This window comes from Rhinatrema bivittatum, chromosome 19, assembly GCF_901001135.1.
Source record: "Rhinatrema bivittatum chromosome 19, aRhiBiv1.1, whole genome shotgun sequence".
Taxonomy (NCBI): domain Eukaryota; kingdom Metazoa; phylum Chordata; class Amphibia; order Gymnophiona; family Rhinatrematidae; genus Rhinatrema; species Rhinatrema bivittatum.
In genome coordinates this window covers 31,795,655-31,936,415 of record NC_042633.1, presented here as the reverse complement: position 1 = coordinate 31,936,415, position 140,761 = coordinate 31,795,655, and the positions used below count along the sequence as shown (strand labels likewise).

The 140,761-nt window shown below is 48.7% G+C and overlaps 5 protein-coding genes across 11 annotated transcripts in view; 1 reads left to right on the top strand and 4 right to left on the bottom strand.

Annotated features, from left to right (window-relative positions):
- Window positions 1-43,882, bottom strand: part of CCHCR1 (coiled-coil alpha-helical rod protein 1) — a 54,701-nt gene extending 10,819 nt beyond the window's left edge. Inside the window, exons 1-17 of one of the 2 annotated variants that reach the window (XM_029584866.1) lie at window positions 43,814-43,882; window positions 42,286-42,375; window positions 41,316-41,595; window positions 31,163-31,661; window positions 26,572-26,735; window positions 25,124-25,259; window positions 24,063-24,173; window positions 22,817-22,960; window positions 20,752-20,862; window positions 17,570-17,676; window positions 17,246-17,358; window positions 16,079-16,160; window positions 15,092-15,222; window positions 11,534-11,776; window positions 3,986-4,087; window positions 2,319-2,470; window positions 955-1,102 (exon numbers count right to left, since the gene is read on the bottom strand). In XM_029584866.1, the coding sequence (XP_029440726.1) occupies window positions 955-1,102; window positions 2,319-2,470; window positions 3,986-4,087; window positions 11,534-11,776; window positions 15,092-15,222; window positions 16,079-16,160; window positions 17,246-17,358; window positions 17,570-17,676; window positions 20,752-20,862; window positions 22,817-22,960; window positions 24,063-24,173; window positions 25,124-25,259; window positions 26,572-26,735; window positions 31,163-31,661; window positions 41,316-41,595; window positions 42,286-42,355 (2,593 nt within the window). In that variant the 5' untranslated portion in view covers window positions 42,356-42,375; window positions 43,814-43,882. Of the gene's footprint in view, window positions 1-954; window positions 1,103-2,318; window positions 2,471-3,985; window positions 4,088-11,533; window positions 11,777-15,091; window positions 15,223-16,078; window positions 16,161-17,245; window positions 17,359-17,569; window positions 17,677-20,751; window positions 20,863-22,816; window positions 22,961-24,062; window positions 24,174-25,123; window positions 25,260-26,571; window positions 26,736-31,162; window positions 31,662-41,315; window positions 41,596-42,285; window positions 42,376-43,082; window positions 43,332-43,813 lie in introns of those variants that run through there. The other variant, XM_029584865.1, reaches the window with a different exon arrangement.
- A 337-nt stretch (window positions 43,883-44,219) lies between these two features.
- Window positions 44,220-49,588, top strand: TCF19 (transcription factor 19). Its single transcript, XM_029584869.1, has 3 exons — window positions 44,220-45,041; window positions 46,383-47,124; window positions 47,609-49,588. Exons 1-3 carry the CDS (start codon window positions 44,762-44,764, stop codon window positions 47,835-47,837), a joined length of 1,251 nt encoding a protein of 416 aa, XP_029440729.1. The 5' UTR covers window positions 44,220-44,761; the 3' UTR covers window positions 47,838-49,588.
- A 752-nt stretch (window positions 49,589-50,340) lies between these two features.
- POU5F1 (POU class 5 homeobox 1) lies at window positions 50,341-53,352 on the bottom strand. 2 transcript variants are annotated; one of them, XM_029584871.1, is made up of 4 exons: window positions 53,263-53,352; window positions 52,727-52,857; window positions 51,901-52,062; window positions 50,341-51,098 (listed from the first exon to the last, which is right to left on the bottom strand). In XM_029584871.1, the coding sequence occupies exons 2-4, from the start codon at window positions 52,850-52,852 to the stop codon at window positions 50,850-50,852; spliced, it is 537 nt and encodes a 178-aa protein (XP_029440731.1). In that variant the 5' UTR covers window positions 52,853-52,857; window positions 53,263-53,352; the 3' UTR covers window positions 50,341-50,849. The 2 variants fall into 2 exon arrangements, with proteins under 2 accessions (XP_029440731.1, XP_029440730.1); XM_029584870.1 differs by having other exon boundaries at window positions 52,727-53,341.
- Window positions 53,353-79,652: 26,300 nt separating this feature from the next.
- Window positions 79,653-120,833, bottom strand: LOC115080804 (oocyte zinc finger protein XlCOF6-like). Of its 3 annotated transcripts, XM_029585228.1 has the most exons (14): window positions 119,957-120,833; window positions 117,451-117,577; window positions 116,845-116,958; window positions 116,586-116,687; window positions 113,887-114,015; window positions 109,960-110,049; window positions 91,068-91,214; window positions 89,276-89,380; window positions 87,460-87,651; window positions 86,639-86,705; window positions 82,739-82,817; window positions 82,118-82,197; window positions 81,690-81,804; window positions 79,653-80,299 (listed from the first exon to the last, which is right to left on the bottom strand). In XM_029585228.1, the coding sequence occupies exons 1-14, from the start codon at window positions 119,978-119,980 to the stop codon at window positions 80,222-80,224; spliced, it is 1,449 nt and encodes a 482-aa protein (XP_029441088.1). In that variant the 5' UTR covers window positions 119,981-120,833; the 3' UTR covers window positions 79,653-80,221. The 3 variants fall into 3 exon arrangements, with proteins under 3 accessions (XP_029441088.1, XP_029441086.1, XP_029441087.1); XM_029585226.1 differs by lacking the exons at window positions 79,653-80,299; window positions 81,690-81,804; window positions 82,118-82,197; ... (3 more) ...; window positions 89,276-89,380; window positions 91,068-91,214 and adding an exon at window positions 102,483-108,738; XM_029585227.1 differs by lacking the exons at window positions 79,653-80,299; window positions 81,690-81,804; window positions 82,118-82,197; ... (4 more) ...; window positions 91,068-91,214; window positions 109,960-110,049 and adding an exon at window positions 102,483-108,738.
- Window positions 120,834-125,074: 4,241 nt separating this feature from the next.
- LOC115080949 (gastrula zinc finger protein XlCGF26.1-like) lies at window positions 125,075-140,242 on the bottom strand. Of its 3 annotated transcripts, none has more exons than XM_029585423.1 (7): window positions 140,017-140,242; window positions 138,157-138,283; window positions 135,682-135,795; window positions 133,633-133,713; window positions 130,391-130,519; window positions 129,695-129,808; window positions 125,075-126,589 (listed from the first exon to the last, which is right to left on the bottom strand). In XM_029585423.1, the coding sequence occupies exons 1-7, from the start codon at window positions 140,038-140,040 to the stop codon at window positions 125,238-125,240; spliced, it is 1,941 nt and encodes a 646-aa protein (XP_029441283.1). In that variant the 5' UTR covers window positions 140,041-140,242; the 3' UTR covers window positions 125,075-125,237. The 3 variants fall into 3 exon arrangements, with proteins under 3 accessions (XP_029441283.1, XP_029441284.1, XP_029441285.1); XM_029585424.1 differs by having other exon boundaries at window positions 129,710-129,808; XM_029585425.1 differs by lacking the exon at window positions 138,157-138,283.
- Window positions 140,243-140,761: the final 519 nt, after the last annotated feature.

The following is a 140,761-nucleotide window of genomic DNA, read 5'->3' as shown; positions in this document are numbered from 1 at the left end:
TTCTATGTAAAGCCCCTCTCTCTGTTGGGCAGTTTTTCGTTTTTGTTTTATGTAAACCGGAGTGATTTGTAGTCCCTACAAGAATTTCGGTATATAAAAATAAAAAAAAATAAAAAAAATGCAAGCCTTAGCTGGGGAATCCCTATTTGTGTGGCTATTTGTTCCTGCTTGTCCATGGAGACAGTGAAATTGCTTGCCTGAAACAGGTGCCTCTCCCAGGACAGAACAAATCAGCCACCCAGTCCCTGCCACCGTCTGAAGCTGAAGCTCGTGCGAGGATGGCAGCACAGGAACCTCCGCACATGCTCGCAAAGACTTTCCAGTCTATGGGAGCTGCGCGAGAGAAGCTTTTCCACATCAGTGCCGGCTGATGACATCTCCTGTTTGTGTGGTAGATATGTTCTGCTGTCCATGGAGATTACCTGTTACTGGTAAGCAACCTCCCTTTGGCCCAGTGCTGTGTGCTGTGATGCACTCCCTCAGCTTTCGAAGCTGCACCGCAGATTAGAGATGGATTGTCTTAAAAATGAAAGAGAAATGCCAACAAAATGTATTTCTTTTTGTGGTGTTTTCAAGCTGAAATAATGGAATTTTGTTTTGCTTCATTTCTGTTGATTTGGTAGGTACTAAACCACATTTTTAAAAAATTACATTTTTTTCATGCACACCTCTACTGGCCATACTGTAGAGTATGCAACTGCCAGCTGGGGAAAAAAGATTTGCATAGGAGAAAAAGCCAGAGAGGAGGAATTCTTAAGAGTGATTAAAAAGGCCAATTTAGCACAAGTTTAAAATGCGAGACACACAATGGGACAAGTCACTGCATACCACAGCTCAGCTCTCTGCTCCCAGGCATAGTATAAGCTTCGATTGTAGATGAGGACTAAATCAAAGCAGTCTGGGTGGTGATCTCATTGATCCTGCTTGTGCCAGTGCAGCTTTCACTCTCATTACCTTTGGAAGGTGGCCCAGCACTAGGTCTCAAAGGCTGAGATGAGGCCTTGCTCTCTGCCCTCAATTCGCACCAGGCTGGGGATGGCTGAAGAGCTGCCTTTCTGTTTTCCTTGTACTGTTTCAGGAGGCCCTCTTGTCTCAGGGTTGCCTGTGAAGGGGGAAAAGAGGAGTTAAAAAAAAAAAAAAAAAAAGCTAAAGCAAATTTCCAGAATGGGGTCAAAGATTGCGAGAGAGAGAGAGAGTGATCATGATACAGACTCTTCAGCCACCTATCAGGCAAAGAGCCTTAAAATTACAGCATTCTTTACCCATTCTGCTAGAGCAGTCCAGACACATGGCTTTATGCGACCTTGCCAGCAGATGGAGACAGAATCACCAGTGACATCATTGCTGCCTAAAAGGACTTGTGCAGGCTAATCACTTGCCAGTATTCTCTCTGTCTCTAGCAGATGGGGGCATATGCTGGACTGTTCCTGGGCCTTCCTGGTAGAGTGTGTCCCAGTTCTGCTCTCAGGGCAGCAATTTCTTAATAGTTGAACGGCTTCCCACCCTCCGATGTATTATTGTTCCTGGTAGAGTGGATCTGACTGATGGTTCCCAGGGCACCCTTAGGACCTGGTTGAGCCTTAGGTAGAGGAGAGGGCTTACAGAGGATTTCTGGGGCTGCTCCACTTTTCCTCCTCCCCCCCCCCCCCCCCCGAGAGCAAAACTATCTGCATGGTGCGAATGCACTTTTGAGTATTGTGTGTAGCTCTGATTGCCCCATCTTGAAAAGATATAGCAGAACTAGAAAAGGTACAGAGAAGGATGACCAAGATTATAAAGGGAATGAAATGGCTCCCCTATGAGGAAAGACCAAACAGGTTAAGGCTCTTCAGCCTAGAAAAGAGATAGCTGAGAGTAGAACAGGTAAACAGGGAACGGTTATTAAACTTTTCCAATAGGACTAGGACTAGGGGACATGCCATGAAGCTAATAAGTAGCACTTTTAAAACTAATCAGAAAAAGTGTTTTTTCCACTCTGCACGCAATCTGGAATTTGTTGCCAGAGGATGTGGTGAAAGAAGTTAATGTAGTTGGGTTTAAAAAGGGCCCAGAAAAATTCCTGGAGGAAATGTCCAAAACCCACTATTAGCCATGTAGACTTGGGAATGCCACTGGGTATTCCTGGTTTTGAGCAAAAAGAACTAGCTCTATTTGGGATCTTGCTGAGTATTGTTGTCGGCAGGATACAGGGCTTGATGGACCCTTGGTCGGACCCAGCACGACACTTCTTATGTTCTATACAAATATAGACAGGTTAACTGAGACACAGGGAGATAAAGGGACTCGCCCTGAGATCAGACAGAGCCAAGGAGATGTACCACAAGGAGGTTCCTGTCTCTCTCCAGTTCCTGTAACTTCTCGCTGAGCCGCTGAATCTCCTGCTGTTGGGCTTCCTCCTGCACTTTCAGCATTTCCTGGGTCCTCTCCTTCTCCCGGGTTGTCTGGCGCTCTGCTTGTCGCAAAGCTACAACTGTACAGGAATACCTTAAATTAGGTGTATGGTCTTCCAGACAGATAAAATACCCATAACTATGGCAAGCAATGAATACACATTCTGATAATCCTCTCACGTCATCACAGGACCACCCAATCTGCCCATCAGCACCTGCTTAATGTAGTGCCACAAGTCTCCTCCTCCCCCCCCGCCCAGGTACGTTTTAATTTTTCCCGTTTTATCGGAAGGCTGTTCCAACCGTCCACCACCATTCCTCCCTTCAGCTTCATATGATAACACCTTGTCTATGAAGCCTGCTTCTTCTTCAATATTTGAATACATTGGATGCCAGCGAGTACAGCTTTCGCTCCCTCACTCTCTCCAAGTCTGACTGATGGCTCATTCTGGGCCTCTCGTAATAAACACTAATAGATTTCCAAGAAAACTCAAACAAACGCTGAAAGTGCCTATCCTGGACTGCACTTATCAATGTTCAGCTCCCTTAACCACTGCTGTGATCCATAGGGGGTTTCGTGCTGATCTAGGCAATTTCTTATCCAAGTGCAGGAAGTGCTTGAGAGCACGGAGAGAATGGATTGGGCAATACCAAAGGGGTGCAGGGCCGGCAGAACCACTAGGAGGGGGCCTGGGGTCCCAGGGACAGCAGCAAGAGCCAGCACTTCTGTCAGCCGTGTGGTAACCTGGTCCTTGCCGTGCGGAGGAGTGGGGCAGAGAGCGCTTAATACCCTTGCACCAGCCCTGGAGGGGTGGAGCTGAAAAGTACAGACAAAGAGAGGGATGGGGCACAATTACCGTACCGGCTATGCACGTGCAGGGCAACTTTCTTCTTTATTCTAGTTAGAAAAGTGAGGGAAGGTATCCAAACCGCTCTCCAAGTCAACCCCTCCTATACTGAGCTTTACTCAGCATCGTCTAAGTCTTTGGTTCCCCATCTGCCTCTCTTGTTACTTTTCTGTGCTGTCATTAAGATAATACTGGCGTCAAATGATCAGATATTCTATCTGGTTCTATTGCAATGAACCGCTTGTATACTGCAGGCAGTCAGATTACTGGTTGAGAGGTTTTGGGGTGGTTATTTGGGTCACAACTTTGGAAGGAGAGGTGTTCTTCCTGTTATTAGCCACTGTGGTGTTCCTGGTGCCTTTCCTCTTCACTCTGCTTCCTGGCCTATCTTACATTGCTCTCATCCTCCCTCATTGCAGCACTGGTAGTCTCGCCAGTTTTCTCTTCCAATTGTTTTTGGTTAAGGGTGGGGATCCACATGTGCTAGAGCAGTGGTCCCCAACCCTGTCCCGAGGACCCCCCCCCAGACAGTCGGGTTTTCAGGATCTCCACAATGAATATGCATGAGAGAAAATGTGCATGTTATGGAGGCAGTGCATGCACATTTTCTCTCATGCATATTCATTGTGGAGATCCTGAAAACCCGACTGGCTGGTGGGCCCCCAGGACAGGGTTGGGGACCACTGGGCTAGAGTACCCAGCTGTTCCATCTTCTCCCCTGAAACACAGCAGAGCCAGTCTCATTACCTGCTTTGGTGTGCTCTCTCCTGGCCTCCTGCAGCCTCTTTTCCATTTCTGTGAGCTGGTGCAGCATCTGGGCCTCTACCTCTGAGACTTTCTGCTGAAGGGCTGAAAGGAGGAGACCCCAAAGACCTGACTGAGGACTAGGCAGACACAAGAAGGAAGAATGCACGGACCAGAGTACATATAAAACAGGGGAAACATCTCCAGCTAGTTCAAATGGTGCCTGTTCCCTGTACGTACCTGGATCAGTCCAGATCGTGGGTTATGTCCCCAATCCAGCAGATGGAGTCAGCCCAAAGCTTTGAGGGGGCGTCACCATAAGTACTAGTACCCCCTCTGCAGGAGTTCAGTATCTTCTGACTCCAGCAGATGCGAGTAGGGGAATCTGGGCTTGGTCCCGATCACCCATAACCCTTTTGTCTTTCCCTGGTTTTGGGGTTTTATTCTCTGTCTTTGTTAGCACTTGTATTTTGGATCAAGTTGTCTGTCTTTTTAAAAAAAAAAAAAAAAAAAAAAAAAAGTTAATTGCTTAATTGGAGAGGCGTGGCTTTCCTGTTGTCCCTCGCTGTCTCTCTCTCTCTCCTTTCCCGGCGATAGTGGTCTCCCCGGGGTAAGTTGACTTTTGCTGCTGTTATTTTATTTTCTGTTCAGGTGGACGCGGTTGCCGGTGGACCGGCCTACCAGCGTCTTCTCCCTCTCCCGCGGCCATTTTGCGGCTCCACGTGGGCTGCAGCGGGGAGCAGGGAGATAGTTGTCGGCGGGCTGTGCGGCCAGGAAGGCCCCCCCGCGGCGCCGTTTTCTCCTCGTCGGCGGGTAGCGCAGGCCATCCGGGCCCCCCCGCAGCGGCGTTTCATCTCGCGGCCCCCCCCCGAGGCCCTGGGTGTTTTCAGCTGCCGGGAACTGTTTCTTCATCGCGATCTCGATGCCGCGGCCGGCGCGTTGCTCGGCCTGCGGCGAGCCTGGATCGCGCGTGTCGAGGGAGGGGATCTGCGCTAGGTGCCTCCCCGGGGGGGAAGGCACGTCTCGGACCCTCACTCATTCTCTCCCTATGGCAGCCTTGCCCGGGCGGCGCGGGCCGGCCCCTCCCCCATTCCTGGCGGGAACGGCGGCCATTTTACATGCACTGCACCCTGAAGGAGCTCAGGCAGCGCTGGGGGATGGGGAAGCCTCAGAGGGCTCCCCCCCGAATTTGCTACCGGAGACGGATCCGGAGGAGGACCCGCAGGGGCAGGGTCACCCGGGGCCCCCACCCGCGGGGGTCCCCCCGCGGAGGCCGGGGTTCTCCCCGGAGTTTATACGCCTGCTGCACACAGCGTACCTGCAGGAGCTGGCTGATCCCGCGGGGCCCCCACCACCCAAGCAACCGAGACCTTCGGCCCTCTCCACGGCCCCCCCCCGCTCCGGCGGGCGTGGGGGCCCCACAGCTCCCCGTACACGCCCGGCTCCCTGTGGCCTCGGGGGGGGACTGGGTCGGCCCCAGGTTCCCCTGGGGCAGATCCTGCAGCTTCGGGACAAGGGGACTCTACTTCTGAGGGAGAGGATCCACGCACGCTGCGCCTCTTCCAGCGGGAAGAGCTGGATGACCTAATTCCGCAAATCATTCAGGGGTTGGACCTCGATCCCCCTCCGGACCCGCCAGCTCCCGTTGCGCCCGCGGTCGTCACTTCCTCTAAGAAGGGGGATCCCGTACTGGCAGCCCTTCGTCCGAGGGCTCGGGCTTTTCCCATTCACGATTCTTTCCTGCAACTTCTCACCAGGGAATGGGATGCCCCGGAAGCTGCTCTGAAGGGCAGCCGCGCCATGGAGAGGCTGTATCCGCTGCCGGAAGATTTCCTGGATCTCATCAAGGTACCCAGGGTGGACTCCGCGGTGTCGGCGGTCACGAAGCGGACGACCATACCGGTTACGGGTGGAGCGGCGCTAAGAGACACGCAGGATCGCAAGTTGGAGGTTTTCCTCAAGCGGGTCTTTGAGGTTTCCGCAGTGGGGCTGCGGGCGGCAATGTGCAGTTCGCTTGCCCAGCGGGCCAGCCTCCTCTGGGTGCAGCTACTGCTCACTTCGCAGGTGTTGCCGCCCGAGGAGGCCGCTCAGGCGGATAGACTGGAAGCGGCAGTGGCATACGGGGCGGACGCCTCCTATGATCTGTTTCGGGTCCTCGCCCGCTCTATGGCTTCGGTGGTGGCGGCACGTCGACTCCTCTGGCTTCACAACTGGGCGGCGGACACGTCCTCCAAATCAAGTCTGGGTTCCCTGCCATTCAGGGGTAAGTTCCTGTTTGGAGAGGATCTGGACCAGATCATCAAATCCCTGGGGGAAAACGCGGTCCATCGCCTGCCGGAAGATAGATATCGATCCACCAGGGCATTCTCGTCCTCCCGGACCAGAGCCAGGGCGCAAAGACGATACAGGAACTACAGGCCGGCGGCGGCTAGGCCCTCTGCCCCCAGGTCTCAGCCCTGGGCGCGCTCCTTTCGTGGGCGCCGCCCCGCGCGTTCCGCTCCTACGGCGGGACAACCTTCTCCCAAGTCCTCTCAATGATGTTCAGCTCGCCCACTCCGCCGTCCCCAGGATTGGGGGGCGGCTGGCGTTCTTCTACAAGGAGTGGGCGCGGATCACCTCGGACCAGTGGGTACTGGACACCATAGGACACGGCTACGCGTTGGAGTTTGCCCGCGCTCCAAAGGAACGGTTCATCTTCTCTCCCTGCGGCTCGGACGTCAAGCGAAGGGCGGTGCAGTTGACGCTGGACAGATTGTGGGAGATAGGCGCCATTGTGCCCGTACCCTCCGGAGAGGTGGGCTCGGGCCATTATTCCATCTACTTCGTGGTTCCGAAGAAGGACGGGTCCTTCCGCCCCATTCTGGACTTGAAGGAGGTCAACAAATCCCTGCGGGTGGTACGGTTCCGCATGGAAACGCTGCGCTCGGTGATCGCAGCGGTACACCGAGGGGAGTTTCTGGCCTCCTTGGACCTGACGGAGGCCTACCTGCACATCCCCATCCGCCGGGAGCATCATCGGCTTCTGCGTTTCAAAATCCTGGACCAGCATTTCCAGTTTGTGGCGCTTCCGTTTGGATTGGCAACGGCCCCGCGCACCTTCACCAAGATCATGGTAGTCGTAGCGGCTGCCCTTCGGAAGGAGGGTGTTCTAGTCCACCCCTATCTGGACGATTGGCTCATCAGAGCGAAGTCTTTTCGGCATGGTCAGGCTGCGGTGGCCAGGGTGATAGAGTTTTTGCAGTCCCTGGGATGGGTGGTCAACTTCTCCAAGAGCTCCCTCGTGCCCTAGCAGCTCCTGGGAGTCATGGGTTCCACCATCGACATGGTCCCTTGGGCATTTGCGCACCTCCGACCTCTGCAACGAGCGCTCCTCTCCCGTTGGAAACCTCTTTCGCAGGACTACCAGGTGATTCTCCCGCTGCCCCAGTGTGCCAGGAACAGCTTCTCCTGGTGGATGGTCCCGGAGAATCTGGCTCGCGGCGTGTCCCTCGATCTTCCAAATTGGATAGTGGTAACCACCGACGCCAGTCTCGTAGGCTGGGGAGCAGTCTGCGACCGCAGCGCCACGCAAGGGACGTGGTCCGCGGAGGAGTCGAGGTGGTCCATCAACCGTCTGGAAACCAGAGCGGTCAGGCTGGCGCTCATCCACTTCCTGCCCCTTCTTCGGAGTCGGGACGTCAGGATCCTGTCCGACAACGCGACAACGGTGGCCTACATCAACCGACAGGGCGGCACTCGCAGCCCGCAGGTCGCTCTAGAGGCAGCGATGCTAATGCAGTGGGCGGAACGGCATCTGGGCCGTCTGGCGGCCTCGCACATCGCGGGAGTCGACAACGTCCAGGCGGATTTCCTCAGTCGCCAGTTTCTGGATCCCGGACAGTGGTCCCTCTCCGACGAAGCCATGCAGTTGCTGGTCCGGCGGTGGGGATCCCCCCACCTCGATCTCATGGCGTCCGCCCAGAACATCAAGGCGCCTCGCTTCTTCAGTCGCCGGAGAGAACGGGGGGCGGAGGGCGTGGATGCGCTCGCGCTCCCGTGGCCGACCGATCTGCTACTATACGCTTTTCCTCCTTGGCCGCTGGTGGGACGGATACTCCGACGAGTAGAAGTTCATCAGGGAACTGTGATTTTCGTCGCGCCAGAGTGGCCAAGACGTCCTTGGTTTGCGGATCTCCTCCACCTAGTTATCGACGGACCCATCCGGCTGGGACATCTTCCTCGCCTCCTACACCAGGGACCGGTATTTTTCGACCAGGCAGAACTCTTCTGTCTTGCGGCCTGGCTTTTGAGAGGCGCCGCCTCCGCCGACGGGGGTACCCGGAGGAAGTAGTGTCAACTCTACTGCGGTCTCGGAAGACCTCGACGTCGGTGGCCTATGTCCGTGTTTGGAAGGTGTTCGAGCTGTGGTGTACCGACCGGAACACAAGACCCACGGAGGCGTCTGTCCTGCAGATTCTCCAGTTCCTACAGGCGGGAGTGGAAAAGGGGCTCGCTTACAACTCACTTCGGGTTCAAGTGGCCGCTCTTGGTTCCCTCCTGCGGGGCGGGGGATCTCTGTTACGGCATCCGGACATCATTCGTTTTCTCAAGGGTGTCAAACACTTGCGGCCTCCATTGCGGGATCCTTGTCCATCTTGGAGCCTCAACCTGGTACTACGGTCCATGTCGGGACCTCCGTTTGAACCTCTGAGGAGTGCGACGATCAAGGACCTCACTCTCAAGGCGGTTTTCCTGGTAGCCATATGTTCCGCTCGGCGTATTTCGGAGCTGCAGGCTCTGTCCTGTCGAGAGCCTTATCTCCGGTTCTCCGATTCGGGCGTTTCACTTCGTACTGTGCCTTCCTTCCTCCCGAAGGTGGTGTCCGCCTTCCATGTGAATCAGACCGTGGAACTGCCATCTTTCTCTTCGTCTGAACCGCGGTCTCTCCGTCTCCTTGACGTCAAGCGTACGCTGCGATCCTACCTGGAGGCTACGAATGAGTTTCGGACTTCGGACCATCTCTTCGTCCTTTGGTCTGGTCCCCGGAAAGGATCCCAGGCCTCGAAGACGACTATTGCCAGATGGCTGAAGGCCGGCATTGCCGCTTCCTACATCGGGACGGGGCGGACTCCCCCACCCGGTATTGTGGCGCATTCTACACGCTCTCAGGCGGCCTCCTGGGCGGAGAGCCGCTCGGTATCGACGCAAGAAATCTGTAGAGCGGCCACCTGGAAATCGTTGCACACGTTCTCGAGACACTACAGACTACACCTCGCCTCGTCCGTCCATGGACACTTTGGCGAACAGGTTCTCCGAGCAGGCCTTGCAGGACCCCACCCGGTTTAGGGAAGCTTGGGTACATCCCACGGTCTGGACTGATCCAGGTACGTACAGGGAAAAGAAAATTATTACTTACCTGCTAATTTTCGTTCCTGTAGTACCATGGATCAGTCCAGACGCCCACCGCATATGGGTTCTACTCCTGCTCTGCTGTCTTTCGGGCTGATTCTTCTCAGCTGTTCTTCATGTTACAGTAGTGTCTTCCTGTTGTTGTTTTTCACGTGTGTCCCGTCTTCCCTGTTGATGGAGGTTGACACGCTATATTCGTGACCCCCGCCCATTGGTGGGAAGGTCCCAGTTTTTTCTCGATTTCACTTTAGCGGCTTATTGTTGCCGTCTTGTTTCAACTTGATCCAATTGGGAGTTTTCTGTTTACTCGGGCTCTGATATACTCGATACTGAACTCCTGCAGAGGGGGTACTAGTACTTATGGTGACGCCCCCTCAAAGCTTTGGGCTGACTCCATCTGCTGGATTGGGGACATAACCCACGGTCTGGACTGATCCATGGTACTACAGGAACGAAAATTAGCAGGTAAGTAATAATTTTCTTATTTCAGCCCTGCTTTTGTCTGAGCTGGGAGTACAGAGAAGGAAACGGATGGGTACAAAAAGAAACAAAAACCCCCCCCCCCCCCCAAGATTTTGCATCTGTTTTTTGCAAGATTCTTCACGCTGGAATTCTTTTCCTACCAGAAGCTGCAGGCTATTAAATAGGGATATGTAGGGAGAAAATATTTAGTTTGGTTCGTTAATATGATTGGGGGAACCTCCATTTGTTTCATTAATTAAAAAAAAAAAAAAAAAAAAAAATTGGTCATTTGTTTCATCCGTTTCACAAAGTCAATAGGGGAAGACCCCATTGACTTCACCGTAAAATAAAAATGGGTCCAGGACCTGGCCCTACGTCTAGGCCCTATACCAGGGCCAAGTCCCACTCACTGAGGCCCAAGTCTAATGCTTGGTTCCATACTGAGACCCGACCTAAGGCCAGGTCCTAGTCATGTACGCCCAAGGCCTAGGGCTAGGCCTGATTCCAAGACCAAGACTTGAGCCTTGGCCTAGGCTAGAGGCTAGGGTCCCAGTCACTGAGACCCAGGTCCAGTCCAGATCAGACACGAGGATCCGGCCTGGGCCCGGTGCTGAAGCCAGGCCCAAGCCTGGGTCCTGAACATCAAGGCCTAGGCCTGGATCTGATGCTGGGTCCCAGCTGAGCCCCAGGCTGGGCAAGGCCAGATCCCGACGCTATACCTGGGCCTAGGCCAGGTCCTGGTCGCCGAAGTCTAAGTTCAGATCTGATGTCAGGGTACAGCTGAGGCTGGGTCCCAGTTGCTGAGGCCTAAGCCCAGGTCCGTCACCTGGGTCTGGACATAGTCCTACACCCATCACAGAGACCTGACCCTAGGCCCAGCCCCAGAGGGCAGGTCCCATCACCAGGACTTGAGAGTAGGCTATATCCAGGCCCAGGCATGATGCTGGGGTGCGGCCAAAGCTAGGTCCCATCGCTGAGATCTGGGCCTAAGCTGGGGACCGGCCAAGGCCAGGTGCTGTTGCCTAGGCCCAGGAGCAGACCTTCCAGCATCTTTTTTTCTTGATCTGGCAATTACAAATAACACTCTGCCCAGAGGTCACACCACAGTGACATTACTTCATTGCCTTCCTCCATAACAGATAGGGCCACATTTGCTGGATAACTTGCCAGTTATCAGTCTAAATGGCTTTTGAATATTGACCTAGAATCTTTGAAATCAAAGTTTTGTGCTGGGCTCCGTCGGATGACGTTACCCATATGAGAGGAATCACATCCTGCTGTCCGTCAGAGAACACCTGATATGGATAAGTAAACTCCTTTTATTTATGTAAACATTCATTCAAAACAGATGCAGATCCCTACTGTTAAATCCTTGTACAAACCTATTGGGCTGGCTTTTCAAACCATTTACACTCCGTTTTAAAATCCGGCCCACAGACTGAATTCTGCATTCATTTTTAGCTGTGGTGCGTGGTGAAGTAAAAAGAAGAACAGGATCCCCCCAGCGAGCATTACAAAAAAACATGGGGTGCAAGGCCTGGCAGAACATTTCTGTAAGGGAGATTACAAATATGCAAAGGATAGTGTTGATACTTTGCAGGGAGATAACAGGACTAAGTTACATGCAGAATCAGTGGGAGAAGTGAGGAACACAGATACATCCCGAGGAGATAAAATGGCTTGCCGCAGGGTCTTGGGTACCTTGCTCATACTGCTCCTGCTGCTGGGCTAGTTCCTCTCTCAGTGCCTCTGCACGCTCCCTGCTCTCTCTCAGCTCCTGCTGTGCTGTCCTCAGCTGCTCCTGGAGGTGCCTTTCCAGGTTTTCCTTTTCTTCCAGCGCTGCCAGTCGCTCCTGTGCTAGTGAGCGCAACAATCGGCTCTCCTCTTCCAGGCCTTCTTGCAGCTGTTGGGCCACAGCCTGCCGCTCATTCAGCTCCACCTCAACTGCATAGGGAGACAGGACACCAGTCAGGAAAAGATGGGCTTTATCCTCTCATCCAGTTACTGAGACAGAGTTATAAACTTTAAATGACATCACTCCCATATATGTCCCTAACAGAACTGGTATGATCGGTGTACTATTGTCAAAGCAAAACTTAAAATATAATTAATAGAATGGAGAAATTACTTACCTGATAATTTCGTTTTCCTTAGTGTAGACAGATGGACTCAGGACCAATGGGTATAGTGTACTCCTGCTAGCAGTTGGAGACGGATCAGATTTCAATCTGACATCAGTCCTAGTACATATACCCCTGCAGGAAGTGCTGCTCTCCAGTATTCACCTCGAAAAGCATTGTGGATATATGTGTGACTGAATAATTTGTATAACTTGATTAACTTGAACTGTGCCCTCAACCAAGAAACGTCGACACCCGGTAGGATGGGTGTCCTAATTGGAGGGAAAGCTTGGCTTACCCGTGAATAACTCGCTCTCGGGGATGTCGCTCGACAATTCCATGAATGACGGCAGCCGTGGGTGGGATGCTGAATCCATCTGTCTACACTAAGGAAAATGAAATTATCAGGTAAGTAATTTCTCCATTTCCTAGCGTGTAGCAGATGGACTCAGGACCAATGGGATGTATAAAAGCTACTCCCGAACCGGGTGGAAGGCTACCCGAGGCCCACTTAGTACTGCTCTTGCAAATGCTGTGTCCTCTCAAGCCTGAACATCCAGGCGGTAGAACCTGGAGAAGGTGTGGATGGAGGACCATGTCGCCGCCCGACAGATCTCGGCGGGTGACAGCATCTTGGTTTCCGCCCACGACACTGCCTGGGCTCTAGTGGAATGGGCCTTGACTTGCAAAGGCGGCGGCTTGCCTGCTTCTACGTAGGCCGCCTTGATGACTTCTTTGATCCAGCAGACTATGGTTGCTCGCGAGGCCACTTCCCCTTGCCTCTTCCCGCTGTGAAGGACAAATAGATGGTCAGTCTTTCGTACGGATTCCGACCTTTCCAGGTATCGGACTAGGAGCCTGCTGACGTTGAGATGGTGTAGACTTCGAGCCTCTTCCGAATTCTTATGCTCATCTGGCGATGGTAGCGAGATGGTTTGGTTGAGATGGAAGCGATACACCACTTTGGGGAGGAACAACGGAACTGTGCGTAACTGGATGGTTCCCGGGGCGAGTCTGAGGAACGGCTCTCAGCAGGACAGTGCTTGTAGCTTGGATATACGACGGGCCGAACAGACTGTCAGCAGGAAAGCTGTTTTCAGTGTTAATAGTCGGAGAGAAAGACCGCGGAGAGGTCTGAAGGAGGTTCCTGCTAGGAAATCTAGGACTAGGTTGAGATTCCAAAGAGGCACCAGCCAGTTCAGGGGTGGTCGGATCTGCTTGACTCCTTTCAGAAAATGGGAGACATCCGGATGAGAGGCTATGCTGCTGCTCTCGCTCTTGGTTCCGTAGCATGACAATGCGGCCACCTGTACCTTGATGGAGTTGAGAGACAATCCCTTCTGTAGGCCGTTCTGCAGGAATTCCAAAATCGCAGGAATTTTGACTGAGCGTGGTATGATGTCGCAGTCCTCGCACCAGGCTTTGAAAACTCTCCAAATCCTTATCTATGTTAGGGATGTGGAGCCACAGTGCGCACCAGATCAGAAGTTGGTTCCAGGGCTTCCCCGAGAGTGTTGTTCCTGGTCTGTGATAAGCAGGCGTATGTCACCACGGCACAGACATAACGGAGACGTCAAAAGACTGTTTGAGGATGGATTCCAGACGTCCGTCTTCGGTATCCTTGAGCGCTGCTCCTCCCTCGACTGGGATAGCAGTGTGCTTCGAGACCATGCAGACTATGGCATCCACTTTCGGACATGCCAGATCTTTGGCAGCGGGGTCCAGAGGGTACATGGATGCCAGGGCACGTCCCCTTTCAACGTGGTCTCCGGGGCTTCCCATTCCAGGTCAATTAGCTGCTGGACGGCTTGTAACAGTGGGAAATGATGGGAGGTCTGACGGAGTCCCTCTAGGAGGGGGTTTGTCTTAGATTCCCCCAAGGCATTTGTGCCCGAGATAGCGAGCTCTTTCAAGCTGTGTGTGACTAGGTCTGGAAGCTCGTCCTTGGTGAAGAATCGCCTCATGATTCGGTGGGGTTCGGTCCCTGGGGGGAGTTCCCCTTCCTCCAGGGGTTCTGAATCATCGTTTGAGTTGTCCGTGTCCCCGAAGGCGGTGGAGGCACTTCTCTGGGCATAGAGGGTCCCGGTATGTTGATGTCCTCTGGCGGAGGCTGTGGCTGTGTTATCAGAAGCCCCGGCTGCATGTGGACGAAGGTATGCAGGCCTTTGAAGATTTACAAGACTCACCCGAATTAGCAGAAACCTGGCATACAGAGCAGAGGGGAGAATCAGCTGCCAGCCGTTTCTCTTCCTCATAAGCTGTCTTAGCCTTACCTTCTTCAACTCTAGAGCATTTCCTCCTAGAGAATATGCTCTCAGCAATCAATATCAATAGGGACAAAAGCTGCTTCAACAGCTCAAACATATTTCTTTGCTTAAAAGCAGGAAAGCTGGCCAGTCAGAAGTTTGAAGCTCAATGAGGTAGGCTGTCATACCAGCTCTAAAATATGGTCTTACCTGCTAATTTTCGTTCCTGGAATACACGGATCAGTCCAGAGTCCCGTCCTGTTGTGGGGGAGAGTCTGCTCGTGTTTAGGTTAGAGTCCTGGCTGTATATAGGTTTTTAAGTTGTTCTCCTGTTGTGGAATTATAGACTGAGTGCGATGAGTTTCGGTCTTTTTCCCCTTGCTCGATGGTTGAAATTTATTTGCATTAACGTTGCAGAGATATAATCTTGGCTTGGGTACAGGTCAATACTGTGGGACTGCAGGTGGCACTCCGGGTTATGTGGCAGTGCCAGTGAAACTGTCTCTGTCTCCATCTGCTGGAAGGGAGGCATAATCACAGGAATCTGGACTGATCTAGGTATGAACAGGAACTGGGAGTGATATCATTTAAAGAATTTTAGAACTATGTCTCCAGTAGCTGAATAAGAGGATAAAACCAGAAGGCAAAGGAAGCAAAACTACTGCTCATGTATCATATGGACCAAAGACATCCACCCTCTTCCCCCAGTCACATTGAGAAGCATTGACAGCAGCCTCACATCTCTCATACCAGGCCGTGCCCCCTATCCCATTAGACATGATATGCCTGGGCCTTCCCCACTGGTGAGGTGCACTCAGACCTGTCCCCAAGCCTTCTGTGAGACATGCTCACAGGAGAGGCACCCCCTCGAGATGCCTGTGAGATAGACTCACACTTGTTTCTGGCTTCGTTGATCTTCCTCTCAATGAGCTGAGCACTGCGTTTTAGCTCTGCAGACAGACTGTCTCTCTCCTGGTGCAAGAGCTCCACCTCTGCGCGCAGGTCTTGGTTGGACAGGCCACAGCTGCGGAAAAACACAAGGGTCAGTGAGACCCCCAAAATTGGGCCCCAGGGAATGCTCTAGAAATGGTTGCACTTCTAAGACCAGGGGAGGGGGAGGGAAGACTGAAAGCAGGGACTCCAGGTCATCGGGGGGACAGGCTTGGCCAGACCTGGTTTTGTCCCTCACCCTCTCCATTGCATGCTGAGACTTAGTTTCTCTAGGAAAAGCAGGAACTGCAGGTGCCAGCAAGCACTGGAGAAAAGTTAAGTCCAGCTTGCCTGATGGCAGAGAGCCAAAGCCAGCTGGTCACTGTGTACAGAGCTCTCCATTACAGAGACTTGTCGGAGAAGCATGGGATGAGGGTAGAACATAAGAAGATGCCATACTGGGTCAGACCAAGGGGCCATCAAGCCCAGCATCCTGTTTCCAACAGAGGCCAAACCAGGTCACAAGAACCTGGCAATTACCCAAACACTAAGAAGATCCCATGCAACTGTCACTAGTAATAGCAGTGGCTGATTTCTAAGTCAACTTAATTAATAGCAGGTAATGGACTTCTCCTCCAAGAACTCATCCAATCCTTTTTTAAACACAGCTATACTAACTGCACTAACCACATCCTCTGGCAACAAATTCCAGAGTTTAATTGTGCACTGAGTGAAAAAGAACTTTCTCCGATTAGTTTTAAATGTGCCCCATGCTAACCTCATGGAGAGCCCCCTAGTCTTTCTATTATCCTAAAGCGATTAGCGGCTCAGCTATTTTTTGTTCCAGATCTTTTGGTATCGGCTGCTGTAGCAAACCACAAGGATACCACAGAACTCTGACGGGACCATGTGCCCATAGGCAATCCTAGGGCAGGTTATCCGCAACTAACCTGTCACAATCTGCTGCAGTCACGGCTTTGGCTCTCTCCTCCAACTGCAGCCTGGCCAGTGCAGATTTCCGGGCCACCAGACCTAACATGACACAAAAACATCCCCAGTTAGATGCACTCTTTCCATCCAAATCTCTTGAGAAACAAAAGCATTCAGTTCCCACACCTCTTTTTAGTCAGATTTTTATTTCATTCTTATTGAGATATTAAAGCAATAGTCTTCATTATTTTTTTAAGTGGGGGCCACTTTGCATCCAATGGAACTGGAGCAGAGCTGGGTTGGGGAGGGGTCTCTCGCCAATATTGTGGCCCCCTCACAACTTCCCCTTGGCCATTGCCAGCTCCTCTCTCCCTGCTGCACTTTTGCCAGCACGGGTGTGGGAAGCTTTCATTTGAGCTACCATTCTTTACCTGGTCCATTACTCCTCCACCTCCAGCCCCCCCTTCTTAGTTCCTGCCCCCTCTCAAATTACACTTGCTAAGACACCAAAAGAAGGCAGATACAGCGTGGAGTACTCGGGCTGCAGCTCTTTGCTTCTACTCCTCCCTCTGCAGTGCTGCAATGTTTCCTGCTCCTTTGGCCATGGCTATCGGGCCCTGGCTGCTGTTACTGGCTCTCGGTGTGCTGCAGGGCCAGCTCGGGCGAGGGGTGGGGCTCGGTCTGCCTCGCCTTCTCCCCTTTAGCTAACTGCAGGGCCAGGAGCTCAGGCAGAGCTCTTCTCACCATTGCAGTCCCTTGCCTTTTCCTCCTCGCCACCTATGCAGAGGCCTTCAATGTGGATGGAGCACACGCACAGTGTATTTTTATCCAGTGGCAGTGGACACACTGGGAGCTGCCCTGGGGGTCCATGGGAGCCACTATTGGCCCCCAGGCCTTAATTTGAACATCATTTTATGAAAGTATTTTCAAGGATCTCCCTGCTGGGCTGTCATAACACTGGGAAAAATCTAGGGCACCATGCAGGTGTTGCAAACATGCACGTAAAGTACGAAGACGGTACGGATAGCCAAAGAGCAAATCTCCGAGCAAGCAAACCAGCAATAAGCATAAAGCATGAATACAGTAAAGAGATGCTGCTACTCCCGATTCCTTGTGAAAGGAAACGCCTTCCTTGCCCAACACACATGTTTTTGGCAGATAAGGTAAGCCCCCTCCACTCATGTTACCTTGAATTGTGTCAATTCTTTTTGTTGCAAAGGTGATTCTCTGGCCCAGTGCCTGCAAGCGTGACGCAGCTGCCTTCAACCCAGACTCCTGCCCCATAACAACCTGATGGAAACTGGGGAAAAAAGTGGAAACAGTACACACACTGACAGACACAATGCGAAGCACGGACATACACGGATGTCTCAGCCCTGCCTCCCTCAACTCTCTCTCAGTCCTGCAGTAGCAAAGTCTGAAGTATCACTCGCAGACCTCCTGTTTGCTTTTCTAACTAGATGAAAGGGAGAACGTGACAGCTTGTGATCCCCCTTCTCTCAGCTTCTTACCTCTTCACGGCATTGTTTAGCTGATATATCATCTCCTCAGCCTTGTTCACCTGTTGTTGGAGGCACGTCACAACCTCCCGAGCATGAGATAGCTCATCCTGTGCTACCTGTGAGGAGCAGAGAGAAGGTGAACAGCTTTAAATACAGAGGATCTCTACAGGCTAAAGGATGGAGATGAAGAGAGGGGGTAACGTGTGTTAACTTTAGGTATAACATTTCTGCATGGAGCAGCAGTTACTACCCTTTCAACCAACGAGCAATCGTGCCCTTAGAAGCTTTACTTTCCTTATTAGTTCCTCCAAACAATACAGATGATCAGACCACCGAAAACTGTTGGTGACCTTCAGACACCGCAACAGCACCTGTAGAACGTCCAACAAATGAAGCTCCCTCGCCCTTGGAGTTTCAGATGACAAATTTGGAAATGCAGGAAGCTCCACCATCTGGTTAAGGTGGAACGAGGAAACTACCTTGGATAGAAATGAGGGCACCATACGCAACAACTATAATTCTCAGAAACAGCTCTTTACAGGCCAACGCCTACGGCTCCAAAATTGGAAATGTTCCCCCAGCACCATGAAACTCAGAAACTTCTGGTGGTCAATCCAAATGGGAATATGTAGGTAGGCTTCTGACAAGTCCAGCGAAGCCAGAAACTCCCCTTTGTGAACCTCCACTAATCACCATACTCAACGTCTCCGTCTGAAAGCGCGGCACTCGGAGGTCAGAAAGGACCTTCTGCAGATCGAGAATGGACCAAAAGGTTCCTTCCTTCTTGGGCACCATAAAACGTACACAGAGTAATGACCCTGCCTCCTTTTCAGGGGTGGCACTGGAACAATGGCACGCAGCAGCTGCAGATTTTACAACGTCTCCCACACTGCCTCCCGCTTGGCTCCAGGAGATGCAGCGGGAGATTACAAAGGTGTCCCTGAGTGGCCGAGAAAATTCTGAAGCATAGCCTTCTCTCACCACCTGAAGGACCCACAGGTCTGATGTGAGCTTGGTCCACTCCTCGTAAAAGAGGGCCAGCCTCCCTCCAATGGCCTCTGGAGAAGAGTGGACCTGCATGTCTTCATTGCCCAATCTTGTTTCCGCCCCCACCTTGGGACCCACTGACCATCGAGGACCCGCACTGGGCTTGAAAGAACTGCTGTCGTCCAGAACTCTGCTTTGAGGCCACCGGCGCCCAATTCCTGCCAGTGCGAAATCTCCTCGCCTCCCGAAATCAAGAACGTGGAAGAAAAATCTTCTTGGGGTTCTTCTTGTCCTCAGACAACTTGTTATCCTTCAACTCCCCCAATTACTTCATGAGCTGCTCAAGATCCTCTTCAAACAGCAGCTTTCCCTTAAAGGGCAGGTTAGACAACTGGGCCTTAGACTACACATCCGCCGACCAATTTCGAAGCCACATGAGCCTCCTCGCAGCCACAGCCGATACCATGCTCCTGGCGGAAGTCCGAATTAAGTCGCACAGGGTATCCACCACATAAGCTGCTCCCGCTTCCAAGCAAGCCGCTTGGGCCACCCCCATGGTCGTTCCTAACTTCATAAGAACATAAGAAGATGCCATACTGGGTCAGACCAAGGACCCATCGAGCCCAGCATCCTGTTTCCAACAGAGGCCAAACCAGGCCACAAGAACCTGGCAAGTACCCAAACACCTAGAAGATCCCATGCTACTGATGCAATTAATAGCAGTGACTATTCCCTAAATAAGCTTGATTAATAGCAGTTAATGGACTTCTCCTCCAAGAACTTATCCAAACCTTTTTTGAACCCAGCTACACTAACTGCACTAACCACATCCTCTGGCAACAAATTCCAGAGCTTTATTGTGCGTTGAGTGAAAAAGAATTTTCTCTGATTAGTCTTAAATGTGCTACTTGCTAACTTCATGGAGTGCCCCCTAGTCTTTCTATTATATGAAAGCGTAAATAACCGATTCACATTTACCCGTTCTAGACCTCTCATGATCTTAAAGACCTCTATCATATCCCCCCTCAGCCGTCTCTTCTCCAAGCTGAACAGCCCTAACCTCTTTAGTCTTTCCTCATAGGGGAGTTGTTCCATCCCCTTTATCATTTTGGTTGCCCTTCTCTGTACCTTCTCCATCGCAATTATATCTTTTTTGAGATGCGGTGACCAGAACTGTACACAGTACTCAAGGTGCAGTCTCACTTTTTATTGTGCTCCTGGAGCACAAGCTAAAGCTGCTCTGACCCCTTCTTTCTTTTTTTTTTTTTTTTCAAAAAGCAATTAAAAGGGTCACACACACAGAAGGGAAGAAAACTGAAAACCTTCCCTGCTTCTGTGAAGAAGGCTGAGCCCAGGCCGGTGACAGAGACCCAGAGGGGATAAGTGAACCTATCATCCCCCCCCCCTCCCAAAGATTAGGGCAGAGCTATCCCAGGGATCACCAACCCCCTGCTCTACCAGAGGGATGGCCCACAAAAAGTACCTAACACCTCGGGGAGCCGAACATTTTTCTCTCTAAAATATTATATATATACACATCTAGGAGCAGCTGGGGTAGCAATTGCCATGATCAATGGAATGAGGGAAAGGCTATAGCTGTGAAAAAGTCGTAAATATACTGAACCATGTAGAATTGGTGGATAGTAATGAGCAGAAAGTAATGTGCTTTGAAAGATCTTTTTACCAAAGTTATCTAACAGCTTATGATCTTTCCCTGGAAGAGAATTCAAATGAATTCATGTCTTCTTTGCCTTTTTCATTGCAAATTCAACAACTACAGTCTGGTGAGGCAAGTGGACAGCCCCAAAGCCCAGTGACTGTTGGAGCCGGTATTTCTAGCTATAGGAGCGCCCAAAAACGGAGCTTCCCACATTCACATTAGAAGAACGTGACCTGGAAGAGCTGCCAGTTCCACTGGAGCGTCTAGGCCCTGATGAAGTTAGAGGAGCTCCTTGCAGACATGGACGCTTCACATCCTCTAGGGGCAATGTGTGGTCCAGAGGATCAGGTAGCAGGTCTGAGAGAATGCCATTTAAGTCATCATCTGAATCCTAACAGCACCAAGTTACTCTCCCAGGACCCCCATGAGGAAGAGGGTGAACGGGAAGGTGCGTCTGGTTGACTCCGAGGAGGAGTGGCTGGACCAAGACCACTGACCTGCTAGACTCAGCTGCAATTGAATGCAATGATGATGGAACTCCTACCTTGTGTCTGACCCTTTCCATGTTCAGCTCGGCCGTGCGATCCTGGAGGCTGTGCAGAAGCACCGCCTGCTGCTGGCTCCTGGCTTGCAGCTCCTCCTCCAGCTCCAGGACCTAACCCAAGCAAAAGGTTTTATCAGCACTACCTCAGCTGCAGCATCCCCATGCCTCCCTCAATAACTGCTGCCCGAGGGTGGGAAGGGAAGTCTCCCTCCGAGAGTGAACTCCTTAAGTGCCGCTCGACTGCCAAGCAAAGGTTCAGCTTGGGCCTAGAGCACTCAACTGCCAGTTTTCTGTGCTGCAGTGCTACGGCTGATCTGAAAGGACCCCCCTCCCCCCTTAACTGAGAGGTCTCTACTCAAGTTACCTGGTGTAACCTGAAGCAGATATCCAGAGGCAAGGTGCTGCTGGATATATCTGGATGAAGTTAGCTGGGTTACTTTAGGGCAGGGTAATGGTGAATATGAGCGCTGACCGGTTAACGTTTAACTGTGCACATCCCCAGCACTGCCTCTTTTTTTTTGTAATTTAATGTTTATTAAACAAGGTCAAAATCATTACTACAGTACACATAACAGCTTAGTAAGAAACACTAGTGTAGTGTAGTTTCCATATCCATCACCTTCCAACACGAATTTATAAAGTTATGTGACAACAGAACTCGGCCAGTCGACCCTGGATTTTATTTTCAGCTCTCTTCCCCCACCCTTCCCTTCTGAACCCCGTGATACTACCTCCCAAACCTCAATAACTAACTGGGTGTATGTGTCTAACCCTAACTCACATACTATTGAGCACTTAAATTCCAGGCCCCAAACTCTGAGCCTCTTGCCATCTGATATGTGGTGCCCACGTTTTTTCAAATCGTGGGATGCAATCATAAAGGTGAGCTGTCGATTTGTACATGCTAGCCAATCGGACTTGAGCATTAATTTTCTGAGGAACATCAGGTTTACCCCACCAAGCCGCCAGTTCACACCTCGCTGCCACTATGACGAACTGACCTCTCGGCTACTGTGCAAATATCTATAGAAAGCAATAAGCACCTAGGATTCCTCACGATCTCACATCCCATGATCTCATAAATGAAATCCAGGATCATATTCCAATAATCTGTCACTTCAGCACATTCCCACCATGTGTGGTAAAAATGCCCCTTCTCCCCACACTGTGGCCAGCACCGATCAGATAACCCGGGAACATCCTAGTCATTCTATCCTGAGTAAGATACCACCGGGTTCTCTACCTCCCCTGATGACACTGAACTCCTCCCAGTCATTAGATAACAGAAATCCCATTTGCATATCTTTTTCCCAAGCTAACACGTTTTGGTTTTGAATCCACCTCCCCTAGCAACAGTGCATATATTTTAGAGATTCCCTTACCCACTTTATCTGCTCTTGAACAGTAAACTTCAAACATGCATTTACTTTTTTTAAGTTCTTTCATTACCCCCTGCCACTTGACAAATCAGTACTGCCTCTTTATGTGGGTAAAATTTTGTGCATGCAAGAATTTGCTTGGACAAAATATGTAATTCATTCGGTGGGAGGGATATTTTAAACCCTGGAGATCTGTCCAGCTCTGAAGTTAGCCAGACAAATCTCTTGAATAAGGACATCTAAGGAGTTATCCAGGTAAATCCTTGTGGATGACAACTGCCCTTCCCCTCAGCAGCTAAAAGCATGCATGCAGTTTCATGGTGCGAATACATGTATTCGCACCGGGAAAAAGGAGCATACTGAGGGGCGGGAGGAGGTCAGGGGAGTGAACGTATGTGCAGGGATTTGATTTTCAAAGCCCTGCACATATTTTTTCCCCCTGGATCCTGCCTTGCATGAAGAGCAGGTACAAAACCTTGCTGGTCGGATTTTCAAAGGAAAACTCCCCAAGGAGTTTCTTTTTTGAAAATCAGCTTGTAGGTCTGTGGGTACTTAACCTGCAAAGTGCCTGACCTCATGAAAATTAACTCCCTCCTTCCCAACCCAAAGGGAGGGAAAATCAGAAAGAAGCCAGCCTGCCCTTCTCTGTACAGACGCTCCTTTGATGGGGGTGATATCTGTTTTACCTTGCTGCGAATCTGCCTCCCATCCTCACAGTGGTGGATCTCCTGTGACTTCAGTTGCACCATAAGAGCGAACACTTTCTGACGCCAGCAGGTCAGCAGCACCTGTGCTCTCTCCGAATCCATGTCCAGGGACTCCGGCCTGACCTGAATACAGAGAGAGGGATGGAAAGACTTAAGTTCCAGTTCCACCACTGTCAACAATTCTGGGTAACGGCTTAGTACTAACAGCATAGAGGTAACATCTGCAAACCCAGAATCCCAGTCCCAACTCACTGCAGTGACAGCACAGAGCATGTCAATTTAATTTTCTGTACTGTTATCTACTCATATATATTTTGGCAGAGCAGGCTGAAGATGAGAATGCAAAGTGCCAACAGGATCGGGAACGACGTCTGTACAGCACGCGGAGCTAGAAGACAGGAGGAAGTCTTACCGAAACCCCTCCAAATGTCTCTGAATCGGGAGGTAAATCATCTTCTCTCTTTTTTTTTTTTTAAACTTACCTAGGCTCAGCGCTTACCAGCTGAGTACTGAGACTGCTTCTGGCTGTGGAGGAAGAAGGCTTTGGCTGTCAGTCACGCTCGGCTTCCTGCACCCACTGCCTTTCAGCTGCTTCACCAGCAAAGTCCACACCGGGAACCGGCTACTGGACCAAGGCACAGCCCTGAGGGATCTCGGAAATGGCCTCAGGAATTCTCAACCAGGGAAGGGACGGTATCACCGCAGGAGAGTGGGGTTCAATTTTTTCTCCAATTTAAATGTAGAATTTCTCCTTTCAAAAAGTACAGCAATCCCCATAGGGAGAGGTACATCAACCATCTGCTGGAGACGGAGAAATACTGAAGGGGTTTGTCTAGGGTGACGTCAACTTTGAAACCTGACTCTGTCTCCATCTGTTGGCAGGGGAGCATAACCCCATTGTTCCTGAGTCCATCTGGCTACACGCCAGGAAAATTGACTTTTAGGAAAAGTTGTAAAACTTGTTTTTTAAATTTTTTTTTTTTTTTTTTTTTAATGGTGATAGTCTGATATCTTGTTTATTATTAAATTTGTTTGCATTTATTATTATTGCTGCAGACATGCTTTTTATGTTTTTATCCTTTTTTTTTTTTAATTTGGCTGTATTAATATTTTAGCTTGTACATCACTTAGAGGTCTTAGGAAACGAGGAGACTGACAAATATAAAGCGATCAATAAGGCGGAGCATAAATGTTTTATTCAATGAACTGTAAATTAATCCCATACCTTCCTAGCCAGCTCCTTCTCCTGGATGGACAAAATGTCTGTCAGGGAGGATAGGCGGACATTCAAGAGCTCCATGGAGGTTTTTAATGTCTCTCGCTCTCTTTCCAACTGCTGCAGGGAAAAAACATTAAAAAGCAACAGACAGGTAAGGACTTCTTGGCCCAAAGTCTCTCCGATTGTCCCCCCAGGCTCTGCTCGGTCTCCAGTCATCTCCCTCCCTTACCTGCACCAGTGCTTTGTGTCTGTCCCAAAATGTGCTTGATGTTTATCATAATTTTGTTTGCTACCACCTCAGCTGGACAATCATTCCAGGCATCCATCACCCTCTCAGTATTTTCTCAGAGTATCATGATTCAGCTTCCCGTTCTATGGGAAATTCCTCCTTCCTGAACTTAAATGTAATAGGCGCACAGCAACAGCAAGAGATCTCTATCTGCATTTATCAGACTTGCATGGTTACAATGTGTCTCCTCCAACCCATCTTCCATCTGGGCCCAGTGCAGGTTGAAGGCCTTGCTCAAGGTCACTGATTGGGTGGCGGATACTGGTGAAGTTTTCCTGGCTACGTCCCTCTCATCCCCTAATTATAACCTGCAGGATGGGCCTCAGGCTCTTTCTGACCTTCTCCAGTCACCATCCATTCCTGCACTTCCTCTCACCCCAACAATCCCAGTACATCCTATTTCCCCACACAGAGGGTGAAGTGCTCTGAGCTGCATTTAGAAAATGCCGTATAAAAATTTAAAAGTTCCATATAGCATTCAGTAGTTTCTGTGTTTCATAAAGGGAGTCAAGCAGCTCTGGCTATGCCCTGTTGTATTTTGGACCTTCCTTGGGACAAACTGGAACCACAAGTCCCACACGTACACCACGGGCCCCAGAACTGTTTGCTGACATATCAGACCCGCATTACAACCCACAAAGCATTTTTAAAAATTGATATCTATATATTTAACGATGTTGTATTCATACCCTTGCCCATAGCACAGAAATTATCCCTCCTCTCCTGCAAATAATTCAAGTGGTGCCACGGAGCAACCCAAACCGTGGTCCAGGTTCACCTGCACAGTGCCAACGAGCTGCTCCTTCTCCCGCCGCCACTCCTCCGCCCCAGTGTCATCCGGCACCAGCTGCCCAATGTATGTCCTCAGCTGCTGCACCAGGGACTTCTGGGACTCCAGCTCCGTGTTGGCTCCCCTAGGAAAAGTAACAAGAAAGGGAGGTGTTTACAGACCCCTGCCTGCCACTCTCTAAGCAACATTTCCAGAGGGAGAGTGAAAACACAGACTGTGGGTGCCCAGAGCAGGGACACACATTCTTTTCTGACCCCCAAACTCTGTCTATACCATCAGGTTTTCCTGCCAAAAAACTGACCAGTTTGCTTCTGCCATTGTTGAGTATTGCAGCTGTGACTGTTCCCAAAAATGTTCCATAATTGCTCCAGCTCTCTGATTAAAAAGAGTTCTTGCCTTCGAAGAGGGTGAAATCTAGTCCCCTCCCCCACTCAGCCCAAGAAGATGCCCTAAAGTTATATTTCGGGGGGGGGACAGGGGGTAAAACAATCCCCTGCGAGAGCCCTACCTGAACCGTGGCCATTTCTTTGGCGTAATTACGGTAAATCCCTCCTCCAGTTCTAGGCTTTCACAGGGAAACAACCCCAGTTTAGCCAGTGGTAAAAAAGCTTCAGCTGCAAGGAACAGAAAGCTGGTGTCGCCTACTCTTCCTGTCTACATAAAAGCGGACGCCCCCCATTGGTGGGTTTAATGGTAAAATGACTGTTTACCTGCTCATTTCCGTTCCTTGAATACAGTCAGACCAGTAGGTTATGCACGCCAATCAGCAGATCAACCTTTTATGCATCTGTGCCGACACCAGCCTGCCAGTATTTCTATAACAAGCTAACTGTGGACAACTTTAACACAAGAAAACAATCCACACGCCCAGTTATTATCTATCTTTTCTCTTTTAAACCCGTGCACGTCCAGAAAAATAAGGAAGAGTTTGCAGAACAGGTAAAAAAAAACCAAAACAAAAAAACCATAAACACTCGTTCACAGTGACATCCACTAGGCCTGCTAACTCTGCTTCCTTGCCTGCAAAACATCTTCTGTAATGCAGAAAAGTGAATAAATGACAGAAAGGACCAGCAGCATAGGGAGGGTCCTAGACTGATCTTGCTGCTTACCTCTTCAGCCCTGTCTCTTTACCTTTAGATATTATAAGCCTCCTTAAAAAGCCAGGTTTCTAGCATTTCTCTACATAGCTTATGCTCTCTCATTAGCAGGTAATGATGACACTACAGTGGGTGGAGCTACCCCAGCTCCTCAGTTTATTGTGGGATTTGTAGTCCCTGCTTCATCCGATTCTGAAACCAAAACTACACGTACCAGACTGCATCAGGATAAAAAAAGGGTGTTGATAAAACTAGGCCTGGCCCAGAGTCTCCATCCAGGAGCGGATTAACTTGGCAGCTCTCTATGCACATGTTTGTGCCTGGATGTGCGTTTACCTTAGCTGTTCTGTAAGGACCTCTCTTTCTTGACTGGCTGAGAGGAGTTCCTCCTGGAGCCTTCTCACTTCCTGCAATGTCCTCTCCCGCTCCGCCTCCAGTCCCTGTGCTTTGCGCTGCAGGGAAACAGCCACCTCACCATGGGCCTCTGCTGCTTTCAGGAGCTGAGCAGAAAGAGAGATTAGATATGCAGTTAGCTCTCAGCCAGTGTGATGCGGCCTTTGTCAGAAGCACAGATTGCAAGTGACGCTCCGGCTAATTTTAAAATGAGCGCACAGGTGCCCATACACGCACATGAGTGGACATACGCGCACAATTTAAAATACGCGCGTCACGCATAAGTATGCTTCCGATTTTAAGCGGTTACTCAAGCAAACATATTGCATGTATCTTCCTTAGGACTTTCTCGGGGTTAACGCACGTAGGTAAGCGGATTTTAAAACGCGCGTGAGGAACATTCCCTGTTTTTCCAATTACTCCACCAGTTTGCCCAGTCAATCACGAAGTTATCCAGACCCCAACAAGCTGCCGTGCGCTACGGTCTCCGGTTTTAAAATACGGTGTTACGCACGTACCTTTTCCACTTTTTTTTTTTTTTTTTTTTTAGCACCAGCATGCACATAATTAGCAGGTTTAAAAATCTGCATTGCTCACGCGCAGCCCATATACTCACGCACTGGAGAAATTACTTACCTGATAATTTCATTTTCCTTAGTGTAGCCAGATGGACTCAGGTTATGTGCTCCCCTGCCAGCAGATGGAGACGGAGTCAGGTTTCAAAGCTGACGTCACCCTACATACATCCCTGCAGTGACCTTAACCCTTCAGTATTCCCTTCAAAAGCCACCGTGGACATACTAATGAAAGGACTTAATTGAAAATATGAATAAAAATATGATTAACTTGGGCAGCTGAGGGCAGGACGCTGAGTCCATCTGTCTACACTAAGGAAAACAAAATTATCAGCTAAGTAATTTCTCCATTTCCTAGCGTGTAGCCAGATGGACTCAGGACCAATGGGATACAAAAGCTACTCCCGATCGGGGCAGGAGGCTGCCCACGGTCTGGTTAACACCACACGTGCAAAGACTGCGTCCTCTCGGGCCTGAATGGAGAAGGTGTGCAAGGAGGACCACGTTGTCACTCAGCTGATGTCTAGCTTCCACCCATGAAGCTGCCTGATCCTTAGTGGAATGAGCTTTAACTTGAAAAGGTAGTGGCTTTCCTGCCTCCACATAGGCTCCCGTGAACATCTCCTTAATCCAGCGAGCTTCGACTCCCTGGGACCACGGATCTCTTCTGCGACTGAAGAATCGGGGAACCTTCGCATTGTGGGATGTGGCCCGCAGGTCGATTGACGGGAGGCCGCAACGATCTACTATCAGTTGAAATGCTTTGGCCGACAATTCCCACTCTCCTGGATCCAGACTCTCCCTGCTTAGAAAGTCTGCTCTGACATTGTCTTTTCCTGTGATGTGGGAGGCTGAGATCATCTGTAGATGTACTTCTGCCCACTCCATAAGGTCTGTCTCCTGTGACAGTTGCTGGCTCTTGGTTCCTCCCTGCTGATTGATGTAGGCCACCATCGTTGTATTGTCTAACATCACGTGGACCGCCTGTCCCTAGAGTCTGTGGCTAAACTGTAAACATGCCAATCTGACTGCCCAGGCTTCCAGGCGATTGATGTTCCAGTGGGCTTTTCTTCTGTCCAACGTCCCTGGGGCTGTCAGTTCCTGACAGTGGGCTCCCCAGCCCTGGAAACTCACATCTGTCGTGAGAGCCAGCCAGCTCGGGGAGGACATTGACACACCCCTGCTCAGATAAGCTTCCTGTAACCACCACTGGAGGTGACAGCAGACTCCCCTTGGTAAGTGAAGACGAGCCGAATAGTCTTGAGATTGTGGGTTCCAATGTGATAGCAATGAGCACTGAAGAGAGATGCATGTGTGCCCTCGCCCATGGCACTACTTACAGGGTTGCTGCCATCAAACCGAGAACTTGGAGATAGCTCCACACCGTTGGGCATATTGTGTTCACCAACCGACACACCTGGTACGTCAACTTCTGTATCTGTGTGGGTGGAAGAAAGACCTTGCCCCGCCTGGTGTTGAACTAAACTCCCAGATACCGTATAATTCTGACTGCTGAGCTAGGCACTACTAAGTTTGTGCCAGCATATGTCAAATACGTGCTGTGCTGTCTGCTGTAAGGAAAGCAGCTAGTTACAACTACAGTATATGGGCCTAAGTCAGCAAGGAGTGAAGGACATAAGGAATGGCTCACATATGTGTGGAGATCACCTATAAAGGAAAGTGCAGACATCGATAAGAAATGATCGATGTCTTCCTACAAGCCGTGGGAAGATAAGACAGAAGGAGAACCAACATTTGGACATGAAAGAAAGAGAATGAATGTTTGGTCTAGGGAAAGGAAGCCAGGCCAAAGTGACGTACTTGGCAAAGGTAACTAGAAAAAAAAATGTATATAAGCCTTGTAAGATTGTGACATAGGCAAGGATGTGCTTAAGGGCTTCTGATAATTTGCAGAGTCTACACTTATCCTTCCCAGACACTTCTATTGTAATTGGCTATCATTTATTTATTTATTTATCATAATAAATATTTTACTAAATTTCTAAACTATCTATCTGAGTCTCGTGTCTGGTATATGGGGGCTAAAACCATACAATACTCAAAGGACTGGAAAGGCTTGAGGCTGCTCTTCAAAAGGTTTACTGCTCAACCGAGTTTCTATAACAAGGAGATCACCTTGTTGGTCACCAGGAGGCTCTCTTCCACAGACCTGGCCCGGATCAGCCAATGCTGCCGCTATGACCACCATATTCTTGGAAAAGGTACTAGGGGCAGTGGCTAAGCCGAAGAGCAATGCCTGAAACAGATAATACCGACCCAGCAGATTGGAACATGTAGGCAGGCCTCAGATAGGTCCAGGGAAGTTAGGAACTCTCCCGGTTGTACGGCCATTATCACGGAGTACAAGGTTTCCATGCCAAAATGAGATACTCGTGTCACTTGATGCTCTTGAGGTCCAGGATGGGGCGAAAGGAACCTTTCTTCTTGGGTACGACGAAATAGATGGAATAACGCCCCATATTTTCCTGGGGCAAAGGTACTGGGATCACAGCCCTCATCCTGAGGAGTCTTAGAAGTGTAATCTCCACTGCCTGCTTCTTGTCCTGGGAGTGGCAGGGAGACATCATGAATACGTCCTGAGGAGTGCTGTGGAATTCCAGCGCATATCCTTTTCGTATGACTTCCAGTACCCATTTGTCCGAAGTGATCTCGACCCACCATTGGTAAAAGAGAGACAGACGGTCCCCTATCTCCTCTTTCCGAAGGTGGGTCGGTAAAATTTCATTGGGGGGTTCAGGACGAGCCTGAACCCGAACCTGCCCCTCTCCTGGGCTGCCAGGTACGAAAGGGTTGGGACCTCCCAAGGGGGTCAAGACTTCTGAAATGTCGAATTTCTGTGGGGCGAAAATGCTGGGAACCCTTGGAATGACCCCCTCATAAGTGAGGAGCGCTGTAGTTGCCTCCTCTTATCTTCTGGGGAACTTAAGATTAGCCCCATTTGCTGGCCAGCTTTTCCAACGTGCTCCTGAATAGGAGTGATCCTTTAGAGGACATCTAAGTAAGATTAGCTTTGGAGGTTGCGTCAGCCTACCAGTTCCACAGCCATAGCTGTCATCTGGCCACCACCACTGAGGCCACTCCTCCAGCCAAAGTACGGACTAAATCAGAGCCTGCGTCTGCTAAAAAGGCGCAGCGGGTTCCATAACTGCTCTGGGATTCACACCTGAGTCATCAATTTCCTGAGAGAGAAGCAGACACGAAGGAGCCACCAGAGCACAAGAAGTGATCTGTAAGGTCATTGCTAGGGCGTCAAAGGCTTGTTTAAGGATGGACTCCATCTGTCTATGGCTTCCAGTACTGGAAAGTAGCAAGAAGCTTTCTGCAGGGAAATCAGAATTGGGTTCTTTGGTTCCGTCATAGAGTGCGCCCCAGGAGCTCCCAGCATTTTCAGGGTCTGGGAAACCAGGGCCGGCAATTTGCCTCTATGGAAAAACCTTAACATGGTCCAACACTGTTCTAAACCAGGGGAGATTTCCCCATCTTCCAAGGAATCAGGATCCTCCTCTTCATCTGTGCCATCCTGGTCCCTTGGTACAAGAGCAGAAGTGCAGTGCTGCAGAGCGTGGGAGCCTCAGTAAGCCACTGAAGGAGCGAGGAGAAGCCTAGAGCTACCACCAGTAAGGATGAATGTTGTTGCAGTGTGTGTGTGAGGGAAATGGGATGCAGGAGGGAGATTCTCAGTGGGGTGGGAAGTGAGAGAGAGGGGATGCTGCTGTGTAAATGTGTGGGAGAATCGGATAATGTTGTTTTATTACCCTGGCTTCTCTCCAACAAAACAAACTTGGATATTTACCTGGAAAAATAAGGAGTAATTTGTTTCAACTGATTTTCTCCTGTTTTGGTTCTTATAATAAACCCTTACAATTTCCCAAGAAAAATATAGAATAAAATCCAAAAATGAAGGTCCCCAAGGATAGAATGTAGTTCTGATTCCTTACCTCTTCCTGGGAACGCCTCTCTGCATTCTGAAGCTCTACTCTCAGCCTGTGCATCTCCTGCTCTCTCTCCCTCTCTCTTCCCGTCATCTCCTGGAGGGCCTCTTCCAGCCTGTATGCCTCCTGCTCTCTCTCCCTTAGGGACACCAACTCCACCCTTTGCTTCTCCAGTTCAGCCCTGGCTTGATCCCTCTCCCTGGTCAGACCGTCCTTCAGGGCCCTCAGTGCCTCCTGTTCCGCTTGCTTCTCCTCTTGTAGGGCCTGCTCCTGTTCTGCCACTTTCAGCCGGGCTTGCAGCCCCTCTGCCTCCTCCTGCAGATGAGCCAGGATGGCCTCCCGTTCCCGCAGCTTTTCCTGCAGATGGGTGGAGGCAGTCCGGAGCCCCTGTGCCTCAACCTCCAGTCGCTGGATGTCACAGTTCTGCTGGGATATGGTTTCTGCCTGGCGGGCGAGTTCCACTGTATGCTGGGAAGCTGTGAAATCAGCATCTCTGTCTAATGACCTGAGGCAGATACATAGAGAACCAGAGTTGTATATCATTATACAATACTATAGCATTAACAAATGTATGAGATATAATTATACTCCATACAGTGCCATAAAATCATAACTATTTAAGTATAGCACTAACAGCATGTGTGCTGTATAATCACAGATACAGTAAGGTGAAATTTAATCTTAACCATTAATCTCCTTTCCTTGAGTCCTGACAGACCAGTCCAGACTGACGGGATTAACTCTTTCACCAGCAGGTGGAGGCAGAGAACGCCTCCTGGTTTCTTGATGTCATCCTTTCTTTATATTCTGGGATAGCAGGATCTGACATCAGTAGCTTCTTGTTCATGCCCTAGGTACCATATTGCCACTATTGTGTTGTACCCATCTAATCTGTAGACAGGAGATAAAGGAGGAAAGTGAAGAGAAACAGAAAATAAAAGAAATGAGTTAAAGTAACTGACCATATTTTGAACAGGTTCTACCTTTTTTCCTTCTTTGGTGCCCCGCTTATTAATTTCTGTGCTGCATAGCCGGGCAGACTCACAACCTCTCTCTCTTTTTTTTTTTTTTTTACTAAATGCCTGAAGAGAGGGGGGAACACTGTCTAAATCACTACTTTATTCCCTTCTTCTCTGTTTGAGAGGGATCTGGACTGGTCAGTCAGGACTCAAGGAGAGGAAATTAACAGATAAGATTAAACTCCATCTTCCCTTTCATCCTGCAGACCAGTCCAGACAGATGGGACATGCCAAAGCAGTACCTATGTCAGGTGGGTTAAGGACTCAACTGCCTCCAGCACTTTCCTGCCAAACTTAAATCCTCTTGACTGCAAGCCCAGTTTTTAATGCTTCTCAAAAGAATGCAATAATGACCATGTGGCTGCCCTACAAATTTCCTGTAGGGACTCTAACGTAGATGCCCACCAGGACAAAGACTGTACCCTGGTAGAATGTGCCGTCAGCCTGGCCGGCACTTGCCTGCTTTGCCCAATATAGACCTGCCATTATTGCTTCCTTGATCCACCGTGAAATGGATGCTTTGGATGTTGCCTGTCCCTGCCTCCTAAAGTAATTTGTGATTCTGAGCAGGTGCAGGATTCTCTTTTCCCCTTTGCATTCCTCTCTCTTAAATGCTGGGAGAGATATTTCTCGATTCACGTGGACCTCTTGATACTACCTTAGGCAGGAAAGAAGGGACTGGGCAGATTGTGTCCCTGTCTTTGTAAAATGTCAGGTATGAGTCCCTACACGATAGTGCCTGAAGCTCCAAGATCCTCCTGGCTGAGCGTATTTCTACCAGAAATACTATTTTCAATGTCACATTCTTCAAGGATGCTTCCTTTAGGGACTCGAAAGGTGATGTCAAAGCTCTTCAGATCAAGTTCATATTCCATGCTGCTATTATGCGGTGGGGGAGGGGGCACCCAAGCCTCACCACCCTGAGGAAATGCACCACGTCTGGCTGGGTACTTCCAGATCTTCCACTTGGCCTCTAACATGCTATTGCCGCTGCTTGTACCTTCAGAGAAATTCTAGAATTGTCCTTACGTGCGCTTTGGATGGAACAACCCCCTTCCGCATTAAGATTTGAATACTATCCATACCCTGCCTTGGGAGATGCAGTGCTTCCTTGCCTTCAAGAGAGTTGCAATCACTGCATCCGAGCAGCCTCTGTTTTTTAAACTTCCTCCTTTCAATAGCCAGGATGTAAGACAATAAGGTCCTGGGTTTTCCATGACCAATCGGCCCTTGATCCTTGCTAGTCTGAGGGGTCCCTCCTTTTTCAGACTTATCAAATCCCTGTACCACAGGCGCCTGAGCCAGTCCAGTGCCACCCGAATGACCCAACCATCGTGATCTGATACCCTCCAAAGTATTCTTGCAGTCATTGGCCATGGTGGGAAAACAGAGCAAATTGCCCACCAGCCATGCCTGAGTTAGTGCATCTATAGCTTCTGAGCTTTTTCCCTGGCTTGATTGAAACATTTCTTGACTTTGGCATTTCCATGGGTTGTCCCCAATACTCCATTATTTTCACAATTTCGTCTTACAACAGCTACCACACTGAGGTCCATTGTGTACTGGCTGAGATAATCTGCTTGCCTGTTGTCTATCCCCGCTATATGGCCCGTCATCAAATCTCCTAGGTAAACCTCTGCCAGCTCATTAGGTTTTCAGCTTCTTTCTGTAGTTGTGGGCTCCAGGTGCCTCCCCGTTTGCTCACGTATGCCACTACTGTGGCACTGTCTGATGGCAGCTTTACCGCCTCCCCCTTCAACCTGGGGAGGCAATCGCTGAGCACCAGTCTGATTGCCCTGAGCTCCAAGTGGTTTATTGACCAGGAGGCCTCTCTCTCTCTGTCCACTTGCCTTGCGCCAGCTGCTCTTCACAGTAGGCTCCGCCCCAGAGGCTGGCCTCTGTAATCACGGTCATTCATGCTAGTGGGTCTAACAACATCCCTGGAAACATACTGGTGTTGGTCATCCACCACCGGAGCCTGCCCCAAACCATTTCTGGTAGTCCCAGCCCTGGGGGAAGCAACTCCGCTAACTGCGTCCCTTGTAAAGGGCACATGTGTGTCCTCGCCAAGGGAATAAGATCTATGGCCGCCACCATAGAGCCCAACATTTGCAGAGAGGTCCTCACCTTGGGCCTCCTGCTCACTAACAGTTTTCTTACTTCTGCTTGCAATTTCGCAATCCTTTTCCTGGATCAGAAAGACTTTCCCACCAGATATACCAGGGTCTGGGATGAGTTTGACTGGTTCTTGGCCTCGTTCACGACCCACCCTAAGTTTTCCAAGTTACTTCACCCTCAGGGTGGATCTCTTGCTTTCGTGCCATGGTCCTGATTAGCCATTTGTCCAGATAAGAATGAACCAAAGTTCTTTCCTTTCTTAGTGCTGCCACCAATACTGCCCTCACCTCAGGAAAGATGCAGGGTGCTTTAGCTAGGCCAAAGGGCAAGATCTTGAACTGATAATGGCCTTCCAGCACTATAAATCTTAGAAACTTCTGGTTTATCTCTGAATAGAATATGTAGATAAGCTTCCGCCAGGTCTAGGGAAGTGAGAAATTCTCCCTTCCATACTGACTTCAGTGTTTCCATTTTGAAATGGGGAGGCTTTAGAAACTTGTTTACTTTCTTTAAGTCTAGAACTGGACAACTCGTACCTTCCTTTTTTGGAACCACAAAATACAGGGAATCACATCTTTCCCTATTTGGGATTCGGGAACCGGTATTATCGCTTCTAGGCAGTGCAATTTTTTTTACCGTTGACTGAATAGCCTCTTTTCTTAATTGTGATCTGCATGGGAATATTATGTATGACTCTGGAACTGGGGTGGCCAGTTCAAGGGCATAGCCCCATTGAACGATTTCTAAGATCCACTTCTCCTTGGTGCTCTGGATCCACTCGTAAAATGTTGCTAAGTGATCACCCACTTGGGGAAGTGAGGGGTGGACCCCTCAAATCCTTATTTGGCCCCTCTGGGCCCCCCCTACATCGGAGGGCCCTATCTTTGATGCCTCTCTGACTTCCACAAAAGGCCAATCTTGTCTGGGTCTTGCCCCCTTGTGTGTATATTCTTGGAGCTCTTTATGTCTAGGCTTCCCTGGTCACTCCTTAAGGGCTCTTTTCATCCCCCTACCTCAGTCTTCCTACAGTTTCTTAGGCTTAGACTCCCCTAAGGTTTTAATCAGTTTCTCTAATTCTCCAAACAAGAAACATCCCTTAAAGGACAATCTAATCAGGTGGGACCTTGACAAAGAATCTGCTGAGATACTAGTCAGCAGATCACTTTAGCCAGGTTCTTATGGCCTGGATTGGCCACTGTTGGAAACAGGATGCTGGGCTTGATGGACACCTTGGTCTGACCCAGTATGGCATGTTCTTAGGTACTTTCTTACTATGAACTCTGTTGCTACTTGTTTAGCCAAAGTCCTAATCACATCATACAGGGTATCTGCTATAAAGGCTGCCCCTGCTTCCTTCTGATCAGCCTCTGAAGGCCTAGCGTCTGCTCCTTTCACCAAGTCTTGCCACTGCTGTATCCATCTCCCTAGTGCTCTGGCCACATAAGCATCACAAATTGCCACTTGTAGGAGGAAGCTTGCTACTTTGAAGGACCTCTTCAAGACTGATTTGATCTTTCACTCTTGCGCATCCTTGAGGTCTGAGCCTCCTTCCAATAGGATGGTGGTCTTCCTACTTTAAATAACTGCTCCACTTTCTCTAGCCGTAGAGGATGCACTTTACCAATGGTGTGTCTAGCCTTCAGGGTTATATCTGGGGTGTCTCATTCTGCCAGCACCATATTCCTTATACATAGAAACGACGGCAGAAAAGGACCAAACGGTCCAGCCAGTCTGCCCAGCAAGCTTGTGGTGGCATCAAAAGTATCAAACTTATTGGTTAAGGAAGTAACAACCGCATCAGCAAGTTACTCCCACTCCTGCTTGTTTTCTCAGACCTTAAAATTTAGTGTCCTCATTGGTTGCTGTCTGAGTCCGATTCCCCACCTACCATTAAAGCAAAGAATAATATTGGAGCAGAGAGCAATATTGGAGTTGTAGCAATAGCATGAAGGCTTATTGGTTAAGGGTAGCAACCACCACACAGCAAGTTACCCCCATGCACTTCCCTCTTCATTTCCATCCTTTAGTCCCTAGGGATCCACAATGTTTATCCCATGCCCCTTTGAATTCTTTCACTGTTTTTGTCTTCACCACTTCTTCCAGAAGGGCATTCCAGGCATCCACCACCCTTCTCAGTGAAGAAATATTTCCTGATGCTGGTTCTGAGTCGCCCTCCCTGGAGTTTCATTATGTGACCCCTAGTTGTACTGATTTCTTTCCAACAGAAAAGGTTTGTTGATAAATAAAATACAATAAATAAATAAATGATGCATTATTTGTAAACTTTTATATACCGTTGTTTGGAGCATGCCTTCACAATGGTTTACAATGATAAAAATAAACACAAAAAAATCATGAACTGTAAAACAATAAAACTCGCTAACAGAAATTACTTACACATCAAGCTATAAAATAAGACAAAAATAAATGAGAACATAAAAAGATAAAACAACATATACTAAATATTAAATACAAGCCTTCTAAGTTCATGAAAACCCTAAAAATAGTGACTAAGATAGAAATAAAATCTAATTAGATGGTTAAATAAAAATAATCCTAATAAAAGCATCATAAAACCTTTCAGCTATCTGAAGGTCTGTATCATATCCCCCCTGCTCCTCCTCTCCTCCAGGGTCTACATATTCAGGTCCTTCATCCTCTCCTCACAAGTCATTTGATGGAGACCCCCAACCATTTTGTTCACCCTCATCTGGACCGCCTCCATCCTGTCTCTGTCCCTTTTGAGATACGGGCTCCAGAACTGAAGACAGTACTCCAGGTGATGCCTCACCAAGGACCTGTACAAGGGCATCACCACCTCCTTTTCCTTACTGGTTATTGCTCTCTATGCAGCCCAGCATTCTTCTGGCTTTAGCTAGCGCCTTGTCACATTGGTTCACCGTCTTCAGATCGCTTGACACTATCACCCCAAGGTCCCTCTCCTGCTCTGTGCACAACAGCCCTTCACCCCTCATCACATACAGCTCTTTTGGATTATCACACCCCAGATGCAGGACTCTGCCCTTCTTGGCATTGAATCCCAGCTGCCATATCTTCCACCACTCTTCCAGCTTCCTTAAATCCCGTCTCATTCTCTCCACTCCTTCCGGCGTGTCCACTCTGTGGCAGATCTTAGTATCATTCGCAAATAGAAAGAGAAAGTCCTGGCCAGCTTCTTTATGCCCACGCGGACTGGGTCTCCTCTCCTCCTGTCTTTCTTTTCATCTTCCATTAAGTCCAAGGATTGTATTTGCCTTTAAGATGAGGGGTTCTAGCTCTTCTTTCTTAAATAACCTGACTGCCATGTCCTTGTATTCTCGTATGTCCTTCTCTCCCCTTTCCCCTGAGCCTTGAAGGCTTCTCGGATCTTCAGAGCTTAGGCCCAGGAGACCATGCGCTAAGCGGGGAAAACAAGCTTTTTAAACGGAGGCTTTTTTGCTCCCATCTGCCATTCCTCTGGGGGTGACCTGCAATTAAAATCACTGCCTCTCATCTCACTACAGGCCCTTTGCATCATAAGGATAAAGTGCGATTAGAATTCCACCTCGTTAACAACTGCTCACCCCAATTCCTTAGAGGCTTGTGCTTCCCCATCGCAGCTTCTTCCTTGTGCAGGCACCTGCTCCTCCCCCGCAGCACATCTCTCTGGCTTGCCCTTGTACTTCCAGATCCCCCCCCCCCCCCCCCAATACCTGTTTCTCCATTGGTAGGTCTTGCATGTCACGTTTTGAACTCAAAACCTTCTGCTAAACTGCTCAACCCAGACTTCTCTCTTTTCCAGGGACATAAGTCATATCTTCAGACTGCACGTCTGCGGTAAAATCACATCCAAACCAAGACTGTCTTAAGCTAAATGGGCAAGACTTGCCTTGGGTAAAGCCATGGTGACTGTGTTCCATTAAACCAAATCTCGAAGGGATATTTGCCAAAGAGGCAGAAAGGGGAGACAGAAGGCTTCACCTGAATGTGGAGGGATACAATTTTCTCAGTGGAAAAGGGTAAACAGTGGAGTGCCTCAGGGATCTGTACTTGGACCGGTGCTTTTCAATATATATATATATATATATATATATATAAATGATCTGGAAAGGAATACGATGAGTGAGGTTATCAAATTTGCGGATGATACAAGATTATTCAGAGTAGTTAAATCACAAGCGGACTGTGATACATTACAGGAGGACCTTGCAAGACTGGAAGATTGGGCATCCAAATGGCAGATGAAATTTAATGTGGATAAGTGCAAGGTGATGCATATAGGGAAAAATAACCCTTGCTGTAGTTACACGATGTTAGGTTCCATATTAGGAGCTACCACCCAGGAAAGAGATCTAGGCATCATAGTGGATAATACTTTAAAATCGTCGGCTCAGTGTGCTGCAGCAGTCAAAAAAACAAACAGAATGTTAGGAATTATTAGGAAGGGAATGGTGAATAAAACGGAAAATGTCATAATGCCTCTGTATCGCTCCATGGTGAGACCACACCTTGAATACTGTGTACAATTCTGGTTGCCGCATCTCAAAAAAGATATAGTTGCGATGGAGAAGGTACAGAGAAGGGCAACCAAAATGATAAAGGGGATGGAACAGCTCCCCTTTGAGGAAAGGCTGAAGAGGTTAGGGCTGTTCAGCTTGGAGAAGAGACGGCTGAGAGGGGATATGATAGAGGTCTTTAAGATCATGAGAGGTCTTGAACAAGTAGATGTGACTCGGTTATTTACCCTTTCGAATAATAGAAGGACTAGGGGGCACTCCATGAAGTTAGCAAGTAGCACATTTAAGACTAATCAGAGATAATTCATTTTCACTCAACGCACAATAAAGCTCTGGAATTTGTTGCCAGAGGATGTGGTTAGGGAAGTTAGTGTAGCTGGGTTTAAAAAAGATTTGGATAAGTTCTTGGAGGAGAAGTCCATTAACTGCTATTAATCCAGTTTACTTAGGGAATAGCCACTGCTATTAATTGCATCAGTAGCATGGGATCTTCTTAGTGTTTGGGTAATTGCCAGGTTCTTGTGGCCTGGTTTTGGCCTCTGTTGGAAACAGGATGCTGGGCTTGATGGACCCTTGGTCTGACCCAGCATGGCAATTTCTTATGTTCTTATGGTCCTGAAATAGTGTCTGTAGTCACTGAAACCACAATACCCGCTGCCCGCAGGATCTTCAATGCCACAGGAACAGTTGATTTTTTAAGTTACTCCACTAGTTATAAAGACTAATCCAAAGGGAAATAGCCACCAATAGTGTATGTTTTCCTCTCTCAGAATAGTAGTGATGACACCCATCTCCTTCCTTTTATGCATCATGAGAGGTCATTAAAAATCCCAATTGTGTGGCCATCCCAATGAGCAGATCTCACTTTCCTTGCTTGTTTTTAGCACACTCTCCTTCACCAGGAAGCTATGCAGGCATGCAATTATGTCCTGTGGCACATTTCTGGCAGTGGGGCCGAGTGCCCGATGAGCTCTTGTCAATTTTAACCACTTGCTCCTCAACTAGATCTGATCCAAAATCAATATGGCCCTTACAGATCTGCTGGATCACCAAGGCAGAATTTTCATAATCAGATATATTTCAGGCAGTCTGCGAATGCGTATATGAGCCTGACAGGATCTTGTTCTCCAGATCCTTGAGCTTGTCTGCCATTTCATCAAGAGCTTTGTGTAACTGCATGAGAGAGGAGGCCTGATCGTCTATGTGCATCTCCACCTCTTCCATCCTCTTCCCACAATCTGAAACTCATGTCAGAGATCAGTGGCATGCAACAATATCTCCTGTCACTGACTTGATTTCCCGCAAGAGTTTGCATTGCCCGAGGTCCTCCTCCTCCTGCCCCTTGGGTTCAGCCGTTATGCTGCGATTTCCGGGTCTCAGCCAGCTGGAATTGTAGAAGTACTGCCGGAAATCACTGTTTTGTTCCTCACAGACTCCCGAGTTCCTCTGTCGGGACTGACAGCAATGGTTCGGAGCCGCTGCCCCCGCTCTCCCTCAGCGACTCGCTTCTGTGACCTTTAGCATACTTTTGATCAAAGTACTATGTGGGTCGCAAAGAGGCATCTACCAGGCTCAAATGGGAAATGGATTTATTTGAGGGAATAACAGCTTCACAGAGTCCCTGTTGTCTCCTAATACTATCTTCTTCATATATGTTTGGTTTTTTTTTGGGGGGGGGGGGGGTTGTAATTTCTGCTATTCCAGGCCAGCCACCACCAGCTAGAAGCAGAGAACTATTGATGTCAGATCCTGCTAAGCCAGAATATATAGGAAGGATAATGTCAAGAAATGGGAAAGAATTCTCTGCCTGTACTTGCTGGTGAAAGATTTAATCCCATCTGTCTGAACCGGTCTGCAGGATGAAAAGAAATATTAGGATACAGGCAATGATTAGCATGAGTCAATAGGTGAGAGAGTTCCCTACCCCAAAGAGCCTGCCATCTAAGTGTGGATACCTGGGTTCCCTCTTGGGTCTGTACTGCTTTTCTGCTAGAATCCCAGTTCTTAACCTCACCCTTACTGCTCAGTGGCAACAGATCAGGGGGCTCAGTCTGCGTACACGCCATCATCACAGTAGCTATGACAGAATCAACAGAGAAAGTACGACTTCTACTATTACTTATTTTTAAAGCGCTATTGGATATATGCAGCACTGTACATAAAAGGCAGTCCCTACTCCATGGAACTTATAATGTCAAGACCAACTTACAAGAGTCTGGGGAAAGCGCATTTATAATAAACGCTTCTCTATAATAGTTAAAAGGGAGTCTCAAAAAGGTGAGTTTTCAGTTTGAACTTCAGAGGGAGCATGACACACGCATCTGGCGCAGCAAAGTATAAAGCGCGGGGCCTGTGCTGGAGAAAACGTGCTCAGAGAAGAGGGACTTGCCTGATGAACTGAGTTCATGGGGAAAGATGTAAGAAGAGAAGGTGATGAGGAGCTTCAGAGAGAAAGCAAACCAAAACTCCAGCCCTGCCCAGACAAAGAGAGGGGCCCTTCAAATATTGGTTGGATTCCTGCTGTACCTGGATCTGGTACCCATCTCTTCAACATCTGTTCGGCCACGCCCGCGGAGGGCCTCCCTGCCCTCGGGCCTCCTCTGCATTGCCCTGAAGTACTCATTCTCTCGCTTCAAGGACAGGAGCTCTTGGCACAGTGGAGCCCAGGGGTCAGTAAACACAGCAGGTGATGGCAGAGACGATGGGCGTGTGCTCCTCCAGGTCTGTCCTGAAGGAAGAGTGAGCCCCGCTGTGGCAGAAGGAAGCTTTCTCTGGAAGTGGGAGGGGGGGATTAGCTCACTCTGACCTGGAGGGCAAGAGCAAACCATGGTTTAGGCTTCGTGCTTTACAGTTCACTTTCTGTTTGAGATTTACAACTAATTCCACCATTCCCCCACCGCTCAGCATTTCTGTCTCTTTGGCTCAGCCAAACCATAAACATTTTCAAGTGTAACAGAGCAAATATTTTATGTAGAAATAGTTTTCAATTCAGTGGGTTAACCCTTTTATTGCCATATTAGTTTCATGAGAAATCTAAGTGTTTGTAATCTATTTTACTGAACCAACAAAAAAGGAAACACACACATTAAACCTTCTCAGCTTAACAGTTAATCAGTTAAGGTTAATCAGTTTAACCCGCGTCACACAGCGGGTTAAACAGTGCGCTCGGCTGAGCGCAAAGTATTGCATCGGCCCCAAAGGGAGTCAGACAACAGAGACTCAGATACATAGGCATCATCTGAAGTGTTACCAGGTGACTTCACATTACTAGGAACAAGATAATCTAAGTCTGGTTTGTCCTACTGATCTATAAACTTATAGGCCTACTTTCTTAATAAAAAAATATATATATATTGACAACACCTTATCACTGCAGGCAGTTTTTCAACTAATAAATAGACTCAGTTTCATAATCAATTACTCTTAAAGTGGACAGGGATCCTTCAGAGACAAATACAAGCATGCAAAGGGAAGACCAAAGAGTGTCCAATGTTACCTGCTGACTTTGGTATTGTAAAAGCCGCTGGAGGTTCGAGATTCTCTCCTTTCCTCTTTCTGTCATCCATTATTCTGTAGAGTTATATTCCTGTAGAAAAGAAAAATGAGGAAAAAAGAGCAGATCTTTTTAACACTTGACACAATGAATACTTGTTGCTACAAATTTTCTGTAAGAGACTAGCCATTTGCTGGAAGTTCAGCAAATCAACTGATATACATTGCTACAAACTTGCTATATACTGCTATGTATGTAACACTCATAAATTGTTATACCTGTATTCATGCCATACATTTGTCTCTTAGTAAGCATTTTTTCCCAGAAACAGAATGGGAGAAAAGCCTTAATAAAACAGATCATTTATTTATCTGATTTCTATGTTACCTATCAATAAAGATCTAGGCTGTGGACAACTAAAACATCCATAATAAATCATAACATTGATAACTTCAAGCACATGGCTCTCCCAGCTCGGACTCAACATAAAAGTGTGGCCTATTAGTTAGAGCAAAAGACTAAAGACTAAGAACCAGGGAAACCAAGGTTCAAATCCTACTGCTGCTTGTGATCTTGGGTCCCTTCACCCTCCACTGCCTTAGGGATAAACTTAGATTGCGAGCCCTCTGGTGACAAGGAAGTAGCTAAACATAACCCACTTTCAAGTATCGCCAAAGGCAGAATATAAATAAAACGGGGGCGGTGGGGGGGGGATTAAAAAGAAAAATCAAGCCACTGAACTGAAGTTCCACAGTACCTATAAGTTCCAATAAAAGCTACAGGAAAAGAAGTATAAATACCTATGCATCAATAAAAGACCCTGTAAGTAGCCATACTACACGTTGCTATAAGCCCCGCTACTCTGGACTGAAGTTATCCTGACAATGCCTCTCTTGCACCAAGCGGCCATGCTGCACGCACAGCCGTACCCGACGCGCGCCCAGAACCCGGCAACTCCGTCTCCTAGCAACCGTAGCCGAGTCCGGGACGCAACGCCCCAGCGTCCAAGCCCTTTCAGCGCGCCTGCGCAGCGTGCACTCCTCAGTCTGCCAGTGGGGCACTTTCACGTCGCCCCCACCCCTTTACGCATGCAGTCTGCCGGGGGAGAGGGAGAGAGAGAGAGCTGCGCATGCACCCCTTAGGTTGGCGGGAGAAGGAGGGGGACGCGGAAGTTTAAAGGCGAATGAGGATTGGCTGCCCACTGCTCGACTCCTAGCAACATCACCACCTCCCTGTCTTTTGGCGCCAAGTTTCAAAGACCTCCTCTTCATCCGCTGACACAGACGCGCAAGCGCGCGTACACGTGGGAGGGCCTGGTCACCTGCTGCAGCCGCAGTGGCGGCACCGCCCGCGTGAGGAGACAGGCTCCTTTCGCCCCTCCCCCTCCTCGCGACAGCGGTCCCAGGTAGGAGGAGGTCAAGAGCAGCGCGAGGTGCCGTGCGTGAACCGTCTGCACACGTGCGTGCCAAGCTCGCGGCCGCGCGCACCTGACAGGCTGTCAGTTAGTAAAAGCAAGGTGAAGGTAACGGACCGTGCAGGGCGCGTGCAAGGGTACCCCTTTCCTTGCCCCTCCTTCCTAACGGGCGTCTGCGACGGTTGCACACGGGAGGGAGGGGCCGCTGCGCGCGCAGGACAGAACGGACGTCGTGTGCGCGCGCGTGTCTGCTGGAGGCGCGCGAGAGCGCTTCCACACCTCTACGAGTCTGGAGGAGGGTGAGGAGCGGCCCGGCCCCGGGGGTTAAGCCCCGTGTCTCAGAGGGTGAAAGGTGGAAGACAAAATTCCCTTCTATTTTTTTTATCCTCGAGGGGGCGCTCCTAAGACTCCCACGTGTAACGGGTTGGGGTGAGATGCAGGGGTTTGCTAAAGAAGGGGGTGGGACGGAGTCTTTTCTCCTGCTGGTCCAGACTTGATTGCCCTGATTCTCTTTTCCTCTTTCTACACCCCCCCCCCCTCCCCCCATGTTCCTTTCCGGAAGTTAAGGCCGGTCTGGGCCCTGTCAGGGAAAGGGACATCTTCATTTATAACACACATACACACAAAAAAAATCCCGGGTGCAGGAGATGGAGTTGGGAAGACAAGTGGGATCTGCATTGCTTTAATGTGATTTGGTGCATCCCTTTATCTAGCTATATGTAACACTGTATTTAGCAACGGTGAAGCAGGTAAAACGGTGTTTTGGGTAATTTTGCCTGCAATGGGCAAAGATTGCTTGGGAGGGATTTAAGATATCTCTGTTAACTTAGGATGTGGCATGCCTTTACTCGACACCTTTCCACATTGCCTTCCTCATCTCCCTGCTTACTAATTATACAGGGAAACCAGTGAAATTCCCCTCTTCCAGGTTTTTTGATATGATTTCTGTTTGAGCAGTTCTTCACTCCTCATCCCTTAGCAATGTTAGTGACACCTGTAAACCCAAGAAGAGGAGTTTTCCTAATATAATTTGGAAAAGGGGGAAGGGTCAGATCCTTTAACGTCATGCTTTCGGAGGTACAGCCCTGTTTCCAGCTCCTGAGGATGGGGCTGGTGGGAACCCCTGGCTCGGTTAGCCCCATCTCCCAAGACCTGTACACCTTCCGGCCAGAGAGCCCACGCTGCATCTTCCGCCTGGGACGGCGGCCTGAGGTCTGTGATGTGGTGCTGGTATCTGAGAGGAACCCAGAGCTCATCTCCCAAATCCATGCAGAGATCCACGCAGAGAGGGACGAGGGTGGCAGCGGAGATTGGAGAGTTTATCTTGTGGACCGCAGTACCCATGGTAAGAGATCAACCTTTTACTCCCTTTCATTCTCCTTCGATGTACAGGAGAGCTACCATCTACTCAGTCTGTTGTCCTGCATGCGGTGTGAAGGGAGGCCTGCCTTGTCTTGGGTTGTGGGCCTGCATGCTGCATGAAGGAGGGCCTGGCTTGGGTTGTGATCTGTGTAAGGTGAGTTCAGCATGGGCGTACATCAGTTTAGTAGAAAGGCTAGAAAAAAATTTAAAAAAAAAATCTGATATGCATATTATCTTCAAAGAAATGGTGTGGTTTGAGCATGGAATAATAAGTATTCTGGGACTTGTGAATTCTCATCTTGTTGTCTTCTGTGCTTTGGGTCTAATGTCCAGCTCTGTCACTGATTGTGTGTGATCTGATTTGGGAGAATGCTTTTATCTCCCTTTACCTCTAATCCATGACTCTGACTGAATCTGTGTATGACACAAGGGGACGGGTTCATCACTTTCTCATCTTGTGCTTCTGTTTGAATTCCTGATGAAACTGAGTTTTCTCCATGGATAGGCAGGGTAAACGTTCACACATTTAGTGACAACACCATGTGTGACACTTAATTCTGTTGTCCACAGAAAACACCAGTTACAGGTAAGAAACTCTGTTATATTGTTGGGCCCTCAGTTCAAACAGCAAACAATTTTTCTGTCCCTGCATGCCACATATGTGCAAAAGCATGCTCATCTGAAAGGACTGCACAGACTGAAAGGCAAAATAATCTTTTGACAAAGTCTGAGACCTGAAATTCAGCTGAGGAGATCCAGCCAGACGCTGGAGGAACAGGTTTTGTCAGCTGCCTGGCTGCTTTGTTGTTACATGTCTTGCCAGGATGTTTTGTACTTCATGGCATAACTATGGGTCCTTGCGGTTTGTGCAGAGTCTTTAAACTTTTTTCTGTGGATGTATCACCCCCTTTCCCTCCCCAGGACACACCCTTGCCAGCTGAACAGGAATCTGCCTTGTATCTATTCCCTAACAGTTAGACATCATTGGGATGTGAACTGAACAACTGAGGAGCTACAATGGTGAGACAGCACACCTGGTTCCAAAATCACACTACTAACAAATTCTGTGGTAGGCTAGTCAGGAAGCAGAGAGTGGAAACCGAAGATGATGTGACCCAAGTTCCAATCCCAGCCTACTACCAACTCAAATTGTGACAGTTTTGCAGGAATAATGAAGAATCGTGACACTTGCAGAGTCAAAACCCATCACTGCCAGCTGTGCGCTAATCGCTTATCTTTACAGTAATAGTAAATTTTTTCCAAGGGAATGAATAGTTTTCTCTTGCTGTACTTTAATTGTTTCTCTTTAATTTCTCCCTCACAGGCACTTATGTTAATGAAGTCCGTGTCTGTCATGGTGTACACGTGGAGCTGTCGGACAGCGATATGGTGATTTTTGGCCACAGGGAGGCCGAGAAGATCCCTGAGGGGACACTGACCCCACAGCTGCAGGAGGAGCCAGAGTTCTATTTCCTGTTCCAAAAAGTTCGGCTTTGCCCGCGGGACTTTGATGCCATCACTACGCCTAAGGTGCTGAGCCCAAGTGATGGTGTTGTTGGAGGCAGCTGCTTCAAGCCCGTACCTTTCACAGACAGGCACACCAAGGATTTCAACAAGTTCCCCTCAGGGGCTACTCTGATCCTAAATTCTATTGGCAGCATCAGCAAACTAAAGCCACAGCCACTGACTTTTTCACGCACCCGGAGAGAGGCACTACACTCGGAGAGTGACGAAGCAACAGAAGCTCTCCAGTCTACCCCTCCATTGCCTAGAAGGGACACAATGAGCCAGAAAAAGGCTGTGGCAGCACATAGCAGACGCAAATCTGTGCACACGGTTCTGCCAGAGCTGGAGGACGAGGTGCAGGGACTGGCAGAACTGCCAGCACAAAAGAGGAAGCGGCTCTGCAGGTCGGAGTCTGAGATGGAGCTGGTACGCTGCAGCCGTACTCCAGGCCCTGTGGCCCGTGGTGGAGGGAGCAGCTACAAGAGGCGACTGGGGGACAGCAGGAGGAATGAGAGGCATAGAGAAGGAACAGCACAGACTCTGCAAGTGACCCCTGGCCGGTGAGTAGTTTACAGGGTGCAGGGGAGATGAGGAACTTTGAATAATTTTTGGGAATGTGCTTGACCATTGAACAGAGCTGAGTGCTTGTTCAGGGAATTCCTGTACCCAGTCACCTGGCTACTGCACAGTCCTTGTTTACAGATTAGTGAGAATATTTACATTCTTATATCCCAGTTGTCAACTTCTGTGGCCACTCCTGTTTCTGTAATGTGTTTTCTGATTTGACTGTTATTGAATGCCATCAGAAAACACACAAATACCTTGGGTCTGTGGAAGTGGATTCTATCTCCCTGACAGCTTATATCTCAGGAAATGTTAGTCATAATGCCTTTGCTTTTCTCCTCCCTGCCCCTTCTCTCAGCAATTTCTGTATGTGATTATTGCCCCTGCCTCTCTTCCCTAGCAATTCTTGTAGTTTGGTTATTGCTGTTCTCCCTGCCTGCTGCTTATGACTGTTATTCCTTGCCTTCTTTCTTTTTGTAGGAAGCGCCGTGGCCGCCCACGGAAGCACCCTCTGCGTGAAACCTGTCAGGTCTTCTCTCAAACCCTCTTTGCAGCAGAGCCATGTGCGGCTGATCGCTGCCGCCTCCCCCAAGATGACACTGTGGCCTGGGTGCAGTGTGACGATTGTGACTCCTGGTATCACGTGGCATGTGTGGGCTGCAGCTACAGTGCTGTGCAGGACACGGACTTCCGCTGTGGCTGTACGTAAACATGGGACATTCAGAGACCAGTGTTGTAAAAGATGCCCCTGCTATCCTGAAGGAGAAGACTCACAAATTTAATTCTCTTCAGTGCTTTTGTTCAGCTCTAGTGAAACTTTGGTGCTCTGCTTCCGGGGCTCTTGCACACCCTTTCTCCTTTGCATGGCCAAGACCTCCAGCGAAACCTGAACTCTGATCCATGCCCACAATGAATATTCAGAAAGCTGGCAGAAAAGATAATGTACTGAACAAGCTGCAGAGAAGAGGGACAGGTAATGAGAAACATGAAGTTAAGGCAAAGCAAATGACAATTAACAAGAATTTGAGGAGGGCTACAAGAACAGGGAGAACAAGGTGTTCACCCCATCTCCAGGAGAGAGGCAAAGACTGTGAGTGTGACCGATAAAATCACTGCTGTCTACTTACTACTGCTTTATATGGCTCTTATCAGACTGTGAGTGTGACCGATACAATCACTGCTGTCTACTTACTGCTTCTTATGGCTCTTATCAGGGAGCTTATACTTAAAGAGGATGTGTTAGTGGACATAATATATAGGTAGATATCCTTCAAAACTGGGAGGAACCATTTTCAATTACAAAAATAGCTTTTCTCTTAACTTTTTGGAGAGAGTCTCCTTATTTTGGCTTACAAAGGGGACAGAAGTCCCAGAAATGTTAGCTTTTCAGGGTGAACTTCCTTCCACGCATTGCGTGGGGAGCAAGGGAGTGCTGTGAGGTGGAGTTCATCCACTCTCTCCCCAAATGCAGCCCATGAGCCAGTGATGCAATATATAACAGATCTGGCAAGCACAGTAGAAGGGGAAGGGAGGAAAGAAAACCAGGGTTCATTTTGTTTTATGTCCACTAGCAAATGCATTCCTCTTGATGCTCTGGATCCTCAGAAGCACACAGGGAAGCAGGAATATCATCCTGGTACGTAACAAAAGCTTGTCTCAAAAAAATTATTTGATGAGCAAATTGAACCCCTCTGGCTGATTCTGGGTGCCCTGAGCTTCAGATAGGCTCCTTTTCATAGCACATTGGATGTTGATTGGTTCCCTTGACTGTGATGTCACAATCTGGGCAGCAAGCGTGAGATTTTAGCATTCTTTTAAAGATGGCAGCTCCCAGAGCACAACATAAAGGATTTACAGACTTTTCTAAAGTAAACTAAGTGATGAAGAGCCTGGCAGCTGCTGTTTGAAGTATTGCGCAGTGCGGATTGCTTATGAGGGTTTATTTTGTGCATTTAGTTGCAGGGTGGAAGTGGAATCCGAGATCTGGGTGTGTGTGTGTCCTTATGTTGTCATGCATTTAGTAATCAACTTCAACACTGCTACAGCAAAAATATCCCTAACATTTGAGTTTGTGTCACACTAAGGTAGCGGAATATAAACTGTGATTGGATCTGTTCTTGGGAGTCCCAGGGCAGCTGCATAGAGAGGCAGCATCCAGAGATCACTAGCACTAGGGGAAAAAAAAAGAAACACCCTGAGCTTTGTGCTCTACTGTCACTTTGCAGTAACATGAGTATAAACAGCTGGATCTGATCTAAGAGTCTTAGAGGCAGCCTTGCACACAGGCAGCACCCAAAGAGATGATACAAAGGGGTCTGGTTGGTTTTTCACTAGCAAAAGAATGGGACAAAGCCTACCATGCTTCCCTTGTCTGGTTTATCATATATTAATAGCTCAGGGTTTTCTGATGTGAAGGTAAACAAAGTAATAAACCTTTTTCTATTTAAAAGGCTAATTTTATATCCTGTGGTCTTTGTTTTTTGTTTTGTTTATAAGTGTACCAGGTGGTTTTCTTTAGTATCTGGTTCTCCTTGTTTTTCTGCATGTGATAAATAGCGGAGTCTCATGGGGTGAAGCTTCCAGTTTCTCTGCTGATCCAATGGAGAAAACCCTGCCTAGGAATTTCCAATGTTCCCCAGTAAAGTTATGTGCTTGCTATGTTGAAACACAGGTCAACCCAAACTGTAGGTGATGACTTAGTCCAATAAAAAGGTCTCACCTACAGCTGTTTTGTTTCTGTGTAATGCTTCCAACTGCCTTTTAGCCTAGTGTCGTGGCTGCTGTTACTTTTTAAAATGTTTAGCCACAGGCTAGTAACTGTGTTGGCAATGGGAAAACCATTTATGAGGCTAATACTATACTCACTTTTGGTGAAGTATTATCCGACAGCTGAAAAAAAGGGATGTGTGTGTGCTCTGGAAAGTTCCTGGTACCTTTTCTTTGTGCTGAAATAAGAATTATCTCGCAGCCTGCAAGCTGCCCAGGTAAGACTGCCCCAGCTAGGCCTGCAAGCAGCCTGAGGGTCTGCCCCCAGTGAGGATTCCCTGTACTGTGGGAGGTTCTGTCCCTTTTAAAGGGAGTTAACATTTTCCAGACTCTGATAACCCTTTCACCATGATATCTGGCAAAACAGCAAACCGTGCTTTATTGTAGAAAGAAAGAGGAGCAATAACACTTAGTTGGTGTTTATTTTTTTTTTAAAGCGCTCTTAATCAAAGTAGACCACAGAAAAAAAATGTGAAATCCACACACTTGTAAAGCAGAGAGGTATTATATAGAAAAATGAGCATTAACATTCTTGCAAGGAGGGGGTAGGAGGGTGTTAGTCACCTGCAGGGAATGACAGAACAAAGAGACATACATGGCCAGTGGTGAGTCACCCAATAGCAGTTACAGAGCCGAGAGATACACATTGCCCGAAGGGGGGACAAAACACGCTCTAAAGGTTTCCCTACATACCCCGCAGCACTGTGGGGGCCTGAATGAGACCCCCCCCCCCCCCATGAGCTCTCTTGTGGATGCTGGCTGGTGTGCGATCTCTCCCTAGTCTGTGGACACAGTGCATTTCATACAGATTAATGTTATGCAGACCCAAGTAAAACAAACATGAAAAATACATTCCTTTTGCGGCTTATTTTTAGGCTTCCCAACAGGCCAGCTTGAGGCATTGAAAGTCCACGCAGTGTTCCAGCTTTCACCTTGGGGTCATGGTTGGGGTCTTTTAGGTGGAGCTCGTGGCTCTGTCTGAAGGTGCTGGCCCCTCATGGAACTGGGGTGTGTAGAGGGTGGGGAAGGAGCCCCCAGCATAGCCTTGTGTGGCTGGGGCAGAAATCCCTGGCTGCAGCGGAAGTGCTCCAGGCAGTTGCTGAGGGATTGTGGGGTATGAGCCTGTACTGCTGTCACACTCCTGGGACGGGCAGTGGTTGCGTTTCCCTTTCTGACGTCGGTTGCAGAACCAGACTCGGACAACCTAAAGAGGAGAAGGACAGGAGAACTTGGCGAGAAAGTGACAGAAAATGGGAGACATGGAGGGAGGAGAGGGAACCGAACTGAATGGCTAGAAGGGGGAAGTCATTTCACAAGTTATAGCATGTGCAGGATTCGCCAGTAAATTAACCAAAAGTCTCCTCCCCTCAACAAAAAAAATCCTAAGGCTCCCTGGTGGATGGTAACACCACCCAGCTACCTGTACCTCTTACAGATCCCAGCAGGAAGAAGCCAGTCTGTGCTTCTGATTCCAGTTCCTCTCTGCAGTATCCAAACCTGTTTAATCCAGGGGGGAACAAGCAGGCAAAAAAAGTGCCAGAAATCTGCAGGGCAGTTGACTGGCACAACAGAACTTCCAGAAAAGGAAAGCATGTGGGCACTTTTGCCCCAATCCTTACATTTACCACTTTGGGGGGGGGAGGAGTTCTCAGCACTTTTCGGCACACGTCTTTCCTATTGCACAATTCTTTTTATCATTTCTGGAATTATTTCCCTTCCAGGGGTAGTAAGAGATTAAAATCCCGGGCAACTGTTTTAAAACTGTGCCAGCACATGGGCTCCTGCACTTTCATTTTGTGCCTCTAGTTTTGCTCGCACTTGGTTTGAAACCTATTTTGGGCTACTGTAGAGACAAACGAATTGGAAGCAGAGGCCATGCTCTCTCACATGGAGAAGCTCAGTAATAGATGCTGCTTTTTGTTTTTTTTTGGTGTGGGTGTGTGGAGAGGGGGTTTGTTCCTAAATCTGGCCACCTTTTAAATGTTTGAAATAGGCCTGCTACTTACATCTTTCTCTAGGCTGAGCTCCCCAGCGATATGAGCTATCTCTACCAGGTTTGGCTTAGGGCATTTCAGGAAGAAATATTCCAGCATCCCCTTCACGTTATTCTCGATGCTGGTTCTTCGCCGTTTCTTCGCCTGTTGGAGAACGCTCTCCATGTTACAAAGCTGCAAGGGGGTGGGGTGGGGGGGAGAGGGAACAGAAATGAGGAGTCAGGGAGTGGCTCCTGAGCTGAGGAACTTACGGAGTATAGAAGAAATAAAAATTAGTCCAAGAAACTGGAACACAATCTAATCTTCCTCTTGCATTGCCAATCCTGCAGTAACTTGAGAAAAAAAATAGTGATTTTATTTAACCAGACATGAGCTAGAAGTCGGAGCAAAGAAGGCCATGGGCATCACCTGAAGAGAGCCACAGAACGGACCGCAGACACGCATACATGCAAAGTCAAAGCTGGGGATTAGAACTCGGGCAGAAGGCTTTCCCTGGGGTCACGCTAGCAAAGTCTGGATTGGAGCTGAGGCACAGGAAGATAACGTGACACATCCTGAGATCATACAAAGTCAATGGCAGAGCTGAGGCACAGGGAGAGAAAGGGACACACCCCTGAGACCAAACACACAGGATTATTGACTGAGCTGCAGCACAAAGATAAAGTGACTCAGCATGAGTTCCCCCACACACAGAGCCGGGGATTAGAATTAAGGCACAGGGAGATAAGTGACGTGCTGGGAGGTCATGCACAAGGAGATGACACACAGTGATAGTTGGGCACAGAGAGGTAAAGCGGCTTGCTGCAAGGTCCCACACGAGCAGAGCCTGGCTCGGTACCTCCTGCAGGTTCTCGTTGGCGTCCGCGTCGTTCAGCCAGCGCTGCAGTAGCGGCTTCAGCTTGCACATGTTCTTGAAGCTGAGCTGCAGGGCCTCAAAGCGGCAGATGGTGGTCTGACTGAACATCTTCCCTGCGGGGAGAGGAACCAAAGTCAGGACCTGCAAAGGAACCCAGGTGGGGGGGGGCTGCCAGGGGCGAGGCAAGGAAAACATGAGGGGAGAGAGCAAACCTCCCAGCTGCCTGCAGGATTCCCCTTTGCTAAATCCATATTGGGTCTGCCTCCTTAATCTGTCTTCAGAATAGTAGCTACCATTTTGCCCAGCACTGATGTCAAGCTTACTAGTCTGTAGTTTCCCAGTTCACCCCGGGACTCTTTTAAAAAGTGGGCATTACTTGGCCACCCTCCAATCCTCAGGTTCCATAGCCGATACTAGTAAGTCTGCAATTTCCTTTTTTAGTTTAGTCACTACGCTAGGTGTATGCCGTCTGGTCCTGGTGATTTGTTGCCCTTTCGCTTGTCAGTCTGCTCTATTACATATTCTTGCTTCGCCGTGATCTGCTTCAAGTTCCCCGAATCAGCACCCTCAGGGAATGTTTCCAGCACAGTCATTTCCCCAGCCTCTCCTCGGTAAAAACCAAAGCAAAAGGATTCCTTTTAGTTTTTCTGCTCTGGCCTTGTCTTCCCTGAGGCCCCCTAGCGGTCCATCCAACTCCCTCACCATAGGCTTCTTGTTTCAAAGAAACTTGCAAAGGTTTTTTTTTCTTTCTTTCTGGCAAGCTTCTTTTCAAATTCCCTTTTGGCCTGCCTTATGAATGTTTTGCATCCAATTGGCCAGTGCTCATGCTCTTTCCTATTTTCTTCATTTGGCTTCCTGCTCCAGTTCTTGAAAGATGTCCTTCTGACTTTAATAGCCTCTTTCTCCTCACCATTTAACCAGGCTGGCAGATGTTTTAGTCTTCTTTCTACCTTTTCTAATGTAACATAACAGTAGAAAAAACCCCAAGTGGTGCAGTAGTCTGGCCAGCAAGTTTTATTTATTTCTCTGGGCAGGTTACCCCCAGGCCTTCTGTTAAGGAGAGTAACTGCCGCTCCTCGCTGGTTTCCCCATGCCATGCAGGTTAACTCATTTCAATCCTTTAGCTACTAGGGGTCCTCTGTGTTTCTCTCAAGCCCCGTTGAATTCCATGACTGTTCTCGTCTTCACCACCTCTTCCGGCATCCACCACATTTCCTGATGTTCCTGAGCCTTCTCCCTTGGAACTTCATATTAAGGACCCTAAACTCAGGCAGAGACCTTTTAGAAGTCTCCTGGAGCATTAGAGTATTTAAATTACACCTGAAAAGCAGCAAAGTTAAGGAGAAAGGAGACGGCTGAGGAGGCTCGGCGGCAGAACACTTGCCCGCTTCAGTGCCTTACTAACGCCGCATCATCATCATCATCATCTTTATTAAAACTTCCTCCTTTCCCCACACCCCTGGCATTTCATTTACTAAGACATTGTTTTTGCCATAAAAAGCTACTTCTCCTTTTCTGTCCTTTGGAAGAGTGGGCTCTGTATGTCACAGGTCTTTACCCTTCCAGAGCCCACTGTAATCCGTTTATTCCTGATGCTCTGTAGGAGTGGGGGAAGATATTTTGGATGCTGCACAACTGGGGAGATTGTGGCCTTGTTCCATGGGTCTAATCCTTCCAGAGCCTACTGTAATCCATTTATTCCTGGACTTCTGATCTTCTCTGGGAGTTTGTGTAGATATTCTGGATGCTGCATAATTGTGGAGCTTTTTTCAATTAGACAATTTCTCTTTCAGAGGAGTCTGCTCCTTTTTTTTTTTTTTTTTTTGCAGACAGCTGAAGACAAATGGGACAAGACTTGAGCCTTAGGATTAAAGCATCACAGTTGTTGCACCGAATAAAAGTCATTATGTTAATATATGTTTGAGGATTACTTGTATTATGACTAATCTACAAGTTGTAGGATAAGTAATTAAGTGAAACAATATTTGACCTATGTCCCTGGAAATATTATTTGTGAAGAAAAGAAAGACTCTAGGTGTGGGTGAGAGTAAATAAACTCTCTAGATTCAAGTCTCTTTGAAAATCTCTTAAAAAACCTATAACTAATCCATGCAAAAAATTAGATTAACAAAAGATTTTATACTGGTCTTTGAAAGGAAATATTTAAACACAAGCTGCTAAAGATCAATAGGCCAAATCTGCATGGAATACATCTTCTCTGGGCTTCCAAGATGGTGTTTTAAAAACAGTGTTCATCCCTCGTGCAAACTTTTAACATTTGCAACTCCTTTTTAGTTTTTGTTTTTTTTTTTTCTAACTAATTTCCTACTTTTATCATAGTCTCCTTGTTTAAAGTAAAATGCTACCACTGTAGTTTTTTTTAATGTCCTCCCTTCTGTAATTATGTTAAATTTGGTAATGTTGTGATTACTGTTGCCAAGCAATCTCACCACCTTTACCTCAAATCAGATCTTGCATCACAGTGAGGATTAGATCTAGAGTAACCCCCCCCTCCTTTTGTTGGGTCCAGGACCAGCTGCTCCATAAAGCAGTAATTTATAGCATCTAGAAACTTTACTTCCCTAGCATGTCCCTGTGAGACATTTACCCAGTCTATATTGGGGTAACAATAATAATGAGAGATTTTGGTGTTGACTAATTTCTTAGCTTTACTAGTTAGGTTCATGTTTCACTGTCTGTCTCTTCATCCTGGCCAGGTGGATGGTAGTACACCCCCACCACTATATTCCCATACACATGGAATTTCTATCCATAGAGATTCCACAGTGCATTTTGTTTACTGCAGGATTTTATTGCTGTTTGACTCTATGCCACCCTTAACCAATTTGACCTGACCTTTTTTATTTTGATAATGTGACACTCCAGGTCAAAAAAAGAGAGAATCAGTGACAGAGCTGGGGATTAGAACTGAGGCACGGGGTGAGAAAGGGACTCACTCTAAGGTCACACATGCACAGAGTCCGTGGCAGATTAGAACTCAGGTCATATGAGATAATACCCACCGTAGAGAGCTCCCAGCGCCAGGCCCACGTCTGCCTGAGTGAACCCCAGCGTGATCCTCTTCTGTTTCAGTTCCCTGGCAAACTGCTCCAACTGAGCTGTGGTGGTGGTGGTGGTGGTGTCCTGTGAAAAAGTGAGGAAAACAGCATGGGATATAAACACATGGTTTCTTGGGCATTTGAGACTTCGAAACATACAGCGTGACAGCAGGTAAAGACTGTATGGCCTATCCAGTCTGTCCTTCCACATCTCCCGCTCAGCTTTAGAGACCCTTCCTCTCCCTCAGAGATCCTCTGTGCTTGTCCCAGGCTTTCTTGAATTCTGATACAGTCCTTGTCTCTACCACCTCCACAGGGAGGCTGTTCTATGCATCCACCACCCGTTCTGTAAAGAAATATTTCCTTAAATTACTCCTGAGTTTGCCCTCTTCCACCCTTGCCCCATGACCCATTCCACAGCCTTCTTTCCATTGAAAGAGGCCCATCTGCTGTGCATTTATTCCTTTCCTTCAAGGGCCTGCTTTAACCATTTAAGGGGCCTTGGGCAAACCTTTGTGGAAGGGCCCCTTATATTTCTCCATATTGAATGCCAATCCTCCTTTGCTTCCCTGACCCCCAGCCTTCTCGCACTTCTCCCCCACTCCCATTAATATGATGCTACTGGCCCACTACTGCTGCATCTTCCTCCTCCATGCAGGCGATGTTAGGGCAGTTGCGTGCTGCCGCCTACTGGCCTCCACGAGCAGTTGCAAGCAAGTCTCTACCTTTCTCCAGCCCATACTCAGGTCAATCCAGTAACGAGCGGTAGGAAGAGCTGCGTTAGTGCCCGGCGCACCCGCGGTTGCCGCACGCACAGTGCAGCTCACCTACCGCTCGATCCTGTATGTAAATAGCTTGCAAATGCAAGCTGCGTCTAAGAAGCGACCGTGAAGCGTTAGGCCCGCGCAACCCATTTTACTGTATAGAGCGCTATACAGTATCCTGGGTGCGCGGGCCTAACGCTTCACGCCACGCTGGTATCTGTCATTTCAAATGACATTTGAATTGACAGATACCAGGAAGTCGGGATTGCCAGCTCCCCTCTGGACATCGTGGCTTCCCCCGTGCCAGTCCCTCTCTCCCCTCCTCCCGAAACAGGGTGCGAAAAGCAGCCTTGCTCCGGGAGGAGGGAAGAAGGGACTGGCAGTACGAAGCGGCGAAGCAACTTACTTTTTGCACCCCCCTCTGGACATCGGACGACCTCTCCTGCCTCCAGCTGCTCGCGAAGATGGACGCCTGCACGGCCGCTGAAGACGTGACGTCACGACGCGGCATGTGATGTCACGTCTTCAGTGGCCGTGCAGGCGTCCATCTTTGCGAGCAGCTGGAGTCAGGAGAGGTCGTCCGATGTCCGGAGGGGCTGCAAAAAGTAAGTCGCTTCGCCGCTTTACACTGCCAGTCCCTTCTTCCCTCCTCCCGGAGCAAGGCTGCTTTCGCACCCTGCTTCGGGAGGAGGGGAGAGGGGGACTGGCACGGGGGAAGCCACGATGTCCGGAGGGGGGCTGCAAAAAGTAAGTCGCCGAGCGTAGGATTGCCCGTCCTCTCCCCTCTCTCTCTTGCAATTTTTTTTCGCTTCGGGAGGAGGGGAGAGGACTGGGGCTGCCCCGGAGACCAGTATCCATGGACGCGGCCAGGGGAGCGGGGGCTGGGGGAAAGCTTGCCGCCTACCCTTACCCCTGCCTCTAACGCAGGGGTAAGGGTAGGCGGTAAGTTAGCAGGTTAAACGCGCGGCAAAAACGGCAGGGTAAAATAGCGATAGTCGGGGCGCGGGTTACTGGATGCTAGGGAATAGCTAATTCGCTCGTTTGCATGCAATATACATGCCGTGTGCGGAAGGGGTTGCCCGGGGATTTTAGGACGCAGTAAGGGTAGGTTAAAGGGGGTTGTGGATCGCAGGAAGGGCTAACGCGGCCGGAAAGTGAGTAGAATGCGGGTTAGGAGCGGGGTAAACGCGACCGCACTTTACTGGATAGACCTGACTGTAAGGGCCTGTGCAAGTTGGCTTGAGTGAGCTGTTAAGGGCCTTGCACTATGGGCAGGGCCAAAGCAAGGGTAGTAAGCACCCTAGGCCAGTGGTTCCCACATCTGTGCTTTAAGAATCCCAGTCAGGTTGTCAGCATATCCACAATGAATATGCATGAGAAAGATTTACATGCATTTCCGTGTGTAAATTTCTCTCTTGCGGGTATTCTGAAAATCTGACTGGCTGGGGATCCCCCAGGACAGGTTTGGGAAACACTGCCCCAGTTTAATCTTCAGACTCATCTTCTCTTTCCCCACTTAACTTAGTAATTATGGCACATAAAGACCAAATGATCCAGCCCATGTGCCCAGCAAGTTGCTCATGTTAGTAACTGCCGCTCTATGCTGGTTACCCCCATGCCTTCTCTTAAGGGTAGTGACTGCCGCTCTGTGCAGGTTACCCCCATGTTTCTGTTAAGGGTAGTAACTGCTGCTCTGTGCAGGGTTACCCCCATGCTCCCCATTTTTCATTTTCAGCATCTGGTATTTAGGATCTGCAGTGAGTATTCCATGCCCTTTTGAAATCATTTACCATTTTCGTTCTTACCACTTTTTCTGTGAGGGCATGCCAGGCATACACCACCCTCTCTCTGAAGAAATATTTACTCTTTAAGCCACCAGCATTATTTTTGAAGAGTTATGGGGTGGGGATGTGAGCGGAGACCACTACCAGTATCTTATTTTCATGCAAATGGGGGGCTCCAGGAGATAGAGGGGCACACTGTTTGGGGGGGTGGGGTCATCGCACGCGACATTTCTTCTATTTTTTTTTTATTTTGTAGTGCTGCCTTAAATGGCGTATTAGCAGCTCCTCTTCCAGCCAGGTCTGAATGAGAGCAGCGATCCCCAGGGACCACTGATCTCTTCTGCTACTAAAGACTTGGGGAACCTTCGCAGTGTGGAATGCAGCCAGCAGCTCCATGGACGGGAGACCCCAGCGATCTATTATCAGCTGAAAGTCTCCCTGCTTAGAAAGCCTGCTCTGACATTGTCTTTTCCTGCGATGTGGGAGGCTGAGATCAACTGTAGATGTATTTCTGCCCCTTCCATAAGGAGATCTATCTCCCATGATACTTGCTGGCATTTGGTTCCACCCTGGAGGTTGATGTAGGCTACTGTTGTGGCGCTGTCCGACATAACGCGGACCGCTTGACGGTGGAGTAATGTTGGAAAATGTTCTGGGGGCGGTGGCCAGGCCAAAGGGCAGTGCCCAGAACTGATAATGGCGACCCAGTACCGCAAAGTGTAGGAAACGTTGAGGTTCTTGCTGGGTTGGAATATGTAGGTAGGCCTCGGATAGGTCCAGGAGGTTAAAAACTCTCCCGATTTTACGGCCATTATCACGGAGTATAGGGTTTCCATGCGGAAATGAATCACTCGAAGATGTCGGTTGATGCTCTTGAGGTCCAGGATAGAGCAAAAGCAACCTTCCTTCTTGGGTTCGATGAAATAGATGGAATAATGCCCGTATTTTCCTGGGGTGCAGGTACTGAGATTATAGCCCTCATCCTGAGGAGCCTTAACAGGGTAGTCTCCACTGCCTGCTTCTTGTGCTGAGAGTGGCAGGGAGACATCATGAATATGTCCCAAGGAGTGCTGTGAAATTCCAGCACATATCCTTCTCTTATGACCTCCAGTACCCATTTGTCCGAAGTGATCTCAATTCACCGCTGCTAGAAGAGGGACAGTCAAACCCCCCCCTATCTCCTGGGTCGTCAAAACTTCATTGGGGGGTTTGGGATGAACGTGAACCCAAGCCTATCCCTCTCTTGGGCTGCTGACTCCAAAAGAACAGATCTCCCAAAGGATTAAGACCTCTGAAATGTTGAATTTCTGTAGGGGTGAAAACGGCGGGAGCCCTGGCTCAACCCCTCCTGGGCGAGAGGCGCTGTAACTGCTTTCTCTTATCTTCGGGTAGCTGGGGCACTTGATATTTGCCCCATTTGCTGGCCAGCTTTTCCAATTCGCTGCCGAAGAGGAGTGAGCCTTTAAAAGACATCTATGTAAGATTTGCCTTGGAGGTTGTGTCTGCTGACCAATTCCACAGCCATAGCTGTCTTCTGGCCACCATGACTGAGGCCAAGGTACGGACTAGGTCTGAGCCCGCGTCAGCTAAAAAGGCGGTGGCGGGTTCCAAAACCGCTCTGGGATTCGCCTCCAAGTCATCCACCTCCCGAGAGAGGAGCAGGCACGAATGCGCTACCAAGAGAAGGCGGCTGAGTCCATGCCTAGCCCAGGAGGTACTGGGGTAGGTGCCACTAAAGTTCCCTCTCCCATGAAGGACCCAGTCCCTGGGGTACTCAGATGCGGGCTACTTCCGGTTAAGGCTGTGGCCAACCCATCCTCTGAATGGGAGGAGCTGGGCTTTGCAAAGTCCGGGGAGGGCAACTCTCCCTGGGCTTCCTCTCAGTGTTGACAAGTTGGACTCCAGGTCAGACTGTGCAGCCCTAATATGACAAGCAGCGCAGAGAGAAAGGCGCTTAGGGTTCTTTGCTGCCAGAGCCATTGGCAACGGTAACTGCGTGTTCAGATGCCTCGCGCTTAAAATTTTATTTGCGAAGCCACACATTTTACTTTCAGAAATTAACACCTGCCAAAGGCAGGTGTTAATTTCGGCTGGCACCGGGAAAGTGTACAGAAAAGCAGAAAAAACTGCTTTTTTGTACCCCCTCTGACTTAATATCATAGCGATATTAAGTCGGAGGTTCCAAAAATAAAAAAAAAAATTAAAAATTAAAAAATTTTAAAATCTGCCCGCAGCCTGCGGGTTATAAGACGGACACTCAATTTTGCCGGCGTCCATTTTCCAAACCCGTGGCTGTCAGCGAGTTCGAGAACCGACGCCGGTAAAATTGAGCGTCGGCTGTCAAACCCGCTGACAGCCGCCGCTTCTGTCAAAAAAGAGGCGCTAGGGGACGCGCTAGTGTCCCTAGTGCTCCTTTTACCACTGGCCCTGATTTGCATGCGGGCTGATACTGAATCGTGCGTCCAGGACACTGGCCTGTGTGCGTGTCGGGAGACCGGGCGCTCGCCGGCTCTCCCGTGCTTCTTTCTGTATCGGCCCGTTAGTGTGCCAAAATTTTGGGAGGGGAAGCAAAATCCTGGAAAGCTACTTATCACCATCTGCCCACTTTTAAGAAACCCACAGCATCGACTGCAAGCATTTTTATAACTTACAGCCAGCACTTCCTGACTGCTGATCTCTTCCATCATATGATCAGGAGTGGACAGTGGAGTGCCTCAGGGATCTGTATTGGGACCCTTACTTTTCAATATATTTATAAATGATCTGGAAAGAAATATGACGAGTGAGATAATCAAATTTGCTGATGACACAAAATTGTTCAGAGTAGTTAAATCACAAGCGGATTGTGATAAATTGCAGGAAGACCTTGTGAGACTGGAAAATTGGGCATCCAAATGGCAGATGAAATTTAATGTGGATAAGTGCAAGGTGATGCATATTGGGAAAATAACCCATGCTATAATTACACAATGTTGGGTTCCATATTAGGTGCTACAACCCAAGAAAGAGATCTAGGTGTCATAGTGGATAACACATTGAAATCGTCGGTTCAGTGTGCTGCGGCAGTCAAAAAAGCAAACAGAATGTTGGGAATTATTAGAAAGGGAATGGTGAATAAAACGGAAAATGTCATAATGCCTCTGTATCGCTCCATGGTGAGACCGCACCTTGAATTCTGTGTACAATTCTGGTCGCCGCATCTCAAAAAAGATATAATTGCGATGGAGAAGGTACAGAGAAGGGCGACCAAAATGATAAGGGGAATGGAACAACTCCCCTATGAGGAAAGACTAAAGAGGTTAGGACTTTTCAGCTTGGAGAAGAGACGGCTGAGGGGGGATATGATAGAGATGTTTAAAATCATGAGAGGTCTAGAACGGGTAGATGTGAATCGGTTATTTACACTTTCGGATAATAGACTAGGGGGCACTCCATGAAGTTAGCATGGGGCACATTTAAAACTTATCGGAGAAAGTTCTTTTTCACTCAATGCACAATTAAACTCTGGAATTTGTTGCCAGAGGATGTGGTTAGTGCAGTTAGTATAGCTGTGTTTAAAAAAGGATTGGATAAGTTCTTGGAGGAGAAGTCCATTACCTGCTATTAAGTTCACTTAGAGAATCGCCACTGCCATTAGCAATGGTAACATGGAATAGACTTAGTTTTTGGGCACTTGCCAGGTTCTTATGGCCTGGATTGGCCACTGTTGAAAACAGGATGCTGGGCTTGATGGACCCTCGGTCTGACCCAGTATGGCATTTTCTTATGTTCTTATGTCAGGATCTCAGATATGCCAGTCTGCTGGCACCGGCTGCTGGTGGAGCCCATCCTACCAGCAGCTGAGGAATTCAGAAGGCCCAGGGCCAGTGGCAGATACCATCCCGCCCACAGCCAAAAAATGCAGAGACCCGAAGCCTGAAGCTGCCCTGATGAGGAGGGAAGAAAGGAATGCAGGGTAAGCGAAGATTTAATGCAAAAAAAAAAAATGCAGTTATGCATTTAGGATGCAAATCCCCAAGAGAAAGATATAGTATTGGAAGAGCAGAATATGGGGGTGATTGTATCTGATGATCTTAAGGAGGCCAAACAGGTGGCTAAAGCGAGGGTAAAAGCCAGAGGGATGCTTGGCTGCATAGGGGGAAGAATGGTCAGCAGAAAAAGGGAGGTGATGCTGCCCCTGTATAGGGCCCTGGTGAGACCTCACTTGGAATACTGAGTACAATTCTGGAGACCGCACCTTCAGAAGGATAGAAACAGGATGGAGTCGCTCCAGAGGGGGGCTACTGACATGGTCAGTGGTCTTCATTCTAAAGAACATGAGGATAGACTTAAAGATCTAAATATGTACACGCTAGAGGAAAGGTGAGATATGAGAGACATTCAGATATCTCAAAGGTTTCCATGCACAGGAGGTGAACCTTTTCAACGGCAAGGAGGCTGTACAACAAGGGGTTATGGGATGAGAGTGAAAGGGGGTAGACTCAGGAGTAATCTTAGGAAATATTTCTTTACAGAGAGGATGGTGGATGCTTGGAACGGCCTCCCCGTGGAGGTAAAAAACAGAATCTGAATTCAAGAAAGCATGGGGCAAACAGGGGATCTGTAAGGAAGTGATGGGACTTTTAATTGGATGGATGGGCCACAGGGTCTTTTTCTGCCATCATGTTTCTAAGTGGGATGAATGGGGATGAGGTTTGTGGGCTGAATTGAGAGAGAGAGTGCTGAATGGTGGGTGGCAAGAGTGTAGTGAATGGAGGGAGGGTAGGGAACGAGAGAGAAAAGAGTGAATGGGGGATGGTGGTGGTGGTGGTGGAGTGCTGAGTGTGCTGGGTGGGGGGGAGAGAAACAGAGTGTACTGAATGGGTGGTGGTGGAGTGCTGTGAGAGTGTGCTGGCTGGGTGGGGGGGGGAGAGAAACAGAGGGTACTGAATGGGTGGTGGTGGAGTGCTGAGAGAGTGTGCTGGCTGGGTGGGGGGGAGAGAAACAGAGTGTACTGAATGGGTGGTGGTGGTGGAGTGCTGTGAGAGTGTGCTGGCTGGGTGGGGGGGAGAGAAACAGAGTGTACTGAATGGGTGGTGGTGGTGGAGTGCTGTGAGAGTGTGCTGGCTGGGTGGGGGGGAGAGAAACAGAGGGTACTGAATGGGTGGTGGTGGTGGTGGAGTGCTGTGAGAGTGTGCTGGCTGGGTGGGGGGGAGAGAAACAGAGGGTACTGAATGGGTGGTGGTGGAGTGCTGTGAGAGTGTGCTGGCTGGGTGGGGGGGGGAGAGAAACAGAGTGTACTGAATGGGTGGTGGTGGTGGAGTGCTGTGAGAGTGTGCTGGCTGGGTGGGGGGGAGAGAAACAGAGGGTACTGAATGGGTGGTGGTGGTGGTGGTGGAGTGCTGTGAGAGTGTGCTGGCTGGGTGGGGGGGAGAGAAACAGAGGGTACTGAATGGGTGGTGGTGGAGTGCTGTGAGAGTGTGCTGGCTGGGTGGGGGGGAGAGAAACAGAGTGTACTGAATGGGTGGTGGTGGTGATGGTGGTGGAGTGCTGAGTGTGCTGGGTGGGGGGGAGAGAAACAGAGGGTACTGAATGGGTGGTGGTGGAGTGCTGAGAGAGTGTGCTGGCTGGGTGGGGGGGGAGAGAAACAGAGTGTACTGAATGGGTGGTGGTGGTGGAGTGCTGTGAGAGTGTGCTGGCTGGGTGGGGGGGAGAGAAACAGAGGGTACTGAATGGGTGGCTGAGTATAGAAAGAGAAGCTGCTGAGTAACAGGGTGGAGAGGGTGCTGGGCAGGAGACAAAGGGAGGGGGGGGGTAGAGGGTGAAGAAAGAGCGGAAGGGGGCGCAGTGCCAGAGCTCTGTGCTGGAGCCGCCACCGGGAGGAAGGTGGGCACAAGCCTGAAGGTTTATCTAGGGCGCCTCATATCCTTGCACTGGCCCTGGGTGTGGCATAGAAACACGTAAAGCAAGAATACGGCACGGACAGCTGAAGAGCACATTGTAGGCATGGCACTGCTGCATGAAAAGCTTGAATACAGCACGGACAACTGATTCAGGGAAGCTGAATTATTTAGAAACAAAAGGATGTAGGTATAATATAAGGTTTCTACCGTTTACTCCCTGCTGATACACCAAGAAATCCACTGTGCTGCCTGTGTTTGTGTCTCTTTCAGAGAGAGAGAGAGAGAGAGAGAGAGAGAGAGAGTGTGTGTTTTTTTTTTTTTCAGGGTTTGTTATTTGTTTCCCCCCATTAGATTAGCAGAAGCAAAGTTTATGACTTTGAGTTCTAGCATGCAGCAATATTTACCAGAGAATTCTGTATTCTTGGGTTTGGAGTCAGATTGTCAGAATATTTCTGTTGGAACATGCACTTGTTTGATTTGCTACCAACAGGACCTGCAGATACCACTGGGTGAAAGGTGATAACGCAGAACAATAAGGCTTTGTTTTGAGGAAGGCTATATAAAAGGATAACCTAACATAATAAAACAATAGTTTCTCTGATTATAGACCTCACTCCTGCCCTGCAGCACCCCCTGCTATTCCAGTACTGAGAGCCTCACACACAGCTCTGCCAATGCACCTCACTCCTGCCCTGCAGCATCTCCTGCTATTCCAGTACTGAGACCCTCACACACAGCTCTGCCAATGCACCTCACTCCTGCCCTGCAGCACCTCCTGCTATTCCAGTACTGAGACCCTCACACACAGCTCTGCCAATGCACCTCACTCCTGCCCTGCAGCACCTCCTGCTATTCCAGTACTGAGACCCTCACACACAGCTCTACCAATGCACCTCACTCCTGCCCTGCAGCACCCCCTGCTATTCCAGTACTGAGACCCTCACACACAACTCTGCCAATGCACCTCACTCCTACCCTGCAGCACCCCTGCTATTCCAGTACTGAGACCCTCACACACAGCTCTACCAATGCACCTCACTCCTATCCTGCAGCATCTCCTGCTATTCCAGTACTGAGACCCTCACACACAGCTCTACCAATGCACCTCACTCCTGCCCTGCAGCACCTCCTGCTATTCCAGTACTGAGACCCTCACACACAGCTCTACCAATGCACCTCACTCCTACCCTGCAGCACCCCTGCTATTCCAGTACTGAGACCCTCACACACAGCTCTACCAATGCACCTCACTCCTACCCTGCAGCACCCCTGCTATTCCAGTACTGAGACCCTCACACACAGCTCTGCTAATGCACCTCACTCCTGCCCTGCAGCATCTCCTTGCTACTCTGGCACTGAGACTCATACACATAGAGCTCTGCCATTGCACCTTAATCCTGCCCTAAAGTCTCCCCCTCACACTATTCCAGCTCTGAGACACAGACACACAGAGCTCTACCAATGCACTTTAATCCTGCCCTAAAGTTGCTCTCCCTCCCTCTACTATTCGAGCTCTGAGACAGACACAGACACACACAGCTCTGCCAATGCACCTCAGTCCTGCCCTGCAGCACCCCCTGCTATTCCAGTACTGAGACCCTCACACACACAGCTCTACCAATGCACCTCACTCCTGCCCTGCAGCACCCCCTGCTATTCCAGTACTGAGACCCTCACACACAGCTCTGCCAATGCACCTCACTCCTGCCCTGCAGCACCCCCTTCTTTTTCAGCACTGTCTCCAGAACATTTCCTTACAGCTCTTGGTCTGCCCTAGCACTCCATGTCCAACTTCAAACCTGGGGCGTTACAGGAGAGAGGGCTAGCAGCGGCCCTTCCCCCGAGCACCCTCTCACCTCATCTCCGCTGTCGCTGGTGCCCTCTTTGCTCGTGCTCTGCTCTGATTCTGGGCTGCTGATACTTCTGTGGCTCTGAGGGCTGCCCTCGCTGCTCTGCTGGGGGCTTAGTGGCTGGGAAAGGGCCGTCTGTCTGCTGGTCAGGCCCACCGGTGTCCTGGCTGGGTGGGCGATTCCGGTGACCAGCTCGGAGGCTGCCACTTGCGGGGGAAGGAAGCTATTACTCCAGGGGTGGAGGCCATAGAACAGCCCTGGGGCCACCTGCGCAGGGTAGTTGATCTCCACGTGGTTTCCCTCCTCCCTTTCCACCTTGATCTCCATCTTGGAGGGCTCGTAGGCATGAGGGGACTGGCTGGAAGCGTAGGGCCCCATGCCGCCATGATTCCAGGCCTCTGCCGCTGGGAAAGGGTACCAGGGCCTGGGCCTGGGCCAGCCGTGAGCACCTGTCCTTCCTTGGGGGGGCTCTCCTTGCTGGCCTTGCAGGGCTTCTTGGCTGCCGTAGTCCACCTTGAAGTTGAAGGCCTGTGCGGAAGGGGCGCTGTACCCATCTGCCAAGAAGCTGGCGTTGGCTTCCTGGCCGAGCTCGCGGCCCAAGGGCAGCCCTTGCTGTGGGAACCCATAGGGCTTCCCCATTTCTTGGCCATAGTGTCTGGCCATCGAACTTCCACCAGCACTGGCCAAGAGCAAGGGCAAGAGTGAGAGACAGCAGCAGGGCCAGGGCTGGCATTGCAAAGCAACCACTAATCACCCTCATCGTCCTGATTAACCGAGGTGTTCTCATGCTAATTGTCCCTTTTCTGATAGGTGGAGGGGAGAGGTCCTTCCAATCCCTTCACCTTCCACCTTCACACCACCCTCTTCCACTCCCCACCTTTCTGGTTCATCTTGATCTGATCAGGGCTTTTCCTCCTCCCAGATCCCCTCCCCCTAAGTCCTCATACATCAAAGCCAAGATCAATCCAGCAGAGAAGAGTAGTAGGGGACCCCAATGGAGGAGGACCCACCAGGAGGGGACTAGAAGGAGGGGAGGGGAGGAATTGAATGACTGGAGCGAATAGCCTTCCCCTTCCCCCTCTTTCAGTAGACAGATCGCTATCTTAATCCTGCTTTCTCAACTGAAGGGATGCCTGTGGTGTCTTCAAAGCTCTTTTACACCCCCAGTTTTGGTAAGACACCCAGTGAAGAAAACGCAGAGTCCATTTCTACAGGCCAACGCTGAATGCAGCCCTGGCCTCTGATCCCCGTGTGCTGTGTAAAGGAGAACTGCCTTCTCCCTGGGCTATGATCATGTGGGATATGGAAGGACAGCAGACAGCACCCAGGACCACAAGCCAAGCAAGAAGGCAGGTCTCCTTTATACGGCGCACATGGAGCCCCAGCATGAGCAGAAGGCGGGTCTCCTATATACGGCGCACACGGAGCCCCAGCATGAGCAGAAGGCGGGTCTCCTTTATATAACGCACACGGAACCCCAACATGAGCAGAAGGCGGGTCTCCTTTATATAACGCACACGGAGCCCCAGCACGAGCAGAAGGTGGGTCTCCTTTATATAACGCACACGGAGCCCCAGCATGAGCAGAAGGTGGGTCTCCTTTATATGGCGCTCACGGAGCCCCAACATGGGCAGAAGGCGGGTCTCCTATATACGGCGCACACGGAGCCCCAACACGAGCAGAAGGCGGGTCTCCTTTATACAACGCCCACGGAACCCCAACATGAGCAGAAGGCGGGTCTCCTTTATACAACGCCCACGGAGCCCCAGCACGAGCAGAAGGCGGGTCTCCTTTATACGGCGCACACGGAGCCCCAGCACGGGCAGAAGGCGGGTCTCTTTTATACGGCGCCCACGGAGCCCCAACACGGGCAGAAGGCGGGTCTCCTTTATACGGCGCTCACGGAGCCCCAACACGGGCAGAAGGCGGGTCTCCTATATACGGCGCTCACGGAGCCCCAACACGGGCAGAAGGCGGGTCTCCTATATACGGCGCCCACGGAGCCCCAACACGGGCAGAAGGCGGGTCTCCTTTATACGGCGCCCACGGAGCCCCAACACGGGCAGAAGGCGGGTCTCCTTTATACGGCGCCCACGGAGCCCCAGCACGGGCAGAAGGCGGGTCTCCTTTATACGGAGCCCCAGCACGGGCAGAAGGCGGGTCTCCTTTATACGGAGCCCCAGCACGGGCAGAAGGCGGGTCTCCTATATACGGCGCCCACGGAGCCCCAGCACGGGCAGAAGGCGGGTCTCCTTTATACGGCGCTCACGGAGCCCCAACACGAGCAGAAGGCGGGTCTCCTTTATACGGCTCCCACGGAGCCCCAGCACGGGCAGAAGGCGGGTCTCCTTTATACGGCGCCCACGGAGCCCCAGCACGGGCAGAAGGCGGGTCTCCTTTATACGGCGCCCACGGAGCCCCAGCACGGGCAGAAGGCGGGTCTCCTTTATACGGCGCTCACGGAGCCCCAACACGAGCAGAAGGCGGGTCTCCTTTATACGGCTCCCACGGAGCCCCAGCACGGGCAGAAGGCGGGTCTCCTTTATACGGCGCCCACGGAGCCCCAGCACGGGCAGAAGGCGGGTCTCCTTTATACGGCGCTCACGGAGCCCCAACACGGGCAGAAGGCGGGTCTCCTTTATACGGCGCCCACGGAGCCCCAACACGGGCAGAAGGCGGGTCTCCTTTATACGGCTCCCACGGAGCCCCAGCACGGGCAGAAGGCGGGTCTCCTTTATACGGCTCCCACGGAGCCCCAACACTGGCAGAAGGCGGGTCTCCTTTATACGGCGCTCACGGAGCCCCAACACGGGCAGAAGGCGGGTCTCCTTTATACGGCGCCCACGGAGCCCCAGCACGGGCAGAAGGCGGGTCTCCTTTATACGGCTCCCACGGAGCCCCAACACGGGCAGAAGGCGGGTCTCCTTTATACGGCTCCCACGGAGCCCCAGCACGGGCAGAAGGCGGGTCTCCTTTATACGGCGCCCACGGAGCCCCAGCACGGGCAGAAGGCGGGTCTCCTTTATACGGCGCCCACGGAGCCCCAACACGGGCAGAAGGCGGGTCTCCTTTATACGGCGCCCACGGAGACCCAACACGGGCAGAAGGCGGGTCTCCTTTATACGGCTCCCACGGAGCCCCAGCATGGGCAGAAGGCGGGTCTCCTTTATACGGCGCCCACGGAGACCCAACACGGGCAGAAGGCGGGTCTCCTTTATACGGCTCCCAGGGAGACCCAACACGGGCAGAAGGCGGGTCTCCTTTATACGGCTCCCACGGAGCCCCAACACGGGCAGAAGGCGGGTCTCCTTTATACGGCGCTCACGGAGCCCCAACACGGGCAGAAGGCGGGTCTCCTTTATACGGCTCCCACGGAGACCCAACACGGGCAGAAGGCGGGTCTCCTATATACGGCTCCCACGGAGCCCCAGCACGGGCAGAAGGTGGGTCTCTTGAAAGAGGTCCCATCATGGCTACAGGAATGAGGGGAGGCTGGGCAGCTCAGGTGGATCTCACCCATGTGGGACCCTCTCGGCATCCACAGGTGGAAGCACTGAGGCAACCCCAGACCTTTTCCGCTTCTCCCTCTCAGTTTCTCTGCAGGAGAAGGGGGGGGGGGGAACCGGTTGCTCTGAAGGCCCCTGCCAGCTCGAAGTGGTATCAAAAGCTCTATTATCTTGTTAAACATATACCAAAGGCTGAATAGTCTTCTGGGAGAGCTGGATGGCCTGGGGGTAGTGGAAGCAGTGTTGGGGGGGTGGGGGGTGCTGGCAGCACCAGTTCTCTGGAGAATGATTTCCTGTCTGTCCTTTCTGTCTTTGGCTCTGATGAATGGACTCCCTCCTGAGATTGGCTCCCCAGGGGGTCCCGATGGACCTGGACGGGGGGGGGGGGGGGGGGGGGGGGGGCTCGCTTGGCAGTTCAAGTCTGGTCTTTTGTTGGTTGATCCTCCTCCTCCTCCCAATCTCTCCCTGCCGAGAGACAACGACTTTCTCCAGACCCCCAGACTCCTGATGAAGTCTGAAAAGCCTTTACATGCAGCCCCTCCCAAATTTCTAGCAGCCCCAGGGCCCTCTTTTCTTCCCCTCTACCACCCGGTGAAGGAGAGGGGATGAAGCAGCTTGTTCCATGCTGAAGGGGCAGGGTCTTCTCCCCATCCTGCTGCTGAATGTTGGCTTATTGTTATCATTTGGGGGGGGGGGGGGGGGAGAGAAATTGGGAAATTATGAGACCCGAGGCAAGGACCCAGGGGATCTGATTGTTGAGAAGGAAACTTTCAGTTTCTGCCTGCAGGTAGGACAGCGTGGGCTTTAGTCAAAACTTGACTTCTAATGGGACATTCACAGGCTTGCAGCCACCTCTGGGGTGCACTGGAACATTATTATTATCAATGTATTATGATTTGTATCACTATCCTGAGATACATAAGCGATGCCCCTGCTACTTGGTAAATGCAATAAAGTGCACCCAGCCTAGGGCACAGGTTTACGGTAGCGAGCATCCAATGCAATAAGGAGATCAGCATATCCAAAATGCGCCCAAACAACGCACAGCCGATGGCGCTCCTCACATGCACATTCCAGGTAGATAAGGCTATTAGCTATTATCCCGAAAGCAGAAGATCGCTGGGCGCCCAACGCGCACACTTTTTAACACGGCAAAATGAACTCCAGCCCCGGAGGTGGCCGCGAGGCAAGGGCTCGTGACAAGTTCCGAATGACTGGCCTCTGTGGTTCTCCTACTCAGTATCGTTGGCATCATATGATGGCTTGATGTACAAAAACCAAAATTCTGGATGCACACTCTCCACTCACACCAGCAAGCGGAGAAAGCAGCCCGACGAGGAATAAAACGGACACGCGCCCGGTGCATGTGAACACTAGCGACCCGTGATTTTTCCCTAGCGCGTCCTTTTTAACACAGCAGCTCATTTTAATACTGCATCGGGTGCCCACGTGTTAGGGCAACTGGCGCCCATTTTAAAACGTGTCTTATTGCATGGGCCCCACAGACAAGGAAAAAAACCAAACAGTTGAGACTTTACATTAGTCGGGGACAATGATTGAGGAAAAAAATAAAGAGCATTCATTCCAGGTGGCAGTAAATGAGGAAGGGGCAACTTTAGTTGCGTAAATAAGGCTTTACAAGAGATTATACAAAGGCACTTGGGAAGGGAGCTGTGAGTCTACTCCCTCAGGTCTGAGAGCACCTTTATGACAGCTTCCAAACAGGAGAGGGAGAAGGGACAGGGGAAGCACAGGATTAGTTACCTAATCAAAGAGCTGGGTGAACTGAGGTACAGAAAGAAAAAAAAAAATGACCTGCCTGAGATCACACATGGAGAGTCACTGACAGAGCCGGGGATTAGAGCTGAGGCAGGGACAGATAAAGTGACTCACTCCTAGGATACACAGTCACTGACAGAGCCGGGGATTAGAGCTGAGGCACAGACAGATAAAGTGACTCACTCCTAGGATACACAGTCACTGACAGAGCCGGGGATTAGAGCTGAGGCAGTGACAGATAAAGTGACTTACTCCTAGGATACACAGTCACTGACAGAGCCGGGGATTAGAGCTGAGGCACAGACAGATAAAGTGACTCACTCCTAGGATACACAGTCACTGACAGAGCCGGGGATTAGAGCTGAGGCACAGACAGATAAAGTGATTCATGCCAAGGATACACAGTCACTGACAGAGCCAGGGATTAGAGCTGAGGCAGGGACAGATAAAGTGACTTACTCCTAGGATACACAGTCACTGACAGAGCCGGGGATTACAGCTGAGGCAGAGACAGATAAAGTGACTCCTAGGATACACAGTCACTGACAGAGCCGGGGATTAGACCTGAGGCAGGGACAGATAAAGTGATTTACTCCTAGGATACACAGTCACTGACAGAGCTGGGGATTAGAGCTGAGGCAGGGACAGATAAAGTGACTTACTCCTAGAATACACAATCACTGACAGAGCTGGGGATTAGAGCTGAGGCGCAGGGACAGATAAAGTGACTTACTCCTAGAATACACAGTCACTGACAGAGCTGGGGATTAGAGCTGAGGCACAGACAGATAAAGTGACTCACTCCTAGGATACACAGTCACTGACAGAGCCGGGGATTAGAGCTGAGGCAGAGACAGATAAAGTGACTCACTCCTAGGATACACAGTCACTGACAGAGCTGGGGATTAGAGCTGAGGCAGGGACATATAAAGTGATTCAGGACTAGAATAGACAGTCACTGACAGAGCCGGGGATTAGAGCTGAGGCAGGGACAGATAAAGTGACTCACTCCTAGGATACACAGTCACTGACAGAGCTGGGGATTAGAGCTGAGGCACAGACAGATAAAGTGACTCACTCCTAGGATACACAGTCACTGACAGAGCCGGGGATTAGAGCTGAGGCAGAGACAGATAAAGTGACTCACTCCTAGGATACACAGTCACTGACAGAGCCGGGGATTAGAGCTGAGGCAGGGACAGATAAAGTGATTTACTCCTAGGATACACAGTCACTGACAGAGCCGGGGATTAGAGCTGAGGCACGGACAGATAAAGTGACTTACTCCTAGGATACACAGTCACTGACAGAGCTGGGGATTAGAGCTGAGGCAGAGACAGATAAAGTGACTCACTCCTAGGATACACAGTCACTGACAGAGCCGGGGATTAGAGCTGAGGCAGGGACAGATAAAGTGATTCACGCCAAGGATACACAGACACTGACAGAGCTGGGGATTAGAGCTGAGGCAGGGACAGATAAAGTGACTCACTCCTAGGATACACAGTCACTGACAGAGCCGGGGATTAGAGCTGAGGCAGGGACAGATAAAGTGATTCACGCCAAGGATACACAGACACTGACAGAGCTGGGGATTAGAGCTGAGGCAGGGACAGATAAAGTGACTTACTCCTAGGATACACAGTCACTGACAGAGCTGGGGATTAGAGCTGAGGCAGGGACCGATAAAGTGACTTACTCCTAGGATACACAGTCACTGACAGAGCTGGGGATTAGAGCTGAGGCAGGGACAGATAAAGTGACTTACTCCTAGGATACACAGTCACTGACAGAGCTGGGGATTAGAGCTGAGGCAGGGACAGATAAAGTGACTCACCCTAAGGTCAAACAGAGAGAGTCCATGACAGAGCCTGCGATTTGAAGTGAAGCACAGGAAGATAAATTGACACAGCCTGAAGTTACCCACAGAGGGGCCAATGCCATAAAGTACGCTCAGCCTAGCACACAGGTTTATGTGCGGTTGGTCGCTCGCTTTGAACGCACTAGACTAGCACCCGATGCAATAAGGAGATTAGCAGGTCCAAAATGCACACCCAAACAACTGTGTAGCCGAAAGCACTCATCACATGTAAATCCCTTGTACTTGAGGCCATTACCTATTACCCCCGATTCAGAAAATCATTGGGCGCCCATCGCGCACTTTTTCACACAGCAAATGTAACTCTTGCGGTGTTTAAGAATAAAAGTATAATGTAATGGCTTGATGAAAAACCCAATTCTGGACGCATAATCTACATGCACAATGCACACGCCGATTTCGCTCCTTGCCATTGTGCATGTGTATTTGGCATCCAGAAATCAAGCTGAAGCAGACTAGAACGGCTGCTCGGACTGACGGCCCATTTCAGTTGTAAGTGCCCAGCCCCGTCTCCAGGGTTCCCCATGCATTTGAGTGCTGGGGACGCATGAATCTTCCCTAGCGCATCCTATCGAATGCAGCAGCTCATGAAACTATTGCATCGGGCGCCCTGGAGAGGCGGCTGCGCATGTGTCAGGGAAACGGGCGCTCAATACGGATGGGCGTCTTATTGCCTCGGCCTATCAGGCGCTGACCAAGCTGGAGATTAGAACTGAGGCACAGGGAGATAAAATGAATCCCCCTGAGGTCACAGACAAAGAGTCAAGGACAAAGCTGGGGGATTAGGGGTGAGATAAAAAGGCAGGTCTGAGAATTAGAGCTCAGGCACAGGGAGATAAACCCATTGGCTCTTGATGGGTTGTGACATCACTGCATAACCACTTCCAATTCTCAAATTTGGGGGGGGGGCTGACTTTAGAAACCTTCCGCCCTGCTCTGGAATGTGATGATGTCATAGCTCGCCTCTGACCAATCGGCTATGGGCCGTGCCGCGCAGGCCTCCCGGGCTGCCCTGACGATACAAAAGGCGCCGTGGCATTGAGTTCCTTTCCCGCCCCCTCCTGATTTGGGCCAGCGCTGGGTCCGAATCTGGCTGCCACTGCACAGGAGGTCTTCTCTCGCTTGCTACCAGCGCCTCCCGGCACCACGTGGCTCTCGGCGAGCCTGGGCCACGCGGTCCCTGAGCTCCCGCGCTGTTCTGCTCTCGCAGTCCTGTGATCTCAGGGAAACAGCACGGGAGCTCGGGCACCGTGTGCCCCCAGGTATGCTGAGAGCCGCGTAGTGCCAGAATGCATCAATTGTTCCGGGCTGGGGCAAGCGGGCAGTAAGCATCAGAGCCAGGTGAGGGGCTGGCAGGCTGACTGAGGGGTTTAGGCATAGGGTAGGGTTGGGCAACTCCTGGTGGCTGGCATTAAGTCTCCATGCTGTCTGGGCTGTCTGAAAAATGCCCCATAAAGCCACAAAAAGCCCAGAATACTGATTTTTTTTTGTGGTTCCTCCTGATACTAAGTAGGAGGAACCACAGGAAACAGCATGAAAACAGAATCTTGCCGGCGGTCAGGTTAGGAAAACGGACGCCACATCTCCTGGTGCCCGATACCATGGACGCGCTAGGGATGCACCATTTATCCCTAGTGCCTCCTTTGTAGCGCGGCAGCTCATTTGCCTATTGCATCGCGCGCCCAGGAGAGATGATTGTGTGTGCGTTCAAAGAATGTGCATCCAGTTTGGAGGCACGCTGTGGCGTGCACTTTATTGTACTGGCCTGTTTATGTGAATAAAAGTGCCCGCACCAATTAGCGCTCCTCTCTTCAAATCCCCTGTTAATCGAGGCCTGAGCCATTACTGCCCGCTGCAGAGGGCATGAGGGTAAAGTTTCCAGGGCTAGTGAGTCAATGGGGCTGAACCTGGAGCTGATTTCTGCACAGAAAACATATTTCCCGTACCTGTGTGTTATATGTCTGCATTTTCAGGCTTGCCTGTTGTGGGGGTTTTTTTGTTTTTTTTTAAACTCCCAGACATACCTGTAGCTTGCTTCATCGGGAGAGAAAAAAAACCTGCACTGAAATTCAGAGCACATTTTGTACTAACGTTTTATCGCTTGAGACCTCTGCAAGGGACACACGGTGACCCAGCCTTCTGCTTATAATAGATGGGAGGGGGTGATGCAGCAATCTGCATCCAAGGAACAAAGGGTGACCCAACCGGGGCCAGGGTGACCCACTGTGTAAGCCGTGCATTTGCCCAGGGTGGCATGGCAGAGGAGGTGGTGGCTGAGTTTGGCCCATGGAGCCAACAGGGGCGCAGAGCCCAATGAATCTGCATTAACCCTCACCTCCCTCCCCGAGCAGGCAACACCAGGCAGGGAGGGGGGGAAGCAGGAGCAGAGCCTCAGGTGGGCTGTGGCCCTTCCAGCTTGGGCCTAGGCCTGCCCAAACCAAAGCTGAAGCATCTGCTGTCATAAGAGCAATGTGAAATCAGCAGGGAGCCAGGACGCATCTGCTTAAGCCATTCTGCAGTGGATCCACCCGCCCCCTCCCAACCAAGGAAAACCTTGGTGCTGGGTCCGAATGAGTTTTCTTTGCCATTGCTGCTGAACCAGCCAAACAGGTAAAAAAAAAAAAAAGGGGAGGGCTGCAGATGGGGAGGAGCCATTGGGTGAGGAGGAGAGAAGAGCTGGGAAGGGGCCATGGGGAAGGAATAGGAGAGAGAGGGGCCCTAATGGGAAGTGGGGGACCGAAGACAGGAAGAAAGGGACACCAGGGAGCGAAAACCGAAAACGGAGCGGAGAGAACATCTGGGCAGCGGCACCAAAAGTTGCAAAGTATTTCATTATCTGTCGGAGAATATGATTGCCCTCTCCAGTGTAAAGCGGCCCAGCTGAAGGGCTCTGGCCGGGGCCTGTCCCCCTCACAGAATTGACGTTGTTTGGGAGTCTTGTGGCCTCCCTCATTTGCTTCTGGTCTTTAGAGTTTACCTTGATGGTAACAGCTGGATTCTTCTGGTGCATAACTAATTCCCTTGCATGCAGGACACACTCGCCAGCCCTAAGGCTTTGTATTGGGGTCACAAGACTGCTTTTAGGTGTATTTTGAGAGTAGGAGATGACAGTTCCCCATGCGGCCGACCCCACCTCCCTGTAAATGCCCACTGCTGGCACGAAGGGGAAACAAATGTCCCAGAAATCTTGTCGCCTCACTCCAAGCTCGCCACAGCTATAAAAAGTTGCTGTTAGGACAAAGAGAAGCTGGTGAAGGCCTATGTTAGCATCCACGATGGGGGGAATGGAGAAGGGGGCAGCACAACAGGCCCTGGACACGGCGCTCTCTGATTTATAAAGAGCAGAGGGTGACAGCGGGCCCCCTGCTTCTAAGGGACTTCAAGGACCCACAGGACAAAAAGGTTTGCAGAGAAAGATGTACTAAGAGGGACAGGGTCTGTGAGAAGAACATTAGAGTGTTCCTAATGCAGACACACAAACACACACGCTCATCAACACCAAAACACACAACCACATACACACTGCCCCACCACAGCACCGGCAGCAGCAGTGTGAGCTTTACACACACACACACACACACACTGCCCCACCACAGCACTGGCAGCAGCAGTGTGCGCTTCATACACACACACACACACTGCCCCACCACAGCACTGGCAGCAGCAGTGTGAGCTTTTCACACACACACACACACTGCCCCACCACAGCACCGGCAGCAGCAGTGTGAGCTTTACACACACACACACACACTGCCCCACCACAGCACCGGCAGCAGCAGTGTGAGCTTTTCACACACACACACACACTGCCCCACCACAGCACCGGCAGCAGCAGTGTGAGCTTTACACACACACACACACACACTGCCCCACCACAGCACCGGCAGCAGCAGTGTGAGCTTTTCACACACACACACACACTGCCCCACCACAGCACCGGCAGCAGCAGTGTGAGCTTTACACACACACACACACACTGCCCCACCACAGCACCGGCAGCAGCAGTGTGAGCTTTTCACACACACACACACACTGCCCCACCACAGCACCGGCAGCAGCAGTGTGAGCTTTACACACACACACACACACTGCCCCACCACAGCACTGGCAGCAGCAGTGTGCGCTTCATACACACACACACACACTGCCCCACCACAGCAGCAGCAGTGTGAGCTTTACACACACACACACACACACACACTGCCCCACCACAGCACCGGCAGCAGCAGTGTGAGCTTTTCACACACACACACACACTGCCCCACCACAGCACCGGCAGCAGCAGTGTGAGCTTTACACACACACACACACTGCCCCACCCCAGCACCGGCAGCAGCAGTGTGAGCTTCATACACACACACACACACACACACACACTGCCCCACCACAGCACCGGCAGCAGCAGTGTGAGCTTTACACACACACACACACACTGCCCCACCACAGCACTGGCAGCAGCAGTGTGCGCTTCATACACACACACACACACACTGCCCCACCACAGCAGCAGCAGTGTGAGCTTTACACACACACACACACACACACACACTGCCCCACCACAGCACCGGCAGCAGCAGTGTGAGCTTTTCACACACACACACACACACACACACTGCCCCACCACAGCACCGGCAGCAGCAGTGTGAGCTTTACACACACACACACACTGCCCCACCCCAGCACCGGCAGCAGCAGTGTGAGCTTCATACACACACACACACACACACACACACACACACACACACTGCCCCACCACAGCAGCAGCAGTGTGAGCTTTACACACACACACACACACACACACACACACTGCCCCACCACAGCACCGGCAGCAGCAGTGTGAGCTTTTCACACACACACACACACACACACTGCCCCACCCCAGCACGGCAGCAGCAGTGTGAGCTTCTCACTCACACACACACAAGCACACAAAATCGCTGTGTTGTGCAATTGAGAGGAATGAAGACCTTTTTGACCAAATATCTTTTTATTTCCTGTATTTTTACAGTTTTTGGGGAGGGGGGAGTAAAGGCCACACAAATGTGTTTACAAATCTCTTTCTGTAAGACCCTCTTTGGCTGTCTATGCCCTATCATGGCTACCTATAGCCATGAATGACTGTAACCTGCATTACCCAACCATACACTCCCCCATCTCTCCCCACAGAACAGATACAGCATAGGCGGCAGCAGTGTGAGCTTCACACACACTCACACCCACATACATATACAGACACACACACAGCCTCACCACAGCACAGGCAGCAGCAGCAGTATGAGCTTCACACACTCACACACACTGCCCCACCACAGCACAGCAGCAGCAGTGTGAGCTTCACACACACACACACTGCCCCACCACAGCACGGCAGCAGCAGTGTGAGCTTCACACACTCACACACACACACACACTGTCCCACCACAGCACAGGCAGCAGCAGTGTAAGCTTCACACACACACACACTGCCCCACCACAGCACGGCAGCAGCAGTGTGAGCTTCACACACTCACACACACACACACACACACACACTGCCCCACTACAGCACGGCAGCAGCAGTGTGAGCTTCACACACTCACACACACACACACATACACACTGCCCCACCACAGCACGGCAGCAGCAGCGTGAGCTTCACACACTCACACACACACACACACTGCCCCACCACAGCATGGCAGCAGCAGTATGAGCTTCACACACACACACACACACACACACACACACACTGCCCCAACACAGCACGGCAGCAGCAGTTTGAGATTCACACATTCACACACACACACACACTGCCCCACCACAGCACAGGCAGCAGCAGTGTGAGCTTCACACACACACACACACACACACACACACACACACACACACACACACACACTGTCCCACCATAGCACAGCAGCAGCAGTGTGAGCTTCACACACGCACACACACATACACACACACACTGCCCCACCATAGCACGGCAGCAGCAGTGTGCGCTTCACACACTCACACACACACACACTACCCCACCACAGCACAGGCAGCAGCAGTGTGAGCTTCACACACACACACACACACACATATTGCCTCACCACAGCATGGGCAGCAGTAGTGTGAGCTTCACACATACACACACACACACAAACACATTGCCCCACCACAGCAAGGCAGCAGCAGTGTACGCTTCACACACACACACACACACACTGCCCCACCACAGCAAGGCAGCAGCAGTGTACGCTTCACACACACACACACACACACACACACTGTCCCATCACAGCACAGGCAGCAGCAGTGTACGCTACACACACACACACACTGCCTCACCACAGCACAGGCAGCAGCAGTGTGAGCTTCACACACACACACACACACTGCCTCACCACAGCACAGGCAGCAGCAGTGTGAGTTTCACACACACACACACACACACACACACACACACACACATATTGCCTCACCACAGCATGGGCAACAGTAGTGTGAGCTTCACACATACACAAACACACTGCCCCACCACAGCAAGGCGGCAGCAGTTTGAGCTTCATACACACACACTGCCTCACCACAGCACAGGCAGCAGCAGCAGTGTGAGCTTCACACACTGTCCCACCACAGCACGGCGGCAGCAGGGTGAGCTTCACCCACACACACACACACAAGCCCCATCATAGAACAGGTAACAAAAGTGCAATCTTCCCTCACACAAGGCTGAGTGTGATTAAGGGATAAAGAAAAGGAAATGGGAGGGGGAGGGGGAGCTGGAAGGCACCTAAGACTGGAACTGAAAACAATATTAGAGCCTTCCTCCTCCTCCTCCTCCTCCTCACCTTGCTCACAGCACTGGGAAAATCACAAGACAAGAGCAGAAAGAGGTGCTGGAGGGCTTGGGAGCTTCTGCTTTGACCTGCCCTCTTCCCTCTGGATGTTTGGCAGGAGAGGGTGCAGGCCCGGGATGGGAAGGACAAGGCCTTCCACCCCCATCCTTCCTACTGCAAGCGCTGGCACTGGAGGCCCTGCAGCATGGAGGAGTCAAACAACGGGTTGTGGATTTCCATTTCTCCGGTCTGTAGAAGAAAAGGAATGGATTACTTTCAGATGGTCAATGATATTGAAACCTCTGGCCTGACTGGGTTAATGATACATCTGTTTTAACTCTTTGGGGAAAGGAGAGCGCCAGTCTCCCTCCCAGACCCTCGGAATACTTTTGCTAGGCCGAATACAGCTTAAGCGTTCTGGGACAGTAGGCTTAGGTTACATAAGAACATAAGAAAATGCCTTACTGGGTCAGACCAAGGGTCCATCAAGCCCAGCATCCTGTTTCCAACAGTGGCCAATCCAGGCCATAAGAACCTGGCAAGTACCCAAAAACTAAGTCTATTCCATGTAACCATTGCTAATGGCAGTGGCGATTCTCTAAGTGAACTTGATTAATAGCAGGTAATGGACTTCTCCTCCAAGAACTTATCCAATCCTTTTTTAAACACAGCTATACTAACTGCACTAACCACATCCTCTGGCAACAAATTCCAGAGTTTAATTGTGCGTTGAGTAAAAAAGAACTTTCTCCGATTAGTTTTAAATGTGCCACATGCTAATTTCATGGAGCGCCCTCTAGTCTATTATCCGAAAGAGTAAATAACCGATTCACATCTACCCGTTCTAGACCTCTCATGATTTTAAACACCTCTATCATATCCCCCCTCAGTCGTCTCTTCTCCAAGCTGAAAAGCCCTAACCTCTTTAGTCTTTCCTCATAGGGGAGCTGTTCCATCCCCTTCATCATTTTGGTTGCCCTTCTCTGTACCTTCTCCATCGCAATTATATCTTTTTTGAGATGTGGCGACCAGAATTGTACACAGTATTCAAGGTGCGGTCTCACCATGGAGCGATACAGAGGCATTATGATTGCTTGATGGTAGGGATGGGTGAGAGCTAAAATTGCACATCCTGTAAGGAATGTATTCATGTGTTTTCTATGGGATTTGTGAGTGTTAAAGTTGACTTTTTTTTTTTGCTAATAAAAACTACAACTGATAAAAATAAAGAATATGTTTCATGGGGAATTAACAGACTTCTCTACAAGTCTTCTGGTGTGCGGGGCTGCAGGTTTGGAGTGTGGGCTGATTCTTTGCAGGGCTCGCAATATCAATTATTGTGTCAGTGTAAGCCTTAGCCACGCATGATGCTGTACGTGAGCTTTCGAGGACCTATCCTACGTCCCTTCTTGAGATATTTGGATGTCAGGAGCTGTGTGAGGTGGCGCGATAACTCATTTACTACATCATTTTGAGATAATTCCCATATTGCAAAGGTGCCAATTTTTTTCTCCAGGAGCCACACAGCTACTCGACCTCTCTGCAACCAAGAGCTACAAAAGAATTTGGTGCTGTCTTACAAGCAAAGAAAGCTTGGGGCAACAAAGGGAACCATCAGGGTCTGGTGTGGAAGACATACCGGAGCCAGACCCGGACACTCGTACACAGTGTATTCTCCATTTTCATTCTCTGCTTCGGACTCTGTGGACAGCTGCTGCTGTGGCTTCTGACCGCCCGCTGCTGCTTCCCCAGCCCTGGAACAAGGAAGAGGAAAAAGCAGAAACTAGCATACCCTGTTGCTAGCCACATGCTAATAGCAGACTAGCTGGGGCTGTGAGAGAGCAAGACACAAATAAGGAGATGATGTGGCTTGCTTCACGACATGGAGTGAGGTGGTAGTAGCAGACGCCAGGGCTGCAAGCCCTCTAGAAAAACGCATGCTATTGCTGCCAGCCCGTGGCACAGTGAAAGCTGGTGGCCGCGGTGGGATTGGACCTTGGATCTGCAGCTGGCACAGCAAGGTGCTGTCCCACAGAATGAACCTGAGGCCTTCGGCGGCGGACTCACTCTTCCATTGCCTGAATCCTCTTCTTCTCATTCTGATAGTGATGGACCTGCACCGACTGAGCCAGACGGATGTCACCAGACTGATTGGGAGAAGGAGAAGGAGGAAGAAAGAAAACAAAGAGAAAGGGAGCATTACCCGTCTCAGGAATTTGATTGGAGGGTGGCTCTGTCTGACCTTTGTTTATTTCCCTCTGTCATGGGTCTTCTCCCTGCTCCCCCTCCCCCCAGGGAGAAAGTAGCAGTCATTCTGCAGGAAATGGCTTACAGAGCAGCACTTTTATAAATATATATATATATATATATATATATATATATATATATATATATCTCCGTAGAAACAGAAGGATCCATGTTTACGCTTTATTTAGACTTGGGCAAGCTTTCTGCCTTCTTCCAGTTCTTGGCTGGCTCTAGTTGATGACTCCCTGATAACATCTACTATTTGTTTGTTTTTTTACAGTGCTCCAGTGTGCGGTGGGCTGCGAGGGGCACAGCTCTATAGAAGGGAGTCGCTTAGTTATTCAGGGTCCCTGCCCTGCCCTCCCTCTCCCCCCCTCAAGGCTTTCCTCCCTTGGTCATGGTCAGAGCTGGCTGCTTGCCAAATGGCTAGGGATTGCTCACCCGCCGCACTGGGTACCTCTGGCTCCCCCTGTAGGCGGTGTAGGCCATCTTCTGAGCCAGACGCACCTCCTTCTGTAACCTGTAAAACAGGAAAGGATGCTGAGACAGAAACTATTCACTTTCATGAGTCATTTCACAAGACTTGTGTGGGTTTGATTTTTTTTAAATTTCACCCATTTGTGCATTGCTGCGTGCACTTTTTCACCATTGCTGGAAAGGTTTAATGTGGGGCCAGCAGAATCTCAGAGCCCCAGAAACAAACAAATCCCTGGAGATTACCAATCCATGACATTTATTTATAGAAACAATATTTGAGAGGGGTGGTGATGGTGGGTACCATGTTTGAATATTCGGCTCTGTCCTGCAGAGGTTTTGCTCCTGCGTGCAGCTGGTTTGCCTCTCTCTCAAACTTGGCAGGACTGAGACCAGAATGAATTAAGCACATCATGCCCTCCCCGGAGGAGTGTGAAGTCCTGAGCTTTTAATCTTGATGGGCACTGAGGGTATCATAATATGCTTGTTTTACGTCTCTTCTTATATTAAATGGTATTTAATAACGTGATAGCAAATGTGCTTCAGTTGCTGAGGATTTCAACATCTGACTCTGTGCCCCAATATTTGTTGGAGGGTGGGGGGGTGAGGGGGAGTTGATGAAGGGGGGGGGGTTGTTTCCACGTCTAATATTCATTCAGAATCCCTCCCTGTTTCTAATCTTACTGGTTCAAAATCCCACTGAGGCATCCGGAGCTGCAGAAAGTCAAGATTTGACGTTCTCCACTGTCTGCTTTACTGTTTCCAGTAAAGAGAATGCCAGCCCCAGGCCTGAGCTCCTCGCCACGATGGCGCCACCTTGTGTCCAGTTTGGACACTGCTGCCACGTCCCCATTGAGGGTTTTGCCTCTTCTGTGAAGTCCTGCAGAGTTCTGGTTGTACTTGTGCCTTGTACTGCAGCAAAGTAAGGCTGAGCAGGATGATGTCACAGGTGGGTCATTTCCAGGAAAGCACAAGAAGTCATGGGCACAAATTACAGCAGGGGAGACTGAAGTTAGAGGTTAGGAAGAATTTGCTCACCGTGGGCTCAGTTCTTCATGGGAATGAGTTCCCCAGGGGGTAGATATCTAACACTGGAGAGTTTTTAGAGCCAAGTTAGACACAGACACACACATCTGTGTGTCTGTGTCTAACTTGGCTCTATACAACTATAAGTTAAAATACAAAAAAATCATCTCAATGGTATAACACAGTCAACAAATCATCATAAAGACTGTAGACAGAAGTAAAGCTCAAAACATCAACACGCCACAAAATAAATATTATAAAACAGGATCCTCGCAGGCAGGTGATGGGTTAGATGCCCTCATGAGGTCCCTTTCTATGACTCCAGATCACCTCCAGGGATATCCACATTTTTCTTTTACTCTAGATCAGCGGTGGGCAATTCCGGTCCTTGAGGGCCGCAAACCAGTCAGGTTTTCAGGATATCCCTAATGAATATGCATGAAATTCATTTGCATACAACAGCGGCAGAGTGCATGCAGATCTCTCTTATGCATATTCATTAGGAATATCCTGAAAACCCGAGGACTAGACTGCTCACCCCTGCTCTAGATGATCTTCTGGGTTCCCTCCATCCCCCATCTTTCTATGAATGTAAATGGCCTCCGCGTGTCCTTTCCAGCCTGTCTTTCCATGACTCTAACTGACCTGCTGAAGTCCCTTCCAGCTGGAACATAAGAACATAAGACCTGTCATGCTGGGTCAGACCAAGGGTCCATCAAGCCCAGTATCCTGTGTCCAACAGAGGCCAATCCAAGTCACAAGTAGCTGGCAAGTACCCAAACATTAAATAGATTCCAAGCTACTATTGCTTATTAATTAATATCAGTTTATGGATTTTTCCTCTAGGAACTTATCCAAAGCTTTTTTAAACCCAGTTACACTAACTGCACTAACCACATCCTCTGGCAATGAATTCCAGAGCTTAACTATGCGCTGAGTGAAAAAGAAGTTTCTCCAATTTGCTAACTTCATGGATTTACCTCTCGAGCATCGCAAGGCATGGGGGAGCAGGTGGGGGGAGGGAGGGCTCCCCTTTTTGCAAGGATGCAGGAGCAGTAGCAGGGAACGGGGTGTCTTTGTCCAAACACGGCTTGCAAGGAAAGGAGCGGCAGAGCGGCAACACCGTGTTGCCAAGGTCCTCTCACAGGTGCAGGATTGGGCCGGCGGCCAGTCCATTTCACAGAGCTTTGGATGCCCTTGCCCCTTTTTTAGGGGGTGGGTTTGATGGGGCAGCTGCAGCTCAGACACAGATACCTGTGAGAAAAGGCCCCTGGGAGGTGGCCCTTTCAACAAAGCATCCCTCAGCATCCGCCTGCTCTGCTTAGCAGCAAATCTTTCTATGACTAGATGACATGACGGGGCTCCTTTCGGCCCTCTTTTCTCTGTCCCATAAAGGCATACCTGGGAACTCTCAGGATTTCTCCCGGAGTCTCTTTGTTTTTTTTGTTTTTTTAAAGCTGGGCACTTTACTACTAAAACCAATGGACAGCCCAAGCATTAAAGGAGAAGGCACCCAAAGGGAGACAGCTAGAGAGGGAGGGGGAGAGAATGGCAGGTGGGGGGGGGGGGAGAAGGAAAGGGAATAATCCCTGGAAAGCCCTGCGTCCTGGTACGCTGCACCAAGGGAAAGAGCCCAAGGCTTTCTCCTCAGGAGCCAATTAGACTTCTTTTTTTTTAAACCCAAGGACTCTGCTCACCTCAGGAGCCTCTCCAATAATTTCCTTTTCACTCTATAGGGCTGCAGTCCACAGCACAGGATGCTTGCCTACCAGCTGCTGGAGACAGAGAATACTGGCAGACAGGAGTGACATCAGCGAGCCTGTTGATCTCTGTCTCCATCTGCTGGTTGGTGAGCATAACCCATCTGTCTGGACGGGTCTGGCCGGATAAAGAGGAAAGAAGAGTTTTCTTACTGGAGGCAGGGAATCCTGCTGTACCCCTGAGACCTCTCTCAAATATCTTTTAAACAAGTCTAATGGTGGAATCAGAGAGGAAAGTTCAAACAACGCAAATTCAAGGCTCTGGACTTATTCTCTAGATTTTCTAACTCCTTATGAATAACCTGCTTATCTTGAATCGAACCCAACTAAGTTGTAGACGTGTTGGACGATTGCCCCATCCTCCTATCACTTTCCTCCAGGGCAGCAGCCTGCGACTCCACCTTGACGAGGATATCCGCAGACACATTCCCCAAGGTAGAAACTGACTTCTCCTTAGAGACCAGAATAGCCCAGACTGAGTCTAGAGTAATGCCAGGAGGGCACGCAAGGGAAGATCTAACTTCTACATCAGCCAAAGCCGTGTCGAGTACTGGAATCTCAGTCACTCTCTCAACGGTCTCCTCTCCCTCCCGTGCCATTTCCCCCTCTCCAATGTTTGGCTCGCAGCCTGCTCTCCTGGTCCCGCTGAAACCGGCAGCGCGCGCTTCCGTGCGCCATCCCCCAGCGTTGGCGGGTCTGGCACGGCAGCCCCGGGTCCCCTCCTCAAAGACGGTAGAGGTGGGGGAGACAAGAAGGGTAACTGAATTCACAAAAGCCTGGGATAAGGGCAGGGGGGTCTCAGCTGGGAGTGGGTGGGCAGACAAAATAGGTTATTACTTTTCTCTGTTACTCGTTGTTCCCTTTTCTTACCTGTCCTTCCACCCCCTCTGCTAATTAACAGCAAAGTCAGGGGGATCACCACTCAAACGTTCCCAAGTATGCAGAAACCAGGATCCCCTTAGACCGTTTTCTTGTTTTGTTTCAAGCAAGGGTGGAGTCTGTGCGCTGTGGCCCGTGAACGCAGCGTTAGGGGCTCGCTGTCCGGGGCCAGGGAGGGGAGTCAGAGAAGGACCGGCCTTACCTGTACCAGCAAAGAACAGCCACCAGCAGACCAGAGACCCCGACCGCTGTGCAGATCACCACCAGCACTGCAAAGAACGAGGCAGAGGGAAGATATTTCACTTCCAATGTCTTATTTATCTGACGGAGTTTCCATGCTCTGGAACTCTGGGTGAACTTTAGTCCTCTAATTTTATTTTATTTGTTTCCTTTTTACTGTCCAGGTAGTTTTCTGCTGCACCTTTGGACTTCCAGGTCCAACGGAACCGGCCTCTACCGGGCTCCAGCAGGTTTTATCCTCTAGTCTGATATCCTGTAGCAGACGGTTCTTAGCTGGGGGGGGGGGGTGTCAAACCATAGCCTCCTCTGTACCCCAGCTAACGTGGACCCTAAGTCTGGCTATGAGGTGTGAATGACGAGTATTCCTTCCCTTCCCCCCCCCCCGGGGACCCCAGGGGCCGTGAACGCTACTTCCACAGCATCCCCAGCCCCGTTCAGCCTGGAGAACAAACCTGAGATCTCTTGCATGGCAGCATGCAGCACTGCCAGGCCCCAGTTCTTTCCGCTTGTGTGTACCTCAAAGATGCTTTGGATACGGCTTTGGGAAGCGCTGCTAGTTTTTACAAGAGATCTCACCAACAACAACAAGCAGCTGGGTGCATAGACGGTGGGGAGGGGGAAGAGAGGTTTCCAACTGCTCTTCCCCTCTTCCCCCTCATTTGTCTAACGAAACAGACCCCAGACACCGCTGGAACTCCCAGGATCTGCCGTACTCTGCTCTGATCATTTGCTCCATCTGACCCGGGGGAAAAGACAGGGAATCAGAGCCTGGTTACGACTCACTCATGGACACGGCATCATTCAAGCTGGGCTGGGGGTCCTTCCGGGGCTCCTGGATGGCCTCTGTCTGTCTCGCTGGCAGAGTGGGCAAGGATGGCGGAAGGGTCCTAGCCGGTGCGGTGGGAGTCGAGGTCTGCGTCGGGAGAATGGGATCGTCGTTCAACCTGGAGGAGTTGCCGGTGGCATTAGATCCAGCTGAAGATGTAAAGATAAAGTCAGATGACAGTGCCCACGGAGAAGGGGAAGAAATGACTGCAGTGGGGGGGTAATGAACGTAAGAACCTCCACATTGGGTCAGACCCAAGGGTCCATGAAACCCAGCATCCTGTTTCCAACAGTGGCCAAGTCAGGCCACAAGCACCTGGCAGGATCTCAAATAGACAGGTCTAAATATTGAATGGGTTTGTGGGACTTGAATTCCCCGCCTTGTTGAGTGGTAAAAATTGAACCAGATGAAAAAGAGCCAGGGTGGGTGGAGTTATCCACCTAGAGCCAATATTTGGCCTAGCCAGGTATGTCTGGTGAGAATAAAGTTTCTGGGATATCTTTCCAGCTTGCTGGCCCCCTCAGTATCACCTCGTGATATCTGGGGCAGGGACCCTGTGTGCCTGTGCCTAGCAATGCTCCTGCTCCTCCCCTTTCCTGTGGCACCTTACTGGCTCCTCTCCCTTTAATGCCTCTTCGTGGATCCTACTCCTCCCATGGCCCCTTCCTGGGTCCTCGCCCTCCTATTCTCTCCCCCTCCATCATGGTCTCTTCTCAGTTCTTCTTGCTCCTATTTCACCCCGAGGCCCATCGAGCCCAGTACCCTGACTCCGACAGTGCAGATCCCAAGGAGTAGATACAGGGATACAGGGTGGCTTTCTTTACTCTACCAGGGAGCTGTCATCCAAACCTCTTTTGGACCCCTCTATGCGAGACGCCTTGACCACATTTTCTGGCAACAAAATCCACGGCTTAACTGTGAGTTGAGTGAACAAATACTCTCTCCAATTTGTTTTCAATCTGCTCCCTGCTAATTTCAGAGTGTTCCCTAGTCTTACTGCTGTGCTGAAAGGATAAATAATTGTCCCCACTCCATCATGTCCCCTGTCCGTCACCTCTTCCTCAGGATGAGGAGCCCTAACCTCTTTAGCCTTTCATCCCCTTTCTCTTCTCCGTAGCTTTTCCAGTTCCCAGCTTTATTTCCCGTTCCCAAGATTCTATTTGTGCTCTTTAAGTGCTGCCGCACACTGAGCTGAGGATTGTCCGCGAGGACTCCTTTTCCTGGCTGGGATTACTTTTCCCTCCGTGCATCACTTTGCCCTTGTTCACATTCAGTTTCAGCTGCCATTTAGATGCCCAGTTCCCCGGGCCCCTTCTGCAGTCCCTCGTGGTCTGCTTGTGTTTTACCTACTTAGAATATTTCCTGTGGCATCTGCAAATGTGATCCCCTCCCTCACTGTTCCCTTTTCCAGATGGTTGATGGATAAGTTAAACCCCACCATTCCCAGCGCGCATCTTTGGGGTGCACTCCATTATTTACCTTTCTCTGCTGGGAAAATGCACCTTCTTACCTTCTATTTGGATTTAGATGGAGAAGCAATAGGAGGGGAAAATGTGCGTGGGGGTCTGTGAGCTACCTGGCCCGCCCAGGCCCTGTAAAGCAGAGTTGTCCGTTGCATGGATTTCCTCGGTACTGTGGGACAGGCTCACTGGCCCCGCACTCATCTTCCTTCCTATTGCTGCCACCACCACTGTCTGCCCTGACCAGCTGTTCTTGCTTCCCCCCCCCCCCATTCCCCAGCCACACCGCAGGGATTGCTTGGGTGGACTGTACCATCGACGCTGGCCTTGATCCCTGGAGGCTTTGCATCTTTCGGGCTCTTGCTCAGGAGCGTGTGGATGAGGTCTGGGATGCCGCTGGGTTTCCGGTCAGAGAAGGCTGTAAAGCAAAAGGAGGAAGGCCACAGAGACGTCAATGGAGTTCATTCTCTATCTTTGAGTCCCTCGCCTCCACAGGAGCCAGATAGGAAGCCACTGTGAGAGCCCGATTTGCTGCTTCGTTCTCACGTCCCCACGCACACATACATACGCTGCCTCGGAAGCCACAGTTATCGCACCATTCAGCACCCCTAGAGAACAGAGAAAGGGAGCCTGGGCCAAGGGCCAACAGTGCCCAGGAGCAGCCGGGTGGTTAGAAGGCTGATATGCTGGGCCTCAGGTCAGCCTTGGATCTTTTGATGTGTTCTCCCCGCCCCAGGGCCGATGGAAACTGGAAAGCAGAAACTTGACCAGCTCTTCCCTGTGTCATTCATCGGATTCCTCCTATGATTTCATGCCCCTCTATGCGGCGGGGGCCAGGTTGGCCTCTTACGGTTGAGCTGATGCTGCTCTGGGTCCAATAACACTTTATTTGAGCCCTGCTCTTGCATCATGGCTCCTCCTGTCCGAAGGCTCCACTTGCATGGAGAGAGAAGGGGGCACATGAAGCAGTAGCAGGGCTCGGGACACCCCCTCCCCCTCCCCCCCTTAACATCTTCTAACCCGGCCCGATCCAGGCATGTGCTGCTCAAGTCAGAGCCTTCCTCTTCCAGGGCAGAGTCTGTCAAACCTCCCAGTTCAGCGGAGAGCAGAATAAAAATCCTGAGGAATGTCCCAGGCGGACAGAGCCCTGCCTGGTCCCGAACCGGAGCCAGAGCTGCAGCTGGCCCAGTCAGCTCTGGGGAGCCAGTCAGCAAACTCAGAGAAGCCTAAGGATGCTACGGCCAAAAGAGAAGCCACATCCTGTGCTCGGTGGTCTAGTGCCACTCTGCAGTAACTTGAGGGACCAAATAATCTGAAGCAGATTTCACACCCGCACCCAAAGGCATCACCCGAAGGGACCGTTCTTACCCGCAGCCGAGCAGAAGTGGCAGATTATAGTGAGGGAGAGCGCCACAGTCGGGATCGCGCCGCCCTTCTCGAGGAGGGACCGGGACCCCCGTCTCCCCATGAAAGACCGGCCTGTTGCTTCTCGCTCACGTCCCTGCTCAGTCCCACACCGCCGCAGCAGTCGCACCTTAGTGCTTATCAGTTCCCCCCCCTCCCTCCAGAACAGGGATGGGGGGAGGTAAGCAGTGGGCAGTGGGTTGGGCCCCAGGCCAGCCTTGGGAATAATGAGGGAGCTCCTGATGCCCTTTTTCCCACGGCCTAACATCTGTGACTTTCTCACAGGACAAGGGCGCGTGGGGAGGAGAAACTCTAAAGCATATGAAGGACTTCCTCATGGCCCCAGCCCTACAAAAAGGAGCCTTGCAGCCCTCCCGGGCAGACAGGCTCATCTCACAGGGATTTTGGTGCAGGCTCGGCACCGGTTTGCCAGCCTCTCTCTACACCACCTCCAACCTGTCTGTATCCCGACCTCACTGAGCACTGCTGCACTCAGGCACTGCAGAGTGACAGTGGCATCTGAAGCTGGGGATGTGTTCTTTTCCAGAGCCAATGTTAGCTGCCGCTGTTCTGATGCCACAAGGGTCCTATTGTGATCGCGGTGGGAATGAGGTGCTATTTCAGGGGGTCCCCCCCCCCTGTGGCAATTCCCGATTTGGTATTACAGGAGTGGCTGCCCCAACCCCTCCCCTTCTCCTTACTGTGTTTTCGCAGCCTCCTTCGGAGACAGGTCCCTCCAGGGTCCTCCTGGTACTGGGGCAGGCAGGGGCCACACTGCTGAGCCCCCAGCACACAGGGCTGGTGGCGCTGTAGGAGGCAGGAGATCTTTGGGGGGCACTGGGACAGATCTGCAGGGTGGGAGACAAAAAGAACGGCAAGCTCTGAGCAGCAGAATCATCCGGCACCTCGGGTAAGGAAATACATTCAAATCCAGCTTTACAGTTCTGGTTTTATTTCATTCCCTGAGGAGATATCGTGGAGTTCACAAAGAGTTTGACAGCGCCTCCTGCTTAGCTGCCCTGCCGTGGTACATCGGAGGTATTCGGGGCTACTGCTGTACCATCATCCTACCTTCCCAGTGCAGGCAGCACCGGATTTAAGATTTTGGTGCCCACATGGCCCTTCACTTCTGAAGCTGAAGAAAACAGAGGTAGCTTCCTCTTTCTTCTGCATGTTTAACCCCTTCCAAATGTGGCCACCTTGGCGGCTGCCTAATTCTGGGCCTGAGTGCAGGTATCACACTGACACACAGAGAGTCTGAACACAGCACAGACAGCTGAAATGCAGATCTCCCAGCACAGCCTCATGTGGATGTCACTGATATGCGGAAAGCATGAATACAGCATGGAGCCCTGAAGAGCAAATCTTCATGGGAACCCCACACCAGAGTCGCACTGATCCCTGTAAAGCATGAGCACAGCATGGACAGCTGAAGAGCAGACCTCCATCAGAATCTCATGTGGGCACCGCCCTGATACGGGTAAAGCCTGAACACAGCACAGAGAGCTGAACAGCAAATCTTAATCAGGGCTCCATCGTGCAGACAAGGTGAAGCACGAATTCAGCACGGACAAGCTGATCTTTATCACAGCCCCATGCAGGCTTCACAATGATAAGGCCTTGCAGCTGTAGGAGATACAGGAGACCTGCAGGTGTGGCAGGCAGGATACAGGAAAATAGGTGCGTAAGGTACAGGAGACCTACAGGTGTGGAAAGAGACAAGAGACCTGAGAGCGCGAGAGGATACACGAAACACACAAAGATACAGGAGACCAGTGGCTCCGGGAGACACCAGCACAGAGAAAAGTGGAAAGAAGCACACACACAGGGATACAAATCACTCTCCATTTGCCATAGGCAGGAACACACACAGAAGCCCCCCTGCTGGGGGATCATTTTATCCCAGGGAACCAGACATAGAACCCCAGGCGGAGGCAGTCACAGATCTACGTGCAAAGAGCCTGAAAAGTGGACAAGGGATTCCATGGAAACGACTCCTGGAGAATGCCATGGGGTACCCAGACTGCTGGTCTGATTCTGGTAGGCATGCTGGGCACAATCACACACACACACTGCAAAACATGGACTAGCGTTTCCTCCCTCCCTCCTGCATCCCAGCCTTACCTGCAGCCTCCAGGGACAGCAGCGGCAGCAGCAGCAGGGACAGGAGGAGCCGGGGTTGGGGGGACCCCTGCTTCCAGCGCTCAGCCTGCATTGTTCCCCAGGGAGCTCCCTGAACCCCACCGCTCTCTCACCACCCACCCACCCAGCTCCCTGCTTTGCACACGGATGAATCCTGCCGAGCTCCCACTGAGGTCTGACTCTCTCTTTTCCTTATGAATGAATGGCGATGGCCGAGAAGGGAGGGGGAGTAGACAGTGGGAGGGTTGTGTGTGGAGCCAGATTTAGGTAGGTAACAGAGGCACGTGCCTGCCTACAGTGTCAAATTGTGAAGGCTCCAGAAGACCAGGATTCCCTCCACGACTCTCTGATTGCCAGCAAAAGCTCCCCCTACCAGCACTGTCATTTTAAACCTGGCCCTGGCTGTTTGCTTTTGTGTGGAGTGTGACTACAATCTGCCAGCTAGATGCAAAACGTCGAGATAGGAAAAGGAGGGATTCCTATAATTTGCTTGGCTGTCTGTTTTGTGTTACTTGTTTTTGCGAATAACAATCTCCCTTACCCTCCCCCCCCCATTTAATCACTTATAGTGATCTTGCAAATGCCACCTCTATTGTACTTGCAGGGTGTGGGACAGAAGGAGGAGCAGAAGAATGTAGGGACCCAGGTTCCGATTCCACTTTCCTATCATCTCTCACTGCAGCCCCATGTTCTAATCCCACCACTATCACCAGCTTTCACCTGCTAGCCTACTGCTAACAACAGATAGATGTGACATCTGCAGATCCAGGTTCAAATCCCATCACTGCCAACAGCTCTCACTGTGTGGCAACCTAGTGCTGATAGAAAAGACCTGTACAAATAAAAACCTGTGCTCCAGTCCCACCCCTACCACTAACTCTCACTGCCTGCCATTCTGCTGCTGAGACGACAGAGCTGTGACAATCCCATCGCTGACACTTATTCTCTTTCTGTGACATATCTATCTTTTTCACTCAGTGCACAAATAAGCTCTGGAATTTGTTGCCAGAGGATGTGGTTAGTGCAGTTAGTGTAGCTGGGTTCAAAAAAGATGTAGATAAGTTCTTGTAGGAAAAGTCCATTACCTGCTATTAATCAAGTTTATTTAGGGAATAGCCACTGCTATTAATTGCATCAGTAGCCTGGGATCTTCTTAGTGTTTGGGTACTTGCCAGGTTCTTGTGGCCTGGTTTTGGCCTCTGTTGGAAACAGGATGCTGGGCTTGATGGACCCTTGGTCTGACCCAGCATGGCAATTTCTTATGTTCTTATGATCTTGCCCATATATCGCAAAAAAAAGCATAGCAGAATTAGAAAAAGTACAGAGAAGGGTGACCAAAATGATAAAGAGGATGGAACAGCTCCCCTATGAGGAAAGACTAAAGAGGTTAGGGCTTTTCAGCTTGGAGAAGAGACGGCTGAGGGGGGATATGATAGAGGTGTTTAAGATCATGAGAGGTCTAGAATGGGTAGATGTGAATCGGTTATTTACTCTTTCAAAAAGTACAAAGAATAGGGGACATTCAATTAAGTTCCTAGATGATACATTTAAGACAAATAGGAGAAATATTTTTTTTCTCAACACATAATTAAACTCTGGAATTTGTTAACAGAGAATGTGGTGAAAGCTGTTAGTGTAGCAGGTATAGACAAGGTTTGGACAAGTTCCTGGAGGAAAAGTCCATTAACCATTATTAAGGTGGCGTTGCAGAAATCCACTCCTTATCCCTGGGATAAGCAGCTTGGAATCTCTCTACCCCCTTGGGATCCTGCCAGGTCCTTGTGACCTGGATTGGCCACTGCTGGAAAAGGGATACTGGGCTTGCTGGACCTTTGGTCTGACCCAGTATGGCAAGCCTGACAGCCATGTGTGTCTCATGTCATAACAGACCCGGGAAATGATGGCGTGGAAAAGATTAGCGGTATACAGGATGGTAACAAACCACGTAGCAATGGTTTAGTGCTAAGGGTTCTAGGATCCTTGTAAAGGCGATCAAATCAACATCATTGAAGATATTTGTCAAGCATTTCCAACTGTTAGTCAGTGTACAGGAAAGCTTCGGTCCCACAACACAGACCGTGTTTCGCCACATGGGCTGCATTGGGAGGGACAGAAGCCCATGAATTCAACGAGTTGCACTGCGTCCCAGCGGTTTTCAGAAGAGTGGGCTCCGTAGGTACAAACCATCCATCTGTCTAGGACAGACAAGTGTGTGTGTGGAGGAGGAGGGGGTTATGTGTGTGTTTGGCGACAACTGAATGGGGCAGACAAAGGGGCCGATGCAATAAAAGGGCGCCGAAAGCGGGCGCTTTCCTAACCCGTGACCAGGCCCCTCTCCTGGGGGCGCCATGCAATATTTAAAGGAGGGGGTCACGCTGCCAAGGAGGCGCCCAGGAGAGGTCGGCTGTCCGCAGGTTAAGCAAAAGTGGACACTCAGGTTTATGCGCAGCTGTTTTCCTAACCGGTGCACGGCCATGGGTTAAAAAAAAAATGGACGCTCAGCGTCCGTTTACCTAACTTGACCACCGGCACTTAAAAAAAAAAAAAATTCTTTTTAACTTTCTAAACTTTTGGCTCCTCCGACTTAATGTCAGCAGGCGTTAATTTCTGAGAGTAAAACTGCGGGTCGGGCGCACGTTTTCTTTTTTGCATGCGGGCTGAATAACTAATAGCTCCGCATGCGACGAGTGCTATTAGTTTTGCGGCGCCTTGGCTGCGGTAATCCCCGTATAGCATCAGGGGCTGTGGGCGCGCCTCCGAAACACGGGGGGGGGGGGGGGGCGCGCTGTTCTGCATGGACCCGAAGGTGTGCAGCAAGGGAGCGGAAGGAAAAGGAAGCGTGAGGTATAGAGAGAGCAAGGGAGGAAAGCCGACGAGGGGGAAAATCCAAAAAAGTGGCGCGCGTGTGGAAAGGACGCCACAAAACTCCGCCATTCCCGCCGCAGGGGGCAGCCGTGGGCACTGGGAGCCACTTGTCCTGGGCCTAGGCCTTCTCTGAAGCCAGAGCCGCTGTAGGGAAGGAGATGGCCACCTCAGCCCTATTACTAGCACGGGGGGTGCGCTCGTGCGGGGCCCTTTCACGATTAACGGGCGCCGAGGGCCCTCCGCAAGAAATGCAAACCGCCGCCCCCACGCCCTTCTGCTTCTCCCCAGTGCTCAGATGGGTAGAGCGCAGGCTTCGGCCCTGAGAATCTATTCTAAAGACTTGCAGGTGAGGTGAACGGGGGTTTTTTTTTTTGCCAGGCATTGCCATAGCAACCACGGGCAGCGATTGCAGAAGCGCTGAGTAAATATCAGGTGGTGGGGGGGGGGGGGGAGATCTTCTATGGCTCTGTGTTGCCTTAGTAACAGCATTCAGCGTTCACTGAATCGATAGAGCCCCCCGCCCCACACGAGACAGACACAGGGAGGGGGAAATGGCTCGCTCTCAAGGAGGATTACAAATAGATGCGTTGAAAGTATCAAGAGCAGATCTCTGTTTGTAGGGGGGGGGGGCTGCATCTGCTCTCTAGGACCCTTTCACCCAGGGGAGGCTGCGGCGCTGTTGCCTGCACGCTCAAGGTTTGGAGCACTTGGCAAGAGCAGCAATCAGGACGAAGACAAATCCTGAAGAGGACTAGATGGGGTGGTGGAGAGCAAGAATGAAAGCAACCATGTTAGGGATCATCCTGGGGCACCTAAAAAACCCACTTCCTGGATGACTTCAGCATCCGCAGATGACATTCTCTCATCACTGGAAGCCCTAGGCCTCACCCAACTGATCAACTACCCAACACACTTAGCTGGCCATACTCTGGACCTGGTACTTGTGCTGCTCAAAATTGACAACATCCATACTATCCCATGATCCTGATCTGACCACCATTTAATACATCTCGAGATGTAGCCATTCCCAACCATGAAACTCTAAAACTGGCTCGACCAACTACACACTTGACTGAGGGGTTAAAGGGGCTCTTAGGGAAGATAAGGCCATTGCAGAAAGACTAAATTAATTCTTTGCTTCTGTGTTTACTAATGAGGATGTTGGGGAGATACCAGTTCCGGAGATGGTTTTCAGGGGTGATGAGTCAGACGAACTGAACGAAATCACTGTGAACCTGGAAGATGTAGTAGGCCAGATTGACAAACTAAAGAGTAGCAAATCATCTGGACCGGATGGTACGCCTAGTAGTTCCTGTCCCCAAGAAAATGAGACCAATGAACACCAAGAAGAGAACCTTCTCTGGAGCTCTCCACAGCTAGAGGGTAGACTCACTAGGAAGAAACTGGAGACCGGGCTATTTGTAGCAGCCTTCAGTGCATGCATAACCAGAATTCTGAACCCTGGAGCTCAGTGAGAATCCAGTACTCTAACCTCCCAATCCGGACCCCTCTTTGGACCTTACTATAATACTCCCAATTATTGCCTACCCTCCCGTCTAAGCTACCAGTCATAGCATTCCCACAAATGCTCTTGACACCTATTCGGTTATAATTACAACATAACAATGCAACCGGTATAATAATTACCGACAGTCCCTGCACTCTTGTACAGCCTGTGCTTCGCCATTGCATCTGTATATGCTATAACATCTATTACCTAATGATTGTAATACCTCCTGTATTTCTTTCAAGGATGTAGTCAGTCAATACTTATTGTAAATGCTAACATGAATTGTAGCACACTTTGAACTCTTCCGGAAAAGGTGATGGAAATAAACCCTGCCGACGGTGATGATACATGGATCTCACTGGATGACGGCTGATTGTCTGAGCCTCTAGTAACCAGGCCTCTGCTTTGATTAGAAACTCTGCTTATTATCTCGGGATCCTCGGTTCTTTCAAGCTTTTTTTTTTTTTTTTTAATTAAAACAAGCAAGAACATCAAAAACAGGTCTTGTGCAACTATACCAAGGTCAGCGAGATTTATGGAGACTTACAATAAAATAATATCCTGTATTCGTGGTGAGATAATGAGGTGAAGTTAGAGCATTGCTGGGAGGGAGGGAGAGTGAGGGGGCTGCGGGTGGGGATTTGGTGCTGAGGCCGTAGGGAGTCTGCTCTGTGTGGGGGGGGTGCCACATGCCCGTCAGTAAGGTTGTGGCTGTGAGGGTCCTGGGCGTTGGTGCTCCTTTGGCATGGCAGACTTGCTAGAAAGGCTCTGGGTGGGATTTTGGCAGGATTTTGCGGTGCGTCACAATGTGCCTGCTAGAGGAGGACGTTTGCTTTGCTGTTAAGGAGATCTAGATCCTAATTCATTTACACAGTAACAGTACAGGATGGCAGTTAAAAGATGAAAAGGGTCCATCCAGCCTGTTCAGCACGATGTTTAGGGTTATAACTGCTACTCTGTGCAAAATACCTCCCCCCCCCCCCCCATGCAGAAATGTTATACCTCCAAGTTCTCACAGGTTATCCCATTTCTTCATGTCCATCCTCTCGGGATCCCTTGTGTTTATCCCATGGCCCTTTGGAACTTCATTACTGTTCTTGTTCTCTCCCATTCATCCACCAACCTTTTCCATGAAAAAATACTTCCCAACATTGCTTCTGAGTCTGCCCCCTTGGAGCTTCATATCAGGACCCCTAGTCTTACAGCTTCCTTTCCATCAGAAGACGTTTGCTTTCTGGGCATTATTCAAACCTTTCAGGTATTTAAAGCCAGTATCATATCTCTCCCGTCTCTCCTCGCCTCAAAAATTATATAATTCAATAGAAACAAAAAAAGGCATGACATCATCATGGCTTAAAGGCACACAATCCCTTTTCGAACAAGGGAGAAATCAGTTGGGTAGAAGTAGTCAGTTCTGGTAGACATTAAGGATCTCATCCATATAGACCTAAAGAAGGTCACAACATTAGCTTATTTAATACTTGATAAATCGCAAATCTTAGGAAGTAAATCCATGCGATGTACAATAAAGTAAAATTAGCATAATATAATAAAAGAACAGCACAAAATAAAATAAGAAAATAGGGACCAAGATGGCAACACGTAGTACGGTCGTGTGAGGTTGTGCCTCGTCCTTCCTTAAGCCTACCTTTAACTTTCTTCGCTATGCCGGCCAAAAGGAAAGGGAAGGGTTTTTCCCTCGCTTCCCCTCATCTTGATGATCAGCATTTTATCACCTCCATCATGGATTCCTTCAGCACCCCCCCACCCCCCCCGCTGTGTGCCTGCTGCTGATGGAGAGAGAAGGACAGCCTCATGAGTTGCCCCTGCAGCCGCTGGATGATCTCATAGCTGCGATGGAGGCAGAGGGGACGCGCATTAGCATGCCATCGGAGCAGAGAGGACTCACAGCTACCCCAGAGACGGAGGGCTCTTTGGTTGCTCTACCACCAGTGGATGAATTTGTGGCCGTGTTCTCTTAAGAGCATAAGAATATGCCATACTGGGTCAGACCAAGGGCCCATCAAGCCCAGCATCCTGTTTCCAACAGTGGCCAATCCAGGCCATAAGAACCTGGCAAGTACCCAAAAACTAAGTCTATTCCATGTTACCGTTGCTAGTAATAGCAGTGGTTATTATCTAAGTCAACTTAATTAATAGCAGGTAATGGACTTCTCCTCCAAGAACTTATCTAATCCTTTTTTAAACACAGCTATACTAACTGCACTAACCACATCCTCTGGCAACAAATTCCAGAGTTTAATTGTGCGTTGAGTGAAAAAGAACTTTCTCCGATTAGTTTTAAATGTACCACATGCTAACTTCATGGAGTGCCCCCTGGTCTTTCTATTATCCGAAAGAGTAAATAACCGATTCACATCTACCCGTTCTAGACCTCTCATGATTTTAAACACCTCTATCATATCCCCCCTCAGCTGTCTCTTCTCCAAGCTGAAAAGTCCTAACCTCTTTAGTCTTTCCTCTTACGGGAGCTGTTCCATCCCCTTTATCATTTTGGTCGCCCTTCTCTGTACCTTCTCCATCACAATTATATCTTTTTTGAGATGCGGCGACCAGAATTGTACACAGTATTCAAGGTGCGGTCTCATCATGGAGCGATACAGAGGCATTATGACATTTTCCGTTTTATTCACCATTCCCTTTCTAATAATTCCAACATTCTGTTTGTTTTTTTGACTGCCCCAGCACACTGAACCGACGATTTCAATGTGTTATCCACTATGACGCCTAGATCTCTTTCTTGGGTTGTAGCACCTAATATGGAACCTAACATTGTGTAACTATAGCATGGGTTATTTTTCCCTATATGCATCACCTTGCACTTGTCCATATTAAATTTCATCTGCCATTTAGATGCCCAATTTTCCAGCCTCACAAGGTCTTCCTGCAATTTATCACAATCTTCCCAACTCTATCACCTGGATGAGTCTATTTCTTCCCCAGTTAGGCCAGCTGTGGTAATTCTGGAAGCTCTATGTCAAGTCTTGGCGTTTCCATCAAGGAGTGTTCTGCCAAGGTTGATTCCTTGTCCTCTTTCTTAGAACCAGCAGTCAACAGGCATGAAGATCAGATTTCTGGAATGGAGTCTGAGATTCTTTTAATCTAGCTGTTATTAAAGACAGATTACCCCTTTCCCATTGTATTGAGGCTCTTGAAATTTGAATCTACTTTTCAACTTAAAGTTGGTTAGTTTTCCCAAGATTATGAGGGAATTTCCAACCCTTACATTGAGAAGGCATTTTTGTGAAATGTGGCTATTCCTGAGGATCAGTTTTCTTCAATAAATAAAGCTTTTTTTCCTTCCAACATCTGTTTGTTCCATGGATTCAAGTCCTGGTCAATCTCCAGCTGGTATAGACTTTTTAAATCTGACAGCTTTCTTAGAAAACTCCGGACTGGAAATTGAGTGTGGTGCTACTTGTGTCGTTTGCTGTTGAGCAGGATATTGGGAAAATTATGAAATTATATTTCTGTAATATTCTCTTTTTTATGGCTAGGCGGTCAAAAGGAGGAAGGGGGCTGAAGGGGGGTGGGGGAACGACGACAAGAGAAGAAGGTTCCCTGCAGGCTGTTTGCAAAGGGGGGGGGGGGGGGGGGGCTGGAGCAGGAGAACGAGAGGGAAGAAAGCAGGCACCATGCAGCTTTATTCAAAAGATTATATTAGGAGATGTGAAAGCTTTCAGGAATGTGGTAGATTGTAAAATATCCATCAACAAGCTAATTGTATGGTATCTCCCGTGGCCACAAAACTGTGAGACGCTGGGGGCGCTGTGATAGTGTTTATACAGTGGGCAATGACTAAGCCGTGCTGCCTATTGTGCCTTTCTGTCACATCCAGTGATGAGATGTGTGGCCATTTCCAGTTCCGCCCTACAGGATCTGCATTTCTCCATGTTACCATTCTTTTCTAGGTCCATAGTTCACGATCCGGTGCTGCAATTACCAGTCTCTCATTTATAGCTTTGTGTTCACCTCTCCTTTACCGCTGCTGTGTCAAAGCTTGATCCCCGGGGGGGGGTTCCTGGGGTAGCTCTCTGTACTCCCCACTGTGTTTGTGCTTCTGCCAGCTCTCTTTCCTTCTTCGCTGCTCTCTTTCAAGAGGGGTTTGTTTTCTTTTTGTTTGCTAATGTTATAGCTGTAGTGGATGATAAGGCCTTTAGGTGGAGCTGTTACTCTTTGTGATTCCCACACATATATCTATCTATTTATTTATTTATTTAAAAACTTTTCTATACCATCGCAACGGTTTACAAATAGGCACATAGACTAAGGTAAGTAAATGTAGGATATCGTACATTCTAACAGGTGCCAATAAAGTTCGGTTACAATTTCATAAATAAAATCATTATTTGAGTATTGTTGGTCAAGTCCAGGTATGTTATTGAGTTACTATCTCTTTGAGATATTACTTCTTAAATGTAGGATTGAGTAAATTCATTCTCATCTGCGTTTCCGTGTACTTTCATTCTCTACCCTCCACACTCTTTAGTGAAGGCTTTTTTAAAGAGACATGTTTTTAAGTTTTTCTTAAAAGTTTTGAGATTATTCTGTAATCTGAGTTGGGGGGCATCGTGTTCCATAATATGGGCCCAGCCAATGATAAAGCCCTTTCTCTCACGTGGGTTAATTTTGCTGACTTTACTGAAGGGATTGTTAGTAGTGCTTTGTTTGCTGAGCTGGAGGTTTCTTTGTGGAACGTGTACTCGTAAGGCTGTGTTTAGCCAGTCTGCTTCTTTATCATGTATTAGTTTGTGTATGGTGCATAAGGCCTTGTATTTTATCCTGTATTCGATGGGTAACCAATGTAAGTCTGCTAGAGTTTCGGTTATATGGTCCCTCCTCTCTCTTCCTGTCAGTATTCTGGCTGCAGTATTTTGAAGTACTTGGAGTGGTCTTATCAATGTGCTTGGGAGTCCTAGTAAGAGTGCATTGCAGTAGTCAGTGCTGGAAAAGATAAGTGTTTGCAATACTGTTCTGAAGTGGGCAGGTGTGAGTAATGGTTTTAATCTTCTGAGGACCATAAGTTTTGCGTAGCCTTCTCTTACTTTTATAGATATGTGTTGCAATATACTGTACGGCTAGCACTTACTGCAATATACTGTACAGATAGCGCTTATTCCCACAATATACTGCAATATACTGTACGGATACTGAAGTGGGCAGGTGTGAGTAATGGTTTCAATCTTCTGAGGACCATAAGTTTTGCGTAGCCTTCTCTTACTTTTATAGATATGTGTTGCAATATACTGTACGGATAGCACTTACTGCAATATACTGTACAGATAGCGCTTATTCCCACAATATACTGCAATATACTGTACGGATACTGAAGTGGGCAGGTGTGAGTAATAGTTTCAATCTTCTGAGGACCATAAGTTTTGCGTAGCCTTCTCTTACTTTTATAGATATGTGTTGCAATATACTGTACGGATCCCACAATATACTGCAATATACTGTACGGATGGCACTTATTCCCACAATGACTGGGAATATATCTAATAAAAGGAAGAACAACAACAATGTGCAATGCAAATAAGAATAATGTATAATGGAAATAAGAAAAAGAATACAACATTAATAGAAGATACAAGAAAGTATATGCATAGATAAGTAAATAAAAGACCGTAGATTATATATTTATAGTTCAATGTTATATTTGCACACCTCCCTTGGGTGCAGCTGTGTAGCAGTCGGCTGTATCTGATTTATGCCTGCGATATCAATAGCAGGCGGTTGTCTTCAGGACTTCAGTGCAGGAGTAAGACATACGTCCAGCCTCTAGCTAGCACCTGTACCAGTCTATTGATCTCGCAGTGTGGCTTATATATGATGTCTTGTTCTTTGCTTCCACTAAGAGGGCCTCTTTCCCGCCTGTACCCACCCATCAATCATACTGTTCACGTTTCCTTTCCCATACATTCCAGTCCTAGGACAGACATGCTTTTGCCAGATGTTTGCTCTGCAAGATCTGCAGATTTTAATCTATAGGTAACTCAATAATGCAGGCTCCTTGAGAGCTTGACCACATCACCATTTCTACATATAATTCAGAGTTGTAGTTTTCCAGCTTAACATCCCCTAAATACATGTTCACAATGTACAGATAAGGCAGTGGTTCATTTTTTGAGAGACTATCTAATCCTAATACCATGACATTGAGGTATCTTCACATTTGCTGTCCCTCTCTAATACAGTAGCTTCTTTCCATTTGTGCGCTGGTGAATTTTCAGTCCTTTCCTCCATTTGCCGGAACAATTGTCCAAGCTTAAGAACTGAGACTGAGGATGGTTGCTTACTCTTATACTTCAGGGCTATTTGAGCATTTAGGTCCATTGATGCCATTAAGCATGCCTGAAGGCCTATTATGATAGCGCTAGAGAAGTAATTAATGTCAATAAGACCCAAACCGCCTTCAGTTCTAGGGATGTATAATCTCAGCGTACACTGCTTCTTTCAGATTACCAGATGGGCATGAAGGAGCTTTCTTGTTTTTACATTATGGGGCCAAAACTGTATGATATTGTAGGAAGTGCAAGTTAATTAATAGCTCGTTTCTTATTCCATGCTAAGGCACTTTTCAATAACAGCTTCAGTCTTCTATTGTATTCTTTACTGATCTTTTTTCTCAGTTCTTGATCCTGAATTTTTCTACCTTCCTCTGCTCCAAGATATTTTTGCTCCAGTTCCTTTATACTTGTAAGATTCGTGGACGCTTGCTGCTGTGGTGAGATTGACACAACCTACGGAGTAGGCCCTGTAGGTTCTCACTGACAGCTGGCAGAGCTACTCCAGGGAAAAACTGGACAGGAGCTAAAACTATACCAACCCCTTTCCCCTAGGGTTGAGCCCTCGGGTCTGGGGGGCAGGCAAGTCTTAGGCGAGAGTCTCTATCGAAGTAGCAAATGCATAGGTTCAGGGCCAGGCCAAGGTCGGAGGCGGATGGCAAGCGAGAATGGTCAAAGTTCAGGCAAAGGTCAGTGGCAGGCAGCAAGCAAGAATGGTCAATGCCCAGGTAAGGGTCAGATCCAGAAGTCAATCTGAGGATAGGATGGGGAGACAAGCAGGGCAGGCAGTTGGATAAGACAAGGCTGGGCAGGCTGAGATACAAGGCAAGACTGGGCTGAAGAGATGAGACAGGCTAGGCTGGAGAGACGAGGCAAGGAGCAGGACCAGAATGCAGGAAACAGGAAGTAGCAACACACACTACACTCTGGTATGTAGGAGACCCGTTGCCGAGGTGAGAGAATCAGAAGGGCCGTTTTGTAGGGCTGAGGCACTGACGTCATCAGTGGGTGCTGCAGCCCTTTTCCTGCCATGGGCCCTAGAAAGCTGAGGACTTGGTGTGCATGCCTAAGGACAGCATAGGGAGAGGGCAGCCATGTCGCGCAGGAGAGGCCTAGCTGGCCGTGGAGCGTCACTGCAGGCGTTGGGGGCTTCTCATGAGCCGGCAATTGCAACAATACTGAAATCTTCAGTCAGAGAGATGTTTTCAGTTTTGCTTAATTTTCCTCTAAGGAAAGTCACCTCAGCACAGTTGTCCCAGGGCAGATATCATCTGAAAACTTCTTCACTACTTGGTCTTGTTCTGCTACACATTCATCACAGGAACTGTAGCATGTCATGATCCGAGCTGCTAGGCAACCTCCCTAACCCGCAGAGGTCCTCATGGAGCTCCCCTCTCTCCGGTGCTAGCTACCTCCTTGATGCTCCCATGATGCAGCAGGGCCAGTCCTATCTCTCCCAGAACTCAGGGCTTCTTCATCGAGTCACCTTGGCTCTTTACATTGGCCCAACTTTCCTTCTGCCTGGCTCCCTTGGCCTTCTTGTTGCACCTTGCCTTGTGGCCTCCTCGGCCTTCCTGCCTTGTCCTGTCGCCTCCTCGGCCTTCCTGCCCTGTCCAGTGGCCTCCTCGGCCTCCCTGCCTTGTCTTGTGACCTCCTTGGCCTTCTTGTTGCACCTTGCCTTATGGCCTCCTCGGCCTTCCTGCCTTGTCCTGTCGCCTCCTCGGCCTTCCTGCCCTGTCCAGTGGCCTCCTCGGCCTCCCTGCCTTGTCTTGTGACCTCCTTGGCCTTCTTGTTGCACCTTGCCTTATGGCCTCCTCGGCCTTCCTGCCTTGTTCTGTCGCCTCCTCGGCCTTCCTGCCCTGTCCAGTGGCCTCCTCGGCCTCCCTGCCTTGTCCTATGACCTCCTTGGCCTTCTTGCTCAGGCCTACTAGCCTCACTCTGCCTTGCTTTGCAGCCTGCTTAGGCCTCTTTGGTTTTCTCTTGTCTGGCCTTATATGTACCTTGCTTTATGTTAGTTTCCTGTAAGCCTGTGTTGTACCTTTCTTGTCCTTGTCTCATCCTGCCTCGTCCTCCCAGTGACTACTGCTCCCTGTAGGCCTTTGGTCCCAGCCATTGTCTCCCATGTTTGCTTTGCCTCCTCTTCCAGCCCTTCTGTGCCAGTCCCCTGCTCCGGCCTGGTTCCCTTGTCCTGTCCCGCCTTGCATCCCTAGGATTGATCTTGTTGTCTTGGACTGTCTCTGACCTTGTCTGCTCTTTGCCTGGCCAGACCCTAGCCTGCTATGTCCTACTCCCAGAAAGCCCCGCCAGCCACCGGGACCTGTGGGCTCAACCCAAGGGGCAGGTGGCTGGTTAGTTGGAAGATCCAGTCTGGCTTTGTCCTAGCGTTTGGCCCTGCTCCCGCTAGGGAAATCCCCCCTCAGATATCATTGGTAGGGTATGTGTAGCTCTAAGATGAAGGTTAACTCCATAGCCCAAGGAGTTAGAGTACTCAGTGGATTAAATGCCAGATAAAACAAGAGCGGCATCAGAGAATTTCCCTGAAATATTCCTCACTGGATCTTAATGCTAGAAATGACAAATTGATCATCTTCATAATTCTGATGGCGTGTAGTCTGCCACCTTTTCATGGTGCACTTGATGTCCTCAATTAATGCAGGGTTCATGTTGTACACTTCAAGGAAATCTCTTATCCAAGAGTGTGGGATGCTCTCAAAGGCTTTCTTATAGCCAGTCCATGCTATACTGAGGTTTCAGCTTTTTAGAGAGCGGCCATATTAGCTTTATTTTATTTATTTATTTAAACATTTTTATATACCGGCATTAGTGGTGGACATCATGCCGGTTTACAATGAACAGTTAAGCTTAGAAATTACATTTTAACAGGGAAAGCAATGCTTTCTTCAGCATAAAACGAGTCTTGGTTCCATATGTGCCTCTCTTGTTATTTTCCTGTTCTGTCATTAAGATATTATTAGAGTCAATATGATCCTATATTCTATCTGGCCTATAGATTGTAGGCAGGCAAGTTAATGACTGATATTTTGGGAGACATTATTCGGGTCTCCTTTTGGAAGGAGGGGGGTTCTTCCTTTTAGTAGCCATTGTAGAGTTAATTCTGGCTGCCTGATCAATTGAGTTTGTAGTTAGAGAGAAGTTAAGTATTTGAGCCAAAAGTTGGGCTCTCTAGCAGGGCCAGGACCCTTCCAATTTGGGGCTCTTTTCATCCTGGCTATCGGGTCAGTTGATGTAATTATAATAAAGAGGAAGGTTGCCCTGCACCTTTATAGCCAGTATGCAAATTGAGCTCTGCCCACATCTCTATATGGGAATTGAGCTCCACCCCTCTCTCTCCCTGTGCTCTTTGGCTCCACCTAGGGGGCAGAGTGATGACTACAGCTGCACATGCTCAGTAGGGCATGTTTGAAAGTTCTAGATTCTTTGAGATCAAAGTTCTATGCTGGGCTCCAACCAATGATGTCACCCATGTGTGAGGACTACAATCCTGCTTGACTTCAGAGAATACAGATTATAGCCTTGTTCATTTAACTTATCATGCTTTTAACTTTGGATGTTAGGCTTAACTTACAAAGTCTCCTGTGTGGATCACTTCATGTCTTCTCAAGTAGGATATCCTAGTGAAACTTTTATCACACTGAAAACATCTAAATTGTTTCTCTGTTGCATGGTTTCCTGTATGTATTCTTTCATGCTTTCTCAGGGTATATCTAGTAGAGAAACATTTATCGCATTCAGAACATGTAAATGGTTTCTCTCCCATGTGGTACATTTTATGGCGTCTTAGATGATGTAGCCTACTAAAACTTTTATCACACTCCGAACATGTGAATGGCTTTTCTCCTGTGTGGATCATTTTATGGTGTCTTAAGTTGGTTTTCTGACTAAAGCTTTTATCACACTCGGCACATTTAAATGGTTTCTCACCCCTGTGGATCATTTTATGGTTTTTTAGCTGACGTGCAGTGCTAAAACTTTTATCACACTCAGAACATTTAAATGGTTTTAATCCTATGTGGGTTGTTTCATGTTGTCTTAGGCCGGACTGCCGAGTAAATGTTTTATCACATTCAGAACACTTAAACGGCTTCTCTCCTGTATGTATTCTTTCATGACCTCTCAGGGCAGATTTTTTGCTAAAGCTTTTATAACATTTGCAACATGTAAATGGTTTCTCTCCAAGGTGGGCCATTTCGTGTTGCCTCAGGTTGGATTTTTGACTAAAATGTTTATCACATATAGAACATTTAAATGGTTTCTCCCCCAGATGGGTCATTTCATGTTGTTTCATGTTGGATTTCTGACTAAAGCTTTTAGAACACTGAGAACATTTGAATGGCTTCTCTCCCGTGTGAATCCTTTCATGCGGCCTCAGTTCGGATTCAAAAATGAAGCTTTTGTCGCATTCTGAGCATTTAAATGGCCTCTTTCCTGTGTGAATCGTTTCATGTCGTCTCAGGTTGAATTTATGACTAAAATATTTATCACATTCAGAACATTTAAATGGTTTCTGCCTTAGGTGGGTCATTTCATGTCGTTTCATGCTGTACTTCTGACTAAAGCTTTTAGTACACTCAGAACATTTGAAGGGCTTCTCTCCTGTGTGAGTCCTCTCATGTGGTCTCAGTTCAGATTCATAAATGAAACTTTTATCGCATTCTGAACACTTAAACGGCTTCTCGCCTGTGTGAATTGTTTTGTGTCGTGTCAGTTTGGATTTACAAATGAAGTCTTTATCACATTCCGAGCATTTAAATGGCTTCTCTCCCGTGTGAATCCTTTTGTGTACTCTCAGTTCAGATTCCCAGGTGAAGCTTTTATCACATTCTGAGCATTTAAATGGTTTCTTTCCTTTGTGCAAAAGCTGATGAATTTTAAGCTGTGATCGCCAACTAAAACATGTTTTACATTTATTACATTTAAAATGCTTTTCTCTGCTGTAAGGGTTTTTTCTTGTTATGAGGTGTGATTCCCAAGTAAACCTTTTATCACATTCAGAACACTGAAATGGTTTTTCTTCTCCCAGCTCGCCTCTGCCTGCAAGGCATTTTTCACACCAAGTACATTTTAATGATTTCTTTTGCCTGTTAAATTTTCTTTGTGCTATAGAACTTGTTTTTGTAGAGACTCTTTTCTCAGCTTCGGTACAGGTAATTGTTTTTTTTCCTCTATGGTATTGCTGGATGCATGCGTGACTTGACTTCTCCCTGACCTTGTTCTCATATTCAATCTTTTCGTGGTGCTCAATAGAATATGACTTTCTGATAAAGCTTTCTGAAGAAGGAGCGCTTTGAAGTGGTCTCTCTCTTTCATTGTGTCTTTGAGATTGTACAAGCTCTGAGTGCTGTTTGGAAGATCTCTCGGGTTCATTAAATGTGTTGGGTCTCTCTCCTCTTCCATCCTCTCTCTCCTCTTCCATCCTCGGACCTCCTTCACAGTCAGCAGAAGGAACCTGGCTTGGGGGATCTTGGTGCTTCCATTTCTTCCTCTGCATCTCATTATCCATTCTCCACTTTTCATAATGGTTTCCCTCATCTGTTGGTTTAAAATGACAGTATGCTAATTCATTTTACAGCCATGCAGAAGGAAAATATCCTCCTATGATTCTTGAAAAGACCTTTGTTTGGTTAAGGATCCAGATGACACATAACAGGACATGGTATGGAAGCCAATGTACAAAGGCAGGTGTAGCAACTCGTGTCCTGGAGTGCCACAAACAGGTCTGGTTTTCAGGATAGCCACAACAAATATATGTATGAGATATATTTATGGACAACAGAGGCAGTGCATGCAAATATACCTCAAATATATACGCATTGGGGATATCTTGAAAACCAGACCTATTTGTGGCACTCCAGAATGGGAGTTGTCAATCCCTGTTCTGCATTGCTTAGGGTGACGGGGCAAGCGTAGTTTGTGGAATGAGAATTTGGGAATAGCTCTTAGGCGTTCACAATTGCCACGCTCGAGGAGGTGCAGTGAAGTTTGCTTTTTTGTTATAAAGGGTGTGAAAATGTTTACGTGAAGCAGCAGAGAACCATAAGAAAACCATTAGCCAACTAGGGCTCCCCAATGGGGTCCCAGCTCGCAGGTCCCACTACTGTTGCTGACATTTGAAGAGGCCCTGCATGCAACTGATTAGTAAATTACATGTATATATTATGCAGTTTAGTTGGCTAGTGGTTTTCTTATGCTTGGCTGCTGTTTCACGTAAACATTTTCACGCCCTTTATAACAAAAAAAAAAAAAAAAAGGGGAAGGATCCAAAGTCCAATCCGATTCAGTCTTTCAAGGATCATACTTTGGATCTAGCCCTGATTAAACGGACTCTTTATGCCACAAAAAGTTGTTTTCAATTGCTTACCAGTAATGTTTGCTTGCATGCCTCCTCCTGAACGTTAAAGGCAGCGCACGCATATTATTTGGGGTACTTCCTACGGGTGTGACGTCTGCACGTCGGGCCACTCTACGTTTGTAAAAAGCGGATGTGATGACCTCTTCCAAAAGCCGAGCCGTCAGGACTCCCGTGGTGGTGGTGGTGGGTGCTCGGAACGACGGCAGAGGTGCAGGACACGCAAGCGGAGCGCAAAGAGCTGAAACCTCCTTCAGGAAATGCCTCTCTCTTCCCATTTCCTTTCCTGCTTACGCCACAAAAGCCGAGAGTGGCACAGAAAGCAAGTGGAAGAGCCAAACGGTGCTAGAAAGACTGCACCCAAGCCCGCGGGGATTTTATAATAAAGGAAGTGCTTTTCTCACCGCTCTGGGTATCAGCCGCCTCCTCTTCTCTCTTGGGCTCTTCCATGTGCAGCAGCTCTGCCACGGGCTCAGACCTGCACCCTCGGCTGCCTGTCAGGAAACCAAGTGGGACCATATCTTCAGCTTGCACATCATCTGGGGATGCCGACCTCAGAAAAGCAGCACATCCTGCTGGCAGGAGCTAAGGACCCTCTGCGGCATTGCTGCCAGAAGAATGTTCGGCAGACGGGGAACCAACGGGGAGGCAACCTCGCTACCTGCCAACTGCCGCTTACCGATTTATTACACGTACCATCATCGGACACATGTACCGCGCGTACAGAGCTCTGTGTGTGTCCCTGCCTCCTTCTTCCAGGGGGGGGGTCACCCTGCCTCCCTGCCTCCTGCTTTTGACAGTGTGGGGTGGGAGTTCACACTTCCTCCCTTTCTTCTGCTGCTGCCCGTTGTGGGTGTCACCGTTCCTGCTGCTGGGGATGGGGATGTGTGTGCAGGCAGATGTTACTATGCCTGCGCTCTCCCTTCTGCTGCTGACAGTAGTGGGTGTCACCGTTCCTGCTGCTGGGGATGGGGATGTGTGTGCAGGCAGATGTTACTATGCCTGCGCTCTCCCTTCTGCTGCTGACAGTAGTGGGTGTCACCGTTCCTGCTGCTGGGGATGGGGATGTGTGTGCAGGCAGATGTTACTATGCCTGCGCTCTCCCTTCTGCTGCTGACAGTAGTGGGTGTCACCGTTCCTGCTGCTGGGGATGGGGATGTGTGTGCAGGCAGATGTTACTATGCCTGCGCTCTCCCTTCTGCTGCTGCCCGTTGTGGGTGTCACCGTTCCTGCTGCTGGGGATGGGGATGTGTGTGCAGGCAGATGTTACTATGCCTGTGCTCTCCCTTCTGCTGCTGACAGTAGTGGGTGTCACCGTTCCTGCTGCTGGGGATGGGGATGTGTGTGCAGGCAGATGTTACTATGCCTGCGCTCTCCCTTCTGCTGCTGCCGGTAGTGGGTGTCACCGTTCCTGCTGCTGGGGATGGGGATGTGTGTGCAGGCAGATGTTACTATGCCTGCGCTCTCCCTTCTGCTGCTGCCCGTTGTGGGTGTCACCGTTCCTGCTGCTGGGGATGGGGATGTGTGTGCAGGCAGATGTTACTATGCCTGCGCTCTCCCTTCTGCTGCTGACAGTAGTGGGTGTCACCGTTCCTGCTGCTGGGGATGGGGATGTGTGTGCAGGCAGATGTTACTATGCCTGCGCTCTCCCTTCTGCTGCTGACAGTAGTGGGTGTCACCGTTCCTGCTGCTGGGGATGGGGATGTGTGTGCAGGCAGATGTTACTATGCCTGCGCTCTCCCTTCTGCTGCTGACAGTAGTGGGTGTCACCGTTCCTGCTGCTGGGGATGGGGATGTGTGTGCAGGCAGATGTTACTATGCCTGCGCTCTCCCTTCTGCTGCTGACAGTAGTGGGTGTCACCGTTCCTGCTGCTGGGGATGGGGATGTGTGTGCAGGCAGATGTTACTATGCCTGCGCTCTCCCTTCTGCTGCTGACAGTAGTGGGTGTCACCGTTCCTGCTGCTGGGGATGGGGATGTGTGTGCAGGCAGATGTTACTATGCCTGCGCTCTCCCTTCTGCTGCTGACAGTAGTGGGTGTCACCGTTCCTGCTGCTGGGGATGGGGATGTGTGTGCAGGCAGATGTTACTATGCCTGCGCTCTCCCTTCTGCTGCTGCCCGTTGTGGGTGTCACCGTTCCTGCTGCTGGGGATGGGGATGTGTGTGCAGGCAGATGTTACTATGCCTGCGCTCTCCCTTCTGCTGCTGCCCGTTGTGGGTGTCACCGTTCCTGCTGCTGGGGATGGGGATGTGTGTGCAGGCAGATGTTACTATGCCTGCGCTCTCCCTTCTGCTGCTGACAGTAGTGGGTGTCACCGTTCCTGCTGCTGGGGATGGGGATGTGTGTGCAGGCAGATGTTACTATGCCTGCGCTCTCCCTTCTGCTGCTGACAGTAGTGGGTGTCACCGTTCCTGCTGCTGGGGATGGGGATGTGTGTGCAGGCAGATGTTACTATGCCTGCGCTCTCCCTTCTGCTGCTGACAGTAGTGGGTGTCACCGTTCCTGCTGCTGGGGATGGGGATGTGTGTGCAGGCAGATGTTACTATGCCTGCGCTCTCCCTTCTGCTGCTGACAGTAGTGGGTGTCACCGTTCCTGCTGCTGGGGATGGGGATGTGTGTGCAGGCAGATGTTACTATGCCTGTGCTCTCCCTTCTGCTGCTGACAGTAGTGGGTGTCACCGTTCCTGCTGCTGGGGATGGGGATGTGTGTGCAGGCAGATGTTACTATGCCTGCGCTCTCCCTTCTGCTGCTGACAGTAGTGGGTGTCACCGTTCCTGCTGCTGGGGATGGGGATGTGTGTGCAGGCAGATGTTACTATGCCTGCGCTCTCCCTTCTGCTGCTGACAGTAGTGGGTGTCACCGTTCCTGCTGCTGGGGATGGGGATGTGTGTGCAGGCAGATGTTACTATGCCTGCGCTCTCCCTTCTGCTGCTGACAGTAGTGGGTGTCACCGTTCCTGCTGCTGGGGATGGGGATGTGTGTGCAGGCAGATGTTACTATGCCTGCGCTCTCCCTTCTGCTGCTGACAGTAGTGGGTGTCACCGTTCCTGCTGCTGGGGATGGGGATGTGTGTGCAGGCAGATGTTACTATGCCTGCGCTCTCCCTTCTGCTGCTGACAGTAGTGGGTGTCACCGTTCCTGCTGCTGGGGATGGGGATGTGTGCGCAGGCAGATGTTACTATGCCTGCGCTCTCCCTTCTGCTGCTGACAGTAGTGGGTGTCACCGTTCCTGCTGCTGGGGATGGGGATGTGTGTGCAGGCAGATGTTACTATGCCTGCGCTCTCCCTTCTGCTGCTGCCCGTTGTGGGTGTCACCGTTCCTGCTGCTGGGGATGGGGATGTGTGTGCAGGCAGATGTTACTATGCCTGCGCTCTCCCTTCTGCTGCTGCCCGTTGTGGGTGTCACCGTTCCTGCTGCTGGGGATGGGGATGTGTGTGCAGGCAGATGTTACTATGCCTGCGCTCTCCCTTCTGCTGCTGCCCGTTGTGGGTGTCACCGTTCCTGCTGCTGGGGATGGGGATGTGTGTGCAGGCAGATGTTACTATGCCTGCGCTCTCCCTTCTGCTGCTGACAGTAGTGGGTGTCACCGTTCCTGCTGCTGGGGATGGGGATGTGTGTGCAGGCAGATGTTACTATGCCTGCGCTCTCCCTTCTGCTGCTGCCCGTTGTGGGTGTCACCGTTCCTGCTGCTGGGGATGGGGATGTGTGTGCAGGCAGATGTTACTATGCCTGCGCTCTCCCTTCTGCTGCTGACAGTAGTGGGTTACCCTGCCACCCTACGTCCTTGACAAGCCACGGATTTCCTCCCGCCTTTCCTGCTGTTACTTCCAAAGGGGTCACCTTTCCCCCCAGGCTTCCAGCACTGAAAATTCACAAAAATCAAAAACCGTGTGCAGCTGGGAGGGAGGAGGGAGGTCAGAAATAGCGAAGGAAGGAAGAAAGGAAGGACAAAAACGTCAAAGTGGATGGGAAACAGAAGCTGATGAACAGACTCAGGTAAAGGGGCAAAGAGACATTGGAAGGGAGGGAGAATACAGAGGAGAGAAGGTGAGGCGACACTACAGAGAGGAAAAGACTGGAGAAGAGACGGTACTTTTGGGAAGAGAGACAGGCTGTAGTGAAATGGTGGGGGAAGATAAGAGAGAAGAAAGACGTGAACGGCAAAAAAAAAAAGAAGAGAAATGGAGCAATCAAATTCTCCAAAGAAGAAAAGTTGGAAAATTAGGAGACAATTATAATGGCCTCATTCTCCCTGATCCAGAGAAGGCGTCTTTCCTGTAAGAAACCTTTGGAGCAGCCATCACTAGCTTTAATCCAGGCTACATCACCTGCTTCACACCATTCCTCACAAGTGTCTCTGATGGCCTGGTTTCTGCTTTCCTCAGATCTCTCGGGCACGATCTCGATTACCTCTTGCTTAAATCGGATTAAAATGCCAGGTTTGACATCAGAGGAGCCTGTAATGGGAAAAGATGGTTACACTATCTGTACAACAGTTCCCCAGAGCTTACATTATCAGTGCAAGAGAGATTGGAATGCTGCTACGCTCATTACCACTCTCACGAGTGCAGCGCTAAGGTTAGAGGGGCGCTGCTGTACTGATCATCATCTGAAATCCATTCTAGCATTCTGATCATTTTAAAAACCGGGGTAGGAAACTGTCTTCTGTAATATACCCAAGCATGTTTCATGAACATCACCCACTGTGCCCAATCCTGCAAGCTTCTTAGTACCAAGGGAACACCTACTGCATTTTAACATGTGATTCAATTTTAGTCTGCCCTAATGTTAATGCAACCACTGGGGTAAATATCACAGAGGGTACTTGAGTTCCTAACACTCTCTAATTACATTAACAATCAGTCACAAATAGAGAGATCACATTTAAATCAATGTGTAACCGTTTATTGAATACACAACAAACTTCCTAACTAGACAGAATAAAACCTAAACTAACACATTCACTCCATACTCACATCCATTTAAAAAAACATACATATTGCACAAATAATTTTAATTAAATATGTCTACAAAATCAATTTCAAATGTGTAAACTTTTTCATTGAATTAACAAATATTTTTTATCTTCATTGTGCATGTCCTCGTTACCCTTCCTTGTCCAACAAAAGATATCTTCGTTTCGCCTATAGCCTAGGCTTCCTCAGGGACTATTATTCATAATTCATGATAATTTCAACAAAATCTTTCTCTATAAGATCCCATATATCATGATCTTTCACATCATCCAAAGCTTATACCAATATTCAATTGCTCATAACGATATATTGGGAACCACAAGGAGGTCCATGTCAACAATGCCACAATTCCAACAAACTAGCCGGTGACCCTCATATTAATCCAGCGTTAATCAATAAGCCTCCAAACTCTCAAAAGTATTTTAAACGGAGGTGAAAAAATTCTTAACTGTTCTCCTCGGTCAACCGGATCTTCACATGTTGTGCTCACCAATTCACGTAATCCAACGCAACGTAATGCGTCAGGCATTACGTTGCGTTGGATTACGCAACGTTGGATTACGCAACGTAATGCGTCAGCCTGCCTGACGCATTACGTTGCGTTGGATTACGTGAATTGGTGAGCACAACATGTGAAGATCCGGTTGACAGAGGAGAACAGTTAAGAATTTTTTCACCTCCGTTTAAAATACTTTTGAGAGTTTGGAGGCTTATTGATTAACGCTGGATTAATATGAGGGTCACCGGCTAGTTTGTTGGAATTGTGGCATTGTTGACATGGACCTCCTTGTGGTTCCCAATATATCGTTATGAGCAATTGAATATTGGTATAAGCTTTGGATGATGTGAAAGATCATGATATATGGGATCTTATAGAGAAAGATTTTGTTGAAATTATCATGAATTATGAATAATAGTCCCTGAGGAAGCCTAGGCTATAGGCGAAACGAAGATATCTTTTGTTGGACAAGGAAGGGTAAAGAGGACATGCACAATGAAGATAAAAAATATTTGTTAATTCAATGAAAAAGTTTACACATTTGAAATTGATTTTGTAGACATATTTAATTAAAATTATTTGTGCAATATGTATGTTTTTTTAAATGGATGTGAGTATGGAGTGAATGTGTTAGTTTAGGTTTTATTCTGTCTAGTTAGGAAGTTTGTTGTGTATTCAATAAACGGTTACACATTGATTTAAATGTGATCTCTCTATTTGTGACTGATTGCTAATGTTAATGCAGACATTATATGGACTAAAGAGAGAAAAAAAATGTTAAAGAGCTATGTCGCTTGCAAAATCATGCAAATAAGCTCAATAAAATGGGTCACTGCAGGTCAGTCTAAAGAAATTTGCATAAAGCCACCAGCAATACAAAAGATGAACAATATCTTATTTATTTATTTCCAAAACTTATATTCCAGCGATCCTCCACTTCATCTGCTGGAGACAGAGAAATACTGAAGGGGGCTGCAGGTGGCACACCGTACTTACAGAGGTGCCCTGCAAGTTTTTCTCTGTTTCCATCTGCTGGAAGGGAGGCATTACCCAGCAGTCTGGGCTGATCCGGGTACGTACAGGGAACTACAAAATTACTGTACACGTTACCTATTGACAACCCAGGAGAAGGAAAAGGAAAAAAAAGAGAAAAACCCAGCAGAGTCTAGGCTGGATCATCTCCGAAAGCTAAGGGGAATAGATACGATTTGAGGAGCTTTCTTCCCCAAGTGTAGTTATGTTATTGTGTTATGCCTCAACGGCTAAACTAAGTCACAGTCTCCTAAACGGTCACATTCCCCCCCCCCCATTGGCAGGTCGTCTCCCCTCAAAAATAAAATGGATGTAGGGCCTTGCCAGTCTGACCACTCTCCTCAGCTTGGTTCACCCACCGCTGTCAAGTACCCCTCTCCCCAGTGCAGCCTACCCTAAACTAAGGAAAGAGAAAATGGGGCAAGAAAGCGAATGATAATCTATTGTCCCACCAACACCAAAATCCAATATGGCAGCAGCTGACCTTAGTGAAGGTGTCCAGGAGGAGTCGGATACTCGCCTGTTACAGGAGGGGGAATCTCTGATTCAGGAGGCTCCGTGGAGGGCAGATCTTCCTCTTGTTTAACGCTCAGTGAGAACACAGACGTTACGACTGGAAGGCCTGGGATGAGAAAACAAACCTGGCTAGGAGGATTCATTGATAACTTGCTAATATTATATTAGGAAACGGATGTTAAGTCTCCAAATGTTTGATGTTAATGATCCATCTTCTGTGATGTAAAAATGCAGAGCCCTTTAAATCCAGAACATTTACTTACTAATGGGGGGGTCCTTCATGGTTTCTTTTCCCTCCCACTCACAGGGTTGAGTGAAGTATTTCTCATCTTCCTTTTTAATCTTAAATATTACATCAGGGTTAACAATTGAATAACCTGTCAAGAAAAAATAGGATATGTACATTTTAAATGCTTACTTGTAAGTAGTATGAGGTTTCACCTGGTTCCTATTTTGATGAAGTAGTATCAGAGAGAAAGGGAGTGGGAGTGGGAGTGTGTGTGTGTGTGTGAGAATGTGAGCGAAGAGACAATCATGGCCTGCCACTTAACTTATTAAACCTATGAGATTTTCTGGTGCAGTTTCTATTTCTATTCATAATCCTCCTAGATGGAAGCACCACTGCTGCCAATCTTCTCTGCCAGCGTGTGCTCCCTGAAAGGTTAATATTCAGCATGTCAGGCCAGCTAAATTCAGGACTTATGTGGGATTTAAAAATTCCTGCTGGTTGACTACCTCCGAGCTATCCGATTAATTAGTTAACAGGATAAAGCAAAGCTGCATAACTTAGAGACGTTCCAGAGGCATTGTAGGGTGGAGTTAACATATCCGGCTAACTCTGTGACTTGCCCAAGGTTACAAGGGTTTACCTTTTGATACGAGGAAGCCGTGAATCTCCTTGATGACCTTTTTGTACAGCTCCTTCTGCCGTTCTCCCAGAATGTCCCACTCCACTTCCCAGAAATAAGCAGCGACGTCCCTGAATGTGACCGATGCCTGGAACAGCAAACAGGACACCCTCAGCCCCTCTCCCTCCAGCTTCATTATAACGTGCGGGCAATAAACTGTATTATATAACCTCTGTCAGTGAGATCAGTTCTCCAGCAGTATGATAGGAGCTCTGTCCTCGAGGGTAATTTTCTAAGTCATTTCTGAGAATAAACAGTTCTTTAATGACAGGAATGGGCTTTTAGAAAACATCCTGTCCTGTCTGCAGTTAAACTTGCACACATAGTGGCATTACATGCGTAAGTTTATTCACAGTGACAGGAGCTCTTACATACATACTTTTATTTTTCAAATATGCGCACATCCGTTTTCTTTTCTAAATTATCTGCACAAATTAGCAGGTGTGCGGGTCATTTTCCTGGGGTTAGTTTGCTACCAGAACAATTCAGCTCCCACCAAACTGCACCCCACAGTTTGAATTCACATCATTTTCCTCCAAAGAGGCACCAGGGGACCAGTCAATCCACTGGCTCATTAGACCTCATAGGTTTTTGCAATCTTAAACAAGAACTAGCCTCCTGGTTAACCACCACAATAAATGTCCGGTTAACACAAGGCTCCCCGCATCCCTTACTCATAAAGGGTGCGATTAAACCCATCCAAAAAACTAAAAATCAGGCTTTGACCCCTAAACAGTTGAACACTATTGCCTAGCCTCCAGCCTCTCCTTCCTACCCAAATTAGTAGAAAAAGACAGTTAGTTTCAACTCCTAAACGTCCTAGATGAAGCCACACTTGCCAGTCTGATTTTAGAAAAGGTCAAGGAAGAGACTCCGTCCTATTAGCATCCGCCTGCATGTGACTCGCTCTTAGTCCTACTGAATTTTCCACTGCATTCACTGTCGACCACTTGATCCTGATTCAGTACTTGTGGGACATTGGTATTGAGGGGGGGGGGGGGGGGAGTGAGACAGTGTGCGGTAAAAGGCCCTGCAAACTGGCCACGCTCAATGGCACCGGTGGGGGAGGAGGAGCACCATTTAAGCCGTGGCTGGCGAAGCTGATACCAGAGAAGCATTGGCACAGGGAAGCAGCGCGCCGGCCGACATGAGTCAGACTGGCCGCAGTGGAGTCTGGAGGGAGCCGGGGTTGTGGACGGGGCACATTCATGACGGCTCTGCGCGGCCCCTTCAGGTCACCGGGAGAGCGTGCCAGGCTGACGGCAGTAGGCACAGGTGCTGTGCGGTTGCAGGGCGGATGCCTGTGCTACATGTTTGAGAATGTCACCCCCATCTTACGCGGTCCCCACCGCTGCTCCTTCCAAGCTGGGCGCGCCTGTGCGAGAGCACACGGGTTGTGAACCCCACATGCCCGGCCAGACATATCACAAGAAATCCTGATATTATTTACATTATACTGGCTCTCTCTCTCTCTCTTTCTATATATATACACACCTACATCTCTATGTGCACATAGACATGATATATATATATATATATATATATATATATATATATATATATATATATATATATATGAAAATGATGGGTAAAGAAAGGCAGTGGAAGAGTGTGTCTCTCACACACGTTCATCGTCGGCCATGGAGACCCCCATGCTCGATCACAAGCACTCTGTCGCTCTTACACATGCTCAGTCTCTGTCTCCCCCTCCATCTCATCTCGCACCCCCTTTCCCTCACACAGTCACATCATCTCCATCTGCCTCACACTGCCCTTCTCCTTCTCTCTCTGGCTCACTCTCATAGATGCTGTTTGCCTTTAGCACACAAAAACAGGGGGGACGGACAGGGAAAGCATGCTGAGGTCCCCCCCCCCCCTGAAAAATAACACGTTGGGCTTAAAATTCCCGGCCCAGGAGAGAGAGGATCGAAGGGCCGGCTCAGCAGAGACCACACAGACGCTCAGTGGTTTAGCTTGGGCCACGAGCCACGTACAGCAGCACTAGCACCAGCAGATAAAAGTCCCTTCGTGTTGGCACTGCCAGTCCACATGCCAGCTACTGCATTGGGAGCCGGGATTCCTGCTGATCCCGGACACGAAGCAGAAAGTCAGGGGCTGTCTGGTGAAAACAAAAATCTGTACAGTGAGCAACTCTAGGGGGGAAGCAGCTCAATGCAGAGTCCTCCAACTTGTCTTGCACAGAGCGTATGGGAGCTAAGGGTTGGGAGAGAGATTCTGGGGCCGCTGGCTTCACCCGTTTAAAGACAAAAGCAGAGAGTTTTAATTTTTACTCTGGTTTTGACCAGGAGCCAAGGTAACTGCCTCAGCATTGGCTTCATTCAGACCCTGATCAAAAGTCTAGCTGCTGCACTGTGTAAAAAAGCATTGCAGAGAATTTGAGATGCCATGAAATGTTCCTTTAAACTGTGGTGCTGAGAAGGGAACAGGACAGAGAAGAATCTCTTACCGGATCAGAGAGCAGGGCAGACATTTCCCTCTGAATTCTGCAGCTGCGGGGAGGGATTCAGGCTGGAGATTTCCCTGTTCCTGCTCAGAGGCTGAGAAAGATGAATAGGAGAGGAGGGGGTGCGGCTGATTCATGAGGGCCTCAGATAAAGTTTGCTGATCTCAGGGGGAGCAGAACTCAAACCTTCCCTTGCAGGTAAAGATCTCTGCCCTGTGCTGTGAGGAGGGGAGGCTGCAGGAGCTGCACAGGGAAAAGGTTCCCTTTAAGTGCGGGTGTCCTGTATACAGGGGGAGAGAGAAGAATCTCTTACCGGATCAGAGAGCAGGGCAGACATTTCCCTCTGAATTCTGCAGCTGCGGGGAGGGATTCAGGCTGGAGATTTCCCTGTCCCTGCTCAGAGGCTGAGAAAGATGAATAGGAGAGGAGGGGGCGCGGCTGATTCCTGGGGGTCTCAGATAAAGTCTGCTGATCTCAGGGGGAGCAGAACTCAAACCTTCCCTTGTAGGTAAAGATCTTTGCCCTGTGCTGTGAGGAGGGGAGGCTGCAGGAGCTGCACAGGGAAAAGGTTCCCTTTAAGTGCGGGTGTCCTGTATACAGGGGGAGAGAGAAGAATCTCTTACCGGATCAGAGAGCAGGGCAGACATTTCCCTCTGAATTCTGCAGCTGCGGGGAGGGATTCAGGCTGGAGATGTCCCTGTTCCTGCTCAGAGGCTGAGAAAGATGAATAGGAGAGGAGGGGGTGCGGCTGATTCCTGGGGGTCTCAGATAAAGCCCCTCCTCTCCCCCTCTGCAGATCTGGGGCTTGTGGGATCTTGCAGTACTTGGGAGGCAGAAGCTTTCTGCTGGGCTTCTGAGGATTTTTCTGCCATTTAGTGTCCTGAAGGAAGGGAAAGTGAGAGAGCGCATGCTCCCCAGCGGAGGTTAGGTTGCCTCCTCCGGAGCTGGAGAGATACTGCCTGCTTAAGGTGGATCTTAGCAGATAGCTGCAGAGCATCAGTAAGAGGGAGGAAGTAGACAGGGAGCAGATGTAGTCCTGTTGCATCTAGTGCAGCTGCACTACTTAGCCAGATATTAGACTGAATAGCGGAGTTAGCCCTTAACTTGGCCAGCTACGTGAACTCCTCCCAGTTACGCCTCCGGAATGCCCCGAACTTAGCTGGCTAAATCCTAGCTAATAATTGCATTTATTGTGTGACTTTGGATTTGTGAGGGAGCAGATTTAAGAAAAAAGTGAGGAATTGAGACTGCTTATGTAGTTTTGTAAAACTGCGCTTTCAGTCGATTAGATAAACTCCTGCTAAGTGCATTTTGTTTATTGATAACATTTTGTTTATTGATAATCTCAAATTTTAAAAGCCCTACCCACCCACCTACCCCAGAGCTTGCTCTTCTGATATATAGGCTGATGCAATACCGTGCGCTGGTCGCCGTGCATGGCTTAACACATGATTGGACGCGCGCCCATCACCCCAATGCAAAACGCGCGTCTGATAAAGTGTGTGGGTAATAGCGCTCATCACCCAAATTCATGTTGATGAGGCTATTAGCTCTTTCTCCTGATGTAAAAATAAAAACGTGCGCCCGACGTGCCCATTCGTACCCTCAAACGTTAAACACCAGCCCCGAGCAGGCGTTACGTTTGGAGGAGCCCAAATAGTGTGGCGATATTAAGTCGGAGGAATAGAAAAAGGAGAACGTTTAAATAAAAATAAAAAAGTGGTGTCTGAAAGAAGAAACCCAATGCACGCAGAAATCCCATAACACAATCAAAAGCTCCTTGTGCTGGGAGACTCGGGAGTTCTTTTCGAGGGGAACATTATAGTTACATCCCTTCCAGGATCCTCAGCTGCTAGAACTGCAAAGCAGGAGTCAATGCAATCAAAGAAAGGAAGGACTCGGACACTGACACTGCCGGCCGTCTGAGAACCCACGACCTTGCTCGAAACAGCGTCCAAGCAGTGCAGAGAGATTTCCAGACTCTGGGCAAGCAGATCAGGCACCTGGTGAAGACTACTGGCTTTTCAGAAGCGTTACCTGTTCATGGAAAGAGGAAGGAGAGACTAAGCCAGATTGATAACGTCAATGCTTGGCTCAAAACCTGGTGTAAGAAAGAAAGTTATGGATATATTGGGGGCTGGGGCCATGCCTGGAACAGTAAAAAGATGGCTTACATCTGTCTGTGGCCAAAATCGCAGAGAGACAGTAGGATTCCAGGATTCAATATATCTGCAAAATAGATGCGTTGAGGGATTTAAAAATACTTAAGGACATGCAATGACAGTAATGAGGAGATACCTGGGGGAAACCGACCACCAGGCTTTGACCTGGATCCCCAGCTCTTTACACTTTCTCTCGGTTGTCGGTTTCTCTACCATAGGAGGCATTATTGGGTAGGAAGGAGTGTGTGTGGGCCTGTGAGTGTGGGGGGGCTGAGAGCAGCAGCAGAAGCGCCATCTTTAGGCTGGAGCAGGGGGCCTGGTGAGGTCACGCAGTGTGAAGCCCACCCGTCATTACTGCCCCAGATAGGTCTCTCTCCCCCCTCTCATTCACCCCTCCCCTTCTCTCTTCCCCTCTGTTTTATTTTATTTTTTTTACCTCTTATTCTCATCACCTTCTCATATGGGAAGGGGTGTATGTGACAGAGTGACTTTGTGATCGAGACAGAGAGCAACAGTGTGTGAGCGCCTACCAGAGACAGATTCTGTTCCACTGTCTTCTTTAAGCTGGCATTGTCGACGGATCTGTCCTTTGATTCCTAATGATTTCCCCCACCCCCAAAACCCACAAAATCACAAGTTCTTTATGCGACCAGATGCCCGAGTTGTTCCTCCTTTCTAGGACACCTTGCAAGATATTGGCTCTCTCCACAGATCTACCTTAAGAAGGCAGGATTCCCACCCTCCCCTCGTCTGACCTCTGCTGGGGAGTTTTACACAAGCTCCAGCCTGCTGCTTTCTATTATTCTAGCCAGCATTGGTGGTACAGGGGCTGAGCACAGTTGCTTTCCAAGCAGGTGATCCGGGGTCAAGTCCTGGCCACTGCATCAAAGGAGAATCTGCAAAGAGCAGAAAAAACTCAGAAACTTTCTGCCTCCCCAGGACTGGAAGTCCCTGCAAGCCCCAGATCTGCAGAGGGGGAGAGGAGGGGCTTTATCCCAGACCCCCAGGAATCAGCCGCACCCCCTCCTCTCCTATTCTTCTTTAAGAACATAAGAACCTGCCATACTGGGTCAGACCGAGGGTCCATCAAGCCCAGCATCCTGTTTCCAACAGTGGCCAATCCAGGCCATAAGAACCTGGCAAGTGCCCAAAAACTAAGTCTATTCCATGTTACCATTGCTAATGGCAGTGGCTATTCTCTAAGTGAACTTAATAGCAGGTAATGGACTTCTCCTCCAAGAACTTATCCAATCCTTTTTTAAACACAGCTATACTAACTGCACTAACCACATCCTCTGGCAACAAATTCCAGAGTTTAATTGTGCGTTGAGTGAAAAAGAACTTTCTCCGATTAGTTTTAAATGTGCCCCATGCTAACTTCATGGAGCGCCCCCTAGTCTTTCTATTATCTGAAAGAGTAAATAACAGATTCACATCTACCCGTTCTAGACCTCTCATGATTTTAAACACCTCTATCATATCCCCCCTCAGCCGTCTCTTCTCCAAGCTGAACAGCTCTAACCTCTTTAGTCTTTCCTCATAGGGGAGCTGTTCCATTCCCTTTATCATTTTGGTCGCCCTTCTCTGTACCTTCTCCATCGCAACTATATCTTTTTTACAAGAAGGTCATCAAGGAGATTCAGGACATCCTCATGTCATGGGGTAAATCTGTCTTTTCTATCATCTACCAACCATAGATAGATTGCAGGGTGGGTGCTGCTGCCATTTTATCAGGACTAGAAAAACCTCAGGTGCTAAATCCCAGGAGCACATAAAATATAGGGCCCGGCTCCTGCTGCCATCGCAAGTCTAACAGAAGGCGCTATGGCTCTCCAGGGCCCAGTAAAAGACACCATTACTGCAGGCCCAGCAAAAGATGCCGCTTTGTTCATAGTCCATTCTCCGGCACTGTAAGTCTCGCTCTCTCAACTCTCCTCCGCCATTCCTGCGTCAAAATTCTGATCCATGCGGATTTTTCTGAAGTAACTCTTTGAATCTCTCTCTGTATTTGTGCTTTTGCCAATTATTTGGCCTGGTTTGCTGGTTTAAATTCTTTAAAGAGTTGTTTTCTCTTATTTTGCAGCTTCTGTTGCTTCTTTTCCCTCATGTGCTGGTGGATTCTCACTCATTCCTTCCAAGTGTCAGAACACTTGTTGAAGCTTAAGAACAGAGATCACTGCTAGCGCTTCTTGTTCATACTTCAGTACTTTTTGGGAATTGGGGTTTGCTGATGCCATTAAATATGTCTAATCTGTCTCTATAAGAACCATTCTGTCTTCAGCTCTTGTATATAATCTGGTCATACACTGATTCTTATAGATTACCTAGTGGGCATTTTTTAAGATCTTTCTGGGGCTAGTCTACATTCCCATAGCTGTATGAGAGCACAGAGATTGAAAGCTAATTGATGGCTTGTATCTTATTCAGTGCTGTTAAAGCACGTTTCAGTATCCATTTCAGTCTGCTCCACTACTATTTCCTTTTCTCTCAGTGAAAGTGCTAGATTCTTGCACTTTCCTCTACTTCTAGATATTTATATATATGTATCAGCTCAAGCTTCTTTACATTGCTATCATCAATCAAAGAGATGTTTTCAATTTTGCTTAATTTTCATGTAAGGCAGGTTACCTTTGCATATTTATCCAAAACAAATAGCATCCTTATGTCATCTGAGCACTAAAGAGTTTTTCTGCTAAATGATTAGCCCTGGAGCTGTAGAATTAAGTCATCTCTAAATAATAGTAGGTGAGATGATATTAGACATTAAGGGATTGATAATAGTACGCTGTAGATTTAGTGCCAGAAAAAGACAAGAGTTGTCAGGGAATTTCCATGAAATGTTAACTGGATTTTAATGTTAGAAATGACAATTTGTCAATTTTCATAGTTTAGATGGCATGTGGTCTGCCATGTTGTCATGGGGAACTTTATGTAGTCAATCAATGCAGGGTTTACTCTATACATTTCAAGGCAATTTATTGTCCAAGAATGGGGGACGCTATCTAAAGCTTAATTATAGTCAATCCATGCTCTTTGGTAAGTCTCATTTTTTTCTTAGGACAGATTTTTTTTCCCAGAAGGCTGTCATCACATTCAGAATATTGAAAAAGTTTCTTTTCCATCTACATCATTTCATTCAATCTCAGTGTGTTTACATCTAAAACATTTGTGTGGCTCTCTTCATGTTTTCTTAGAGCATATTTTTGATTGAAACTTCTATCACATTCAGAACATTTAAATGGTTTCTGTCCCATGTGGGTCATTTCATGCTGTTGAAGATGACCTTTCCGACTAAAACACCTATCACATTCAGAACATCTAAATGGTTTCTCTCCAGAATGGGTCTTTTCATGATACCTAAGGATAACTTTTTTATGAAAGCTTTTATTACACTCAGAACATGTAAATGGTTTCTCCCCTGTGTGAGCCTTTTCATGAGTTCTTAGGTCAGATTTTTGCCTGAAACATTTATCACATTCAGAACATTTAAATGGCTTCTCTCCAGTGTGAGCCTTTTCATGATATTTTAGTTCATATTTTTGCCTGAATCTTTTATCACATTCAGAACACTGAAATGGTTTCACACCTGTGTGGATCATTTCATGTTGTCTCAAGCTACCTCTACAACTGAAACATTTATCACATTCAGAGCATTTAAATGGATTCTCTCCAGAGTGAGTCTTTTCATGATTTCTTAGTTCATATTTTTGCCTGAAGCTTTTATCGCATTCAGAACATTTAAATGGTTTCTGTCCCGTATGGGCCATTTCATGCCGCTGCAAGTGGCTTTTCTGACTGAAACATTTATCACATTCAAAACATTTAAATGGTTTTTCTCCAGTGTGGATCTTTCTATGATTTCTTATGCTAGATCTCAAACTGAAGCTTTTACCACATTCCAAACATTTAAATGGTTTTTCTCCAGTATGAACCTTTTTGTGATTTCTTAGGTTAGATTTTTGACTGAAACCTTTATCACATTCAGAACACTTAAATGGTTTCCCTTCTGTCTGGACAATGTCATGCTTCTCCAGGCTGTCTTTCCTCTTGAAACACATATCACATGTACATTCTTTCTCCCTGCTCTGATGGTGTTGGATATATGTGTGACTTGAACTCTCACTGAACTTGTTTCCACATTCAGTCTTTTCTTGGTGTTTAATAAAATGTGAATGGGTGGTGAAGTTTTCCCAAGTATCAGCACTCTTAGAGTGTCTCTCTCCTTCACTGGAGCTCTGAGTTTGTACAAGATGTGGGTACTGGATGTAATTTGTCTCTTGCTCACTATGTGTGTTGGGTCTCTCTCCTTTTAGGGATTTTTCTTTCACTCTGGGTGATGTTACCCTACTGCTCCTGCCTTCACAGTCAGCTGAAAGATCTGGGCTGTCTCTGGAGTGGTCTTTCTGTTTCCATTTCTCCCTCTGCTGTCCATTGCACATTCTCTGCCTCTCGCTATTGTTCCTGACTCCAGCATCTGTTGGATAAAAATGAGAGTATGAACATTAATTTTACAGGTAAAGGACAGAATATACAAACAAGTGACCCTATGATAAGAGAGATATGTGCTCCTAATTCTATGAGACCTGAGAGTCTAAACATCCTGGGAGAAGGCATTAAGACTGCAATAAACTGAACCAGTCTAATGATGGATAACATCGCTGACAGATATTTCATGTCCTCATACTTTTGGATGTTCTGTCACTATATTGAATCCCCATGTGATTATTTAAAGACATTTGCTTGGCTATGGATCCATATAACACATAAGAGGAAGTGGTGATGCTTGTAGACACCTATAGATGAGCAACTGCATATGAACCATGGAATATACTACTGGCCACCTGGCCAAGATTAAGAAATGTAAAAAAGCAAATAAAAGTTGGCAACACAATATTATCGGAGGCTTTCAATTACCCCAGTATTGATTGGGTCGATGTTTTATTGGGATATGCTAAAGAGATTTTTAGATGCCGTAAGTAACTGCTTCATAGAGGAGCTGGTCCTAAAACCAATGTGGACTGTTAAGCAAGAATGCAATCAAATTTGACAATCACTGGTGGGAGGACATTCATTAAAACTACTGTGGTAGCAGATAACTTTAAAGAGGAAAACTATGCTAGAATGAGAAAATTAGTTAGAAGAAATGTAAAGGAGCAGTTAAAAATGTTAAAGTCTGCATGAGGCATGGACATGGTTTGGAAGCCCAGACAAAATGTATTCCATGCATTAAAAAAGGTTAAGGGAAGAACAAACAGCTGTCAGCATGGTTTAATGGTGAAGAAAAAGAAAGCAGTTGAAGGGCAATCAATCAAAAAATGGAAAGCAGATCCAAATGATGAAACTAGGCAAGAGCATAAATACTGGCAAGTTAGATGTCAAACAGTATATGGCAGGCCAAGAAAGAATTTGTGAAGAAGTTTGCCAGAGAGGCAACAACTAATAAAATCTGTTTCAAGTACATTCAAAGCAACAAGCCTGTGAAGAAGTCAACCGGGCTGTTAGATGACCAAGGGGGGAGGCGCGAAGACAAACTGACTGAATTCTTTGCCTCGGCTTTTGTTGAGGAGGATGCTGGGAACATACCCACACTAGAAATATTCTTAATGGTGGAGATTCTGCGCAACTAAACCAAGTATCTGTGATAAGTGAGGATGATATCTTCCTCAAAGTTCTTAATGAACCTATCATTTAAAACAGCCATGATATCTGAAGGCTGGAGGGTGGCCAATGGGACTCTGATTTTTAAACAGGGCACCGGGGTAAGCCAGGATACTATAGACCAGTGAGACTGAAGTCAGTGCTGGGCAAAATGGTAGAATCCGCTCTTAAAAACAAAACATGGAGTAGCCTAGTGGTTAGAGCAGCGGGCTACGAACCAGGAGACTAGGGTTCGAGTCCCGCTGTCGCTCCTTGTGATCTTGGGCAAGTCACTTTACCCTCCATAGCCTCAGGTACAAAACTTAGACATACAAAACATAGACACAGAATGGGAGAAAACCTTTAGTAAATGACCCCCTTAGATTGTAAGCCCTCTGGGGATAGGGAAATACCCACAGTACCTGAATGTAATCCACTCTGAAGTGCTGAAAAAAAAAAAAAAAGCTTGAAAAACGGAATAAAAAAAAAATAAATCACTGGTCACAGACAGGGCTTGATGGGGAAGAGTCAACCTGGTTTTAGCAAGGGGAAGTCTTGTCTTCCCAGTCTTTTCGAATTGCTCTGAAGGTGTAAATAAACCTGGAGATCAAGGTGAGCCGCTTGATATTCTGTTTTTGGATTGTCAGATGGCAGCTGACAAAATCCCCGAGAGATTCCAGAAAACTAGAAATCGTGGGATAGGAGGCAATGTCCTGCTGTTAGAAGACAGGAGACGGAGGGTAGGATTAAATGGTGCAAGGTCATTAGCGAAGATCGATACTGGGACCTGAGCTGTTTAACGTGTTCATAAATGATCTGGGGAAGGGAACAGTGAATCAGATTTGCAGATGTCACAAAATTATCCAAAGCTGTTAAAACTGCAATGGATTACGAGGCACTACAGAGGGACTTGTGAAACCGGGAGACCGAATGGCAGATGAAATTTAATTTGGAAAAAGTGCCAAGTGATGCATATAGGGAAAAATAACCTCCAGCTACAGATACACAATGCTGGGTTCTGGATTGGGAGTCACCATCCAGGAAAAGGACCTTTGGACAATACAATGAAATCCTTAGTTCAGAGTGTGCAGTGGCATTCAAAAAAGCATAAAGAATGCTAGGAATGATGGAGAATAAAATGGAAAATATCATATTGCCTTTATATCGAGCCACGGTGAGAGCGCACCTTGAGCACCGCGGGCAGTTCTGCTCACTGCATCTCAAGAAAGACAGAGAGGAACTAGAGAAGGTGCAGAGGAGGGCGACAAAACGACAAAGGGGACGGAGCATCTCTCCTACGACGAGAGGCCACGCGGGCTGGGGCTCTTCAGCTTGGAAACGAGACGGCCGGGAGGGGACGCGATAGAAGTTTATAAAGTCATGAGCGGGGTGGAACGGCTATTTATCCTTTCAAATAATACTAAAACAGGAAGACCCGCCATGAAAGTAACAGCCAGCAGATTCAAAACAAATCAGAGAAAGCACTTTTTCACGCCGTGCACGATCAAGCTGAGGAGTCTGTTGCCAGAGGACGTGGTGCAGGCAACGAGCAGAGAGGGGTTGAAAAGAGGTTTGGCCAGGTTCCTAGAAGAAAAGTCCCTAACACATCATTAGCCACTTAGAGTAAAGAAAGCTCTTGCTATCCCTGGGAGTGAGTAACCGGAATTAGATCTACTTTATGGGAGCTGCCAGGCACGTGCGACCTGGATTGGCCACTGTCAAGAGGCAGGACGCTGATCTTGATGGACCTCGGTCTGACCCGGCAGGGCATTTCTTATGTTATATTCTCAATAGAGAGAAACAGACCATGTCCAATCTCCTCCTCACCTCACCCTTCACTCCGATTACAGTCACTGACCACAAACTATAAAAGTCCTCTGGAGCTGGGTCCCTGAACCTCAGACCTGTCAGCTTAAACCAACCACTTCGTAAGCAGATTCACCCTCTGTGCGCGCACTTTCAGCGGCCGCTTCTCCTCCCTCCAGCTGGTCGCGGACAGGAAGCGCTTCCATTTTCACGATCTTTATTGTGGGGTCAGGACTGTAACCTCGGCTGCCTGTTAAGAGAAATGGGAAAATATCTTCAGCATGGACCCAGGAAAAGTAACGTTTGGTTAAAAGTGAGCTGCTGGGAAACTGGGCGACCTCGGAAAATAAGCGTCCTGGTGGAAGGCACGCTGGAAGCATGCTAGCCGGAACCAGGGCCGGCGCAGCACCGTTTCGCAAATATCAACGCCACGTAGACTGCTGCAGAACCCCACGTCCCTCCCCTCTCTCCAATTCCAGTGGGAACCCAGCCTGCCTCCCTCCAGCTGCCAGCACGCCTCACAGGGGATGGCAGATGTGAAGGCAAAGAGGCAGGGAGAAAGAGGAGAGTCTGGAGAGGGAAGAGAGACGGGCTGAAGTGAAATGGTGGGGGGAGGGTGCGAGATGGAAAGGGGGAGAAAGGAATGAAAACCCAAAAATTCAGAAACCTGAAAAAGAAATGGAAAAGCAGAAATCTTGGAAAGAAGAACCACAAATTATCCAGGCAGCAAAACTTAAGAGGCCTCCTTCTCACTATGCCTGGTACCCAGGAGGCGTCTGGTCTAAGCACTGCTTGGAGCGGCCATCGCTAGCTTTGATCCAAGCTCCCTCACCTGCTCCATGCAGCTCCTCCCCTGCGCCTGGGATCGTCAGGTCTCCTCCGTCCTCAGATCCCTGGGTCTTAATCCCGACTCCTTCTTGCTTAAACCGGATGAAAATGTCAGGTTTGACATTGGGAGAGCCTGTCATGGGGGAAGATGGTTTCAGTATCTTTAGAGAGGTTACCCCTGTATTATCAGGGCAAGTGAGCTCAGACGTTTGCTGTTTTCATAGGCACTTTCACCAGTACAGAGTTGAGAAAAGAGGGGTGCGGCTGTGCTGATCATCAGCAGAAACCCCTTTCGGCAGCATCCTGATCATTTTAATACCGCGTTGGGCAACTCTGTTCCTCAAGATCCACAAAACAGGTCTGCTACGGAGTTACAAGAAATGAGAGCGGAGAGGAGGGTTGCTCAGGCATAGGGAACAGGAATGGCAATCAGCAGTGTGGTGGCAACAGGCTTTTTTTTTAATTTTTATTATATTTGTTATTTTAGATTTAGCTCATGCATTTTCATTGCTAGCTGAAGGCGAGTTACATTCAGGAGTTGAGAAGAGCCCCGACTGGAATATGTGCGTGCAAACCAGAGTTAAAACGTGTGCTCAATCTTTTGCACAAATAGCAGACAAACCAAAACAAACCGAAAAACGACCCCCCCCCCCCCCCCACCCCCCCCCCCCCCCCCCAAAAAAAAAAAACAAACACACAAAACAAAACATAAACCACAACGAAAGTTTCTGCAAATTTGATAGTGTCACTTCTTGCTGCTCCCTTTCCCGGATTGCCCATGAATGAGTTAAACGTCACAGGTCCCAGTGCAGATCTCTAGGGCTCTTCACTATGTACCGTTCTCCACTGAGAGAGATGACCATTTAGTCTTACTCTGTTTCCGGTCTTTTAACCAGTTATTTATATTTATTTATTTATTTATTTAAGGTTTTTATATACCGGCAATCATGAAAACATATCTTGCTGGTTTACATGAAACGGGAGTGCATTAAATACATCAACTCGAACTGTGGTGACCGAAGGAGCAGTTACAAATAACAAGGGTAGCAGAACTTGGAGAAGAAGGAAGAGATAGGAAAGAATAAACGGTATACAAATAAATTAAATGCTATGTACAAAAGGCATGATTAATGGTTGAGAGTTTTGTGGAGTCCTTGGTATGTGTCCTTGACTTGTGTTATTAGATTGTGTCTTGGAAAGCTTGCTTATAGAGGAAGATGTAGCATTTCTTCCTGACTGACACCAATTCAGTTCCTCTGAATCAACATCTACAAAGAATGGTTAACTCATGGCTATTTTCCTAACATCCTCTTCAGTACAGCAAAAAATTCATTTACTTTTTTCTGCTATGGCCTTATCTACCATGACCACTCTTTTTACCCCAGTCATCTCACAGCCCAACTGACTCTGTTGTGGGTTTGTTTTAAATGTACGCTAAAAAGTTTTTATTATTAGCTATTGCCTCTTTGGCAAGTCTCGCTTGGTCTGCTTTATTAATATTTTACATATAATTTGGCAATGCTTATGTGCCTTCCTATGTTCCTCGTTAGGTCCTACTTTCCATTATTTAAAAGGACGCCTTTTTGACTTTGAAATTCTTTCACAGCACAATTTAGCCACGCTGGCAGATGCTTGCTCTTCTTTATTCTTTTTTAATTTATGGAATACATTTTAATTGGGCTTCTAAGATGGTATTTTAAATACTTCAACATCTCATGCAGATTTTTAATCCTTGTAATGGCTTTTAGTTTCCTTCTAGATCTAAAGGTAGTCCCCACGCCTCACTGTTTCTAGGGTCAGTTGCTCCATAAAGCAGTTATTTTTATGGCATCTAAAAACTTAATCCCTGACGACATGCTCTGATAAGACATTCACCCAATCAATGCTGGAATAACTGAAAGCTCCCATTATTGCATTTCCATGCTTAGCATTTTACAGTCTGTTTCTCCATCCTGGTCGGGTGAATGGTAATAAACCCCCACTGCTATACTCCTGCCCATCATGCATGGAGTTTCTAGCCATAGAAATTCCAGAGTGCAGTTAGTTTCCCGTGTCCGTATCTTATTCGATTCTAGGGAATGATATAGTGCCACACCACCACTTCTGTCTGCTCTGTCACTGTAATGAATATTGTACTCTGGTATCGCTGTGTCCAATGGTTTGTCGTTTTCCACCATGCCTCTGAGAAGTTTATTACATCGCTATCTTCATTTAGTGCAATACATTCTAACGCGCTCATCTTACTGTTTTGACTTCTGGTATTTGCATACAGACACCTCCTTGTATTATTTTTATTCTTTTTCACAACTTGCTCCCCATCAGTTGAGTCAAGTAATTTGGCATCGGCTTGTCCCATGTCCTGAGAAAAGGTCCCCTGTGAAGGACTTTTACCTGGAGACACCTTCCCCGCAGATGAACACCTGTCAGGAGAATCTAAATGTCCTTTTTTCACTGGTATCCCTTGTGAATGCCCTGCTCTAGTTTAAAACCTGCTGTAGCTCCTTTTTAATTGTTCGCGCTAGTCATCAGGTTCCATTTTGGTTAAGGTGGATTCCATCCCATCACTATCCATGACTAGGCCCCTAACAGCAGAGGTGTGCGACTGTGTCAGGCTTCCAAGAAACCTTATCCATTAGCAGGGGGAGGCTGAATCAGGCACCATTTATTTTGGTGGCTGTTTGGAGGAGGAGGTGGCTGGGTGCTGGATTAAGAAGGGAATATCTAAGAACCAAAAAGCAAGATGACAGACTGGACTATCCTAATCCCTCGCAGCTGGTCTTCTGGACGTCCCATACTCCTGACGACACACCAGGGGATCAATATATTCAGGCGTGTTAACACTAATGCAAGCATCAATACACTTTAGCACAATAGTCCATGTTAGACCCGATTAATGTTAAAGTGGAATTAACAGACTATTGCAAACAAGAGTTAATGAGCTGTGTGGCATGCAAATGCATGCAAGTCAGCTCATTAATATTAAAATATGTTATCGAAAACTGCATTATACTGTACAGTCTGGGTTATGCCTCCACAACCAAATCAGGCAATACTGCCCCTTCCTGCACGTGCGACCCCTGACATCTCCTGCAACTCCCCCCTGTACCACATCCCTGCCAGTTGCCCCCAGCCAGTCTAACCTATTTATAGTTGGGGAAACAGGCAGAGGATGACCACCTCTTGTCCTCCCACTGCCCAGCTCCTAAATGGCACCGGCTGACCTTAGTAAAGGAATCTGATACTCGCCTGTTACAGGAGGCTCCAGGGAGGGCAGATCTTCCTCTTCTTTAACGCTCAGTGAGAACACAGACGTTACAGTTGGAAGGCCTGGGATGAGAAAACAAACGGGTCTAGAGGAATTTTTTATTTAAAAAAAAAAAATGCATGTACTCCGCAAACTCTATAACTGATAATCAATGCAAATTAGAACTGTACATCCAGAAAGTTTACACATACTAAGAACATCAATACAGAAGCATTACAATGCCTTTCAAGCCGTCATTCACCAAGGACTGCTAATATTACACTAGGAGATGAATTCTACATCGTCGGATGCCTGATGGTAATGATCCATCTCCTGGCATCGGAAAATGCAAAGAACGTTAGGGCTGAATTTTCAGTTATTGATCATAAAACCAACTTTTAAGCATAAGTGGGGTTCTCCGTTGACAGCAGGAAGAAAGAGCCGTGACACATCGGCGACATCATCCAAACAGACCCCTTTACTCGGAGCTCTATGGAGCATGTGCAGGAGCTCCTGTGGAAACCACGGCCTTGTGAGCCCCCCGCCCCCGTTTGAGGAGTAGCCTAGTGGTTGGAGCAGCATGGAGACCAGGGTTTAAATCCCTGTGACCTTGGGCAAGTTACTTTATCCTCTGGTGCTTAGATTGTAAGCCCGCTGGGGATAGGGAAATACATTCGGTACCTGAATGTAATCTGCTTTGAAGTGCCGAAAAGCTGGGTATAAGCAATCTAATAAACTCTTCTGAGGAAGTTGACTCTCTAGGGAGGCGGGCGAGTATTACTCATGGCTAATTCATCCTGCTGGCTAAGGAGAAAGGAAAACTGGTTCTTACCTGCTTTTGGTTCCTGTAAGACCACAGATCAGTGCAGACGAGTGGGTTTTGCCTCCCTACCAGCAGATGGAGGCAGAGAAACAGATCTCTGAGACTCTACTACGTAACAGAGAGGGCCACCTGCAGTCCCTCAGTATTGACCTGTACCCAGGCCAAGATGTAAAACTCCAAAACCCCTCTCTCGGGTGAACAGGGAAACCGATAGGGTTAGAAACCCCCAAAACTGGAGCCCAAAACACTCCAAAAAACTAAATTTGAAAAACCCAAACCATGATCAAAAACTGCCCACATACTCTGAAAAGCAAACAACCTGAACCACAGGATGGGTCTCTGGACTGATCTATGCCTCCACATAGGCTCCCGTGACACCTCCTTAATCCAGCGAGCTATGGTAGCCCACCAAGTTAGTTCACCCTGCTTCCTTCCACCATGAAGGACAAAGAGGTGGTCCGTCTTTCGGACCGGTTCTGAAATTTCCAGATACCACACCAAAAGCCTACTCACATTCAAATGGCGTAGGAGGCGGTGATATTCTTCCGCGTCCTTGTGCTTATCTGGGGAAGGCAACGAAATGGACCGATTCAAATAAAACTCTGAGACTACCTTGGGCAAGAAGGATGGAACGGTACGAAGCTGTAATACTCCTGGAGTCATCTGGAGGAACGGTTCCTGACACAACAATGCCTGTTGTTCAGAAACACAATGTGCCGAGCAAGCAGCAAAGTCCATGCCGGGAACCGGCTACCGGACCAAGGCACAGCTCTGAGGGATCTCGGAAATCGCCTCAGGAATTCTCAACTGGGGGAGGGACCTTTAGGTATCACCGCAGGAAAGCAGGGCTCAGTCTTTTCTCCAATTTAAAGGTAGAATTTCTTCTTCCAAAGAGTACAGCTATCCCCATAGAGAAAGCACATCTACATCTGCTAGGAGAAGGAGAGATACTGAATGGCTGAGGTCACTGCAGGGGTGTATCTAGGGTGATGTCAGCTTTGAAACCTGACTCCATCTCCATCTGCTGGCAGGGGTGCATGAACTCATTGGTCCTGAGACCATCTGGCTACACGCTAGGAAATTACATCGCACAAGTTAGACATTTCTTGGAGCAGGCGTAACTTTGTGGGATGTAATGTCTGCGTGGATGCAGTTAATTACCTGAGTATTTTCAAACTTATGCATTCGTTTGGAAAATTACCCTCCCTGTTCCAGAACATTTACTTACTAATGGGGGGGTCCTTCATGGTTTCTTTTCCCTCCCGCTCACAGGGTTGAGTGCAATATTTCTCATCTTCCTTCTTAATCTTGAATATCACATCCGGGTTCACTATTGAATAACCTGGCAATGAAAAATAGCAAAGTTACACAGCTTGTACTTGTACAGCCCTCGGAGATTGCATCTGGCACAGTGCGAGGGCATGCAGTGGGGTTATCGCTGGGCGTGCATGCTGTGTGAGAAGGGACCATTGCAGGCTGACACTTGATTCAAATTAAACCTGGGAGGATTTCCGGCACAGTCCTTTCTATTCATGACCCTCCTCGCTGTTGGCATTGCAGGTGTCAACCTTCACTACAAGTCCCAGCTTATCAGGAGCATTTGAGAAGAAAAACCCAAGTCCTGGGCTATAAAGACCGAAAGGGCCCAGCTCGTCTGCCCAGCAGTGATTTGATGTGCTCTTCCTCAAAGTAGACCACATTTCCACGAGGAATCCAACTCCCAATCCCACTGTGTCCCTTTTAGAGTTGCAACTGCCGCTCTATGCAGGTTTTCCCGTGCGGGTCCCTGATTACCATTCTCTGTGATTATACTGTGCTTTCTTGAAGCCTGCTCCTGTCCTCGTCATCACTACTCCCTCTGGGAGGGCATTCTAGGCATCTGGCTACCACCTAGAGGGGCTACTTGTTGTATAGTATAGTTTATGTACTGCAGAGCTAACATTAGAATTACCATACTGGGTCAGACCGAGAGGCCATCAAGCCCAGTATCCTGTTTCCAACAGTGGCCAATCCAGGTCACAAGTACCTGGCAGGATCCCAAATAGTAAATGGATCCTATGCTGCTAATGCCCAGAGATAAGTAGTGGTTAATAACAGTAGTACAGACTTTTCCTCCAGGAACTTGCCAAACCTTTTTTAAACCCAACTATACTAACTGCCTTTACCACATCCTCTGGCAATGAATTCCAGAGCTTAATTGTGCATTAAGTGAAAATATTTTTCCGCTTTGTTTTAAATGTGCTATTTAGTAACTTCATGGAATGTCCCCTACAAGGGACCCTCGTTTCATCTCACTGGGCTTCTTCAGGGGGACATTCAAGAAGGATCTTCTAAGTATGTGTAGTGCATTCTTACAGCTTCACATCAAAAACCCTTCAGAGTCAATACTGATTCCTGAAACAACTCTTATTACCAACTTATTACCAACTTATTACCAAAAAAGCCGTCAGCAAAGATCACCTTCTTTGAGCAGTGAGGAACGCTACCACAATCCGTAGCATTCTAACACAGCTTGAACGTTCGAAGTGAAGCATACTGTGCTGAGAACTTTCAGAGTTTGTTTATCATGAGAAGAGTTGGGATGTTGTGAGAAGAATTCTCTTTGATGTGAGAGAGATCATCCCGGGATATCATCATACATTTGTACATGAGGAGACTCCAGCACAGTGATTTGTGAGACATTACCCTAACACAGTTTTGATTTGAGAAGTCTTGGGGTCATCTATTAGGATAGTATAGTAATCCATGGTGTATTAATGGTAATAGAAATGTGTAATGGATACCATGATATGATTTAAGAATATATAAGTGTATCAGTTTTTATATGATAAAATACATTGTGCTTCAATTTTTATGGTATGAATGAAGTGTGAATGGGATATTGAAAATATGTTTATTTGTATTATGCTTCTGTTTCTATAAATGTTTATTGCTTTATATTCGTAATTATATTTCCCATATATTACATGATAGATATCATACCCTTACACAGGTGAGAACTGGAGGTAAATTTGTTGTACAGAAAACAGGGAAGCTAACAGACTGCAATTGGTCTTGTTTGAATAATCACATTACCATATAAAAGATTTATTTTACAGTATGGGCAGCATCTTGTGCTGGCCTGAGGCAGTGGTGTCTTTTACTGGGCCCTAAAGGCTTCTTACAGTGCTTATCCCTTTGTTTACAGACAGACTCTGTACTCAGTCAGGTTAGAAGCATTTATAGGTATACAAAATAAGACAGAGTATCGGGAAGGAGGGACAAGTGACCCGACAGTCACTGTCGGAGCTCCTTCCGTTTTCTGCTTGCATAGAACATTTCTATCCAGTTACCAGCTTCCTGTTAACTCAGCATCATGACAGATGGTTCTATTTCTTTTCATTCTAGCCCACAATTGCTCCAATATTAGTATCTTTCCTGTTCCCACAGGCTATTTATCTTCTGAGTTTCAGTTTTACCATGACACCAGCACCACAGCTGCAGTTCTGTGTGCTCACATTAAGTCTGCTAGAACTGCCTCTCGCTTTGCAGATATACAGCCCTCAGCAGCTTCTGTTGGACACGGGATGGCATCTAAAGCCAGGCTCTAAATTTTAGGTACCCATGGGACCTGGCACCTTGGATTTTCTTCCAGCCCTAATAAACAGGCAGCAGCCATCCTGCACTGGTCTGTGAATGGTAGATCATAGAAAGACAGACTTACCCCGTGACACGAGGAAGCCGTGAATCTCCTTGATGACCTTCCTGTACAGCTCCTTCTGTCGTTCTCCCAGAATGCCCCACTCTACTTCCCAGAAATAAGCAGCGACGTCCCCGAACGTGACCGATGCCTGGAACAGCAAACAGGACCCCCTCAGCCCCTCTTGCCTAAAGCTTCATTATAATTAGGGCTTCTGATTTTCAGTTATAACCAAACAAAAACCTGATTTGATGATGTCATCACTCATGCGGGTGCTGTGGATGTTCTCACCTTGTTTCCTCTGCTCTTGTGCAGCCTGGAATTCCTCCTATTCCCCCTGCCCCCATGACAGCAGCACAAGCATTAAAGGAGAGGCTAGTGTGTGAGCAAAGGCTGTTTCTTTCCATCCTCCTTGACAAAAATCAGCAGTTAAGTGCAGTCGGGGGGGGGGGGGGGGGGGGCTACTCTGCCAGGGGTCCCCTTAACACAAAACAATCCTGAGTCCAAAACTTTTGTCCTTTTATCCAGCCTGCACCTGTGTCCCTGGGGATGAAGATCCCATGGAGGGTCTTCTGATTTTTTTTCATGCCCTTCTTTAAGTATAGGACCTCTTGAGGGGAAAGATCCTGTATTTACATCATGAGCTGCTCCCTTCCAGTCACAGCTCAGCAACAAGGAGGGGGTGGACAAAAACTCTCCTGCTACACCAAAAATTGTTTAACTCTCTCGCAGCCAAACATCTTCTCTGCAGCAGAGTCACTGTCCTGCACATCTCCTCTACCAGCCTTCGGTGTCCTGGCATCCGGATCAGGGAAACTGCCTTCACCCAAAGGACCAGGCTTCCACTCCAGCCATCTTCTCTCAAAATTAGCAAACATCTCAACAAAATCTCTTCTTCTAAGTTGAGGCCAACTTCCAGTCAGGCAGGTAGTACCTAGGAGGGATAGCTTCTAAAACATATAGAGCAAAGAGGAGAATAGGCCTCACTCTCAAAGAAACTCAAAGCTGAACTCAAATGCCACACCTCCTTATCTGGTAAGAAAGATCCATGATCCACCCACTCAGGCAGCCTCTGCAGGAGGTGCTGAACTGGGGCATCCCTTCTAGCTGACTAACGGGATGCCAGGGACATCTAGTAGCTACCCAGAGGGGTGCCACAGCTGTTACACAAAAATCAGGATGAGTAAAGACAAAGTCAAAGCTATTAGTGCATGGATTAGGAGGGACCTAATGAAGGAAAACAAGCAACTTTTTTTTTAAGACTTAATCCCAGTGGGGAACAAACAAGAGAGAGACAGAGATGCTAGCACAGGAGGGAATCAAGAGGCAATAAGTTGCACTGATACTGCTGTTTCTTATTTTCCAGCTTAAGAGAAAGCCCACCAGTACTGGAACTTTACTATTCAAATTAGAATTTTTTGGGAACTGGTTTTGTGAAATTTGCACACAAAATAATTTTGCGTTTAGCAATGGAAGCACTGGAAATGTTACTCCTGGTCGAGGTGGAGTAGAATTTCCAATACTAGTGTCAATGCCGGGACCTGTATTTGGGATTTTATGCACAGAAAACATGTTTATCTGTGCTAAGCCTTTTCTTCTTGCACCATTTTTGAGTGTGTGTGCATTTTTAAATTCCTGATGCATTTGTATAAGATTAGGTTACTGCATGGGGAAACTGACTTTCAGTGCAGTTTTAATGCTCAACTAATTACATTGACCCTAAAGTCTGCTGATCTCAGGGGGAGCAGAACTCAAACCTTCCCTTGTTGGTAAAGATCTTTGCCCTGTGCTGTGAGGAGGGGAGGCTGCAGGCGCTGCACAGGGAAAAGTTTCCCTTTAAGTGCGGGTGTCCTGTATACAGGGGGAGAGAGAAGAATCTCTTACCGGATCAGAGAGCAGGGCAGACATTTCCCTCTGAATTCTGCAGCTGCGGGGAGGGATTCAGGCTGGAGATTTCCCTGAGAAAGATGGGGAGGGGGTCTCAGATAAAGCCCCTCCTCTCCCCCTCTGCAGATCTGGGGCTTGCAGGGAGTTTCTGCTTTTGAGTCTTTTCTGCTCTTTGCAACCCTGTAGACCTGCGAGAGAAAGAGAGGAGCAAACAGAGCATGCGCAGTCCCGCCCCCTCCTCCCTCCCGTTGAGGGCACGCTGCTTCCCCCGGTGCATCCTGGGAGATGTCTCCTCCTTAAGGTGGATGTGTAGCGATGGCGCGAAGCTGCTGGGAGTGTCCTGTAGTGCTGGAGAGATACAGGCATGGCAGCAGGGCTAAAGGTTGTGAAATCACAGTTGTAACCATTTATTAAAAAAAAAATACAGGATAAAAGATGAAAATTATCCTTTACATTCAAAAATAAAATAGTATTGGGAAAACAGGTAGGAATCCCTACTGCTGCACTTCAAAAGCTTTCCTGAGACACCTCCAAGAATCAAAGACAAGAAAATCCTAAGGAGGCAGATTATTTATTAAAGCTCAAAAGAGCATGGGATAAATACCGAGGACCCCCAGCAGCTAGAAGCTGGAAATGAAGACATGGGGTAACCTGTGTTAAGTTTGGGCGCACGATTTCTGCATGGGGGTAACCTGCACGGAGCATTTTGCTGGGCAGAGCAGATGGACCATCTGGGTATTGA

What these genes read in the sequence shown, in the direction of transcription:
- LOC115080804 (XM_029585226.1), bottom strand. Translation starts at nt 119,980, where the DNA reads ATGTCTGCCCTGCTCTCTGATCCG. An exon ending in CTGCCCTGCTCTCTGATCCG is followed by an intron (nt 117,578 to 119,956) that starts GTAAGAGATTCT and finishes TTGCTGTTCCAG; the next exon opens with GCATCGGTCACATTCAGGGA. An exon ending in TGAGGAATGGTGTGAAGCAG is followed by an intron (nt 110,050 to 113,886) that starts GTGATGTAGCCT and finishes GTTTCCTGACAG; the next exon opens with GCAGCCGAGGGTGCAGGTCT.
- TCF19 (XM_029584869.1), top strand. Translation starts at nt 44,762, where the DNA reads ATGCTTTCGGAGGTACAGCCCTGTTTCCAGCTCCTGAGGATGGGGCTG. An exon ending in TGTGGACCGCAGTACCCATG is followed by an intron (nt 45,042 to 46,382) that starts GTAAGAGATCAA and finishes TCTCCCTCACAG; the next exon opens with GCACTTATGTTAATGAAGTC. An exon ending in CTGCAAGTGACCCCTGGCCG is followed by an intron (nt 47,125 to 47,608) that starts GTGAGTAGTTTA and finishes TTCTTTTTGTAG; the next exon opens with GAAGCGCCGTGGCCGCCCAC.
- LOC115080949 (XM_029585423.1), bottom strand. Translation starts at nt 140,040, where the DNA reads ATGTCTGCCCTGCTCTCTGATCCG. An exon ending in CATGAAGGACCCCCCCATTA is followed by an intron (nt 133,714 to 135,681) that starts GTAAGTAAATGT and finishes TTCTCATCCCAG; the next exon opens with GCCTTCCAACTGTAACGTCT. An exon ending in CCTGGAGCCTCCTGTAACAG is followed by an intron (nt 130,520 to 133,632) that starts GCGAGTATCAGA and finishes CCCCCATGACAG; the next exon opens with GCTCTCCCAATGTCAAACCT.
- POU5F1 (XM_029584870.1), bottom strand. Translation starts at nt 52,939, where the DNA reads ATGTTTTCCTTGCCTCGCCCCTGGCAGCCCCCCCCCACCTGGGTTCCT. An exon ending in CCAACGAGAACCTGCAGGAG is followed by an intron (nt 52,063 to 52,726) that starts GTACCGAGCCAG and finishes ACCCCCTTGCAG; the next exon opens with CTTTGTAACATGGAGAGCGT. An exon ending in AGCTCAGCCTAGAGAAAGAT is followed by an intron (nt 51,099 to 51,900) that starts GTAAGTAGCAGG and finishes TCTCCTCTTTAG; the next exon opens with GTTGTCCGAGTCTGGTTCTG.